This window comes from Pseudophryne corroboree, chromosome 1 (assembly GCF_028390025.1).
Source record: "Pseudophryne corroboree isolate aPseCor3 chromosome 1, aPseCor3.hap2, whole genome shotgun sequence".
Taxonomy (NCBI): Eukaryota; Metazoa; Chordata; class Amphibia; order Anura; family Myobatrachidae; genus Pseudophryne; species Pseudophryne corroboree.
Window position 1 is genome coordinate 610,287,664 of NC_086444.1, and position 144,179 is coordinate 610,431,842.

Consider the following 144,179-nt stretch of genomic DNA (forward strand, 5'->3'; position numbering starts at 1 on the left):
ACTTGTCTTCCCTTAACTCGTCCATCTCCAAATTTATTTGGGCAATAAACGTCCCAGAATAAGTTTTTTCAAATTGTCCCAGACGGTACAGAGAGGGGGTGTGAATCTGCCAGACATAGAGCAGTACAATAGAGCATGTCTTTTACGTTTCGCTATGGACTGGCTTAGAGGTACTTCAGTCTTTACTGACTGGATGATTGATTCCCAACTCTGTGCCCCTCTATCCTTACACTTCCTTCTCCATGCGACTAAATCTGAACTACTGTCCTTGCACATCGATAACCCACTTTTGACTTCCACAATAATAGCATGGCGGCTGTCTAGAAATTCTCTGCAGCTACAATACACCTACTCATTATTTTTACCTTTGGTCGGTAATCTGCAGTTTCAGAATGGTAAAGCCTCTTATCCCATCACCGCTTGGCGCGAGGCTGGATTTATGCAGATTGCCGACCTTCTGTACTCAGGGAGGAAGATACTCTCCTTCGCTGATGTACTGGCTAAATTCGACATCAACCCTCACCACATATTTTTCTTCTTCCAGGCCTCGCACTACACACAATCGGGCCTCGCACTACATACAATCGGTCCTCTCACACTTACACCCGTCAGACTTTACTAACTCCCTAGACACGCTCTTGCGCTCTGGGACGTATTCCATCTCATCTATTTACGCCCGCATACGTACAGAACATATACCCACCTCTGACTTACCCCAGATTCAGAGGTGGTCCTCCCAAATTCCTGATATGTCTCCTAACAATGTCATGGATAGCTTTACAGCCTCTTTAAAAATTATTCCAGCCAGCTTATACCAGGAAATGTCCTATAAGATCTTACATAGAGCCTATATCTCTTCAAAGAGGAGTCATCTGATGGGTTTATGACTCGGCAAAATGCATAAAATGCTCTGCACCGATAGCTGATTTGATGCACTGCTTTTGGCACTGCCCTCGTATTCAGGCTTTTTGGGCCGAGCTGAGGGCTTATGGTGCCTCCGAGTTGGGCTTACGTTTTCAATGCACTGCCTCTTGGGCTCTTTTTGAACATATCCGTGACCAAACTGATATCCCCTCCCAGGATGCGAAACTGGTAGTAATTCTCTCTGCGGTAGGCAGAAAAGCTATACTTCAGCAGTGGATCCATGACACCCCCCCCCCCACCCCACCCCCCACATTACCCCTAGTGACCTCTAGGCTTCTTTTCCTGTTCACAATGGACTGGTTAGAAACATCCCTCAATAAGGAAATACTGACTCCTGCACTATTTCAATGCTGGGGTCGATTCATACATAAGCTACCCACCATAACAAAATTGGCTATTCAGCAGAGTTTCTCCTGCACTACATGGTATGGCCTACAACTCCTAACTGACAACCCTCCGGTCTCTCTCCCATAGCCGCCCAACTCCCTCTACCCATCCACCGCAGCCGTATACACCCCTCTTCTCTTTTCTCCTACTATCTGGTTCTCCGTCAACTTCATACTTTCTCTAGCTCTGATGATGTCTCCATGGATGGGTCGGCGGTCCCTTAACCTGGGCAGGTACTATTTTATTTTATTTCATTTAATTTCTCCGTTTGTTTATGGTTTTTGGTTTCTGTGTTCCCCGACAGGGAGGACGCATTTAAATGTTATACAGTTGATGTTTTTGTTTTTGTTTTTATTTTTATACCAAATTTGTGACTGTTCATGCTGCAAAATAGCTCTTATATAACTTTCATAATCCTATTGTCTATAATCTTGGTATGTTATATGAGAAAATAAGATTTTACTCACCGGTAAATCTATTTCTCGTAGTCCGTAGTGGATGCTGGGACTCCGTAAGGACCATGGGGAATAGCGGCTCCGCAGGAGACTGGGCACAACTGAAGAAAGCTTTAGGACTACCTGGTGTGCACTGGCTCCTCCCACTATGACCCTCCTCCTCCAGACCTCAGTTAGGATACTGTGCCCGGAAGAGCTGACACAATAAGGAAGGATTTTGAATCCCGGGTAAGACTCATACCAGCCACACCAATCACACCGTATAACTCGTGATACTATACCCAGTTAACAGTATGAAATATAACTGAGCCTCTCAACAGATGGCTCAACAATAACCCTTTAGTTAGGCAATAACTATATACAAGTATTGCAGACAATCCGCACTTGGGATGGGCGCCCAGCATCCACTACGGACTACGAAAAATAAGAATTTACTTACCGATAATTCTATTTCTCGGAGTCCGTAGTGGATGCTGGGGTTCCTGAAAGGACCATGGGGAATAGCGGCTCCGCAGGAGACAGGGCACAAAAAGTAAAGCTTTAGGATCAGGTGGTGTGCACTGGCTCCTCCCCCTATGACCCTCCTCCAAGCCTCAGTTAGGATACTGTGCCCGGACGAGCGTACACAATAAGGAAGGATTTTGAATCCCGGGTAAGACTCATACCAGCCACACCAATCACACTGTACAACCTGTGATCTGAACCCAGTTAACAGTATAATAACAGCGGAGCCTCTGAAAAGATGGCTCACAACAATAATAACCCGATTTTTGTAACTATGTACAAGTATTGCAGATAATCCGCACTTGGGATGGGCGCCCAGCATCCACTACGGACTCCGAGAAATAGAATTATCGGTAAGTAAATTCTTATTTTCTCTATCGTCCTAGTGGATGCTGGGGTTCCTGAAAGGACCATGGGGATAATACCAAAGCTCCCAAACGGGCGGGAGAGTGCGGATGACTCTGCAGCACCGAATGAGAGAACTCCAGGTCCTCCTTAGCCAGGGTATCAAATTTGTAGGATTTTACCAACGTGTTTGCCCCTGACTAAATAGCCGCTCGGCAAAGTTGTAAAGCCGAGACCCCTCGGGCAGCCGCCCAAGATGAGCCCACCTTCCTTGAGGAATGGGCATTTACATATTTTGGCTGTGGCAGGCCTGCCACAGAATGTGCAAGCTGAATTGTATTACACATCCAACTAGCAATAGTTTGCTTAGAAGCAAGAGCACCCAGTTTGTTGGGTGCATACAGGATAACAGCAAGTCAGTTTTCCTGACTCCAGCCGTCCTGGAACCTATATTTACAGGGCCCTGACAACATCTAGCAACCTGGAGTCCTCCAAGTCCCTAGTAGGCGCAAGGCACCAAAATAAGCTGGTTCAGGTGAAACACTGACACCACCTTAGGGAGAGAACTGGAGACGAGTCCGCAGCTCTGCCCTGTCCAAATGGACAAACAGATATGGGCTTTTTTGAGAAAAAAACCACCAATTTGACACTCGCCTGGTCCAGGCCAGGGCCAAGAGCATGGTCACTTTTCATGTGAGATGCTTCAAATCCACAGATTTGACTGGTTTTAAACCAATGTGATTTGAGGAATCCCAGAACTACGTTGAGACCCCACAGTGCCACTGGAGGCACAAAAGGGGGTTGTATATGCAATACTCCCTTGACAAACTTCTGGACTTCAGGAACTGAAGCCACTTCTTTCTGGAAGAAAATCGACAGGGCCGAAATTTGAACCTTAATGGACCCCAATTTGAGGCCCATAGACACTCCTGTTTGCAGGAAATGCAGGAATCGACCGAGTTGAAATTTCTTCGTGGGGCCTTTCTGGCCTCACACCACGCAACATATTTTTGCCACATGTGGTGATAATGTTGTGCGGTCACCTCCTTTCTGGCTTTGACCAGGGTAGGAATGACCTCTTCCGGAATGCCTTTTTCCCTTAGGATCCGGCGTTCCACCGCCATGCCGTCAAAACGCAGCTGCGGTAAGTCTTGGAACAGACATGGTACTTGCTGAAACAAGTCCCTTCTTAGCGGCAGAGGCCATAAGTCCTCTGTGAGCATCTCTTGAATTTCCGGGTACCGAGTCCTTCTTGGCCAATCCGGAGCCCTGAGTATAGTTCTTACTCCTCTACGTCTTATAATTCTCAGTACCTTAGGTATGAGAAGCAGAGGATGGAACACATACACCGACTGGTACATCCACGGTGTTACCAGAACGTCCACAGCTATTGCCTGAGGGTCTCTTAACCTGGCGCAATACCTGTCCCGTTTTTTGTTCAGACGGGACGCCATCATGTCCACCTTTGGTATTTCCCAACGGTTTACAATCATGTGGAAAACTTCCCGATGAAGTTTCCACTCTGCCGGGTGGAGGTCGTGCCTGCTGAGGAAGTCTGCTTCCCAGTTTCCATTCCCGGAATGAAAGACTGCTGACAGTGCTATCACATGATTTTCCGCCCAGCGAAAAGTCCTTGCAGTTTTTGCCATTGCCCTCCTGCTTCTTGTGCCGCCCTGTCTATTTACGTGGGCGACTGCCGTGATGTTTTTCCCACTGGATCAATACCGGCTGACCTTGAAGCAGAGGTCTTGCTAAGCTTAGAGTATTATAAATTTACCCTTAGCTCCAGTATATTTATGTGGAGAAAAGTCTCCAAACTTGATCACACTCCCTGGAAATTTTTTCCTTGTGTGACTGCTCCCCAGCCTCTCGGGCTGGCCTCCGTGGTCACCAGCATCCAATCCTGAATGCCGAATCTGCGGCCCTCTAGAAGATGAGCACTCTGTAACCACCACAGGAGAGACACCCTTGTCCTTGGATATAGGGTTATCCGCTGATGCATCTGAAGATGCGATCCGGACCATTTGTCCAGCAGATCCCACTGAAAAATTCTTGCGTGAAATCTGCCGAATGGAATTGCTTCGTAGGAAGTCACCATTTTTACCAGGACCCTTGTGCAATGATGCACTGATTTTAGGAGGTTCCTGACTAGCTCGGATAACTCCCTGGCTTTCTCTTCCGGGAGAAACACCTTTTTCTGGACTGTGTCCAGAATCATCCCTAGGCACAGCAGACTTGTCGTCGGTATCAGCTGCGATTTTGGAATATTTAGAAACCACCCGTGCTGTTGTAGCAGTATCCGAGATAGTGCTACTCCGACCTCCAACTGTTCCCTGGACTTTGCCCTTATCAGGGGATCGTCCAAGTAAGGGATAATTAAGACGCCTTTTCTTCGAAGAAGAATCATCATTTCGGCCATTACCTTGGTAAAGACCCGGGGTGCCGTGGACAATCCAAACGGCAGCGTCTGAAACTGATAGTGACAGTTCTGTACCACGAACCTGAGGTACCCTTAGTGAGAAGGGCAAATTTGGGACATGGAGGTAAGCATCCCTGATGTCTCGGGACACTATATAGTCCCCTTCTTCCTGGTTCGTTATCACTGCTCTGAGTGACTCCATCTTGATTTGAACCTTTGTAAGTGTTCAAATTTTTTTAGATTTAGAATAGGTCTCACCTAGCCTTCTGGCTTCAGTACCACAATATAGTGTGGAATAATACCCCTTTTCTTGTTGTAGGAGGGGTAATTTGATTATCACCTGCTGGGAATACAGCTTGTGAATTGTTTCCCATACTGCCTCCTTGTCGGAGGGAGACCTTGGTAAACCAGACTTCAGGAGCCTGCGAAGGGGAAACGTCTCGACATTCCAATCTGTACCCCTGGGATACTACTTGTAGGATCCAGGGGTCCTGTACGGTCCCAGCGTCATGCTGAGAGCTTGGCAGAAGCGGTGAAACGCTTCTGTTCCTGGGAATGGGCTGCCTGCTGCAGTCTTCTTCCCTTTCCTCTATCCCTGGGCAGATATGACTCTTATAGGGACGAAAGGACTGAGGCTGAAAAGACGGTGTCTTTTTCTGCAGATGTGTGACTTAGGGTAAAAACGGTGGATTTTCCAGCAGTTGCCGTGGCCACCAGGTCCGATGGACCGACCCCAAATAACTCCTCTTCCTTTATACGGCAATACACCTTTGTGCCGTTTGGAATCTGCATCACCTGACCACTGTCGTGTCCATAAACATCTTCTGGCAGATATGGACATCGCACTTACTCTTGATGACAGAGTGCAAATATCCCTCTGTGCATCTCGCATATATAGAAAATGCATCCTTTAAATGCTCTATAGTCAATAAAATACTGTCCCTGTCAAGGGTATCAATATTTTTAGTCAGGGAATCCGACCAAGCCACCCCAGCTCTGCACATCCAGGCTGAGGCGATCGCTGGTCGCAGTATAACACCAGTATGTGTGTATATACTTTTTATGATATTTTCCAGCCTCCTGTCAGCTGGCTCCTTGAGGACGGCCCTATCTATAGACGGTACCGCCACTTGTTTTGATAAGCGTGTGAGCGCCTTATCCACCCTAAGGGGTGTTTCCCAACGCGCCCTAACTTCTGGCGGGAAAGGGTATACCGCCCATAATTTTCTATCGGGGGGAACCCACGCATCATCACACACTTCATTTAATTTATCTGATTCAGGAAAAACTACGGTAGTTTTTTCACATCCCACATAATACCCTCTTTTGTGGTACTTGTAGTATCAGAAATATGTAACACCTCCTTCATTGCCCTTAACGTGTGGCCCTAATAAGGAATACGTTTGTTTATTCACCGTCGACACTGGATTCAGTGTCCATGTCTGTGTCTGTGTCGACCGACTAAAGTAAACGGGCGTTTTAAAACCCCTGACGGTGTTTTTGAGACGTCTGGACCGGTACTAATTGTTTGTCGGCCGTCTCATGTCGTCAACCGACCTTGCAGCGTGTTGACATTATCACGTAATTCCCTAAATAAGCCATCCATTCCGGTGTCGACTCCCTAGAGAGTGACATCACCATTACAGGCAATTGCTCCGCCTCCTCACCAACATCGTCCTCATACATGTCGACACACACGTACCGACACACAGCACACACACAGGGAATGCTCTGATAGAGGACAGGCCCCACTAGCCCATTGGAGAGACAGAGGGAGAGTTTGCCAGCACACACCAAAAACGCTATAATTATATAGGGACAACCTTATATAAGTGTTTTCCCTTATAGCATCTTTTATATATTTCTAACGCCAAATTAGTGCCCCCCCCTCTCTGTTTTAACCCTGTTTCTGTAGTGCAGTGCAGGGGAGAGCCTGGGAGCCTTCCCTCCAGCCTTTCTGTGAGGGAAAATGGCGCTGTGTGCTGAGGAGATAGGCCCCGCCCCTTTTTCGGCGGGCTCGTCTCCCGCTCTTTAATGGATTCTGGCAGGGGTTAAATATCTCCATATAGCCCCCGGAGGCTATATGTGAGGTATTTTTAGCCAAAAAAGGTTTTCATTTGCCTCCCAGGGCGCCCCCCTCCCAGCGCCCTGCACCCTCAGTGACTGCCGTGTGAAGTGTGCTGAGAGGAAATGGCGCACAGCTGCAGTGCTGTGCGCTACCTTAAGAAGACTGAGGAGTCTTCTGCCGCCGATTCTGGACCTCTTCTCGTTTCAGCATCTGCAAGGGGGCCGGCGGCGAGGCTCCGGTGACCATCCAGGCTGTACCTGTGATCGTCCCTCTGGAGCTAATGTCCAGTAGCCAAAGAAGCCAATCCATCCTGCACGCAGGTGAGTTCACTTCTTCTCCCCTAAGTCCCTCGTTGCAGTGATCCTGTTGCCAGCAGGACTCACTGTAAAATAAAAAACCTAAACTAAACTTTTCTAAGCAGCTCTTTAGGAGAGCCACCTAGATTGCACCCTTCTCGGCCGGGCACAAAAATCTAACTGAGGCTTGGAGGAGGGTCATAGGGGGAGGAGCCAGTGCACACCACCTGATCCTAAAGCTTTACTTTTTGTGCCCTGTCTCCTGCGGAGCCGCTATTCCCCATGGTCCTTTCAGGAACCCCAGCATCCACTAGGACGATAGAGAAAATAGATTTACCGGTGAGTAAAATCTTATTTTCTCTGACGTCCTAAGTGGATGCTGGGACTCCGTAAGGACCATGGGGATTATACCAAAGCTCCCAAACGGGCGGGAGAGTGCGGATGACTCTGCAGCACCGAATGAGCAAACTCTAGGTCCTCCTCAGCCAGGGTATCAAACTTGTAGACTCTTGCAAAAGTGTTTGAACCCGACTAAGTAACAGCTCGGCAAAATTGTAAAGCCGAGACCCCTCGGGCAGCCGCCCAAGAAGAGCCCCTTTCCTTGTGGAATGGGCTTTTACAGATTTAGGGTGCGGCAGTCCAGCCGCAGAATGTGCAAGTTGAATCGTGCTACAGATCCAGCAAGCAATAGTCTGCTTAGAAGCAGGAGCACCCAGCTTGTTGGGTGCATATAGGATAAATAGCGAGTCAGTTTTCCTGACTCCAGCCGTCCTGGAAACATATTTTTCAGGGCCCTGACTACGTCCAGTAACTTGGAATCCTCCAAGTCCCAAGTAGCCGCAGGCACCACAATAGGTTGGTTCACATGAAACACTGATACCACCTTAGGAAGGAATTGGGAACGAGTCCTCAATTCCGCCCTATCCATATAAAAAAATCAGAGAAGGGCTTTTGCATGATAAAGCCGCCAATTCTGATACACGCCTGGCCGACGCCAAGGCCAACAGCATGACCACTTTCCACGTGAGGTATTTTAGCTCCACGGATTTAAGTGGCTCAGCCCAATGCGACTTCAGGAAATCCAACACCACGTTGAGATCCCACGGTGCCACTGGAGGCACAAACGGGGGCTGACTATGCAGCACTCCCTTAACAAAAGTCTGAACTTCAGGCAGTGAAGCCAGTTCTATTTTGGAAGAAAATCGATAAGAGCTGAAATCTGGACCTTAATGGAACCCAATTTTAGGCCCATAGTCACCCCTGACTGTAGGAAGTGCAGAAATCGACCTAGCTGAAATTCCTCCGTTGGGGCCTTTCTGGGTGCGGTGATAATGGTTTGCGCTCACTTCTTTCCTAGCTTTAATTAGCGTAGGGATAACTTCCTCCGGAATGCCCTTTTCCTTCAGGATCCGGCGTTCAACCGCCATGCCGTCAAACGCAGCCGCGGTACGTCTTGGAACAGACAGGCCCCCTGCTGCAGCAGGTCCTATCTGAGCGGCAGAGGCCATGGGTCCTCTGAGATCATTTCTTGGAGTTCTGGGTACCAAGCTCTTCTTGGCCAATCCGGAACAATGAGTATAGTTCTTAATCCTCTCCTTCTTATTATTCTCATTACCCTGGGTATGAGAGGCAGAGAAGGGAACACATACACCGACTGGTACACCCACGGTGTTACCAGAGCGTCCACAGCTATCGCCTGAGGGTCCCTTGACCTGGCGCAATATCTTTTTAGCTTTTTGTTGAGGCGGGACGCCATCATGTCCACCTGTGGCCTTTCCCAACGGTGTACAATCATTTGGAAGACTTCTGGATGAAGTCCCCACTCTCCCGGGTGGAGGTCGTGTCTGCTGAGAAAGTCTGCTTCCCAGTTGTCCACTCCGGGAATGAACACTGCTGACAGTGCTAACACATGATTTTCCGCCCATCGGAGAATCCTTGTGGCTTCTGCCATCGCCATTTGCTTCTTGTGCCGCCCTGTCGGTTTACATGAGCGACCACCGTGATGTTGTCTGACTGGATCAGCACCGGCCGGTGTTGAAGCAGGGGTCTAGCCTGACTTAGGGCATTGTAAATGGCCCTTAGTTCCAGAATATTTATGTGTAGGGAAGTCTCCTGACTTGTCCATAATCCTTGGAAGTTTCTTCCATGTGTGACTGCCCCCCAGCCTCGAAGGCTGGCATCCGTGGTCACCAGGACCCAGTCCTGTATGCCGAATTTGCGGCCCTCTGGAAGATGAGCACTCTGCAGCCACCACAACAGCGACACCCTGGCCCTTGGAGACAGGGTTATCCGCCGATGCATCTGAAGATGCGACCCGGACCACTTGTCCAACAGATCCCACTGGAAGATCCTTGCATGGAACCTGCCGAATGGAATTTCTTCGTAAGAAGCTACCATCTTTCCCAGGGCTCGCGTGCATTGATGCACCGACACCTGTATTTGTATTAGGAGGTCTCTGTCTAGAGACGACAACTCCTTGGACTTCTCCTCCGGGAGAAACCCTTTTTTCTTGTTCTGTGTCCAGAACCATACCCAGGAACAGTAGACGCGTCGTAGGAACCAGCTGCGACTTTGGAATATTCAGAATCCAGCCGTGCTGTTGTAGCACTTCCCGAGATAGTGTTACTCCGACGAACAACTGCTCCCTGGACCTCGCCTTTATAAGGAGATCGTCCAAGTACGGGATAATTATTTCGGCCATTACCTTGGTAAATATCCTCGGTGCCGGGGACAGACCAACGGCAACGTCTGGAATTGGTAATGACAAACCTGTACCACAATTTTGAGGTACTCCTGGTGAGGAGGGTAAATAGGGACATGCAGGTAAGCATCCTTGATGTCCAGTGATACCATGAAATTCTCCAGGCTTGCAATAATCGCCCTGAGCGATTCCATTTTGAACTTTCGTATATAAGTGTTCAAGGATTTCAATTTTAGAATGGGTCACACCGAACCATCTGGTTTCGGTACCACAAACATTTTGGAATAGTAACCCCGGCCTTGTTGAAGGAGGGGTACCTTGATTTCACCTGCTGGAAGTACAGCTTGTGAATTGCCGCCAGTACTACCTCCCTTTCTCCGAGGGCAGCAGGCAAGGCTGATGTGAGGTAACGGCGAGGGGGAGTCGCCTCGAACTCCAGCTTGTATCCCTGTGATACTACTTGCAGAACCTAGGGATCCACCTGTGGGCAAGCCCACTGGTCCCTGAAGTTCCCGAGACGCGCCCCCACCGCACCTGTCTCCACCTGTGGAGCCCCAGCGTCATGCGGTGGACTCAGAGGAAGCGGGGGAAGATTTTTGATCCTGGGAACTGGCTGTCTGGTGTAGCTTTTTCCTTCTTCCCTTGTCTCTGTGAAGAAAGGAAGCGCCTTTGACCCGCTTGCTTTTTTGAAAGGACTGTACCTGAAAATACGGTGCTTTCTTAGGCTGTGAGGAAACCTGAGGTAAAAAAATTTCTTCCCAGCTGTTGCTGTGGATACGAGGTCCCAGAGACCATCCCCAAACAATTCCTCACCTTTATAAGGCAGAATCTCCATGTGCCTTTTAAAGTCAGCATCACCTGTCCACTGCCGGGTCTCTAATACCCTCCTGGCAGAATGGACATTGCCTTAATTCTGGATGCCAGCCGGCAAATATCCCTCTGTGCATCCCTCATATATAAGACGACGTCTTTAATATGCTCTATGTTAGCAAAATATTATCTCTGTCTAGGGTATTAATATTGACAGGGTATCAGACCACGCTGCAGCAGCACTATTCATGCTGAGGCAATTGCAGGTCTCAGTATAGTACCTGAGTGTGTATATACAGACTTCAGGATAGCCTCCTGCTTTTTATCAGCAGGCTCCTTCAAAGTGGCCGTATCCTAAGACGGCAGTGCCATCTTTTTTGACAAACGTGTGAGCGCCTTATCCACCCTAGGGGATTATTTCCCAACGTGACCTATCTTCTGGCGGGAAAGGGTACGCCATCAGTAACTTTTTAGAAATTACCAGTTTCTTATCGGGGGTACCCACGCTTCTTTACACACTTCATTCACTCATCTGATGGGGGAACAAAACACTGGCTGCTTTTTCTCCCCAAACATAAAACCCCTTTTATGTGGTACTTGGGTTCATGTCAGAAATGTGTAACACATTTTTCATTGCCGAGATCATGCAACGGATGTTCCTAGTGGATTGTGTATATGTCTCAATCTCGTCGACACTGGAGTCAGACTCCGTGCCGACATCTGTGTCTGCCATCTGAGGTAACGGGCGTTTTTTGAGCCCCTGATGGCCTTTGAGACGCCTGGGCAGGCGCGGGCTGAGAAGCCGGCTGTCCCACAGCTGTTACGTCATCCAGCCTTTATGTAAGGAGTTGACATTGTCGGTTAATACCTTCCACCTATCCATCCACTCTGATGTCGGCCCCACAGGGGGCGACATCCCATTTATCGGCCTCTGCTCCGCCTCCACGTAACCTTCCTCATCCAACATGTCGACACAGCCGTACCGACACACCGCACACACACAGGGAATGCTCTGACTGAGGACAGGACCCCACAAAGTCCTTTGGGGAGACAGAGAGAGAGTATGCCAGCACACACCAGAGCGCTATATAATGCAGGGATTAACACTATAACTGAGTGATTTTCCCCCCAATAGCTGCTTGTATACACATATTGCGCCTACATTTTGTGCCCCCCCTCTCTTTTTAACCCTTTGAGCCTGAAAACTACAGGGGAGAGCCTGGGGAGCTGTCTTCCAGCTGCACTGTGAAGAAAAAATGGCGCCAGTGTGCTGAGGGAGTTAGCCCCGCCCCTTTTTCGGCGGACTTTTCTCCCGCTTTTTTCAGAAATTCTGGCAGGGGTAATTTATCACATATATAGCCCTGGGACTATATATTGTGATGATTTGCCAGCCAAGGTGTTTATATTGCTGCTCAGGGCGCCCCCCCCCCCAGCGCCCTGCACCCATCAGTGACCAGAGTGTGAGGTGTGCATGAGGAGCAATGGCGCACAGCTGCAGTGCTGTGCGCTACCTTGTTGAAGACCGAGGTCTTCTGCCGCCGATTTTCCGGACCACTTCTTGCTTCTGGCTCTGTAAGGGGGATGGCGGCGCGGCTCCGGGACCGAACGATCGAGGTCGGGTCCTGTGTTCGATCCCTCTGGAGCTAATGGTGTCCAGTAGCCTTAGAAGCCCAAACTATCTCCAGTCAGGTAGGTTCGCTTCTTCTCCCCTTAGTCCCTCGCTGCAGTGAGTCTGTTGCCAGCAGATCTCACTGTAAAATAAAAAACCTAAAATATACTTTCTTTCTAGGAGCTCAGGAGAGCCCCTAGTGTGCATCCAGCTCAGCCGGGCACAAGATTCTAACTGAGGTCTGGAGGAGGGTCATAGTGGGAGGAGCCAGTGCACACCAGGTAGTCCTAAAGCTTTCTTTAGTTGTGCCCAGTCTCCTGCGGAGCCGCTATTCCCCATGGTCCTTACGGAGTCCCAGCATCCACTTAGGACGTCAGAGAAAATGGAAAATGTGAGGTTTCACCTTGGGTTCCACCATATATGTGTATGGCGAATTTGTAACACAACTGGGATTGGTGCATCGTTTGGACCCACTGCTACGTCCTGCTACTCTTGCCTGTATTTTGCGAACCTCAATAAAAATAAGATTTTACTTACCGATAAATCTATTTCTCGTAGTCCGTAGTGGATGCTGGGGACTCCGTCAGGACCATGGGGAATAGCGGCTCCGCAGGAGACAGGGCACAAAAGTAAAAGCTTTAGGATCAGGTGGTGTGCACTGGCTCCTCCCCCTATGACCCTCCTCCAAGCCTCAGTTAGGATACTGTGCCCGGACGAGCGTACACAATAAGGAAGGATTTTGAATCCCGGGTAAGACTCATACCAGCCACACCAATCACACTGCACAACCTGTGATCTGAACCCAGTTAACAGCATGATAACAGCGGAGCCTCTGAAAAGATGGCTCACAACAATAATAACCCGATTTTTGTAACAATAACTATGTACAAGTATTGCAGACAATCCGCACTTGGGATGGGCGCCCAGCATCCACTACGGACTACGAGAAATAGATTTATCGGTAAGTAAAATCTTATTTTCTCTGACGTCCTAGTGGATGCTGGGGACTCCGTCAGGACCATGGGGATTATACCAAAGCTCCCAAACGGGCGGGAGAGTGCGGATGACTCTGCAGCAACGAATGAGAGAACTCCAGGTCCTCTTTAGCCAGGGTATCAAATTTGTAGAATTTTACAAACGTGTTCTCCCCCGACCACGTAGCTGCTCGGCAGAGTTGTAATGCCGAGACCCCTCGGGCAGCCGCCCAGGATGAGCCCACCTTCCTTGTGGAATGGGCCTTGACAGATTTAGGCTGTGGCAGGCCTGCCACAGAATGTGCAAGTTGAAATGTGCTACAAATCCAACTAGCAATCGTCTGCTTAGAAGCAAGAGCACCCAGTTTGTTGGGTGCATACAGGATAACAGCGAGTCAGTTTTCCTGACTCCAGCCGTCCTGGAAACCTATATTTTCAGGGCCCTGACAACATCTAGCAACTTGGAGTCCTCCAAGTCCCTAGTAGCCGCAGGTACCACAATAAGCTGGTTCAGGTGAAACGCTGACACCACCTTAGGAAGAAACTGGGGACGAGTCCGCAGCTCTGCCCTGTCCGAATGGACAATCAGATATGGCTTTTGTGAGACAAAGCCGCCAATTCTGACACTCGCCTGGCCGAGGCCAGGGCCAACAGCATGGTCACTTTTCATGTGAGATATTTCAAATCCACAGATTTGAGCGGTTTAAAATGTGATTTGAGGAATCCCAGAACTACGTTGAGATCCCACAGTGCCACTGGAGGCACAAAAAGGGGGTTGTATATGCAATACTCCCTTGACAAACTTCTGGACTTCAGGAACTGAAGCCAATTCTTTCTGGAAGAAAATTGACAGGGCCGAAATTTGAACCTTAATGGACCCCAATTTGAGGCCCATAGACACTCCTGTTTGCAGGAAATGCAGGAATCGACCGAGTTGAAATTTCTTCGTGGGGCCTTCCTGGCCTCACACCACGCAACATATTTTCGCCACATGTGGTGATAATGTTTTGCGGTCACCTCCTTCCTGGCTTTGACCAGGGTAGGAATGACCTCTTCCGGAATGCCTTTTTCCCTTAGGATCTGGCGTTCCACCGCCATGCCGTCAAACGCAGCCGCGGTAAGTCTTGGAACAGACCTGGTACTTGCTGAAGCAAGTCCCTTCTTAGCGGCAGAGGCCATGAGTCCTCTGTGAGCATTTCTTGAAGTTCCGGGTGCCACGTCCTTCTTGGCCAATCCGGAGCCACGAGTATAGTTCTTACTCCTCTACGTCTTATAATTCTCAGTACCTTGGTTATGAGAAGCAGAGGAGGGAACACATACACCAACTGGTACACCCACGGTGTTACCAGAACGTCCACAGATATTGCTTGAGGGTCTCTTGACCTGGCGCAATACCTGTCCAGTTTTTTGTTCAGGCGGGACGCCATCATGTCCACCTTTGGTCTTTCCCAACGGTTCACAATCATGTGGAATACTTCCCGATGAAGTCCCCACTCTCCCGGGTGGAGGTCGTGCCTGCTGAGGAAGTCTGCTTCCCAGTTGTCCACTCCCGGAATGAACACTGCTGACAGTGTTATCACATGATTTTTCGCCCAGCGAAGAATCCTTGCAGTTTCTGCCATTGCCCTCCTGCTTCTTGTGCCGCCCTGTCTGTTTACGTGGGCGACTGCCGTGATGTTGTCCCACTGGATCAATACCGGCTGACCTTGAAGCAGAGGTCTTGCTAAGCTTAGAACATTGTAAATTGCCCTTAGCTCCAGTATATTTATGTGGAGAGAAGTCTCCAGACTTGATCACACTCCCTGGAAATTTTTTCCCTGTGTGACTGCTCCCCAGCCTCTCAGGCTGGCATCCGTGGTCACCAGGACCCAGTCCTGAATGCCGAATCTGCGGCCCTTTAGTAGATGAGCACTCTGCAGCCACCGCAGAAGAAACACCCTTGTCCTTGGAGACAGGGTTATCCGCTGATGCATCTGAAGATGCGATCCGGACCATTTTTCCAGCAGATCCCACTGAAAAGTTCTTGCGTGAAATCTACCGAATGGAATCGCTTCGTAAGAAGCCACCATTTTTCCCAGGACCCTTGTGCAATGATGCACTGACACTTTTCCTGGTTTTAGGAGGTTCCTGACTAGCTCGGATAACTCCCTGGCTTTCTTCTCCGGGAGAAACACCTTTTTCTGGACTGTGTCCAGAATCATCCCTAGGAACAGCAGACGTGTCGTCGGAAACAGCTGCGGTTTTGGAATATTTAGAATCCACCCGTGCTGTCGTAGAACTACTTGAGATAGTGCTACTCCGACCTCCAACTGTTCTCTGGACCTTGCCCCTATCAGGAGATCGTCCATTTTCTTTGAAGAAGAATCATCATTTCGGCCATTACCTTGGTAAGGACCCGGGGTGCCGTGGACAATCCAACCGGCAGCGTCTGAAACTGATAGTGACAGTTCTGTACCACGAACCTGAGGTACCCTTGGTGAGAAGGGCAAATTGGGACATGGAGGTAAGCATCCCTGATGTCCCGGGACACCATATAGTCCCCTTCTTCCTGGTTCGCTATCACTGCTCTGAGTGACTCCATCTTGATTTGAACCTTTGTATGTAAGTGTTCAACTATTTCAGATTTAGAATAGGTCTCACCGAGCCGTCTGGCTTCAGTACCACAATATAGTGTGGAATAATACCCCTTTCCTTGTTGTAGGAGGGGTACTTTGATTATCACCTGCTGGGAATACAGCTTGTGAATTGTTTCCACTACTGCCTCCCTGTCGGAGGGAGACGTTGGTAAAGCAGACTTCAGGAACCTGCGAGGGGGAGACGTCTCGAATTTCCAATCTGTACCCCTGGGATACTACTTGTAGGATCCAGGGGTCCACTTGCGAGTGAGCCCACTGCGTGCTGAAACTCTTGAGACGACCCCCCCCCCACCGCACCCGAGTCCGCTTGTACGGCCCCAGCGTCATGCTGAGGACTTGGCAGAAGCGGTGGAGGGCTTCTGTTTCTGGGAATGGGCTGCCTGCTGCAGTCTTCTTCCCTTTCCTCTATCCCATGGCAGATATGACTGGCCTTTTGCCCGCTTGCCCTTATGGGGACGAAAGGACTGAGGCTGAAAAGACGTTGTCTTTTTCTCCTTTATACGGCAATACTTCCATGTGCCGTTTGGAATATGCATCACCTGACCACTGTCGTGTCCATAAACAACTTCTGGCAGATATGGACATCGCACTTACTCTTGATGCCAGAGTGCAAATATCCCTCTGTGCATCTCTCATATATAGAAATGCATCCTTTAAATGCTCTATAGTCAATAAAATACTGTCCCTGTCAAGGGTATCAATATTTTCAGTCAGGGAATCCGACCAAGCCACCCCAGCGCTGCACATCCAGGCTGAGGCGATCGCTGGTCGCTGTATAACACCAGTATGTGTGTATATACTTTTTAGGATATTTTCCAGCCTCCTATCAGCTGGCTCCTTGAGGGCGGCCCTATCTGGAGACGGTACCGCCACTTGTTTTGATAAGCGTGTGAGCGCCTTATCCACCCTAAGGGGTGTTTCCCAATGCGCCCTAACTTCTGGCGGGAAAGGGTATACCGCCAATAATTTTCTATCGGGGGAAACCCACGCATCATCACACACTTCATTTAATTTATCTGATTCAGGAAAAACTACAGGTAGTTTTTTCACACTCCACATAATACCCTTTTTTGTGGTACTTGTAGTATCAGAAATATGTAACACCTCCTTCATTGCCCTTAACAAGTAACGTGTGGCCCTAAAGGAAAATACGTTTGTTTCTTCACCGTCGACACTGGAGTCAGTGTCCGTGTCTGTGTCGACCGACTGAGGTAAAAGGACGTTTTAACGCCCCTGACGGTGTTTGAGACGCCAGGACAGGTACTAATTGGTTTGCCGGCCGTCTCATGTCGTCAACCGACCTTGCAGCGTGTTGACATTATCACGTAATTCCTTAAATAAGCCATCCATTCCGGTGTCGACTCCCTAGAGAGTGACATCACCATTACAGGCAATTGCTCCGCCTCCTCACCAACATCGTCCTCATACATGTCGACACACACGTACCGACACACAGCACACACACAGGGAATGCTCTGATAGAGGACAGGACCCCACTAGCCCTTTGGGGAGACAGAGGGAGAGTTTGCCAGCACACACCAAAAACGCTATAATTATACAGGGACAACCTTTATATAAGTGTTTTTCCCTTATAGCATTTTAATATATATAGTCATATCGCCAAATAAGTGCCCCCCCTCTCTGTTTTAACCCTGTTTCTGTAGTGCAGTGCAGGGGAGAGCCTGGGAGCCTTCCCACCAGCATTTCTGTGAGGGAAAATGGCGCTGTGTGCTGAGGAGAATAGGCCCCGCCCCCTTTTCGGCGGGCTTCTTCTCCCGTTTTTCTGAGACCTGGCAGGGGTTAAATACATCCATATAGCCCCCAGGGGCTATATGTGATGTATTTTTAGCCAGAATAAGGTACTATCATTGCTGCCCAGGGCGCCCCCCCCAGCGCCCTGCACCCTCAGTGACCGTTGCTATGAAGTGTGCTGACAACAATGGCGCACAGCTGCAGTGCTGTGCGCTACCTTATGAAGACTGAAAAGTCTTCTGCCGCCGGTTTCTGGACCTCTTCACTTTTCGGCATCTGCAAGGGGGTCGGCGGCGCGGCTCCGGGACGAACCCCAGGGTGAGACCTGTGTTCCGACTCCCTCTGGAGCTAATGGTGTCCAGTAGCCTAAGAAGCCAATCCATCCTGCACGCAGGTGAGTTCACTTCTCTCCCCTAAGTCCCTCGATGCAGTGAGCCTGTTGCCAGCAGGACTCACTGAAAATAAAAAACCTAACAAAACTTTTACTCTAAGCAGCTCTTTAGGAGAGCCACCTAGATTGCACCCTTCTCGGCCGGGCACAAAAATCTAACTGAGGCTTGGAGGAGGGTCATAGGGGGAGGAGCCAGTGCACACCACCTGATCCTAAAGCTTTTACTTTTGTGCCCTGTCTCCTGCGGAGCCGCTATTCCCCATGGTCCTGACGGAGTCCCCAGCATCCACTAGGACGTCAGAGAAATATATATTGGGAAAAAAAAGAATTATCCAATTCCAGGCGCCGAACCGTTTCCCTGCGGTTAGATTGTGTACTTTGAGCCACCAGAGTAGAGATACCCTGGCCCGTGGCGACAACCTCACCCTGTGGTGAATCTGCAGATGCGAGCCCGACCACTGTGCGAGCACATCCAGTTGAAAAGGGCGTGAGTGAAATCTTCCAAACTGAAGCGCTTCAAAAGCCGCCACCATTGTGCCTAAGAGGCGAATGCACAAATGTACCGAGACTGTGCGTAGCTTGAGCACTAATTGTACCAGACGACAAATAATCTGTACTTTCTGTTCTAGTAGGTAAATTCTTTGATTTACCGTATCGAGAATCATACCTAGGAATTGAAGTCGTTGAGACGGAATTAGATGTGATTTCTTGAAGTTGACAATCCAACCGTGCTGAACTAGTACATTGTACGTTAGCAACGCATGTTGGAGGAGCATCTGTTGAGACGGAGCTTTGATGAGCAGATCGTCCAAGTACGGAAATATTATCACTCCCAGGGATCTGAGATGAGCTATCATCACAGACATCACTTTGGTGAATACCCGAGGCGCTGACGAGAGGCCAAACGGTAGAGCCTGAAACTGGTAATGGTTCTGCCGTATCGCAAAACGCAAGAACCTCTGATGAGGTGGCCAAATCGGAATGTGTAAGTACGCATCCTTGAGATCTAGCGCAATCATGAATTCCTGTGGCTCTAAACCTGCAATTACTGACCGCAGAGATTCCATCTTGAATCTGTAGTAAGTGACGTACTAATTGAGACCCTTTAGGTTCAATATTGGCCTGACGGAGCCATCCGGCTCTGGTACCACAAACAGACTGGAATAATAACCCTGACCTTGTTGGTGTACAGGGACCGGAATCAAAACTGCTGAATCCAGCAGGGACTGAATGGCAGTTTGCAGAACCGCCCTCTTGTCGTCCGACAGAGGCAGTCCTGTCTTGAAAAACCGCAGTGGCGGGAGACAGTCGGACTCTATTTTGTAACCTTTTAACACTAAATTGCGGATCCACCCATCTGTGGATGTCTGGAACCACGCCAAATGGAACGTCTGAAGGCGTGCTCCCACAATTGGAGATCCGAGATGGGCTGGGAGCCCGTCATGCCACTGGCTTGTCGGTGACCTTAGCGTCCTGACGACTGCTGTTGGTTTGTTGGAAACCACGTCTTCGACCTTGTCTACCAGGCGTGGCTGTTCCTCTACCACGGCCTCGAAAGGGCTGAGGTCTAAAGGATTTGAACGCCGAGCCAGAGTATTTCCATCTAGGTACCGTTGGAGGCAATGGTAGGAAAACAGACTTAACTCCCGTGGCCTCAGAAATCCATTTGTCCAATTCAGGACCAAACAACTTCTCGCCACCGTAAGGTAACGCCTCTATACCTCTTTTGACCTCTGCCTCCGCTTGCCAAGAACGCAGCCAGAGTGCTCGTCGTGCTGTAACTAGCGACGATGAAATGCGAGAAGTGAGCTGACAGACGTCAGTAGAAGCTGTACATAGATACTCAGCAGCTTCACAGATTTGATCAGCGAGAAGTACAAGGTGATCGTCATGTAGGCCAGACTTGAGTTCTGTTATCCATACAATTAGCACCTTCGTTACCCAAATGCCAACCAACCCAGGTCTAAGCAACACTCCTGCTGCTATATACATGGACTTTAGCATAGCTTCTATTTTACGGTCTGAAGGGTCTTTAAGCGTAGTAGCAGTTGGTACTGGTATGGTTAATTTCTTTGTAAGTTTTGACACAGACGAATCCACCAATGGTGGATTCTCCCATGTAGATGTCACAGACTCTGGAAACGGGTAACTAGACTTAAATCTGCGAGGTATAGAAAACCGTTTATCCGGATTTTTTCGTGTTTCTGCTAACATCTTATTAAGAGATTCCAAAACAGGAAAACACATTGGAGATCTCTGTCGTTTAGTAAAGACGACTTCATCATTTGTCAGAGGCTCCTCAGTTTCTGTAAACTTCAGAGACTTACGCACCGCTCTGATGAGATTATCAATGCCTGGGCTGTCAAAATCTTCACTATCTGACTGCTGGTCCACTTCGCCCTCCTCACCCTCATCTTGTGCAGTGAGGTCTGGCATAGAATCATCAGAATTTAACATAGCAGAAACTGGTAAATCATAAGACAAATTAAATTTATCCCTTCTACCCCAAATGGACTTGGGTTTTTGGCAAGGCTGAGACCCCTCCGGTAGTTCTGGCGGTCTCGCCCTAGACTCAGATCTTGCCGTTTCCCGCTCTTGTCGAGCGGCGGCCAATTCTGATTGCAATCCAGCCATGACATCTGTTAACATAGCCCATGGAGGTTCCAGCAATGAAACCGGCTTTGAAACCGGAGCGGAAATTGTATTTGTAGCTGAATTCACAAAACAAACTGTACATGTGGTAGATCCATCAGGTAACACACTGTTACAGACATTGCAGTGAAACTGCTTTTTAGTTTTTGCTGGTGCCTTACTAATTATGCAGACAGACAATACACTACACAAAGACAGACAACTTGCACGACTCAGTAAAATAGTAGGAAAAACCAATGTGTTCCCTAATGCACACCGAGTGAAAAATATTATATCTGCAGATATACGCAACTAAGATCTCCATATTATCTGACTATTATGTAGTAATATTTTTCACTCGGTGTGCATTAGGGAACACATTGTTTTTTTCTTACACAGAATTACCCCTCCCCTTTAGCACCTGAGTGACATCATTATCTGATTGAGCAGCTTACCATTTTGTGCATTGTATTTAGAGAGGCATGGATGGGTCAGCATTAGGAGGGATTGCTGACTCCAGAGTGCCATAGGAGAAGCTAGGGGTATCTCCAGGTAAGCTGGCTCTCAGATGCTGTAGGAGCCATTACCATGTGGCCTTACACTGGGAATTTAACCCAGACATATTTGTAATTATTTATGGTGTGGGGTGCGGTGGCCCCTGTGTCAGTATGGCTGGGCTGCTTCAGGTCGGCACACCCTAACACTTTATTAACACTTATGATTTTCCCTATCACTTTGTATATATTTTTGTACTATTTTAATCACACCACTTACATAGCACTTCTGTGCTTCTTATTAACCCTTATTAACTCTCACCTGTGTGCTGACCTGGGGTAGCCGACCTGTGCCGACGTTATGGGGTCCTGCACCCCGGACCCATACCTAGTATTAGGGACCCCCAGTGACGGAGAAGCCTTGTCAATCGGCCTGGGGGCTTAACCCTATATCTGCAGATATACGCAACTAAGATCTCCGTATTATCTGAGTATTATGTAGTAATATTTTTCACTTGGTGTGCATTAGGGAACACATTGTTTTTTCCTACACAGAATTACCCCTCCATTTTAGCACCTGAGTGACATCACTATCTGATTGAGCAGCTTACCATTTTGTGCATCAGTAAAATAGTACTAAGGTGTGTGTAATATATATATCTGGCCAAGTGCAGTGCACGTGGCCAGTACTATATGAAATCTGATTCCAAATTCCCACTAACACCCCTGCGCCCCCGGTGGAGTAGTGTTGTAGGACAGGATCTTCCAAACTGAAAGAGAAACAGGATTGAACAGGAAGCATGGTTAAAAATAGGATTTTGGTACTTACCAGGTAAATCCTTTTCTTTGAATCCATAGGGGGCACTGGAGTACTCTTGGGATATGGACGGCTTCCGCAGGAAACAGGGCACTGAATATTTAAATTTAGAACACTCCACCCCTCCATATCCCAGAGTACCTCAGTGTTTTTTACTGAGCCGAACAGGAGCTATAGAGAGGTTGACAATGGAGTATTACATATAACATAACGGACAATAATGAAGTTGACACATAACGTTACTGACAACTAAACAGTTGACACCATAACCAGCACTTAATAATTTGAACCAGTCGGTGAGAGTGTGTTACCATAAGATCCCCTGAACTTACCACAAACCAGGTAAAACTGCTCTGGGTGGGCGTCCAGTGCCCCCTATGGATTCAAAGAAAAGGATTTATCTGGTAAGTACCAAAATCCTATTTTCTTTTTCATCCACTAGGGGTCACTGGAGTACTCTTGGGACGTACCAAAGCTTCCCCCGTGGGCGGGAGAGCTGTTTGGCACCTGTAACACTAGGCGGCCAAAGCTAGATGCTGATGCCACAAACGTATCAAACTTGTAAAAGCGCACAAACATGTGCACGGAAGACCATGTAGCCGCACGGCAAAGCTTCATCGTAGAAGCTCCACGACCAGCTGCCCGTGAAGTTCCCACAGAACGTGTGCAATGAGCTGTTACTGATGTAGGCGGCTGTAACCTAGCATGAAGGTAAGCCTGACGTATGGTCAGTTTTATCCATCTGGATAAGGTCTGCTTAGACGCTGGCCAACCGATCTTGGCAGCATCATAGAGAACAAGCAACGTATCCGTCTAACGAACTGTAGACGTTCGGGATACATACACACGTAAAGCGCGTACCACATTCAGAGTTCCAGAATGTGCTGTCAACACAGGAACTACTATTGGTTGATTGATGTGAAAAGATGACACTACCTTTGGTAAGAAAGCGGGATTCGTCCGAAGTTCCGCTCTGTCATCATGAAACACCAAATACGATGGCATGCATGACAAGGCACCCAAATCTGAAACACGCCTTGCCGAAGCTAAGGCTAGAAGAAAAATTGTTTTCCAAGTGAGAAACTTTATATCCACTTGCTGTAAGGGTTCAAAATATGAAGACTGTAAGAAATCTAAAACCAGATTCAAGTCCCATGGCGCTGTAGGTGGAATGAATGGAGGCTGTACTCTGAGGACACCTTGCAGAAAAGTGTGTATAGACGGCAATAGAGCCAATCTTCTTTGAAAGTAAATTGACAAAGCAGATACCTGCACCTTTAGTGTAGATAAACGCAGTCCTCCATCTAACCCTGTTTGTAGAAATAACAAAAGACGGGATAACTTGAAAGATGATGTCGGAAACTTCCGAGTTTCACACCAACCTATATAGGCACTCCAAATTCTGTAATAATGAGCTGCCGTAACTGGCTTCCTAGCTCGTAACATGGTTGGTATAACCGATTCCGGAATGCCCTCTCTTCTTAAGAGGGCGGTCTCAACAGCCACCCCGTCAAACGCAGCCGCGCTAAATCGGGGTAAAGGAACGGACCCTGTTGTAACAAGTCCGGACGTAGTGGGAGCGGCCAAGGATCGTCTGCGAGTAGACCGTGGAGATCCGAGAACCAAGCTCTCCGAGGCCAATGAGGTGCCACTAGTATGACTGTGACGGACTCTCTTTTGATCCGTTTTAGCACTAGAGGGAGCAGCGGAATCGGTGGAAACAGATACACTAGGCTGTACGGCCAAGCGATTGTGAGAGCCTCCACCGCCACTGCCTTTGGATCTCTCGTTCTGGACACATACTGAAGCGTTTGGTGATTGTGGCGAGACGCCATTAGGTCCACCTGAGGGTAACCCCACCGCTGAACCAACATGTGAAACACTTCTGGATTTAATGCCCATTCTCCTGGATGAAAATCCCGACGGCTGAGAATCTGCCTCCCAGTTGTTCACTCCCGGAATGAACACTGCCGACAATATCACCTGGTGGTATTCTGCCCAATTGAGGATTCGAGCTACTTCCCGCATTGCCATGCGGCTTCTCGTTCCTCCTTGTTTGTTGATGTATGCGACTGCCGTTGCGTTGTCTGACTGCACTTGGACAGTGAGAGCGAAGCATGTGTACGGCTTGTCGTAGCGCATTGTAAATTGCGCGGAGTTCCAGGACATTTATAGACAGCAATCTTTCGTGATCCGCCCAGAGACCCTGGAGCTGACAATTTTGAACTACAGCTCCCCAACCTCTGAGACTCGCGTCCGTCGTTAGAATTATCCAATTCCAGCCGCCGAACAGTTTCCCTGCGGTTAAATTGTGTACATTGAGCCACCAGAGTAGAGACACCCTCGCCCTTGGCGACAACCTCACCCTGTGGTGAATCTGCAGATGCGAGCCCGACCACTGTGCGAGCACATCCAGTTGAAAAGGACGTGAGTGAAAATAAGATTTTACTTACCGATAAATCTATTTCTCGGAGTCCGTAGTGGATGCTGGGGTTCCTGAAAGGACCATGGGGAATAGCGGCTCCGCAGGAGACAGGGCACAAAAAGTAAAGCTTTTTCCGATCAGGTGGTGTGCACTGGCTCCTCCCCCTATGACCCTCCTCCAGACTCCAGTTAGGTACTGTGCCCGGACGAGCGTACACAATAAGGGAGGATTTTGAATCCCGGGTAAGACTCATACCAGCCACACCAATCACACCGTACAACTTGTGATCTAAACCCAGTTAACAGTATGATAACAGCGGAGCCTCTGAAAGATGGCTTCCTACAACAATAACCCGAATAAGTTAACAATAACTATGTACAATTTATGCAGATAATCCGCACTTGGGATGGGCGCCCAGCATCCACTACGGACTCCGAGAAATAGATTTATCGGTAAGTAAAATCTTATTTTCTCTATCGTCCTAGTGGATGCTGGGGTTCCTGAAAGGACCATGGGGATTATACCAAAGCTCCCAAACGGGCGGGAGAGTGCGGATGACTCTGCAGCACCGAATGAGAGAACTCCAGGTCCTCCTTAGCCAGAGTATCAAATTTGTAAAATTTTACAAACGTGTTCTCCCCTGACCACGTAGCTGCTCGGCAAAGTTGTAATGCCGAGACCCCTCGGGCAGCCGCCCAAGATGAGCCCACCTTCCTTGTGGAGTGGGCCTTTACAGATTTAGGCTGTGGCAGGCCTGCCACAGAATGTGCCAGTTGGATTGTGCTACAGATCCAACGAGCAATCGTCTGCTTAGACGCAGGAGCACCCATCTTGTTGGGTGCATACAATATAAACAACGAGTCAGATTTTCTGACTCCAGCTGTTCTTGCAATATATATTTTTAATGCTCTGACAACGTCCAGTAACTTGGAGTCCTCCAAGTCACTTGTAGCCGCAGGCACTACAATAGGCTGGTTCAGATGAAATGCTGACACCACCTTAGGGAGAAAATGCGGACGAGTCCGCAGTTCTGCCCTGTCCGAATGGAAAATCAGATATGGGCTTTTGTAAGATAAAGCTGCCAATTCTGACACTCTCCTGGCAGAAGCCAGGGCTAGAAGCATGGTCACTTTCCAAGTGAGATATTTCAAATCCACCTTATTTAGTGGTTCAAACCAATGAGATTTTAGAAAATCCAAAACTACATTGAGATCCCACGGTGCCACTGGAGGCACCACAGGAGGCTGTATATGCAGCACTCCCTTCACAAAGGTCTGGACTTCAGGGACTGAAGCCAATTCTTTTTGAAAGAAAATCGACAGGGCCGAAATTTGAACCTTAATAGATCCCAATTTGAGACCCATAGACAATCCTGATTGCAGGAAATGTAGGAATCGACCCAGTTGAAATTCCTCCGTCGGAGCACTCCGATCTTCGCACCACGCAACATATTTTCGCCAAATTCGGTGATAATGTTGCACGGTTACTTCTTTCCTTGCTTTAATCAAAGTAGGAATGACTTCTTCCGGCATGCCTTTTTCCATTAGGATCCGGCGTTCAACCGCCATGCCGTCAAACGCAGCCGCGGTAAGTCTTGAAACAGACAGGGACCCTGCTGAAGCAAGTCCCTCCTTAGAGGTAGAGGCCACGGATCTTCCGTGATCATCTCTTGAAGTTCCGGGTACCAAGTCCTTCTTGGCCAATCCGGAACCACTAGTATCGTTCTTACGCCTCTTTGCCGTATAATTCTCAATACTTTTGGTATGAGAGGCAGAGGAGGAAACACATACACCGACTGGTACACCCAAGGCGTTACCAGCGCGTCCACAGCTATTGCCTGCGGATCTCTTGACCTGGCGCAATACCTGTCCAGTTTTTTGTTGAGGCGAGACGCCATCATGTCCACCATTGGTCTTTCCCAACGGGTTACCAGCATGTGGAAGACTTCTGGATGAAGTCCCCACTCTCCCGGGTGAAGATCGTGTCTGCTGAGGAAGTCTGCTTCCCAGTTGTCCACTCCCGGGATGAACACTGCTGATAGCGCTATCACATGATTCTCTGCCCAGCGAAGAATCCTTGCAGCTTCTGCCATTGCACTCCTGCTTCTTGTGCCGCCCTGTCTGTTCACATGGGCGACTGCCGTGATGTTGTCCGACTGGATCAACACCGGTTTTCCCTGAAGCAGAGGTTCTGCCTGGCTTAGAGCATTGTATATTGCTCTTAGTTCCAGAATGTTTATGTGAAGAGACGTTTCCAGGCTCGTCCATACTCCCTGGAAGTTTCTTCCTTGTGTGACTGCTCCCCAGCCTCTCAGGCTGGCGTCCGTGGTCACCAGGATCCAATCCTGTATGCCGAATCTGCGGCCCTCCAATAGATGAGGACTCTGCAACCACCACAGAAGAGACACCCTTGTCCTTGGAGACAGGGTTATCCGTAGGTGCATCTGAAGATGCGACCCTGACCATTTGTCCAACAGATCCCTTTGGAAAATTCTTGCGTGGAATCTGCCGAATGGAATTGCTTCGTAAGAAGCTACCATTTTTCCCAGGACTCTTGTGCATTGATGTACAGACACCTTTCCTGGTTTTAGGAGGTTCCTGACAAGCTCGGATAACTCCTTGGCTTTTTCCTCCGGAAGAAAAACCTTTTTCTGAACCGTGTCCAGAATCATCCCTAGGAACAGCAGACGAGTTGTCGGCATTAACTGGGATTTTGGAATATTCAGAATCCACCCGTGCTGTTTTAGCACTTCTTGAGACAGTGCTAATCCCATCTCTAGCTGTTCTCTGGACCTCGCCCTTATTAGGAGATCGTCCAAGTATGGGATAATTAATACGCCTTTTCTTCGAAGAAGAATCATCATCTCGGCCATTACCTTTGTAAAGATCCGAGGTGCCGTGGACAATCCGAACGGCAGCGTCTGAAACTGATAGTGACAGTTTTGTACAACGAACCTGAGGTACCCCTGGTGTGAGGGGTAAATTGGAACGTGGAGATACGCATCCTTGATGTCCAAGGATACCATAAAGTCCCCCTCTTCCAGGTTCGCTATCACTGCTCTGAGTGACTCCATTTTGAACTTGAACTTCTTTATGTACAGGTTCAAGGACTTCAGATTTAGAATAGGCCTTACCGAGCCATCCGGCTTCGGTACCACAAAAAGAGTGGAATAATACCCCTTCCCTTGTTGTAGAAGAGGTACCTTGACTATCACCTGCTGAGAGTACAGCTTGTGAATGGCTTCCAAAACCGTCTCCCTTTCGGAGGGGGACGTTGGTAAAGCAGACTTCAGGAAACGGCGAGGTGGATCCGTCTCTAATTCCAACCTGTACCCTTGAGATATTATCTGCAGGATCCAGGGATCTACCTGCGAGTGAGCCCACTGCGCGCTGTAATTTTTGAGACGACCGCCCACCATCCCCGAGTCCGCTTGAGGAGCCCCAGCGTCATGCTGAGGCTTTTGTAGAAGCCGGGGAGGGCTTCTGTTCCTGGGAAGGAGCTGCGTGTTGCTGTCTCTTCCCTCGACCTTTGCCTCGTGGCAGATATGAATAGCCCTTTGCTCTCTTATTTTTAAAGGAACGAAAGGGCTGCGGTTGAAAAGTCGGTGCCTTTTTCTGTGGGGGAGTGACTTGAGGTAGAAAGGTGGATTTCCCGGCTGTAGCCGTGGCCACCAAATCTGATAGACCGACTCCAAATAACTCCTCCCCTTTATACGGCAAAACTTCCATATGCCGTTTTGAATCCGCATCACCTGACCACTGTCGCGTCCATAAAGCTCTTCTGGCCGAAATGGACATAGCACTTACCCGTGATGCCAGTGTGCAGATATCCCTCTGTGCATCACGCATATAAAGAAATGCATCCTTTATTTGTTCTAACGACAGTAAAATATTGTCCCTGTCCAGGGTATCAATATTTTCAATCAGGGACTCTGACCAAACTACCCCAGCACTGCCCATCCAGGCAGTCGCTACAGCTGGTCGTAGTATAACACCTGCATGTGTGTATATACTTTTTTGGATATTTTCCATCCTCCTATCTGATGGATCTTTAAGTGCGGCCGTCTCAGGAGAGGGTAACGCCACTTGTTTAGATAAGCGTGTTAGCGCCTTGTCCACCCTAGGAGGTGTTTCCCAGCGCTCCCTAACCTCTGGCGGGAAAGGGTATAATGCCAATAATTTCTTTGAAATTATCAGTTTTTTATCAGGGGCAACCCACGCTTCATTACACACGTCATTTAATTCTTCTGATTCAGGAAAAACTATAGGTAGTTTTTTCATACCCCACATAATACCCTGTTTAGTGGTACCTGTAGTATCAGCTAAATGTAACGCCTCCTTCATTGCCAAAATCATATAACGTGTGGCCCTACTGGAAAATACGGTTGATTCGTCACCGTCACCACTGGAGTCATCGCCTGTGTCTGGGTCTGTGTCGACCGACTGAGGCAAAGGGCGTTTCACAGCCCCTGACGGTGTTTGAGTCGCCTGGACAGGCACTAATTGATTGTCCGGCCGCCTCATGTCGTCAAACGACTGCTTTAGCGTGTTGACACTATCCCGTAGTTCCATAAATAAAGGCATCCATTCCGGTGTCGACTCCCTAGGGGGTGACATCCTCATATTTGGCAATTGCTCCGCCTCCACACCAATATCGTCCTCATACATGTCGACACACACGTACCGACACACAGCAGACACACAGGGAATGCTCCTAACGAAGACAGGACCCACTAGCCCTTTGGGGAGACAGAGGGAGAGTTTGCCAGCACACACCAAAAGCGCTATATATATATCAGGGATAGCCTTATAATAAGTGCTCCCTTATAGCTGCTTTGTTATATCAAATTATCGCCATAAATGTGCCCCCCCCTCTCTGTTTTACCCTGTTTCTGTAGTGCAGTGCAGGGGAGAGACTTGGGAGCCGTCCTGACCAGCGGAACTGTGAGAGGAAATGGCGCCGTGTGCTGAGGAGATAGGCCCCGCCCCTTTTCTGGCGGGCTCGTCTCCCGCTATTTAGAGAAATCAGGCAGGGGTTAAATATCTCCATATAGCCTCTAGGGCTATATGTGAGGTATTTTTAGCCTTTATAGGTAATCATTTTGCCTCCCAGGGCGCCCCCCTCCCAGCGCCCTGCACCCTCAGTGACTGCCGTGTGAAGTGTGCTGAGAGGAAAATGGCGCACAGCTGCAGTGCTGTGCGCTACCTTTTGAAGACTGCAGGAGTCTTCAGCCGCCGATTCTGGACCTCTTCTGTCTTCAGCATCTGCAAGGGGGCCGGCGGCGTGGCTCCGGTGACCATCCAGGCTGTACCCGTGATCGTCCCTCTGGAGCTTGATGTCCAGTAGCCAAGAAGCCAATCCATCCTGCACGCAGGTGAGTTGACTCCTTCTCCCCTCAGTCCCTCGCTGCAGTGATCCTGTTGCCAGCAGGAATCACTGTAAAATAAAAAACCTAGCTAAACTTTTTCTAAGCAGCTCTTTAGGAGAGCCACCTAGATTGCACCCTTCTCGGCCGGGCACAAAAATCTAACTGGAGTCTGGAGGAGGGTCATAGGGGGAGGAGCCAGTGCACACCACCTGATCGGAAAAAGCTTTACTTTTTGTGCCCTGTCTCCTGCGGAGCCGCTATTCCCCATGGTCCTTTCAGGAACCCCAGCATCCACTAGGACGATAGAGAAATCTTCCAAACTGAAGCGCTTCGAAAGCCGCCACCATTGTTCCTAAGAGGCGAATGCACAAATGTACCGAGACTGTGCGTGGCTTGAGCACTAATTGTACTAGATGGCGAATAATCTGTACTTTCTGTTGTGGTAGGTAAATTCTTTGATTTACCGTATCGAAAATCATACCTAGGAATTGAAGGCGTTGAGACGGAATGAGATGTGATTTCTTGAAGTTGACAATCCAACCGTGGTGAACTAGTACATTGTACGTTAGTAGCGCATGTTGGAGAAGCATCTGTTGAGACGGGGCTTTGATGAGCAGATTGTCTAAATACGGAACTATTGTCATTCCCAGGGATCTGAGATGAGCTATCATCACAGACATCACTTTGGTGAATACCCGAGGCGCTGACGATAGGCCAAACGGTAGAGCCTGAAACTGGTAATGGTTTTGGCGTATTGCAAACCGCAAGAACCTCTGATGAGGCTACCAAATCGGAATGTGTAAGTACGCATCCTTGAGATCTAGCGCAATCATAAATTCCTTTGGCTCTAAACTTGCAATCACTGAGCGCAGAGATTCCATCTTGAAGCTGTAGTAAGTTACGTACTGATTGAGACCCTTTAAGTTCAATATTGGCCTGACTGAGCCATCCGGCTTCGGTACCACAAACAGACTGGAATAATAACCCTGACCCTGTTGGTGTACAGGGACCGGAATCAAAACTGCTGAATCCAGCAGGGACTGAATGGCAATTTGCAGAACCGCCCTCTTGTCGTCCGACAGAGACAGTCCTGTCTTGAAAAACCGCAGTGGCGGAAGACAGTCGAACTCTATTTTGTAATCTCTTAACACTAAATTGCGGATCCACCCATCCGCGGATGTCTGGAACCACGCCAAATGGAACGTCTGATGGCGTGCTCCCACAATTGGAGAACCGAGATGGGCTGGTAGCCCGTCATGCCACTGGCTTGTCGGTGACCTTAGCGTCCTGATGACTTGTGTTGGTTTGTTGGAAACCACGTCCACGTCTACCAGGCGTGGCTGTTCCTCTGCCACGTCCGCGAAAGGACTGAGGTCTAAAGGATTTGAACGCAGGTCCAGAGTATCTCCGTCTTGGTACCGGTGGAGGCAATGGTAAGAAAACCGACTTTCCTCCCGTAGCCTCAGAAATCCACGTGTCCAATTCAGGACCAAACAACTTCTTGCCACCGTAAGGTAACGCCTCTATACCTCGTTTGACCTCTGCCTCCGCTTGCCAAGAACGCAGCCAGAGTGCTCGTCGTGCCGTAACTAGCGACGATGAAATACGAGAAGTGAGCTGACAGACGTCAGTAGAAGCTGTACAGAGATACTCCGCAGCCTCACACATTTGATCAGCAAGAAGTATAAGGTGTTCGTCATGTAGGGATGACTTGAGTTCTGTTATCCATACTATGAGCGCCTTAATGACCCAGATACCAACCAAGCCAGGTCTCAGCAGCACTCCTGCTGCTACATACATGGACTTTAGCATAGTTTCTATTTTGCGATCTGAAGGGTCTTTAAGTGTAGTAGCAGCTGGCACTGGTATGGTTAATTTCTTTGTAAGTTTCGACACTGACGAATCAACTATTGGTGGATTCTCCCATGTACATGTCACAGAGTCTGGAAACGGGCAACTAGACTTAAATCTGCGAGGTATAGAAAACCGTTTATCTGGAGTCTGTCGTGTTTCTACTAACATCTTATTAAGAGACTCCGAAACAGGAAAACACATTGGAGTTCTCTGTCGTTTAGTAAATACGACCTGATCATTTGTCAGAGGCTCCTCAGTTTCTGTAAACTTCAGAGACTGACGCACCGCTCTGATGAGATTATCAATACCTGAGCTGTTAAAATCCTCACTATCTGACTCCACTTCGCCCTCCTCACCCTCATCTTGTGCTGTGAGGTCTGGCATGGAATCGGCAGAATGCAACATAGCAGAAACTGGTAAATCATACGACATATGAAATTTATCCCGTCTACCCAAAATGGATTTGGAACTTTCGCAAGGCTAAGACGCCTCCGGTAATTCTGGCGGTCTCACCCTAGACTCAGATCTTGCCGCTTCCCGCTCTTGTCGAGCGGCGGTCAATTCGGATTGCAACCCAGCCAGTACATTGGCTAGCATTTCCCATGGAGGGTCCGGGGATGAAACTGGCTTTAAAACCGGAGCAGAAATTGTATGCGTAACTGAATCCACAAAACATACTGGACATGTGGTAGATCCATCCGGTAACACACTGCTACAGACTTTGCAGTGATGCTTTTTAATTTTTGCTGGTGCCTTACTCATTATGGAGACAGACTATACAATACACAAAAAACAGACACTTGCACGACTCAGTAAAATAGTACGAAGGTGTCTCTATATATATATCTGGCCAAGTGCAGTACACGTGGCCAGTACTATGAAATGTGATCCCAAATTCCCACTAACACCCCTGCGCCTCCGGTGGAGTAGAGATGTAGTACTGGAACGTTCTGGAATCACAGCAGGAAGACACAGGAAGCATGGCTAAAATGGCTGCCATGCTTAAAATCATAGGGGGTAATTCCAAGTTGATCGCAGCAGGAACTTTTTTAGCAGTTGGGCAAAACCATGTGCACTGCAGGGGAGGCAGATATAACATGTGCAGAGAGAGATAGATTTGGGTGTGGTGAGATCAATCTGCAATCTAAATTGCAGTGTAAAAATAAAGCAGCCAGTATTTACCCTGCACAGAAACAAAAATAAGAATTTACTTACCGATAATTCTATTTCTCGGAGTCCGTAGTGGATGCTGGGGTTCCTGAAAGGACCATGGGGAATAGCGGCTCCGCAGGAGACAGGGCACAAAAAAGTAAAGCTTTACTAGGTCAGGTGGTGTGCACTGGCTCCTCCCCCTATGACCCTCCTCCAGACTCCAGTTAGGTACTGTGCCCGGACGAGCATACACAATAAGGGAGGCATTTTGAATCCCGGGTAAGACTCATACCAGCCACACCAATCACACCGTACAACTTGTGATCTAAACCCAGTTAACAGTATGACAACAGAAAGGGCCTCTTAAAGATGGCTCCTTAACAATAACCCGAATTAGTTAACAATAACTATGTACAAGTATTGCAGATAATCCGCACTTGGGATGGGCGCCCAGCATCCACTACGGACTCCGAGAAATAGAATTATCGGTAAGTAAATTCTTATTTTCTCTATCGTCCTAAGTGGATGCTGGGGTTCCTGAAAGGACCATGGGGATTATACCAAAGCTCCCAAACGGGCGGGAGAGTGCGGATGACTCTGCAGCACCGAATGAGAGAACTCCAGGTCCTCCTTTGCCAGGGTATCAAATTTGTAAAATTTTACAAACGTGTTCTCCCCCGACCACGTAGCTGCTCGGCAGAGTTGTAATGCCGAGACCCCTCGGGCAGCCGCCCAAGATGAGCCCACCTTCCTTGTGGAGTGGGCTTTTACAGTTTTAGGCTGTGGCAGGCCTGCCACAGAATGTGCAAGTTGAATTGTGTTACAAATCCAACGAGCAATCGACTGCTTAGAAGCAGGTGCGCCCAACTTGTTGGGTGCATACAATATAAACAGCGAGTCAGATTTTCTGACTCCAGCCGTCCTTGCAATGTATATTTTTAAGGCTCTGACAACGTCCAACAACTTGGAGTCCTCCAAGTCGCTAGTGGCCGCAGGCACCACAATAGGTTGGTTCAGATGAAATGCTGATACCACTTTAGGGAGAAAATGCGGACGAGTCCGCAGTTCTGCCCTATCCGAATGGAAGATTAGATAAGGACTTTTATAAGATAAAGCCGCCAATTCAGATACTCTCCTGGCAGAGGCCAGGGCTAGTAACATAGTCACTTTCAATGTGAGATATTTCAAATCCACCTTTTTCAATGGTTCAAACCAATGGGATTTGAGGAAATCTAAAACTACATTTAGATCCCACGGTGCCACCGGAGGCACCACAGGAGGCTGTATATGCAGTACTCCCTTGACAAAAGTCTGGACCTCAGGGACAGAGGCCAATTCTTTTTGGAAGAATATTGACAGGGCCGAAATTTGAACCTTAATGGATCCCAATTTGAGACCCATAGATAATCCTGATTGCAGGAAATGTAGGAAACGACCCAGTTGGAATTCCTCCGTCGGAACCCTCCGATCCTCGCACCACGCTACATATTTTCGCCAAATGCGGTGATAATGTTTCACGGTGACTTCCTTCCGTGCCTTAATCAAGGTAGGAATGACTTCTTCTGGAATGCCTTTCCCTTTTAGGATCTGGCGTTCAACCGCCATGCCGTCAAACGCAGCCGCGGTAAGTCTTGAAAAAGACAGGGACCCTGCTGTAGCAGGTCCCTTCTCAGAGGTAGAGGCCACGGTTCGTCCGTGAGCATCTCTTGAAGTTCCGGATACCAAGTCCTTCTCGGCCAATCCGGAACCACTAGTATTGTTCTTACTCTTCTTTGCCGTATGATCTTCAATACCTTTGGTATGAGCGGCAGAGGAGGAAACACATACACTGACTGGTACACCCAAGGAGTTACCAGTGCGTCCACAGCTATTGCCTGTGGATCTCTTGACCTGGCGCAATATTTGTCCAGTTTCTTGTTGAGGCGAGACGCCATCATGTCTACAATTGGTCTTTCCCAACGGTCTATTAACATGTTGAAGACTTCTGGATGTAGACCCCACTCTCCCGGATGAAGATCGTGTCTGCTGAGGAAGTCTGCTTCCCAGTTGTCCACGCCCGGGATGAACACTGCTGACAGTGCTATCACGTGATTCTCCGCCCAGCGAAGAATCTTGGCAGCTTCTGCCATTGCACTCCTGCTTCTTGTGCCGCCCTGCCTGTTTACATGGGCGACCGCCGTGATGTTGTCCGACTGAATCAACACCGGCTTTCCTTGCAGGAGAAGTTCCGCCTGGCTTAGAGCATTGTAGATTGCTCTTAGTTCCAGAATGTTTATGTGAAGAGACTTTTCCAGACTCGTCCATACTCCCTGGAAGTTTCTTCCTTGTGTGACTGCTCCCCAGCCTCTCAGGCTGGCGTCCGTGGTCACCAGGATCCAATCCTGAATGCCGAATCTGCGGCCTTCTAATAGGTGAGCCTTCTGCAACCACCACAGAAGTGACACCCTTGTCTTTGGTGACAGGGTTATTCGCAGGTGCATCTGCAGATGCGACCCTGACCATTTGTCCAACAGATCCCTTTGGAATATTCTTGCATGGAATCTGCCGAATGGAATTGCTTCGTAAGAAGCCACCATTTTTCCCAGGACTCTTGTGCATTGATGTACTGACACTTTTCCTGGTTTTAGGAGGTTCCTGACCAGATCGGATAACTCCTTGGCTTTTTCCTCTGGAAGGAAAACCTTTTTCTGAACCGTGTCCAGAATCATTCCTAGGAACAGCAGACGAGTTGTCGGGATTAAATGGGATTTTGGAATATTCAGAATCCACCCGTGTTGTCTTAGCACCTCTTGAGATAGTGCTAAAGCTGTCTCCAGCTGTTCTCTGGACCTTGCCCTTATTAGGAGATCGTCCAAGTATGGGATAACTAATACGCCTTTTCTTCGAAGAAGAATCATCATCTCGGCCATTACCTTGGTAAAGACCCGAGGCGCCGTGGACAATCCGAACGGCAGCGTCTGAAACTGATAGTGACAGTTTTGAACAATGAACCTGAGGTACCCCTGGTGTGCGGGGTAAATCGGAACGTGTAGATACGCATCCTTGATGTCCAAGGATACCATAAAGTCCCCTTCTTCCAGGTTCGCTATCACTGCTCTGAGTGACTCCATCTTGAACTTGAACTTTTTTATGTAGAGATTCAAGGACTTCAGATTTAGAATAGGCCTTACCGAGCCATCCGGCTTCGGTACCACAAATAGAGTGGAATAATACCCCTTTCCTTGTTGTAATAGGGGTACTTTGACTATCACCTGCTGAGCGTACAGCTTGTGAATGGCTTCCAACACCCTCTCCCTTTCGGAAGAGACGGTTGGTAAGGCAGACTTCAGGAAACGATGAGGAGGATCCGTCTCTAATTCCAACCTGTACCCCTGAGATATTATCTGCAGGATCCAGGGGTCTACCTGCGAGTGAGCCCACTGCGCGCTGTAATTTTTGAGACGGCCCCCCACTGTCCCCGAGTCCGCTTGAGAGGCCCCAGCGTCATGCTGAGGTTTTTGCAGGAGCCGGGGAGGGCTTCTGTTCCTGGGAAGGAGCTGCCTGTTGGTGTCTCTTCCCTCTTCCTCTGCCTCGTGGCAGGTACGACAAGCCCTTTGCTCTCTTATTTTTGTAGGAGCGAAAAGGCTGCGGTTGAAAGGTCGGTGCCTTTCTCTGTTGGGGAGTGACTTGAGGTAAAAAAGTGGATTTCCCGGCAGTAGCCGTGGCCACCAAGTCTGATAGACCAACTCCAAATAACTCCTCCCATTTATACGGCAAAACCTCCATGTGACGTTTTGAATCCGCATCGCCTGTCCACTGTCGTGTCCATAAGGCTCTTCTGGCTGAAATGGACATAGCACTCATCCGAGATGCCAGTGTGCAAATATCCCTCTGTGCATCACGCATATAGATAAATGCATCCTTTATTTGTTCTAACGACAGTAAAACATTGTCCCTATCTAGGGTATCAATATTTTCAATCAGGGATTCTGACCAAACTACTCCAGCACTGCACATCCAGGCAGTTGCTATAGCTGGTCGTAGTATAACACCTGCATGTGTGTATATATTCTTTTGAATAACTTCCATCTTTCTATCTGATGGATCCTTAAGTGCGGCCGTCTCAGGAGAGGGTAACGCCACTTGTTTGGATAAGCGTGTGAGCGCCTTGTCCACCTTAGGGGGTGTTTCCCAGCGCGCCCTAACCTCTGGCGGGAAAGGGTATAATGCCAATAACTTTTTTGAAATTATCAACTTTTTATCAGGAGCAACCCACGCTTCATCACACACGTCATTTAATTCTTCTGATTCAGGAAAAACTGTTTGTAGTTTTTTCACACCATACATAATACCCTGTTTTACGGTATCTGTAGTATCAGCTAAATGTAACGTCTCCTTCATTGCCAAAATCATATAACGTGTGGCCCTACTGGAAAATACGTTTGAATTTCTACCGTCGTCACTGGAATCAGTGCCCGTGTCTGGGTCTGTGTCGACCGACTGAGGCAAAGGGCGTTTTACAGCCCCTGACGGTGTTTGAGGCGCCTGGACAGGCATTAATTGATTGTCCGGCCGCCTCATGTCCTCAACTGACTGTTTAAGGGAAGATAAACCATCACGTAATTCCACAAATAAAGGCATCCATTCTGGTGTCGACCCCCTGGGGGGTGACATCTGCATATTTGGCAATTGCTCCGCCTCCACACCAATATCGTCCTCATACATGTCGACACCACGTACCGACACACACCGCAAACTCACAGGGAATGCTCTAATGAAGACAGGACCCACTAGCCCTTTTGGGGAGACAGAGGGAGAGTCTGCCAGCACACACCACAAAGCGCTATATATACAAGGGATATCCTTATATTAAGTGCTCCCTTATAGCTGCTTTAATATATATATATATAGCCATTAATGTGCCCCCCCTCTCTGTTTTACCCTGTTTCTGTAGTGCAGTGCAGGGGAGAGACCTGGGAGCCGTTCTGACCAGCGGAGCTGTGACAGAAAATGGCGCCGTGTGCTGAGGAGATAGGCCCCGCCCCTTTTTCGGCGGGTTCTTCTCCCGCTATTTTTCCAGTCAGGCAGGGGTTAAATATCTCCATATAGCCCCTATGGGCTATATGTGAGGTATTTTTAGCCTTGTATAAGGTTTATATTTGCCTCTCAGAGCGCCCCCCCCCAGCGCTCTGCACCCTCAGTGACTGCCCAGTGAAGTGTGCTGAGAGGAAAATGGCGCACAGCTGCAGTGCTGTGCGCTACCTTATGAAGACTGAGGAGTCTTCAGCCGCCGGTTTCCGGACCTCTTCACGCTTCAGCATCTGCAAGGGGGTCGGCGGCGCGGCTCCGGGACCGGACTCCACGGCTGGGCCTGTGTTCGATCCCTCTGGAGCTAATGGTGTCCAGTAGCCAAGCAGCAAATCCACTCTGCATGCAGGTGAGTTTACTACTTTCCCCCTAAGTCCCACGTTGCAGTGATCCTGTTGCCAGCAGGACTCACTGTAAAGAAAAAAACCTAAACTAAACTTTCTCTAAGCAGCTCTTTAGGAGAGCCACCTAGATTGCACCCTTCTCGTTCGGGCACAAAATCTAACTGGAGTCTGGAGGAGGGTCATAGGGGGAGGAGCCAGTGCACACCACCTGACCTAGTAAAGCTTTACTTTTTTGTGCCCTGTCTCCTGCGGAGCCGCTATTCCCCATGGTCCTTTCAGGAACCCCAGCATCCACTTAGGACGATAGAGAAATAACCCACCCAAATCTAACTCTCTCTGCACATGTTACATCTGCCCCCCCTGCAGTGCACATGGTTTTGCCCAATTGCTAACAAACTTGCTGCTGTGATCAACTCAGAATTACCCCCGATATGCGAACCTATTATGTGAGTTGTTTACTAAGAGACCTCTACACAAAACGTACAGATACCCGCTAAGGCTTAAGGAGAGGAAATTGCGTACACAGCGCAGAAAGGGATTCTACACTATAAGGGCAATATGAATATGGAATACACTGCCAGAGAAGTTTGTAATGCCTCCCCTGCAGTGCACATGGTTTTGCCCAACTGCTAAAAATTTTCCTGCTGCGATCAACTTGGAATTACCCCCATAGTCACAGTACAGGTTACAAGCATATAAACTGATATATAACTCTGTATGAAAATCCTGTGTAATCATGGCTGCAGCCTAGCACACTGCTGTTGCTGCAGTTTATCCCCCCTCGTGCCGCTGAATGTACCCCTTGCAGTCTGTAATGCCCCCCCCTCCCTCTGTATGCTCCGTTGCGGATGCAGTATGCGGGGCGGGCAGCGCGTGGGGCCGCCAGCGGGAGCCGGGTAGCGGGACGCGCTGGAACAGACAGCGGGGAGCACGTCCTGAAGCGCTGAGCAGCGGTGGCGGCCGGAGCAGCGGCGGCGGGCGGGCAGACTGTAGAGGGATCCCAGCGCCATCAGCTTTAAAGAAAACTTTGTCCTCACACAGCGGGACGGCAGCGGGAGCTGACCGCCCCGACCAACATACCTTGACTCCTGCTGCTGTGGTGAGGCTCCGAAGGGGCTTCTGTGTAAGCGCCGGCCAGCCTGTCTGCATGAGGTCTGTCTGGCTGTGAGGGTGCTCATTTATTGAGGACCGACACGCCACAGCTGCTAGTAGCAGCTTGCACTATCCCTGACCCTGCCTTTTGGAAGGGGGAAAGGGATGTGTATGAAAAAGAAAAATATTAACTAAAAAAAAATACAAATATTCAAAAGAATTGTGGACCAAGCCACAGAACCTGTTGCTACGTCGAGCACAGAAAAAACACTGAGGTACTCTGGGATATGGAGGGGTGGAGTGTTCTAAATTTAAATATTCAGTGCCCTGTTTCCTGCGGAAGCCGTCCATATCCCAAGAGTACTCCAGTGACCCCTAGTGGATGAAAAAGAAATGGCCCCCATGCCATGCTCACACTAATAATCACAGGTCAGGTTATAACACACATTTAAAGTCTACAACCTGTAATAAACTGCATTAAAAAGCAACCCTGTTAATATAGGCTTAAAAGCCTATGTAATTATACCACAACACATGCAGCCTTCTCCCCCCCCCCCCCCCCCTTTGCAGCCGCGCTGCTGTGAGAAGAATCGCCCACCCCCCCTCCATGTACTCCGAGTACCGTCGTGAACCGGAGTTCTTGCAGGGAGCCTGTATAGCGGCGGGACGCGGCTGTGGACTTCCAGCGGGGAGCGGGTGCCGGGCGGATCTGCGGCCGGCGCTGTGTACAGCGTGTGGAACTGTGAGCGGCTCTGGCGGGAGCACTGGCGCGCACTAAACAACGTTCCCCATACAGTGGGGCAGCAGCGTGAGCTGACCGCCCCGTCCCCAGCATACCTGAACTCCTGTGTTGAGGGCTATGACGGGGCTTCTTCTGTAAGCTCCGTCCAGCTTCCTGCAGGATGATCTGCACTTGGCTGTGAGGGTGCTCTTTTAGTGAGGACCGACACGCCAGTAACTGCTTCCACTATCCCGGACCCACGCCTTTTGGAAGGGAGGGAAGGGATGTGAATAAAGTGTTGTAAAAATAAAAATAAGATTTTACTTACCGGTAAATCTATTTCTCGTAGTCCGTAGAGGATGCTGGGGACTCCGTAAGGACCATGGGCAATAGACGGGCTCCGCAGGAGATAGGGCACTTTAAGAAAGCTTTGGATTCTGGGTGTGCACTGCCTCCTCCCTCTATGTCCCTCCACCAGACCTCAGTTAGAGAAACTGTGCCCAGAGGAGATGAACAGTACGAGGAAAGGATTTTTGAAAATCTAAGGGCAAGATTCATACCAGCCACACCAATTACACCGTATAACTTGTGATAAACTACCCAGTTAACAGTATGAACAATAACATAGCCTCGGTTCAAACCCGATCAACTATAACATAACCCTTATGTAAGCAATAACTATATACAAGTCTCGCAGAAGAAGTCCGCACTTGGGACGGGCGCCCAGCATCCTCTACGGACTACGAGAAATAGATTTACCGGTAAGTAAAATCCTATTTTCTCTAACATCCTAGAGGATGCTGGGGACTCCGTAAGGACCATGGTGATTATACCAAAGCTCCCAAACGGGCGGGAGAGTGCAGATGACTCTGCAGCACCGATTGAGCAAACAGGAGGTCCTCCTCAGCCAGGGTATCAAACTTATAGAACTTTGAAAAGGTGTTTGACCCCTACAAAGTAGCAGCTCGGCACAGTTGTAGTGCCGAGACCCCTCGGGCAGCCGCCCAAGAAGAGTCCACCTTCCTAGTGGAATGGGCCTTAACCGATTTAGGCAATGGCAATCCTGCCGAAGAATGCGCCTGCTGAATCGTGTTACAGATCCAGCAAGCAATAGTCTGCTTTGAAGCAGGAGCGCCAATCTTGTTGGCCGCATACAGAACAAACAGAGCTTCGGTCTTCCTGATCCTAGCCGTTCTGATCACATAAATCTTCAAAGCCCTGACCACATCCAGGGACTCGGAATCCTCCAAGTCCCGTGTAGCCACAGGCACGACAATAGGTTGGTTCATATGAAAAGATGAGACCACCTTGGGCAGAAATTGAGGACGAGTCCTCAACTCTGCCCTATCCACGTGAAAAATCAGGTATGGGCTTTTATATGATAAAGCCGCCAATTCCGAAACCCGCCTTGCAGAAGCTAAGGCCAACAACATGACCACTTTCCAAGTGAGGTATTTCAACTCTACTGTTTTGAGTGGTTCAAACCAAGGTGACTTGAGGAAACTTAATACCACGTTAAGGTCCCAAGGCGCCACCGGAGGTACAAAGGGAGGCTGAATATGCAGCACGCCCTTCACAAAAGTCTGTGCTTCGGGAAGAGTAGCCAATTCTCTTTGAAAGAAAATGGATAAGGCCGAAATTTGAACCTTTATGGACCCTAATTTTAGGCCCAAATTCACTCCCGTTTGAAGGAAGTGAAGCAGATGGCCCAACTGGAACTCCTCCGTAGGAGCAGTTCTGGCCTCACACCAAGAAACATATTTTCGCCATATACAGTGATAATGTTTCGACGTCACGTCCTTCCTAGCCTTGATCAGGGTAGGAATGACCTCCTCCGGAATCCCTTTTTCCGCTAGGATCCGGCGTTCAACCGCCATGCCGTCAAACGCAGCCGCGGTAAGTCTTGGAACAGACAGGGCCCCTGCTGCAGCAGGTCCTGCCTTACAGGAAGAGGCCATGGATCTTCTGTGAGCAACTCTTGCAGGTCCGGATACCAAGTCCTCCTTGGCCAATCTGGAACAATGAGGATTGTTCTGACCCTTCTTATTCTTATTATCCTCAACACCTTGGGTATGAGAGGTAGAGGAGGAAACACATAGACCGATCTGAATACCCAAGGTGTCACCAGAGCGTCTACCGCAACCGCCTGAGGGTCTCTTGACCTGGTGCAATACCTCTTTAGCTTTTTGTTGAGGCGGGACGCCATCATGTCTATCTGAGGCAGTCCCCACCGATCCGTGATCTGTGTGAAGACTTCTTGATGCCTGCTGAGAAAGTCCGCCTCCCAGTTGTCCACCCCCGGGATGAACACTGCTGATAGTGCGCTTACATGGCCTTCCGCCCAGCGTAGAATCCTGGTCGCCTCTGCCATGGCCACTCTGCTCCTTGTGCCGCCTTGGCGGTTTACATGAGCCACTGACGTGACATTGTCTGACTGAATCAGAACCGGTTTGTTCCGAAGCCATTCCTCCGCTTGACGTAGGGCGTTGTATATGGCCCTCAACTCCAGGACATTGATGTGGAGCCCAGTCTCTAGGCTTGACCAGAGACCCTGGAAATTTCTTCCTAGTGCGACAGCTCCCCAACCTCGAAGGCTCGCGTCCGTGGTCACCAGGACCCAGTCCTGAATGCCGAACCTGCGACCCTCCAGGAGGTGAGCACTGCGCAGCCACCACAGGAGAGACACCCTGGCCCTGGGAGATAGGGTGATCCGTTTTTGCATGTGTAAATGGGACCCGGACCATTTGTCCAATAGCTCCCATTGAAAGGTCCTTGCATGGAACCTGCCGAAGGGGATGGCCTCGTATGAAGCCACCATCTTCCCCAGAACCCTCGTGCAATGATGCACTGAAACCTTTTTTGGCTTAAATAGGTTCCTGACCAGAGCTACGAGCACCTGAGCCTTCTCCACTGGAAGAAACACTCTTTTTTGGTCTATGTCTAGAATCAGGCCCAAAAAGGTCAGACGCGTTGCAGGGACTAGCTGGGATTTCGGTAAATTGAGAATCCAGCCGTGCCTCTGCAACGTCTTCACGGACAGAGACACGCTGTCCAGCAACTTCTCCCGAGATCTCGCCTTTATGAGGAGATCGTCTAAGTACGGGATAATTGTGACGCCCTGCCTGCGAAGGAGCACCATCATTTCCGCCATTAGGGGAGGACTTCTGCTCTTGGGAACTAACCTTCTTGCTTTTATTGGAACGAAAGAACTGCATTTGATAATGCGGTACCTTCTTAGCATGCTGCAGGGGAACATAAGGTAAAAAATTCAATTTACCGGCCGTAGCAGTAGAGACAAGGTCCGAGAGGCCTTCTCCAAACAACTCCTCCCCCTTGTAAGGCAATGACTCCATATGCCGTGAGTCGGCGTCTCTCGTCCACTGTCGGGTCCACAAGAGTCGCCTAGCACAAATAGACATAGCGTTTATTCTGGAGCTTAGTAAACAAATGTCTCTCTGAGCATCCCTCATATACAAGGCAGCATCTCTGATATGCTCAATGGTCATTAGAATGGTATCCCTATCTAAGGTGTCAATCTCCGTAGATAAGGAGTCTGCCCATGCCACGACAGCACTACAAACCCAGGCCGACGCCATGGCCGGTCTAACGATAGTTCCTGAATGTGTGTAAATGTGCTTCATGGTAATTTCCTGCTTGCGATCAGCAGGATCCTTGAGGGAAGCAGTATCCAGAGAAGGCAGTGCCACCTTCTTGGATAAGCGTGTCAGTGCCTTGTCTACTTTAGGCGAAGATTCCCATCGTATCCTATCCTTCTGTGGAAAAGGATACGCCAGAAGAATCCTTTTTGGAACATGTAGTCTCCTATCCGGAGACTCCCAAGCCTTTTCGCACAATTCGCTTAGCTCAAATGAGGACGGAAACGTGACCTCAGGCTTTTTCCCTTTATACATGTGAACCATTGTGTCAGGGACAGGGGGTTCCTCAGTGATATGCAAAACCTCTTTTATGGCAATAATCATGTATCGAATACCCTTTGCCACCTTCGGCTGTAATTTTGCATCCTCATAGTCGACACTAGTCGGTATCTGTGTCAGCGACCTGGGATATGGGGCGCTTTTGAGACCCTGAAGGTCCTGGCGCCACAGGGACAGGCACTGTCTGGCTACCTGACTGATCCCTAGCCTCAGCCTTGTCTAACCTTTTATGCAGGAGAATCACATTTGCATTTAAGACATTCAGCATATTCACCCAGTCCGGTGTCGGTGTTGCCGACGGCAACCTGACATTGAAACACTCCCTTCACATTAAGCGAGCCTTCCTCGTCAAACATGTCGACACACGTACCGACACTTCATACACACAGGGAAACTCTTTTCTGAAGACAGTATCCCCTTAAAGGCCCTTTGGAGAGACAGAGAGAGAGTATGCCAGCATACACCCCAGCGCAATGACCCTGGAGACCAACACAAAAATAAGATTTTACTCACCGGTAAATCTATTTCTCGTAGTCCGTAGTGGATGCTGGGGACTCCGTAAGGACCATGGGGAATAGACGGCTCCGCAGGAGACTGGGCACATCTAAAGAAAGCTTTAGGACTATCTGGTGTGCACTGGCTCCTCCCCCTATGACCCTCCTCCAAGCCTCAGTTAGGACACTATGCCCGGAAGAGCTGACACAATAAGGAAGGATTTTGAATCCCGGGTAAGACTCATACCAGCCACACCAATCACACCATATAACTCGTGATAGGAACCCCGGTTAACAGTATGATAACAATGGAACCTCTGAATAGATGGTTCGCAATAACAACCCGATTTGTGTAACAATAACTATTTACAAGTATTGCAGACAATCCGCACTAGGGATGGGCGCCCAGCATCCACTACGGACTACGAGAAATAGATTTACCGGTGAGTAAAATCTTATTTTCTCTGACGTCCTAGTGGATGCTGGGGACTCCGTAAGGACCATGGGGATTATACCAAAGCTCCCAAACGGGCGGGAGAGTGCGGATGACTCTGCAGCACCGAATGAGAGAACTCAAGGTCCTTCTCAGCCAGGGTATCAAATTTGTAGAATTTTGCAACGTGTTTGCCCCTGACCAAGTAGCAGCTCGGCCAAGTTGTAAAGCCGAGACCCCTCGGGCAGCCGCCCAAGATGAGCCCCCTTCCATGTGGAATGGGCTTTTACAGATTTAGGCTGCGGTAGTCCCACCGCAGAATGCGCAAGCTGAATAGTGCTACAAATCCAGCGCGCTATAGTCTGCTTAGAAGCAGGAGCACCCAGCATGTTGGGTGCATCTAGGATAACAGCGAGTCAGTTTTCCTGACTCCAGCCGTCCTGGAAATATAATTTTTCAGGGCCCTGACTACGTCCAGTAACTTGGAATCCTCCAAGTCCCTAGTAGCCGCAGGCACCACAATAGGTTGGTACAAGTGAAAACCTGATACCACCTTCGGGAGAAAGTGAGGACGAGTCCTCAACTCTGCCCTATCCATATGGAAAGTCAAGTAAGGGCTTTTTTATGACAAAGCCGCCAATTCTGACACATGCCTGGCCGAAGCCAGAGCCAACACATGACCACTTTTCATGTGAGATATTTCAAATCCACGGTTTTAAGTGGCTCAAACCAATGTGATTCCAGGAACTTCAAAACCACATTGAGATCCCAAGGTGCCACTGGGGCACAAAAAAGGGGCTGAATATGCAGCACTCCCTTACAACGTCTGCACTTCAGGCTGACATCCTTCCTGGCTTTGATCAGGATAAGAATGACTTCCTCCGGAATGCCTTTTTCACTCAGGATCCGGTGTTCAACCGCCATGCCGTCAATGCAGCCGCGGTAAGTCTTTGAACAGACAGGGCCCCTGCTGCAGCAGATCCTGTCTGAGTGGCAGAGGCCATGGGTCCTCTGAGATCAACTCCTGAAAGTTCCAGGTACCAAGCCCTTCTTGGCCAATCCGGAACAATGAGTATAGTTCTTACTCCTCTTTTCCTTATTATCCTCAGTACCTTGGGTATGAAAGGGAGAGGAGGGAACACATAAACCGACTGGTACGCCCGCGGTGTCACTAGAGCGTCCACAGCGATCGCCTGAGGTTCCTTGACCTGGCGCAATATCTTTTTTATTGAGGCGGGACGCCATCATGTCCACCTGTGGTCTTTCCCAACGGTTTACCAGCATTTGGAAGACTTCTGGATGAAGTCCCTATTCTCCCGGGTGGAGTCTGCTGCGGAAGTCTGCTTCCCAGTTGTCCACTCCCGGAATGAACACTGCTGCCAGTGCTACCACATGATTTTCCGCCCAACGGGGAATCCTTGTGGCTTCTGCCATTGCCCTCCTGCTTCTTGTGCCGCCCTGCCTGTTTACATGGGCGAGCGCCGTGATGTTGTCTGATTGGATCAGTACGGCTGGTTTTGAAGCAGGGGCCTTGTTTGGCTTACGGCCTTGTAAAGGGCTCTCAGCTCCAGAAAATTTATGTGAAGTGAAATCTCCTGTTTGGACCACAGTCCTTGGAATTTTACTCCCTGTGTGACTGCACCTCAGCCCGAAGGCTGGCATCCGTGTTTACCAGGACCCAGTCCTGTATTCCGAATCTGCGGCCCTCTAGTAGATGAGCCCTCTGCAGCCACCACCGCAGCGACACCCTGGTTCTTGCCGACCGGGTTATCCGCTGCTGTATCTGGAGATGGGACCCGGACCATTTGTCCAACAGGTCTCACTGGAAAATCCTTGCGTGGAACTTTCCGAATGGAATTTCTTCGTATGAAGCTACCATTTTTCCCAGGACTCGTGTGCATTGATGTACCGACACCTGTCCCGGTCTTAGAGGTTTCTGACTAGAGATGACAACTCCTCTGCGTTTTCCATTGGAAGAAACACTTTTTTCTGGTCTGTTTCCAGAATCATTCCCAGGAACAGAAGACGTGTCGTCGGGACCAGCTGTGACTTTGGAATTGAGAATCCAGTCCTGCTGTTGCAGCACTTCCCGAGAAAGTGCTACCCCCTTACCAACTGTTCCTTGGACCTCGCCTTTATCCGGAGATCGTCCAAGTACGGGATAATTAAAACTCCCTTCTTGCGAAGGAGTATCATCATTTCGGTCATTACCCATGGTAAAGACCCTCGGTGCCGTGGATAATCCAAACGGCAGCGTCTGGAACTGATAGGGACAGTCCGGTACCACAATCTTGAGGTACTCCTGGTGAGGAGGGTAAATGGGGACATGCAGGTAAGTATCCTTGATGTCCAGAGAGACCCTGTAATCCCCCTCGTCCAGGATCGCAATAATCGCCCTGAGCGATTCCATCTTGAACTTGAATCTTTTGTTATATGTGTTCAAGGATTTTAAATTTAAGATGGTTCTCACCGAACCGTCCGGTTTCGGTACCACAAACATTGTGGAAAGGTAACCCTTTTCCTGTTGAAGGAGGGGTACCTTGATAATCACTTGCTGTGAATACAGTTTTTTGGATAGCCACCAACACTGCCTCCCTGGCAGAGGGAGTTGCCGGTAAGGCAGATTTTAGGAAACGGCGGGGGGGAGACGTCTCGAATTCCAGCCTGTACCTCTGAGATACTGTTTGAAGAACCCAGGGATCCACCTGTGAGAGAGCCCACTGTGCGCTGAAAATTTCTGAGACGGGCCCCCACTGTACCCGGGTCCGCCTGAGCAGCCCCAGCGTCATGCTGTGGACTTACCGGACGCAGGGGAGGACTTCTGCTCCCGGGAACTAGCTGTGTGCTGCAGCTTTTTCCCTCTACCTTTTCCTCTTGGCAGAAAAGATGAGCCTCTAGCCCTCTACTTTTCTGGGGCCGAAGGGACTGTACCTGATAATACAGTGCTTACTTTTGCTGTGGGGTAGCTTGTGGCAAAAGTTTTGATTTCCCAGCCGTAGCTGTGGAAACGAGGTCTGAAAGACCATCCCCAAACTGTTCCACCCCATTCTAGGGCAAACTTCCATGTGCCATTTTGAATCGGCATCGCCCGACCATTGCCGAGTCCATAACCCCCGTCTGGCGGCAATGGTTTTACATAGCGCTTATTAGTGATGCCAGTCGGCAAATATCCCTCTGTGCATCACGCATGTATAAGACAGCGTCTTTTATATGCTCTATTTTCAGCAAAATATTGTCCCTATCTATAGTATAAATATTATCCGACAGGGAATCTGACCACGCAGCTGCCGCACTGCACATCCATGCCGAGGCAATAGCAGGTCTCAATATAATGCCCGTGTGTGTGTGTATAGCTTTAAGGGTAGTTTTCTGCTTTCTATCAGAAGGTCCTTCAGGGCGGCCGTATCCGTGACGGTAGTGCCACCTTTTTTAATAAGCGTGTAACCGCTTTATCTACCCTAGAGATTATTTCCCAACGTGACCTATCCTCTGGCGGAAAAGGGTACGCTGCTTAAAAATTATCAATTTCTTATCGGGGGAAGTCCACGCTTCCTCACACACCTCATATCAATTCCTCAGATGCAGGAAAACTACTGGTAGTTTTCTGTCACCAAACATAATACCCTTTTTTGTGGTATCTGGGGTATTATCAGAAATGTGTAATACATTTTTAATTGCCTCAATCATGTAACGGGTGGCCCTATTGGAAGGTACACTAGTCTCATCGTCGTCGACACTGGAGTCGGTATCCGTGTCAACATCTGTGTCTGCCATCTGAGGTAGCGGGCGTTTTAGAGCCCCTGATGACATGTGAGACGCTTGGACAGGCACAAGCTGAGCAGCCGGCTGTCCTATGTCGTCAAACCTTTTATGTAAGGAGTTGACACTGTCACGTAATTCCTTCCATAAGTCCATCCACACCGGTGTCGACCCCGCAGGGAGCATTTGCTCCGCCTCCACATCATTATCCTCATCATACATGTCGACACAGCAGTACCAACACACAGCACACACACAGGGAATGCTCTGCCAGAGGACAGGACCCCACAAAGCCCTTTGGGGAGACAGAGGGAGAGTATGCCAGCACACACCAGAGCGCTATATATCACAGGGATATCACCTATAGAGTGTTTTCCCTTATAGCTGCATAATATATATATACTGCGCCTAATTTGTGCCCCCCCTCTCTTTTTAACCCTTTTCTGTAGTGCAGGACTGCAGGGGAGAGTCAGGGAGCGATCCCTCCAGCAGAGATGTGAGGGAAAATGGCGCCAGTGTGCTGAGGGAGATGGCTCCGCCCCTTTTTCGGCGGGCTTTCTCCCGCTATTGTAAAAGTTCTGGCAGGGGTTAATAAACACCTATATAGGCCCTGGGGCTATATATGGTGTCAGTTCGCCAGCCAAGGTGTTAATATTGCTGCTCAGGGCGCGCCCCCCCCCCCCCCCCCCCTGCACCCATCAGTGACCGCAGTGTGTGGTGTGCATGAGGAGCAATGGCGCACAGCTGCTGTGCACTACCTTGGAGAAGACCGAAGTCTTCAGCCGCCGATTTTCCGGACCACCTTCTTGCTTCTGGCTCTGTAAGGGGGACGGCGGCGCGGCTCCGGGAACGGACGACGAGGTCGGGTCCTGTGTTCGATCCCTCTGGAGCTAATGGTGTCCAGTAGCCTAAGAAGCCCAAGCTACCACCACTTAGGTAGGTTCGCTTCTTCTCCCCTTACTCCCTCGGTGCAGTGAGCCTGTTGCCAGCAGGTCTCACTGAAAATAAAAAACCTAACATATACTTTCTTCCTTGGAGCTCAGGAGAGCCCCTAGTGTGCATCCAGCTCAGCCGGGCACAGAAATCTAACTGGGGCTTGGAGGAGGGTCATAGGGGGAGGAGCCAGTGCACACCAGATAGTCCTAAAGCTTTCTTTAGATGTGCCCAGTCTCCTGCGGAGCCGTCTATTCCCCATGGTCCTTACGGAGTCCCCAGCATCCACTAGGACGTCAGAGAAATGTTTTTCCCCAGCAGCGCTGTATAATCTTATCCGCCAATTATGTGCCCCCCCCCCCCTTTAAACACCCCTTCACCGTGTGTAAGCAGGGGAGAGTCTGGGGAGCTTCCTCTCAGCGTTCTGTGGAGAGAAAAATTGCGCTGGTGAGTGCTGAGGGAGAAGCCCCGCACCCTCGGCAGCGGGCTTCGGTCCAGCTCAAATTTGTGTAAAAATTGCAGGGGCTCTTTTATATATACATGTACAGTGCCCAGCTGTACATGTATATATCATTTTGCCATGTTATGAGGTGTTATTATTGCTGCCCAGGGCGCCCCCCCTTGCGCCCTGCACCCATACAGTGACCAGAGTGTGTGAGGTGTGTGGAGCAATGACGCACAGCTGCGGTGCTGTGCGTTACCTCAGTGAAGCTGCTGAAGGCTTCTTCTGCCGCCTGAGACGTCTTCTTGCTTCTGTTCTTTTGGCTCCGAGAACGGCGGCATGGCTCCGTGGGTGGACGCCCAGGACGAACCTGTGTTCACCCCCTCTTGAGCTAATGGTGTCCAGTAGCCGAGAAAGCAGATCCTATCATTTAAGTAGGTCTACTCCCCTCTCCCCAGTCCCTCGATACAGGGAGCCTGTTGCCAGCAGTGCTCCCTGTAAAAATAGAAAAATCCAAACAAAAATGCTTTCTAATGCAAAGACCTCAGGAGAGCTCCCTGCAGTGCACCCATCTTCCTCTGGGCACAGTGTAAAACTGAGGTCTGGAGGAGGGACATAGAGGGAGGAGCCAGTGCACACCCAGAATCCAAAGCTTTCTTAAAGTGCCCCATCTCCTGCGGAACCCGTCTATTCCCCATTGTCCTTACAGAGTCCCCAGCATCCTCTAGGACGTTAGAGAAAATAGGATTTTGGTACTTACCAGGTAAATCCTTTTCTTTGAATCCATAGGGGGCACTGGAGTACTCTTGGGATATGGACAACTTCCGCAGGAACAAGGCACTGAATAAATAAGATTTTACTCACCGGTAAATCTATTTCTCGTAGTCCGTAGTGGATGCTGGGAACTCCGAAAGGACCATGGGGAATAGCGGCTCCGCAGGAGACTGGGCACAACTAAAGAAAGCTTTTAGGTCACCTGGTGTGCACTGGCTCCTCCCACTATGACCCTCCTCCAAGCCTCAGTTAGGACACTGTGCCCGGACGAGCTGACATAATAAGGAAGGATTTTGAATACCGGGTAAGACTCCTACCAGCCACACCAATCACACCGTATAACTCGTGATACTATACCCAGTTTAACAGTATGAAAACAACTGAGCCTCTCAACAGATGGCTCAACAATAACCCTTTAGTTAACAATAACTATGTACAAGTATTGCAGACAATCCGCACTTGGGACGGGCGCCCAGCATCCACTACGGACTACGAGAAATAGATTTACCGGTGAGTAAAATCTTAATTTTCTCTGACGTCCTAGTGGATGCTGGGAACTCCGAAAGGACCATGGGGATTATACCAAAGCTCCCAAACGGGCGGGAGAGTGCGGATGACTCTGCAGCACCGAATGAGAGAACTCAAGGTCCTCCTCAGCCAGGGTATCAAATTTGTAGAATTTTGCAAACGTGTTTGCCCCTGACCAAGTAGCAGCTCGGCAAAGTTGTAAAGCCGAGACCCTTCGGGCAGCCGCCCAAGATGAGCCCACCTTCCTTGTGGAATGGGCCCTTACTGATTTAGGATGCGGCAGTCCAGCCGCAGAATGCACCAGCTGAATTGTGCTACAAATCCAGCGAGCAATAGTCTGCTTAGAAGCAGGAGCACCCAGTTTGTTGGGTGTATACAGGATAAATAGCGAGTCAGTTTTCCTGACTCTAGCCGTCCTGGAAACATACATTTTCAAGGCCCTGACTACGTCCAGTAACTTGGAATCCTCCAAGTCCCTAGTAGCCGCAGGCACCACAATAGGTTGGTTCAAGTGAAAAGCTGATACCACCTTAGGGAGAAACTGGGGACGAGTCCTCAATTCCGCCCTATCCATATGGAAAATCAGATAAGGGCTTTTACATGACAAAGCTGCCAATTCTGACACACGCCTGGCTGAAGCCAAGGCCAATAACATGACCACTTTCCACGTGAGATATTTTAGATCCACGGTTTTAAGTGGCCCAAACCAATGTGATTTTAAGAAACTCAACACCACGTTGAGATCCCAAGGTGCCACTGGAGGCACAAACGGGGGCTGAATATGCAGCACTCCTTTCACAAACGTCTGAACTTCAGGTAGTGAAGCTAGTTCTTTCTGGAAGAAAATCGACAGAGCCGAGATCTGTACCTTAATGGAGCCTAATTTCAGGCCCATAGTCACTCCTGCTTGTAGGAAATGCAGAAAACGACCTAGTTGAAATTCCTCTGTTGGGGCCTTTTTGGCCTCCCACAAAGCAACATATTTCCGCCATATGCAGTGATAATGCTTTGCAGTTACATCTTTCCTGGCTTTAATCAGCGTAGGAATGACTTCCTCCGGAATGCCCTTTTCCTTCAGGATCCGGCGTTCAACCGCCATGCCGTCAAACGCAGCCACGGTAAGTCTTGGAACAGACAGGGCCCCTGCTGCAGCAGGTCCTGTCTGAGCGGCAGAGGCCATGGGTCCTCTGAGATCATCTCTTGAAGTTCCGGGTACCACGCTCGTCTTGGCCAATCCGGAACCACGAGTATTGTTCTTACTCCTCGTTTTCTTATTATTCTCAGTACCCTTGGTATGAGAGGCAGAAGAGGGAACACATAAACTGACTGGCACACCCACGGTTCTTGGAGAAAGGGTTATTAGGCGATGCATCTGAAGATGCGATCCGGACCATTGGTCCAACAGGTCCCACTGAAAGATTCTGGCATGGAACCTGCCAAAAGGAATTGCTTCGTAAAAAGCCACCATCTTTCCCAGGACCCGCGTGCAGTGATGCACCGATACCTGTTTTGGTTTCAGGAGGTCTCTGACTAGAGATGACAGCTCCTTGGCTTTCTCCTCCGGGAGAAACACTTTTTTCTGGACTGTATCCAGAATCAGACCCAGGAACAGTAGACGTGTCGTCGGAACCAGCTGTGATTTTGGAATATTCAGAATCCAACCGTGCTGGTGTAGCACCTCCCGAGATAGTGCTACTCCCACCAACAACTGCTCCTTGGACCTCGCCTTTATTAGGAGATCGTCCAAGTACGGGATAATTAAAACTCCCTTTCTTCGAAGGAGTATCATCATTTCCGCCATTACCTTGGTAAACACCCTCGGTGCCGTGGAGAGTCCAAACGGCAGCGTCTGGAATTGGTAATGGCAATCCTGTACCACAAATCTGAGGTACTCCTGGTGAGGATAGTAAATGGGGACATGCAGGTAAGCATCCTTGATGTCCAGGGATACCATGTAATCCCCCTCGTCCAGGCTTGCAATAACCGCCCTGAGCGATTCCATCTTGAACTTGAATTTTTTTATGTATGTGTTCAAGGATTTCAAATTTAAAATGGGTCTCACCGAACCGTCCGGTTTCGGTACCACAAACAGTGTGGAATAGTAACCCCGTCCTTGTTGAAGTAGGGGCACCTTGATTATCACCTGCTGGGAATACAGCTTGTGAATTGCCGCTAGCACAGCCTCCCTGTCTGAAGGAGTAATCGGCAAGGCAGATTTTAGGAACCGGTGGGGTGGAGACGCCTCGAATTCCAGTTTGTACCCTTGAGATACTATTTGCAGGATCCAGGGATCCACCTGTGAGCGAGCCCACTGATCGCTGAAATTTTTGAGGCGGCCCCCCACCGTACCTGGCTCCGCCTGTGGAGCCCCACCGTCATGCGGCGGACTTGGAAGAAGCGGGGGGAGGACTTGAATCTGCATCCCCTGTCCACTGGCGAGTCCATAAGCCTCTCCTAGCAGAAATGGACAATGCACTTATTTTAGATGCCAGCCGGCATATCTCCCTCTGTGCATCTCTCATGTATAAGACTGAGTCTTTTATATGCTCTATGGTTAGCAGAATAGTGTCCCTGTCTAGGGTGTCAATATTTTCTGACAGGGAATCTGACCACGCAGCGGCAGCGCTGCACATCCATGCTGACGCAATAGCTGGTCTAAGTATAATGCCTGAGTGTGTATATACAGACTTCAGGATCGCCTCCTGCTTTCTATCAGCAGGTTCCTTGAGGGCAGCCGTATCCGGAGACGGTAGTGCCACCTTTTTAGACAAATGTGTGAGCGCTTTATCCACCCTAGGGGGTGTCTCCCAATGTGACCTATCCTCTGGCGGGAAAGGAAACGCCATTAGTAACTTCATAGAGATTACCAATCTTTTATCAGGGAAAGCCCACGCTTCTTCACACACTTCATTTAATTCTTCTGATGGGGGAAAAACTACGGGTAGTTTTTTCTCCCCAAACATAATACCCTTTTTAGTGGTACCTGGGTTTATATCAGAAATTTGTAACACCTCTTTCATTGCTTCAATCATGCAACGAATGGCCTTAGTGGACATTAGACTAGACTCATAGTCGTCGACACTGGTGTCAGTATCCGTGTCGACATCCGCGTCTGCCATCTGAGGTAGCGGGCGTTTTAGAGCCCCCGATGGCCTTTGAGACGCCTGGACAGGCACGAGCTGAGAAGCCGGCTGTCCCGCATTTGGCATGTCGTCAAATTTTTTGTGTAAGGAGTCGACACGTGCACGCAATTCCTTCCATAAGTCCATCCACGCAGGTGTCTGCCCCGCAGGGGGTGACATCCCTTCTATAGGCATCTGCTCCGCCTCCACATCATTATCCTCATCAAACATGTCGACACAGCCGTACTGACACACCACACACACACACACACACACACACACACACACACACACACACACACACACAGGGAATGCTCTAACAGAGGACAGGACCCACAAAAGCCCTTTGGGGAGACAGAGTGAGAGTATGCCAGCACACACCAGAGCGCTATATAATGCAGGGACTAACTGAATTATGTCCCCTATAGCTGCTGTTGTATATACTGCGCCTAAATTTAGTGCCCCCTCTCTTTTTTACCCTTTTCTGTAGTGTAGACTGCAGGGGAGAGCCAGGGAGCTTCCTTCCAGCGTAGCTGTGAGGGAGAAATGGCGCCAGTGTGCTGAAGGAGATAGCTCCGCCCCTTTTTCACGGACTTTTCTCCCGCTTTTTTATGGATTCTGGCAGGGGTAATTATCACATATATAGCCTCTGGGGCTATATATTGTGGTATTTTTGCCAGCCAAGGTGTTTTTATTGCTGCTCAGGGCGCCCCCCCCCTAGCGCCCTGCACCCTCAGTGACCGGAGTGTGAAGTGTGTATGAGGAGCAATGGCGCACAGCTGCAGTGCTGTGCGCTACCTTGGTGAAGACTGATGTCTTCTGCCACCGATTTTCCGGACCTCTTCTTGCTTCTGGCTCTGTAAGGGGGACGGCGGCGCGGCTCCAGGACCGAACACCAAGGCCAGTTCCATGCGGTCGATCACTCTGGAGCTAATGGTGTCCAGTAGTCTAAGAAGCCCAAGCTAGCTGCAAGCAGGTAGGTTCGCTTCTTCTCCCCTTAGTCCCTCGCTGCAGTGAGCCTGTTGCCAGCAGGTCTCACTGTAAAATAAAAAACCTAATTATATACTTTCTTTTTAGAAGCTCAGGAGAGCCCCTAGTGTGCATCCAACCTCGGCCGGGCACAAAATCTAACTGAGGCTTGGAGGAGGGTCATAGTGGGAGGAGCCAGTGCACACCAGGTGACCTAAAAGCTTTCTTTAGTTGTGCCCAGTCTCCTGGTCCTTTCGGAGTTCCCAGCATCCACTAGGACGTCAGAGAAATTAAATTTAGAACTCTCCTCCCCTCCATATCCCAGAGTACCTCAGTGTTTTTTACTGAGCCGAACAGGAGCTATAGAGAAGTTGACAATGGAGAATTACATATAACATAACGGACAACAATAAAGTTTACACATAACGTGACTGACCACTAAACAGTTGGCACTATAACCGCTAGAACTTGAAACACTGAACCAGTCGGTGAGAATGTATTACCATAAGATCCCCTGAACTTACCACAAACCAGATAAAACTGCTCTGGGTGGGCGTCCAGTGCCCCCTATGGATTCAAAGAAAAGGATTGACCTGGTAAGTACCAAAATTTATTTTTCATCCACTAGGGGTCACTGGAGTACTCTTGGGACGTACCAAAGCTTCCCCAGTGGGCGGGAGAGCAGTCTGGGACCTGTAACACTAGGCGGCCAAAGCTAGATGCTGATGCCGCAAACGTATCAAATTTGTAAAAGCGCACAAACGTGTGCACTGATTACCACGTAGCCGCCCGGCAAAGCTGCGTCGTAGAAGCCCCACGACCAGCTGCCCACAAAGTTCCTACAGAACGTGTGGAATGAGCAGTTACTGATGTGGGCGGCTGTAACCTCGCATGAAGGTAAGCCTGACGTATGGTCAGTTTAATCCATCTGGATAAGGTCTGCTTAGAAGCTGGCCAACCCCTCTTGGCAGCATCATAGAGAACAAACAACGTATCTGTCTTACGAACTGTAGACGTTCGGTATACATAAACGCGTAATGCGCGTACCACATCCAAGGTTCCAGAACTTCCTGTCAACACAGGAACTACTATTTGTTGATTGATGTGAAAAGATGACACCACCTTTGGTAAGAAAGCGGGATTCATCCGAAGTTTCGCTGTCATCACGAAACACCAAATACGGTGGCTTGCATGACAAGGCACCCAAATTTGAAACACGCCTCGCCGAAGATAAGGCTAGTAGAAAAATTGTTTTCCAAGTGAGAAACTTAATATCCACTTGTTGTAAGGGTTCAAAATATGAAGACTGTAAGAAATCTAAAACCAGATTCAAGTCCCATGGCGCTATAGGTGGAATGAATGGAGGCTGTACTCTGAGGACACCTTGCAGAAAAGTGTGTACCGACGGCAATAAAGCCAATCGCCTTTTAAAGTAAATTGACAACGCAGATACCTGCACCTTTAGTGTAGATAAACGCAGTCCTCCATCTAACCTTGTCTGTAGAAATAACAAAAGACGGGATAGCTTGAAAGATGATGTCGGAAACTTCCGCTCTTCACACCAAACTATATATGCACGCCAAATTCTGTAATAATGAGCTGCCGTAACCGGCTTCCTAGCTCGTAACATGGTTGGTATAACCGATTCTGGAATGCCCTCTCTTCTTAAGAGGGCGGTCTCCACAGCCACCCCGTCAAACGCAGCCGCGCTAAATCGGGGTAAAGGAACGGACCCTGTTGTAACAGGTCCGTAAGTAGTGGGAGCAGCCAAAGATCATCTGCAAGTAGTCCTCGGAGATCCGAGAACCAAGCTCTCTGCGGCCAATGAGGCGCCAGTAGTATGACTGACGGACTCTCTTTTGATCCGTTTTAGCAACAGAGGGAGCAGCGGAAACGGTGGAAACAGATACACGAGGCTGTACGGCCACGCAATGATAGAGCATCCACCGCCACTGCCTTTGGATCTCGCGTTCTGGACACATACTGGGGCGTTTGGTGATTGTGGCGAGATGCCATCAGGTCTACCCGAGGGTAACCCCACCTTTGGACCAACATGTGAAACGCTTCTGGATTTAACGCCCATTCTCCTGGATGAAAATCCCGACGGCTGAGATAATCCGCCTCCCAGTTGTCCACTCCCGGAATGAACACTACCGATATCATCACTTGGCGACGCTCGGCCTAATTGAGGATTCGAGCTACTTCCCGCATCGCCATACGGCTTCTCGTTCGTCCTTGTTTGTTGATGTATGCGACCGCCATTGCATTGTCTGACTGCACCTGAACAGTCTGAGACCGAAGCATGTGCACTGCTTGACGTAGCGCATTGTAAATTGCCCGGAGTTCCAGTACATTTATAGACCGCAATCTTTCGTGATCCGTCCAGAGACCCTGGAGCTGACAATTTTGAACTACAGCTCCCCAACCTCTGAGGCTCGCGTCCTCCGTTAGAATTATCCAATTCCAGGCGCCGAACCGTTTCCCTGCGATTAGATTGTGTACTTTGAGCCACCAGAGTAGAGACACTCTGGCCCGTGGTGACAACCTCACCCTGTGGTGAATCTGCAGATGCGAGCCCGACCACTGTGCGAGCACTTCCAGTTGAAAAGGACGTGAGTGAAATCTCCCGAACTGAAGATGCTTTGAAAGCCGCCACCATTGTGCCTAAGAGGCGAATGCACAAATGTACCGAGACTGTGCGTGGCTTGAGCACTAATTGTACCAGATGACGAATGACCTGTACTTTCTGTTCTGGTAGGTAAATTCTTTGATTTACCGTATCGAGAATCATACCTAGGAATTGAAGTCGTTGAGACGGAATCAGATGTGATTTCTAGAAGTTGACAACCCAACCGCGCTGAACCAGTACATTGTACGTTAGCAACGCATGTTGGAGGAGCATTTGGTGAGACGGAGCTTTGATGAGCAAATCGTCCAAGTACGGAACTATTATCACTCCCAGGGATCTGAGATGAGCCATCATCACAGACATCACCTTGGTGAATACCCTAGGCGCTGACGAGAGGCCAAACGGTAGAGCCTGAAACTGATAATGGTTCTGCCGTATTGCAAACCGCAAGAACCTCTGATGAGGTGGCCAAATCGGAATGTGTAAGTACGCATCCTTGAGATCCAGCGCAATCATGAATTCCTGTGGCTCTAAACCTTACATAGATAATCAGCAGCTTCCCAGATTTGATCAGCGAGAAGTATAAGGTAATCGTCCCGTAGGGCAGACTTGAGTTCTGTTATCCATACCATTAACGCCTTAGTTACCCAAATGCAAACCAACCCAGGTCTAAGCAACACTCCTGCTGCTGTATACATGGACTTTAGCATAGCTTCTATTTTACGGTCCGACGGGTCTTTAAGCGTAGTAGCAGTTGGTACTGGTATGGTTAATTTCTTTGCAAGTTTAGACACAGACAAATCCACCAATGGCAGATTCTCCCATGTAGCTGTCACAGACTCTGGAAACGAGTAACTAGACTTAAATCTGCGAGGTATAGAAAGCCGTTTATCCGGATTCTTTCGTGTTTCTAGTAACATCTGGCATAGAATCGTCAGAATGCAACATAGCAGAAACTGGTAAATCATAAGACAAATTAAATTTACCCCTTCTACCCAAAGTGGACTTGGACTTTTGGCAAGGCTGAGACCCCTCCGGTAGTTCTAGCGGCCTCACCCTAGACTCGGATCTTGCCGCTTCCCGCTCTTGTCGAGCGGCAGCCAATTCTGATTGCAATCCAGCCATAACCTGTGTTAACATAGCCCATGGAGGGTCCGGGGAGGAAACCGGCTTTTTAACCGGAGCCGAACTTGTATTCGTAGCCGAATCCAAAAAACATACTGTACATGTGGTAGATCCATCCGGTAACACATTCTTACAGACACGGCAGTGAAACGGCTTTTTTTGTTTTTGCTGGTGCCTTACTCATGCAGACAGACAACACAAAAAAGACAGACAACTTGCACGACTCAGTAAAATTGTACTAAGGTGGTATGTATGTATGTATGTATATATATATTTATATTTATATTATATACACACACATACATACTGCTCAAAAAAATAAAGGGAACACTGAAATAACACATCCTAGATCTGAATGAAATATTCTTATTAAATACTTTGTTCTTTACATAGTTGAATGTGCGGACAACAAAATCACACAAAAATTATCAATGGAAATCAAATTTATTAACCCATGGAGGTCTAGATTTGGAGTCACCCTCAATATTAAAGTGGAAAAACACTACAGGCTGATCCAACTTTGATGTAATGTCCTTAAAACAAGTCAAAATGAGGCTCAGTAGTGTGTGTGGCTTCCACGTGCCTGTATGACCTCCCTACAACCCACACAAGTGGCTCAGGTAGTGCAGCTCATCCAGGACGGCACATCAATGCGAGCTGTGGCAAGAAGGTTTGCCGTGTCTGTCAGCGTAGTGTCCAGAGCATGGAGGCGCTACCAGGAGACAGGCCAGTACATCAGGAGATGTGGAGGAGGCTGTAGGAGGGCAACAACCCAGCAGCAGGACCGCTACCTCCGCCTTTGTGCAAGGAGGAACACTGCCAGAGCCCTGCCAAATGACCTCCAGCAAGCCACAAATGTGCATGTGTCTACTCAAACGATCAGAAATAGACTCCATGAGGGTGGAATGAGGGCCCGACGTCCACAGGTGGGGGTTGTGCTTACAGCCCAACACCGTGCAGGACATTTGGCATTTGCCAGAGAACACAGAGACTGGCAAATTCGCCACTGGCGTCCTCTGCTCTTCACAGATGAAAGCAGGTTCTGGAGACGCCAAGGAGAACATTCTGCTGCCAGCAACATCCTCCAGCATGACCGGTTTGGCAGTGGGTCAGTAATGGTGTGGGGTGGCATTTCTTTGGGGGGCCGCACAGCCCTCCATGTGCTCGCCAGAGGTAGCCTGACTGCCATTAGGTACCGAGATGAGATCCTCAGACCCCTTGTGAGACCATATGCTGGTGCGGTTGGCCCCGAGTTCCTCCTAATGCAAGACAATGCTAGACCTCATGTGGCTGGAGTGTGTCAGCAGTTCCTGCAAGACGAAGGCATTGATGCTATGGACTGGCCCGCCCATTCCCCAGACCTGAATCCAATTGAGCACATCTGGGACATCATGTCTCGCTCCATCTACCAAAGCCACGTTGCACCACAGACTGTCCAGGAGTTGGTGGATGCTTTAGTGTAGGTCTGGGAGGAGATCCCTCAGGAGACCATCCGCCACCTCATCAGGAGCATGCCCAGGCGTTGTAGGGAGGTCATACAGGCACGTGGAGGCCACACACTACTGAGACTCATTTTGACTTGTTTTAAGGACATTACATCAAAGCTGGATCAGCCTGTAGTGTGTTTTTCCACTTTAATATTGAGGGTGACTCCAAATACAGACCTCCATGGGTTAATAAATTTGATTTCCATTGATAGTTGAATGTGCTGACAACAAAATCACAAATTATGTAAAGAACAAAGTATTTAATAAGAATATTTCATTCAATCAGATCTAGGATGTGTTATTTTAGTGTTAGATAGCAATATATATCCATCTATCTATCCGGCCAAGTGCAGTGCACGCCAGTCTATATGAAATCTGATCCCAAATTCCCACTAACACCCCAGCGCCTTCTGTGGAGTAGAGATGTAGTACAGGAACGTCTGGAATCACAACAGGAAGAAACAGCATGGTTAAAATGGCCCCCCCATGCTACAGTATAAAACAAAGTGCAGATTATAATTTCCAATCAGATATAATCAGTGCTTATCCTGTTAAAAAAGGCTTAATAGCCTCTCTAATAACCCATGCAAAGTAGTGTGGATAACTTCACAAGCCTTGTTGCTACTATGAGCACAGAAAAAAACTGAGGTACTCTGGGATATGGAGGAGAGTTCTAAATATTCAGTGCCCTGTTCTTGCTGTAGCCGTCCATATCCCAAGAGTACTCCAGTGACCCCTAGTGGATGAAAAAGAAAAGCTTTTATCAGGGCTGTCTAGCACAGCCCTCCTTGTTGTCTGCACTGCAGGCATCAACTTACAAACTGAGCTCCAGTGCCTGGAGGCGGGGATATAGAGGAGGCAGCACTATGCATCCTGGAAACCGTCAAAGCTTTTAGCCTGTTGGTGCCTCGGATCAAGATCCAACTCTACACCCTGATGTTATTCCCTGTGGAATACCAGTGTACCCTGCTGCAGAAACTTTATTTTTGAACACATGGTTGTTTAATAGCTATATTATGATAAAGTTATCTTTAACACCCAAATGCCAAGCTCAAAGTAGCTTGAAAAACAGGGACCATGTATAAGTAAGCATTTCATATAGGTTTACATAAACACTAAATACTTCTATAATACACAATAAATTATGCCATTAAACATTTAAAAAAGTAATCCGGAAATTGAAGTGGAAAACAAAGTAGGAATTGAAGAGTTGTGTAATAGCAAGCTTGAGAATAAAATCAGAGAGGAAAAAAACAGAAGCTAAGAATAAAGAAGTTTATTATAAGCCCATACACATACTGGCAGGAAACTGATTACTACAATTTTGAACAAACACCTACTGAAAAGTATAAATGTTTTGTATAAAATAGTTTTAATTTGTCTTTCATACAAACGTTTGATTAGAGGTAATGGATTTCTTAAGCTGTCATCTTTGCATCCCACAATACTGAAATCTTTCAGAAAAGGTTATCGAAATATACAATTTACCACTACAAAAAAAAAAATTATATTGTTTTACAGCTTTTGCACTTGAATAGGTATACAAAAAGCTAGATATTTACAGTTAATGTATACAGGGTGAAATGCACAGTATACTGGGAGGTTTATCAGAATCATTGCCAGTTACATCATGAAGCTTTAGACTGAATTACACTGTGCAACTGGTGGCAGACCCAGTTATTTCTTTGAGACATTCCATTGCTATACCAGCGTAAGGTTATGATATACTAATGCCGTTTTCACACATGACCCAGGAATTTGTCAGGTCTAGTACTCCAACAAATACCCAGGTCTGTTTCAGGACCTTGGTCAGGAGAAGGGTTGCAGACCCATGACTAAGCCCCAGGTCATTTGCATTCAGACCTACCTAAATCCTGGGTTAATGCATTCACACGCAAAAACCCAAGATTTTAGATGCTCGCGTTAATGAGGTACAAAATACCCAAATTCAATACATCTTCAGGGTCAAGTCCAAACAGATCATTCAACATGAGCCTTTAGTATATCAAGCTCTGACTTATCAGAATTTAAGGTTTTTATACGGTTATATTATTTGGAAATTGGCATGTCTATACCACACTGCTCTACCACAGAACAGCACAATGTCTTATTAAGACTATCCACAGCAATGTCATGCTGCCTACAGGGAGCCCTCAGCAAAGGCCAAGTGATAAGGCACTGAACAGGAGTACTCAAACTAGAATATCACTGGTTGGCTATTTGTAACAAGTTGCTGAACGTAGTAATCCCTTATAATAGTAAAGCAGTGGGCAAGGCCATGCTTTGGAATGACAAAAAGGCACTTGCTAGACACTGTAACCTGGGACTTAACAGATGCAGTGTATGACAATCTCATGAGTTCCAGCCATATCAGGCACATGAATGTAAATTTTGAGTCCATCACATAAATTAGAGGACAGCAGGAGAGACTACCATGCAGTGGCCAGATACAAGTTAATACTTTTGAACAGATGATTGTCTGCATTTCAAACAAAACGCACCAGCTCAAGGAAGCAGGGTTTGAATGCCCTATTCAAGAATTTGCTCACGCAAGTGAGAGGTGACAAAGCAAAGGCACTTTAGAAGTTTCTGCTGACAAATTTACATGTCTGATAAGGTGCAAATCATGAGCACCACATCTGGGTCTAAACAAAAGGTCATGGCTGCCCTTAATCGTTAGATTCATGTAAATACGCCTGTGATTAACAGCTGGGTACAGGTATCCCAGAGGGTACACGATTTCCAGCTGGAAATCCTGTTTTAATGCAGGCACTGCATTAATGCCATGTCACTCCAATACGTGCCTCATTTTATGATGGATGTAAAGACAAACAATTGTTTTGGTCCTTCTATTTGATATATTAACCTGAAGCATGATCAGGGTTTAAACCATTGCAAAGGATATTTATGCATTATGGTAATGAATGCAGTGAGTTTAATGTATTTACATGTTATGTTATGTCTGGACAAAGAGCAAGCAGAAAATTTTGCTTTTAACACATCCCCTGGAACAGGATCCAATGCCTGCACGTTTGAAGCAAGGTCAAACTAAATACATAAAGCAAAAGCAAGCATATAAAACTGAGGTGCTAATATTTGCAAAGTTATATATATATGGTCTGACATTGTACAGGAATGATCAAAGGAATGCTGTATTTTATAGCAATATTCTAAAGCCAGGTCTAACCTCATCACAGTGGGTATTTAAAATCCAAGTCCCCTTTATCATGGCAAATTATCAGGAGTTTGCATCAGGTTAAGGCACATAGCAAAAACCAGCATGTGGTGTGACAGGAGGAAAACACCTAATTGCTCTGGATATTCCCTCAAGTCACCTGTGCAATACCTTTTGTACATTAATCTAGTGATCCTGCTAGATTTATAGCTGTCCTTTTAAAATCCAAGATTTGGTCCTAAAGCATGACATTGCTACAGAGATTGAGCATTAAGTATGGAGTTCATTTAAGGGCATTGTGAAAACATCAATGCAACTATCCCATAGAAACATTGCTACCAATGGAAGTTTGGTAAAAAAAAAAATTAAAAAATAAAATCTGGAATGCAAGGACACTTGAGTGCTGCATCTTCTCTGTAAAGTGGCTTTTATCTGGAATGATGTAAGTGAGCCCATAAGACTTAGGTACCCTATAAGGGATTAAAGTCCTTTACTTTTCTTCAAATCCTGAATTAGATAGTAGACTTTGAAAACGAGACCCGCAGATGATGATTCTCTCCCATGTCATGGTTGTGAAGTTCTATAAGGGATTCTATTGCCTCATCAACAGAGCCCATCTGAATAAGAGCCATTTTTCGGTCTTTCCTGAAAAAAAATAAAAAAAATTATATATCTTAAAATGTGTTCGTTTTAGTACTTCAACTTTAGAAGCATCATGTTAACACTTACTGGAAGAATTTAAAGCCTTTCACGGTACAGCCTTCATGCGCAAACAGCAGCTTTAGATCCTCTTCACTCACAGATGGTCTAAGGAAGAGAGCATATTAAAAAGGTTAAGTTATGGGGGTATTCCATTAGTGCAGAATTTTGACACGTCGGGGAAAAAAAAAAAATCAATGTCGGTAAACGCGTGGATCTGCGAACAACTCTCTGATCCATGTGTCTGTCGAAAACGCAGCTGTTTGACCATTTTCTGCGGATGCAGATTCGCCAGGTTAACAAATTGAATCCACATTGTCTGAAAAGTGGCCAAAAATGAATAACCATTTACGGATTATTCGGCAAACCGAAAAACAGGGATAATGGAATATACCCTTATAACTCAAATGAATACTCTGAAAACATTACTGGCAGACTATACACTGAAGGACTGATTCAACTTCCCACAGGCACCTGCAAAAAGCTTTGTAGCCTATAGAGGTGAATGCAAGAATAACTACTGTAATTGCACAGATGGGCTACACAAGCTACCTCTGCCCCACATTGTTTGAGCACACATTAATTGGAGTGTTCCACTGGGATTTAACGCCAGTCTATTTTATTGGTATAGCTATCCGAGCAGTGATACAGAATCTAAGTTCTAAGATAACTAGGAGCACCCTTAGTACAAGAGCTTATTTTTGGTTAACCAACTTTGGCAAAGGACTAGAAATTGGGAAAGCTAATTTTTCCCCGAGCAAGTATCTTACGGAATGTTGGAGAGGTGAAGTGTTGCTGAGGGAGGGAAAATGTTCTGGAAGTTCTTGGAGCCTGGTTTCTTGAAGCGGTGTAGAGGAGAATTGGTGAAGTCCTTTGTCAAGCCTTGATCCTCCTGTCCCTCTCTGGGTAGCTGTACAGATTGGTGCTTTGATACGGTGATACGAAGAGGTTTTCCATGGAGTCTCTGTCCATTTAAGTGGCTCATAGCTGTATAAGAACATTGTATTGCATTTCATATTTTCATTTGTATTTGTATTTTAAAATCTTGCTTCCTCTTAGAGAACAAAAAAAACGACACTGACAAGTCTATTTTGTAATACACAACCATATACTTCCACCCCTGCTTAATAGGGACCAACTTTTTCAGGGTCCTCTCTGGACGAATGTTCATTGTGTGCAATGTAACCAGTGCGGAACAAAATGTAAGCTTGGTGCAGCGCTCTAATGGTTGGACATGTGAAAAATGGGACCCACAGTTAATGTTTCACAATTACAGAAACTTTAAACTACAACATGAATACTTAAACTTGAAGATGGCGATTAAATTGTTTTTGCTCTGCTGATTTTTAAATGTTTAGACATTGGATAAGAAGCAAAGTTTCATGCTGGTCACATCTAAAGAGACCGGATTTAGCCGCATACAGCAGTGCAGAAGTCATGTCATTACACCGGCAGCAACGATTAGCTTCCATTCGTGCGCAACACTACTGAGGGCGTCAGAAAAATTTAATCACTTTGAATGCACCGACCGTTAGTTTCGCACAACAGCATGCAGCTGCTAGATTAATGTTTACCTAGCTGAGCTTGGTTTCCATCAGCCATTTGAATAAGAGCATTCTCCTTCTTGTTAAAGAGAATCTTCACTCTGTGTGCATCACCATATACACCTTGGAAAAAAGAAAATGCTATCTGATAAGCTAGTCATAACAAAAATAACAAAGAACAAATCCCCAGAAGTGTTTGCAACACAGACATGCCAAGTTACAAATGTTAACACAGGCCTATTGCTCAAATCACTACATAGATACACTTACATGAGGGAAAAATAGTTTCATTTAAACAAATTCCGTTTACACCAGCTTAGTATCAGTGACATTCACAATATTCCCTTCCACTCTGAATGTTTATCATCCCACCACCCTCCATTGATTAATTGCCCAACTCTGTATGCCACTGTACTTAAAAGGTGCAGTTTTACATCAGTCATTTGCCAAAATCTTCTATAGGTCTTCAAAGTTAAACTTTTAAAACTGCACCTAAAAAAAAAAACACACACACACACACACACACCACCCACCCAACAAGTAAACGCATGCAGGTTCCACCCAAATGAAAACAAAATAAACCAAAAATGAAAAATAGTAATAAAGTGCGAAACATACCGAAAAGAATAAAGAGGCATTGGGGTGTAACTCTCTTTAGAGAACAGCAGAGCAAGGCAGCGGAGGGACAGGGGTAGAGAAAAGGAGCCGAGGGAAGAGCACAGCTTGCAGAAATGGTCCACGAGGAAGGTGTCACCGGAGGAGTGGTAGGAGCAGTTGACGGATGATATTCAAGATGGTTAATATTTGAAGGATAGGTTGGATCCGGAAGGCAGGGAATTTGGGATTTTTTTTTTATTTATTTTTTTTGGAAGGGATAGTTTATGTTTTGTTTTTTGTTTCAAGCACAACAGGAAGCAGAAGATGCCGTGCAGTCAGTTGGCAAAGAAATTCCGGATCAAGGTATAAAAACAAAAAGGGGATGGGAGGAAAAGAAAAAAAGTAGCAAAAACACAGGTCAGTAAATATATAAAGAAACAGGTTCATAAGATTAAAAGTATACTAGATTAAATGTTTAATGGCAGTTACTAAGGTTTAATCTGGTGGGAAAGATACTGAAAAGAAACAAAAATATGAAGATTTCTAAATGAGACAATATCCACAGGTTCAAGGGAATTGAGAATAGAATAGCTCTTTATAGCCATTAAATGGCTCCATTTATATTAGCATGCTAATTCTTAGAGCAGGCTAATGTTAATATGCACGTAATTGCAACTAAATTTAAATCACTTTGCCAACTTAAATTTAGTAGGTTAAGGATTAAATTATATTACAGATCTGTAGTGATTTCAATAAAATTGTGATGTTGCAATAATCAGTAATGAGCAATTTCCTAAAACCTTAATAAGGTAAGTTTAACAGAACGAGGCAATACACCAAGCATAAGGTAACAGCCTGGCAATTTGCGTTCCAGTATTAGACAAAATCTGTTCTAGGATATTGTCTCCACCAATTTCAAGATAATAGGCAACTATAAAAAGTGAATAAATTAGGAAAAGTTGTTAGTTTAGTCCCAAAGAGGGGAGTGATCGAGAGTCCGCCTCTGGTTTTAAAGCCGATCATTTGTAATTACAAAACCAGAGCACAATATCTGCTCTCATGCACATCAAAGGCCAACAGGATGACTGCATCTGTCAGCTTTCAAGTACATTTGAATGGTTAATACAAAACACAATCTCAAAACTATCCCCGTTTAATCTATTGCTTCAGTTGTATAAATATATGATCTTATTTATCAATGAGTGATAACTTTCACTATAAGTGATAAATAGCACCAGCCAATCAGCTCGTACCTGCCATGTTACAGATGGTTTGAAAAAAATTACAGTTAGGAGCGGATTGGCTGGTTCAGTTTATCACTCTGTGAAATGTATCACTCATTGATAAATAAGGGCATATTTTTTATAATCTTAATTTAATAGCATCCAACCCATCATAATTTATATCAAAAGGTAGAGCTATTCTAACACCAGTATGATAATATGATGGGGGACGCAGAGTGACCAAATACAGCGAGGCATTTTTAAACTTTACATCAGTAAACTGGTTGAGGAATGGCAGCTAATTCCTTCACTTTGACAACTAAGACTTTTGCATGGTTTAAGTCAAAAAACTAACCTCTGGGTTAAGGTTGCTGACAAGCAGAACAGCATTCCCAGGGATTCCAAGACCATGAATACCAAACCTGCTAGCAGCAGCTGCTGCAGCAGCACTTGGAAGTGTAAGAGGCGTAAGTGTTCCATGGACGCCTAAGGTGAGGGGGGAGAAAAAAATTATATGAATGCACTGCATTGAGATCAAATGGCCCCATACACACTACAGCAACATGTCGGACCCTCATGTCGTATACGATTTCCCTTGAACCAGGCGGCAGGATCGCATAGGATACATCGTATGCTGTCATTTTCATACAATGTATCTTATGCGATCCCAGCCATGCCGGTGGGAACCGATAAATCACGAATGCAGCACTCACTAACGACTTCGATCTGATGCTCACGGGACCTCGCATCAGATGTAATATCCGATTTGCCACTTTCCATCCGATTTATAGACCCGAAAGGTCGAAATCGGGATGGAAAAATCGGGCATTGGTCTAGTGCAGGCCTGGCCAACCTGTGGCTCTCCAGATGTTGTGAAACTACACATCCCAGCATGCCCTGCCACAGTTTTAGCCTTCCCTAATAGCAAAACTGTAGCAAAGCATGATGGGACTTGTAGTTTTACAACAGCTGGAGAGCCACAGGTTGGCCAGGCCTGGTCTAGTGCATGGGGCCCTTAACAGAATATGCTAGGACCTTTATTCATTACAAGCACTGATAGCTTAACAGTCTGAGGGGGGTCAATCCAGTTATGGGCAGAGGGTGCGAATTGTCGTTGCAGCGGTGTAGAAATACAAACAGCGCCACATGTCGCAGTCCGATCTCACCCTGAACTTGCACAATTTTGTATGCAGCTGCTATAAAGCGTGGCCGTTGCTGCACTAACTCACAGGGGTGCGAATACTGCCTGCAACTGGATTGACTCGAGTATTACAGTAAAACAAGAAACCATTAAACATATACCATACCTTGTTGAATAGCAAAGGCTTGTGGAAAGCCAGCACTAGCATAAGGATTGGCAGATATCAGTCCTGGTGCTCCTGAAAGCAAGATTAAAAAAAGAAATACATTTGGGAGGTAATGAAATACATACAATGCTCAGAACTTTCATTACTAATTATGTCAGATGGAAGGTTTCTTCTACACCATATGATTCTGGCCATACAGTTTAAGTTATTGGGTGCAAGACAGTGTTTATTAAAGTGCCCATGATAAATAACTCCCAAAACTCCCAACTTCAGGAGGTAGTGATTTGGGACAAGGCTGATGTACACTGGGTGCATGATTGTCTCAATGGTCAGACTCCTTCAGTAGTGAAGTTTTATACCTACGATCCCCAATTTATCATACTTTATTTATATGGCGCCACAAGGGATCCGCAGCATCCATTACACAGTACATCAAGTTAGCAAACAAGAAAACAGCACTTACAGTTCAAGACAATATAAGACAGGTATGGAAACCAGGGTTTAGGTGCTAGCAAAGTCGTTCCTGCTCTTGCAAGCTTACAATCAAAAGGTGAAGGGCTGCCAAACCGGGGTGACACAAGGGGTAGAAAGTGAGCACAGACCAGAGGGTTAGGATGAAAGTTGGCTGGGTTTGATGAAGTGGGAAGGAACGGTCAGAAAAGGTAGGGCAACAACCAGGAGAGCGCAGTTCCATGCAGACCAAGGGAGTAAATGACTTGCGGGAGGAGAGGGTGGTCCACAGTGTCAAAAGCAGCACAGAGATCAAGGGAAGAAAAAATAAGAATTTACTCACCGGTAATTCTATTTCTCGTAGTCCGTAGTGGATGCTGGGGACTCCGTAAGGACCATGGGGAATAGCGGCTCCGCAGGAGACTGGGCACAACTAAGAAAGATTTAGGACTACCTGGTGTGCACTGGCTCCTCCCTCTATGCCCCTCCTCCAGACCTCAGTTAGGAAACTGTGCGCGCAAGAGCTGACACTACAAGGAAAGGATTTTGGAATCCCGGGTAAGACTCATACCAGCCACACCGTATAACTCGTGATACTATACCCAGTGAACAGTATGAACAACTGAGCCCCTCAAACAGATGGCTCCAAACAATAACCCTTTAGTTAGGCAATAACTATATACAAGTATTGCAGACAATCCGCACTTGGGATGGGCGCCCAGCATCCACTACGGACTACGAGAAATAGAATTACCGGTGAGTAAATTCTTGTTTTCTCTGACGTCCTAGTGGATGCTGGGGACTCCGTAAGGACCATGGGGATTATACCAAAGCTGTTTGAACCCGACCAAGTAGCAGCTCGGCAAAGTTGTAAAGCCGAGACCCCTCGGGCAGCCGCCCAAGAAGAGCCCACTTTCCTCGTGGAATGGGCTTTTACAGATTTAGGATGCGGCAGTCCAGCCGCAGAATGTGCAAGCTGAATCGTACTACAGATCCAGCGAGCAATAGACTGCTTTGAAGCAGGAGCAACCAGCTTGTTGGCCGCATACAGGATAAATAGAGAGTCAGTTTTCCTGACTTCAGCCGTCCTGGAAACAGATTTTCAGGGCTCTGACTACGTCCAGCAACTTGGAATCCTCCAAGCCCTTAGTAGCCGCAGGCACCACAATAGGTTGGTTCAAATGAAAAGCTGATACCACCTTAGGAAGAAATTGGGGACGAGTCCTCAATTCCGCCCTATCCATATGGAAAATCAGATAAGGGCTTTTACATGACAAAGCCGCCAATTCTGACACACGCCTGGCCGAAGCCAACAGCATGACCACTTTCCATGTGAGATATTTTAGTTCCACGGTTTTAAGTGGCTCAAACCAATGTGACTTAAAGAAATTCAACACCACGTTGAGAACCCAAGGTGCCACTGGAGGCACAAAAGGGGGATGAATATGCAGCACTCCTTTAACAAACGTCTGAACTTCAGGCAGTGAAGCCAGTTCTTTTTGGAAGAAAATCGACAGAGCCAAAATCTGGACCTTAATGGAACCCAATTTTAGGCCCATAGTCACCCCTGACTGTATGAAGTGCAGAAATCGACCCAGTTGAAATTCCTCCGTTGGGGCCCTTCTGGCCTCACACCACGCAACATATTTTCGCCATATGCGGTGATAATGGTTTGCGGTCACCTCCTTCCTAGCTTTAATCAGCGTAGGGATGACTTCCTCCGGAATGCCCTTTTCCTTCAGGATCCGGCGTTCAACCGCCATGCCGTCAAACGCAGCCGCGGTAAGTCTTGGAACAGACAGGGTCCCTGTAGCAGCAGGTCCTGTCTGAGCGGCAGAGGCCATGGGTCCTCTGAGATCATTTCTTGAAGTTCTGGGTACCAAGCTCTTCTTGGCCAATCTGGAACCACAAGTATAGTTCTTACTCCTCTCATTATTCTCAGTACCTTGGGTATGAGAGGCAGAGGGAACACATAAACCGACTGGTACACCCACGGTGTCACTAGAGCGTCCACAGCTATCGCCTGAGGGTCCCTTGACCTGGCGCAATATTTTTTTTAGCTTTTTGTTGAGGCGGGACGCCATCATGTCCACCTGTGGCCGTTCCCAGCGATTTACAATCAGCCTGAAGACTTCTGGATGAAGTCCCCACTCTCCCGGGTGGAGGTCGTGCCTGCTGAGGAAGTCTGCTTCCCAGTCGTCCACTCCCGGAATGAACACTGCTGACAGTGCTATCACGTGATTTTCCGCCCATCGGAGAATCCTTGTGGCTTCTGCCATCGCCATCCTGCTTCTTGTGCCGCCCTGTCGGTTTACATGGGCGACCGCCGTGATGTTGTCTGACTGGATCAGCACCGGCTGGTATTGAAGCAGGGGTCTTGCCTGACTTAGGGCATTGTAAATGGCCCTTAGTTCCAGAATATTTATGTGTAGGGAAGTCTCCTGACTTGTACATAGTCCTTGGAAGTTTCTTCCCTGTGTGACTGCCCCCCAACCTCGAAGGCTGGCATCCGTGGTCACCAGGACCCAGTCCTGTATGCCGAATCTGCGGCCCTCTAGAAGATGAGCACTCTGCAGCCACCACAACAGCGACACCCTGGTCCTGGGAGACAGGGTTATCAGCCGATGCATCTGAAGATGCGATCCGGACCACTTGTCCAACAGATCCCACTGAAAGATCCTTGCATGGAACCTTCCGAAAGGAATTGCTTCGTAAGAAGCCACCATCTTTCCCAGGACTCACGTGCAATGGTGCACAGACACCTGTTTTGGTTTTAGGAGGTCTCTTACTAGAGATGACAACTCCTTGGCCTTCTCCTCTGGGAGAAACAATTTTTTCTGTTCCGTGTCCAGAACCATCCCCAGGAACAGTAGACGCGTTGTAGGAACCAGCTGCGACTTTGGAAAATTCAGGATCCAGCCGTGCTGTTGTAGCACTTCCCGAGCAAGTGCTACTCCGATCAACAACTGTTCCCTGGACCTCGCCTTTATAAGGAGATCGTCCATGTACGGGATAATTAAAACTCCCTTTTTTCGAAGGTGTATCATCATTTCGGCCATTACCTTGGTAAATACCCTCGGTGCCATTGACAGACCAAACGGCAACGTCTGGAATTGGTAATGACAGTCCTGTACCACAAATCTGAGGTACTCCTGGTGAGGAGGGTAAATGGGGACATGCAGGTAAGCATCCTTGATGTCCAGGGATACCATGTAATCCCCCTCGTCCAGGCTTGCAATCACCGCCCTGAGTGATTCCATCTTGAACCTTCTTATATAAGCGTTCAAGGATTTTAAATTTAAAATGGGTCTCACCGAACCGTCCGGTTTCGGTACCACAAACATTGTGGAATAGTAACCCCGTCCTTGTTGGAGGGGTACCTTGATTATCACCTGCTGAGAAAACAGCTTGTGAATCTCCTCCAGCACTGCCTCCCTGTCCGGGGGAGCTGTCGGCAAGGCAGACTTGAGGAAACGGCGAGGGGGAGACGTCTCGAATTCCAGCTTGTACCCCTGAGATACTACTTGTAGAATCCAGGGATCCACCCGTGAACGATCCCACTGGTCGCTGAAGTTCTTGACGGGCCCCCACCGTACCTGGCTCCGCCTGTGGAGCCCCAGCGTCATGCGGTGGACTTGGAGGAAGCGGGGGAGGACTTTTGTTCCTGGGAACTGGCTGTATGTTGCAGCTTTTTCCCTCTACCTCTGGGCAGAAAGGACACGCCTCTAACCCGCTTGCCTTTCTGGGGCCGAAAGGACTGTACCTGATAATACGGTGCTTTCTTTGGCTGTGAGGGAACATGGGGTAAAAATGCTGACTTCCCAGCTGTCGCTGTGGAAACGAGGTCCGAGAGACCATCCCCAAACAACTCCTCACCCTTGTAAGGCAAAACTTCCATGTGCCTTTTAGAATCTGCATCTCCTGTCCACTGCAGAGTCCACAATCCTCTCCTGGCAGAAATGGACATTGCGTTTATTTTAGATGCCAGCCGGCAAATATCCCTCTGTGCATCACTCATGTATAAGACAGAGTCTTTAATATGCTCTACGGTTAGCAAGATAGTGTCCCTATCTAGGGTATCAATGTTTTCCGACAGGGAATCTGACCACGCAGCTGCAGCACTGCACATCCATGCTGAAGCAATAGCCGGTATCCGTATAATTCCTGAGTGTGTATATACAGACTTCAGGATAGCCTCCTGCTTTCTATCCGCAGGTTCCTTTAGGGCGGCGGTGTCCGGACACGGTAGTGCCACCTTTTTAGACAGACGTGTGAGCGCTTTATCCACCCTAGGGGATGTCTCCCAACGTGACCTGTCCTCTGGCGGGAAAGGGTACGCCATTAGTAACTTTTTAGAAATTACCAGTTTCTTATCGGGGGAAGCCCACGCTTCTTCACACACTTAATTTAATTCATCAGATGGGGGAAACACCACTGGTAGCTTTTTCTCCCCAAACAGAATACCCTTTTTTGTGGTACCTGGGGTAATATCAGAAATGTGCAACACATTTTTCATTGCCGTAATCATATAACGAATGGCTCTATTGGAATGTACACTAGTCTCATCGTCGTCGACACTGGAGTCGGTATCCGTGTCGACATATGTGTCTGCCATCTGAGGTAGTGGGCGTTTTAGAGCCCCTGATGGCTTTTGAGACGCCTGGGCAGGCACGGGCTGAGCAGCCGGCTGTCCCACATCTGCTATGTCGTCAAACCTTTTATGTAAGGAGTTGACACTGTCGCGTAATTCCTTCCACATGTCCATCCATTCAGGTGTCGACCCCGCAGGGGGTGACATCACATTTATCGGCACCTGCTCCGCCTCCACATAAGCCTCCTCATCAAACATGTCGACACAGCCGTACCGACACACCACACACACAGGGAATGCTCTGACTGAGGACAGGACCCCACAAAGTCCTTTGGGGAGACAGAGTATGCCAGCACACACCAGAGCGCTATATAATACAGGGATACACACTACACAGTGATTTTTCCCCTATAGCTGCTATAATACACAATTTTGCGCCTAAATTTAGTGCCCCCCCCTCTCTTTTTTTACCCTATTGAGCCTGGAAACTGCAGGGGAGAGCCTGGGGAGCGTCCTTCCAGCGGAGCTGTGAGAGGAAATGGCGCCAGTGTGCTGAGGGAGATAGCCCCGCCCCCTTCACGGTGGACTTCTCCCGCTTTTTTCATGATATATTTGGCAGGGGATTTTACACATATAGTCTTCCTGACTATATTATGTGTTTATTTGCCAAACTAAGGTATTTATATTGCAGCCCAGGGCGCCCCCCCCAGCGCCCTGCACCCATCAGTGACCAGAGTGTGAGGTGTACATGGGGAGCAATGGCGCACAGCTGCAGTGCTGTGCGCTACCTTAATGAAGACCGGAGTCTTCAGCCGCCGATTTTCTGGACGTTCTCCTTGCTTCTGGCTCTGCAAGGGGGTCGGCGGCGGGGCTCCGGGACCGGACGACAGAGGCTGGGCCTGTGTTCGATCCCTCTGGAGCTAATGGTGTCCAGTAGCCTAAGAAGCCCAAGCTAGCTGCAAGCAGGTAGGTTCGCTTCTTCTCCCCTCAGTCCCTCGAAGCAGCGAGTCTGTTGCCAGCAGATCTCACTGAAAACAAAAAACCTAAATATACTTTCTTTCTAAGAGCTCAGGAGAGCCCCTAGTGTGCAACCAGCTCGGCCGGCCACAAAATTCTAACTGAGGTCTGGAGGAGGGGCATAGAGGGAGGAGCCAGTGCACACCAGGTAGTCCTAAATCTTTCTTAGTTGTGCCCAGTCTCCTGCGGAGCCGCTATTCCCCATGGTCCTTACGGAGTCCCCAGCATCCACTAGGACGTCAGAGAAAAAAGCAGACAATAGTGGCCCTTGAATTTAGCTCAAGGTCATTTGCAGACTGAGTACACTTTCAGTGGAGTACAGATGACTGAAACCAGACTGGAAAGTGGCAAGCAATGAGTGGAGAGACAGAACGCTCAAGGAGTTTGGAGGCAAAAAGGAGGCAAGTGATGGGTCGGTAGTTGATGATGGTGGTTGGATCAAGGGTAGTTTTTTTTTTTTTTTTAAGAATAAGGGGGGGGGGGGGGGGGGGGGGGGGGAGACAAAACACATGCTTGAAGGCAGAGGGGACAGTGCCTGGTGAGCGTGAGAGATTGACTAGATGGGCAAGTTGGGAACAAGCAGAAGAGAGAAAGTGGACAAGGTGGGAGGAAATAGGGTCAAGTGGGGAGGTGGAGGGAAGAGAGGACAGGATGAGGACCATGACTTTCTCTCCAGATACAGGGAAGATGTCAGTGTTGGTAGGAGGGAAGGAGAGGGGTCGAGGAATGGAGGAAGGGTGTTGCTCAGGTTCTGGTGGGATGTTATGTCATGTCCGGATGAATTTTGAGCTTGTATCCACTGCATGTGCAGCAGGGTGAAATACATCCCACAAATCAGGACAAAATGTGCAGACAGCCAACTGAAATCAGGACAGTTGGGAGGCACAACCCACCACAATACTGGTACCCATGTATGACGTATCATAATTAAGGTGCATTCGTTAATCCTGTGTTGAGGCTCAGTTTTTGAACTACAAAACAGCAAGTTGCCGATCCTAAAGCATCAACATACCATTAAATACATAAAAGCAAGCATCCTCACCAAAAGCAGCAATTGTTTGATCCAGTGAGGGCTGCCCATCTCCAGATGGTAGGTCAGGGCGTGTATAATCCCGACTCTTGTCATTGTTGTATTTTACATTAAGGCTGGTGAGCTTTGAGAAGTCAATACGGAGTGTACAGCAAGCATTATAAATATTCTGGCCATCAAGAGACTAAAAGTTCAAGCAGAAACAAGTCAATACTGCATCAATGCACCCTCACAGAGAATCAATTTGATAACAAAGACTAAGGGGTAAATATTTACTACATTTTTACTTAAAGATGGATTTTAAATCAATTAAAATGGACCATTAGTAAATACACTTTAGTGGGTTTTAAAAGAGTTGTAAAACAAGTTCTTGTAATGAGAAAGTAACTATACTTACCAGTTTGGCATGCTGGGCACTCATGGGATCAGAATATTGCAAGAGTGCCTGAAATTGATTGTTTTTAGTGAAGGTAATTATTTTAAGCACAGTCCCAAACTTTGAAAAAATCTATAAAAAAAAAAAAAAAAAAAAAAGTTAACAGCTGCAATACTGAAACAGAACTATTCTAAAAAGTTAAGTGCCCAAACCAATAACATTCACCAACCCAGATTGTATGCCTGCCTTCAATATTTGTGAGTCTGCAAGGTAAAGGTGGTTCTGTACAAATAAGTTTACAATATAAGGAGCGAGCAGGTACATAAGGCAGCGAACAATTGTAGCCGTTCATGTCGACTGTTGCTGCTGTAACTAATTTTCAGCTGCCAATATTGAAGTGGCCACTGTAGAAAGCTTAGTACAGTCCACCACCCACTACTCATCTTTGCCGAATCTCTTCCCTCTTCTGGAGAATGCTTTTATGTGTGCTATGCCATATTTAAAGCGGATTTTGTTTGTTAGGCATCAAGCGCCCTAGGAGACCAAGCCTGACCACTTGCTTGACAAGATCGGGAGACAAACTACCTAAACATTTGTTCTCTTACCTGCTGTAAGACATCAAGAGTAACTGGGTAGAAGAGGTTTTCCACAATTATCCTGAGGACTGGGCTCTGTCCTGAAGCGGACATGGCAGCATCTACTGCAGCAGCCGCAGATAGTGTAAAATTTCCAGATTGAACCGAATTAACAGCCTGCAAAGCTGCTTGTGCCCTCTGTAAACAAAGTGAAAGGAATGAAAAATGTTGTCTCCGACAAATACCCCAAATTAAAGTAAAGCAGAATTCACAGTACAAATACGTAATGGATTACAAGCTCCATTCTAATTTGCTCTGCCTTTTGAAGAAAAAAAAATAAAATAAAAAACACACACCACACACAACCTCCCACTGAACATCCTACATTTACTTTGGCAGCAAGAAAACTAGACTCTGCCGAACAACCTACAATGCAGACAACATCCACCACAGATTGTTTCAAGGGAAAATTAAGCTTCAATATAATAAACTCCTGTTTTAACCAAATTATTCACAACTGAATGCTTGTCCTCTACCAGCAACCCCATTACAATCTGCTCCTGTCCTCTTGAAAGAATACACTTCTCACCGCTTGGTTAGGAGAGTTATCAGTCTTCAACTCTTTGTGATTTGAGAACTGAATGTAGATGGGCTGACTCCTTAGTACTGGTGTGACGGTGGCAAAGTAATTAACCATGGTATTAGCAGCCTCTTCTGTACTCATCTCTAGAAATGCCTATATAAAAAAATAAAAATAAAAAATATTTAGAACTACATACAAAGCATGTCACAAATGGCTATTCTCCTCAAAATACATGAAAAAAGCTGCTATACAACTGCATGCTTCTTTAATTCAGCACGTATATACAGCAACCCTTATTTAGCAGAGTTTGTAGTGTATCAGTAGCATAAATCAGACATGTAGTTATTGTAAAAGAAGCCATTGTACCTGGTTTTTGCCCTTCAACATCAAAAGGTTAGTGACCTTCCCAAATGGAAGTCCAAGAGAAATCACTTCAGCCTCTGTAACATCACCTGGTAGTTTTCGAACATGAATAACTCTAGAGCCAACACCTACAGATCTGCCGTCTCCCTTAAATTTCTTACTGTCATTTCCATTTGCTGCAAATAAACAGAACTATTAAAACTCCATAAATTTGGCAGAAGGCAGAAACCTGTATAAGGATTTTGCACCTAACTTAACAGGTGTTGAATAGGACTCTACATTTAGACTTTGCTTGTAGCTATGCCTATGCAATTCACCAAATACTCCCTGGAATAAAGCATTCTGATACTTGAATGTGTAAACAATTTTATATTGAGTATGAGGTTGCCATGATATGCTAAAATCCAGTCCTAAGGATACGCTTGGACAGAGTACACAATATGCAGACTACCTCTGGATCTTTTAAGATGTGTCATTCAATGAATACATGTGGTCCAGCAAGGAAATATGCAGAACATGAAGTGATAGAGTGCCCCAAGGACTGGATTTGAGAAGCACTGCTAAGCAGGAGTTGACATAAAAAAAAAAAAAAAAAAGTCCCAAATGTGTGAACAATTATACACTATTAAATATTGGCCTAGAAAAGTAGCCTGCTATAGTGGTATGTAGAGCTCAGTACCTGCATCCTCTTTAGCACGGGCTATAGATTAGTTTTATTTGACTAGTCTTATGCTGTCCAAACAAATCAAACGTGCCACCAGACTGACCAATCACCTGACATGAGTAATCATCCACTGTCTGCTCTGAGCAGTAATTATCGTATCTGTTGGGAAGATTCTCATCGACAGCCATTATTGCTGCTCAGATGTGGCCATACACTGCAATTAATGCCCACTCACTAATTGCAGTGTTTGGTTACCGTTAAGAAAAATTTTATTATGAATTTGTAGTCAATATCAGGCTATTAAGGGGTCACTCAAGGGTTTTTTGTGCACCTGTATTTGCATCTCTCCTGTCATTTTACAGAGGGAGCTAGGCACATGTTTATCCCGACACTGGTGCCCATTGCTTTTCCACAAAAAAAAAAAAAAAAAAAAAAAAAAAAAACACCTTTTTACACATTTCAATTGAATTACTCCATTGGACACAGGGATAAATGTATGATCCTTTGTTATGGGGAGAAATGGTATCAATGCACTGATAACGCTTCTCCCCCATGTATGACGGCAGCGGTGCTGCCTCAGTGACCGATACAAGTTGAAGACAGATTACTTTGCAGTAATCTAAAGGTGCATACACACTGGGCGTTTTTGCCCAGCGATGATAGCCGACATCGCTGGGCTGAAAAGCGCTCAGTGCATACACACTGAGCGCTTTCCACCCCTGCCCAGCGATGTCAGCAGGGCTGAGCGGCTTGCCATAGAACACTATGGAAAGCCGCTCATCCCGCCGTAAATCTACTGATAATACAAGTAGATGAATGGTAGCCACTGGCGAAGTGGGAGCGCGCATCAGCGCTCACCGCTTGTACATACACACTGAGCGGCTTTGAGCTGAAAGCAGCTCAACACACCAAAAGTGTGTATGGGCCTTAAGATACACATCACATGCTTTCAATATAGACAGAATGACATAGCAATTAGCTTTCTTAGCATTTGATCTTTACACTGCACCGTTTTTCTCCAATAGCATTCTTAAAAACCAAGCACCCTTCAAAGCACTGAAATCCTTTGTTTTACTTATGGCAGGTGTAAATCAAATTTTACAATACAGCAACATGAGGTTTTAGATGATAACCCTGCCATTGCTAGTCTGTCAATGTTACACAATTACTCTACCAAAAGACTGAGATTACATGGAATTGCAGATGGTTAAATAAAATTTTTTTAAAAATAAGAATTTACTCACCGGTAATTCTATTTCTCGTAGTCCGTAGTGGATGCTGGGGACTCCGTAAGGACCATGGGGAATAGACGGGCTCCGCAGGAGACTGGGCACACTATAAGAAAGATTTGGTACTACCTGGTGTGCACTGGCTCCTACCTCTATGCCCCTCCTCCAGACCTCAGTTAGGATACTGTGCCCGGAAGAGCTGACACAATAAGGAAGGATTTTGAATCCCGGGTAAGACTCATACCAGCCACACCGTATAACTCGTGATATTAAACCCAGTTAACAGTATGAAATATAACAGCCTCTCAACAGATGGCACAATAACCCTTTAGTTAGGCAATAACTATATACAAGTATTGCAGACAATCCGCACTTGGGATGGGCGCCCAGCATCCACTACGGACTACGAGAAATAGAATTACCGGTGAGTAAATTCTTATTTTCTCTGACGTCCTAGTGGATGCTGGGGACTCCACCAAAGCTCCCAAACGGGCGGGAGAGTGCGGATGACTCTGCAGCACCGAATGAGAGAAATCAAGGTCCTCCTCAGCCAGGGTATCAAATTTGTAGAATTTAGCAAACGTGTTTGCCCCTGACCAAGTTGCAGCTCGGCAAAGTTGTAAAGCTGAGTCCCCTCGGGCAGCCGCCCAAGATGAGCCTACCTTCCTCGTGGAATGGGCTTTCACTGATTTAGGATGCGGCAATCCAGCCGCAGAATGCGCCAGCTGAATTGTGCTACAAATCCAGCGAGCAATAGTCTGCTTAGACGCAGGAGCACCTATTTTGTTGGGTGCATACAGGATAAAAAGCGAGTCAGTTTTCCTGACTCCAGCCGTCCTGGAAACATAAATTTTCAAGGCCCTGACTACGTCCAGTAACTTGGAATCCTCCAAGTCCCTAGTAGCCGCAGGCACCACAATAGGTTGGTTCAAGTGAAAAGCTGATACCACCTTAGGGAGAAACTGGGGACGAGTCCTTAATTCTGCCCTATCCATATGGAAAATCAGATAAGGGCTTTTACATGACAAAGCCGCCAATTCTGACACACGCCTGGCCGAAGCCAAGGCCAATAACATGACCACTTTCCACGTGAGATATTTCAGATCCACGGTTTTAAGTGGTTCAAACCAATGTGATTTTAGGAAATTCAACACCACATTGAGATCCCAAGGTGCCACAGGAGGCACAAAAGGGGGCTGAATATGAAGCACTCCCTTTACAAAAGTCTGAACTTCAGGCAGTGAAGCCAGTTCTTTCTGGAAGAAAATCGACAGACCCGAAATCTGGACCTTAATGGAACCCAATTTTAGGCCCATAGTCACTCCTGACTGTAGGAAGTGCAGAAAACGACCCAGCTGAAATTCCTCTGTAGGGGCCTTCCTGGCCTCACACCACGCAACATATTTTCGCCAAATGCGGTGATAATGGTTTGCGGTCACTTCTTTCCTGGCTTTTATCGGCGTAGGAATGACTTCCTCCGGAATGCCCTTTTCCTTAAGGATCCGGAATTCAACCGCCATGCCGTCAAACGCAGCTGCGGTAAGTCTTGGAACAGACAGGGCCCCTGCTGTAGCAGATCCTGTCTGAGCGGTAGAGGCCATGGGTCCTCTGATAACATTTCTTGAAGTTCCGGGTACCAAGCTCTTCTTGGCCAATCCGGAACCACGAGTATCGTTCTTACTCCTCGCCTTCTTATTATTCTCAGTACCTTTGGTATGAGAGGCAGAGGAGGGAACACATAAACCGACTGGAACACCCACGGTGTCACTAGAGCGTCCACAGTTATCGCCTGAGGGTCCCTTGACCTGGCGCAATATCTCTTTAGCTTTTTGTTGAGGCGGGACGCCATCATGTCCACCTGTGGCCTTTCCCAACGGTTTACCAACAGTAGGAAGACTTCTGGATGAAGTCCCCACTCTCCCAGGTGTAGGTCGTGTCTGCTGAGGAAGTCTGCTTCCCAGTTGTCCACTCCCGGAATGAACACTGCTGACAGTGCTATTACGTGATTTTCCGCCCATCGGAGAATCCTTGTGGCTTCTGCCATCGCCACCCTGCTTCTTGTGCCGCCCTGTCGGTTTACATGGGCGACTGCCGTGAGGTTGTCTGATTGGATCAGAACCGGCTGGTTTTGAAGCAGGGGCCTTGCCTGACTTAGGGCATTGTAAATGGCCCTCCGTTCCAGAATGTTTATGTGTAGGGACGACTCCTGACTTGACCAAAGTCCCTGGAAATTTCTTCCCTGTGTGACTGCACCCCAGCCCCGAAGGCTGGCATCCGTGGTCACCAGGACCCAGTCCTGTATGCCGAATCTGCGGCTCTCTAGAAGATGAGCACTCTGCAGCCACCACAGTAGAGACACCCTGGTCCTTGGAGACAGGGTTATCAGTTGATGCATCTGAAGATGCGATCCCGACCACTTGTCCAACAGGTCCCACTGGAAGGTCCTTGCATGGAACCTGCCGAATGGAATTGCTTCGTACGAAGCCACCATTTTTCCCAGGACTCGTGTGCAGTGATGCACCGATACCCGTTTTGGTTTTAGGAGGTCTCTGACTAGAGATGACAGCTCCTTGGCTTTCTCCTGCGGGAGAAACACTTTTTTCTGTTCTGTGTCCAGAATCATCCCCAGGAACAGTAAGCGTGTGGAAGGAACCAGTTGTGACTTTGGAATGTTTAGAATCCAGCCATGCTGTTGTAGCACTTCCCGAGATAGTGCTACTCCGACCAGTAACTGCTCCCTGGACCTCGCCTTTATTAGGAGATCGTCCAAGTACGGGATAATTAAAACTCCCTTTTTTCGAAGGAGTATCATTTCTGCCATTACCTTGGTAAACACCCTCGGTGCCGTGGACAGTCCAAACGGTAGTGTCTGGAATTGGTAATGGCAATCCTGTACCACAAATCTGAGGTACTCCTGGTGAGGAAAGTAAATTGGGACATGCAGGTAAGCATCCTTGATGTCCAGGGATACCATGTAATCCCCCTCGTCCAGGCTTGCAATAACCGCCCTGAGCGATTCCATCTTGAACTTGAATCTTTTTATGTATGTGTTCAAGGATTTCAAATTTAAAATGGGTCTCACCGAACCGTCCGGTTTCGGTACCACAAACAGTGTGGAATAGTAACCCCGTCCTTGTTGAAGTAGGGGTACTTTGACTATCACCTGCTGGGAATACAGCTTGTGAATTGCCTCTAGTACAGCCTCCCTGCCCGAGGGAGTTGTCGGTAAGGCCGATTTGAGGAAACGGCGGGGGAGAGGCGCCTCGAATTCCAGCTTGTACCCCTGAGATACTACTTGAAGGATCCAGGGATCCACCCGTGAGCGAACCCACTGATCGCTGAAATTTTTGAGGCGGCCCCCACCGTACCTGGCTCCGCCTGTGGAGCCCCACCGTCATGCGGCGGATTTGGAAGAAGCGGGGGAGGACTTTTGTTCCTGGGAACCTGCTGCGTGGTGCAGCTTTTTTCCCCTTCCTCTGCCTCTAGACAGAAAGGACCCGCCTTTTCCCCGCCTGTTTTTCTGGGGTCGAAAGGACTGTACCTGATATAATACGGCGCTTTCTTAGGCTGTGAGGGGACATGGGGCAAAAATGCTGACTTCCCAGCTGTTGCTGTGGAAACAAGGTCTGAGACCATCCCCGAATAACTCCTCACCCTTATAAGGCAAAACTTCCATGTGCCTTTTAGAATCTGCATCCCCTGTCCACTGCCGAGTCCATAAGCCTCTCCTAGCAGAAAATAAGAATTTACTTACCGATAATTCTATTTCTCGGAGTCCGTAGTGGATGCTGGGGTTCCTGAAAGGACCATGGGGAATAGCGGCTCCGCAGGAGACAGGGCACAAAAAAGTAAAGCTTTACTAGGTCAGGTGGTGTGCACTGGCTCCTCCCCCTATGACCCTCCTCCAGACTCCAGTTAGGTACTGTGCCCGGACGAGCATACACAATAAGGGAGGCATTTTGAATCCCGGGTAAGACTCATACCAGCCACACCAATCACACCGTACAACTTGTGATCTAAACCCAGTTAACAGTATGACAACAGAAAGGGCCTCTTAAAGATGGCTCCTTAACAATAACCCGAATTAGTTAACAATAACTATGTACAAGTATTGCAGATAATCCGCACTTGGGATGGGCGCCCAGCATCCACTACGGACTCCGAGAAATAGAATTATCGGTAAGTAAATTCTTATTTTCTCTATCGTCCTAAGTGGATGCTGGGGTTCCTGAAAGGACCATGGGGATTATACCAAAGCTCCCAAACGGGCGGGAGAGTGCGGATGACTCTGCAGCACCGAATGAGAGAACTCCAGGTCCTCCTTTGCCAGGGTATCAAATTTGTAAAATTTTACAAACGTGTTCTCCCCCGACCACGTAGCTGCTCGGCAGAGTTGTAATGCCGAGACCCCTCGGGCAGCCGCCCAAGATGAGCCCACCTTCCTTGTGTAGTGGGCTTTTACAGTTTTAGGCTGTGGCAGGCCTGCCACAGAATGTGCAAGTTGAATTGTGTTACAAATCCAACGAGCAATCGACTGCTTAGAAGCAGGTGCGCCCAACTTGTTGGGTGCATACAATATAAACAGCGAGTCAGATTTTCTGACTCCAGCCGTCCTTGCAATGTATATTTTTAAGGCTCTGACAACGTCCAACAACTTGGAGTCCTCCAAGTCGCTAGTGGCCGCAGGCACCACAATAGGTTGGTTCAGATGAAATGCTGATACCACTTTAGGGAGAAAATGCGGACGAGTCCGCAGTTCTGCCCTATCCGAATGGAAGATTAGATAAGGACTTTTATAAGATAAAGCCGCCAATTCAGATACTCTCCTGGCAGAGGCCAGGGCTAGTAACATAGTCACTTTCAATGTGAGATATTTCAAATCCACCTTTTTCAATGGTTCAAACCAATGGGATTTGAGGAAATCTAAAACTACATTTAGATCCCACGGTGCCACCGGAGGCACCACAGGAGGCTGTATATGCAGTACTCCCTTGACAAAAGTCTGGACCTCAGGGACAGAGGCCAATTCTTTTTGGAAGAATATTGACAGGGCCGAAATTTGAACCTTAATGGATCCCAATTTGAGACCCATAGATAATCCTGATTGCAGGAAATGTAGGAAACGACCCAGTTGGAATTCCTCCGTCGGAACCCTCCGATCCTCGCACCACGCTACATATTTTCGCCAAATGCGGTGATAATGTTTCACGGTGACTTCCTTCCGTGCCTTAATCAAGGTAGGAATGACTTCTTCTGGAATGCCTTTCCCTTTTAGGATCTGGCGTTCAACCGCCATGCCGTCAAACGCAGCCGCGGTAAGTCTTGAAAAAGACAGGGACCCTGCTGTAGCAGGTCCCTTCTCAGAGGTAGAGGCCACGGTTCGTCCGTGAGCATCTCTTGAAGTTCCGGATACCAAGTCCTTCTCGGCCAATCCGGAACCACTAGTATTGTTCTTACTCTTCTTTGCCGTATGATCTTCAATACCTTTGGTATGAGCGGCAGAGGAGGAAACACATACACTGACTGGTACACCCAAGGAGTTACCAGTGCGTCCACAGCTATTGCCTGTGGATCTCTTGACCTGGCGCAATATTTGTCCAGTTTCTTGTTGAGGCGAGACGCCATCATGTCTACAATTGGTCTTTCCCAACGGTCTATTAACATGTTGAAGACTTCTGGATGTAGACCCCACTCTCCCGGATGAAGATCGTGTCTGCTGAGGAAGTCTGCTTCCCAGTTGTCCACGCCCGGGATGAACACTGCTGACAGTGCTATCACGTGATTCTCCGCCCAGCGAAGAATCTTGGCAGCTTCTGCCATTGCACTCCTGCTTCTTGTGCCGCCCTGCCTGTTTACATGGGCGACCGCCGTGATGTTGTCCGACTGAATCAACACCGGCTTTCCTTGCAGGAGAAGTTCCGCCTGGCTTAGAGCATTGTAGATTGCTCTTAGTTCCAGAATGTTTATGTGAAGAGACTTTTCCAGACTCGTCCATACTCCCTGGAAGTTTCTTCCTTGTGTGACTGCTCCCCAGCCTCTCAGGCTGGCGTCCGTGGTCACCAGGATCCAATCCTGAATGCCGAATCTGCGGCCTTCTAATAGGTGAGCCTTCTGCAACCACCACAGAAGTGACACCCTTGTCTTTGGTGACAGGGTTATTCGCAGGTGCATCTGCAGATGCGACCCTGACCATTTGTCCAACAGATCCCTTTGGAATATTCTTGCATGGAATCTGCCGAATGGAATTGCTTCGTAAGAAGCCACCATTTTTCCCAGGACTCTTGTGCATTGATGTACTGACACTTTTCCTGGTTTTAGGAGGTTCCTGACCAGATCGGATAACTCCTTGGCTTTTTCCTCTGGAAGGAAAACCTTTTTCTGAACCGTGTCCAGAATCATTCCTAGGAACAGCAGACGAGTTGTCGGGATTAAATGGGATTTTGGAATATTCAGAATCCACCCGTGTTGTCTTAGCACCTCTTGAGATAGTGCTAAAGCTGTCTCCAGCTGTTCTCTGGACCTTGCCCTTATTAGGAGATCGTCCAAGTATGGGATAACTAATACGCCTTTTCTTCGAAGAAGAATCATCATCTCGGCCATTACCTTGGTAAAGACCCGAGGCGCCGTGGACAATCCGAACGGCAGCGTCTGAAACTGATAGTGACAGTTTTGAACAATGAACCTGAGGTACCCCTGGTGTGCGGGGTAAATCGGAACGTGTAGATACGCATCCTTGATGTCCAAGGATACCATAAAGTCCCCTTCTTCCAGGTTCGCTATCACTGCTCTGAGTGACTCCATCTTGAACTTGAACTTTTTTATGTAGAGATTCAAGGACTTCAGATTTAGAATAGGCCTTACCGAGCCATCCGGCTTCGGTACCACAAATAGAGTGGAATAATACCCCTTTCCTTGTTGTAATAGGGGTACTTTGACTATCACCTGCTGAGCGTACAGCTTGTGAATGGCTTCCAACACCCTCTCCCTTTCGGAAGAGACGGTTGGTAAGGCAGACTTCAGGAAACGATGAGGAGGATCCGTCTCTAATTCCAACCTGTACCCCTGAGATATTATCTGCAGGATCCAGGGGTCTACCTGCGAGTGAGCCCACTGCGCGCTGTAATTTTTGAGACGGCCCCCCACTGTCCCCGAGTCCGCTTGAGAGGCCCCAGCGTCATGCTGAGGTTTTTGCAGGAGCCGGGGAGGGCTTCTGTTCCTGGGAAGGAGCTGCCTGTTGGTGTCTCTTCCCTCTTCCTCTGCCTCGTGGCAGGTACGACAAGCCCTTTGCTCTCTTATTTTTGTAGGAGCGAAAAGGCTGTGGTTGAAAGGTCGGTGCCTTTCTCTGTTGGGGAGTGACTTGAGGTAAAAAAGTGGATTTCCCGGCAGTAGCCGTGGCCACCAAGTCTGATAGACCAACTCCAAATAACTCCTCCCCTTTATACGGCAAAACCTCCATGTGACGTTTTGAATCCGCATCGCCTGTCCACTGTCGTGTCCATAAGGCTCTTCTGGCTGAAATGGACATAGCACTCACCCGAGATGCCAGTGTGCAAATATCCCTCTGTGCATCACGCATATAGATAAATGCATCCTTTATTTGTTCTAACGACAGTAAAACATTGTCCCTATCTAGGGTATCAATATTTTCAATCAGGGATTCTGACCAAACTACTCCAGCACTGCACATCCAGGCAGTTGCTATAGCTGGTCGTAGTATAACACCTGCATGTGTGTATATATTCTTTTGAATAACTTCCATCTTTCTATCTGATGGATCCTTAAGTGCGGCCGTCTCAGGAGAGGGTAACGCCACTTGTTTGGATAAGCGTGTGAGCGCCTTGTCCACCTTAGGGGGTGTTTCCCAGCGCGCCCTAACCTCTGGCGGGAAAGGGTATAATGCCAATAACTTTTTTGAAATTATCAACTTTTTATCAGGAGCAACCCACGCTTCATCACACACGTCATTTAATTCTTCTGATTCAGGAAAAACTGTTTGTAGTTTTTTCACACCATACATAATACCCTGTTTTACGGTATCTGTAGTATCAGCTAAATGTAACGTCTCCTTCATTGCCAAAATCATATAACGTGTGGCCCTACTGGAAAATACGTTTGAATTTCTACCGTCGTCACTGGAATCAGTGCCCGTGTCTGGGTCTGTGTCGACCGACTGAGGCAAAGGGCGTTTTACAGCCCCTGACGGTGTTTGAGGCGCCTGGACAGGCATTAATTGATTGTCCGGCCGCCTCATGTCCTCAACTGACTGTTTAAGGGAAGATAAACCATCACGTAATTCCACAAATAAAGGCATCCATTCTGGTGTCGACCCCCTGGGGGGTGACATCTGCATATTTGGCAATTGCTCCGCCTCCACACCAATATCGTCCTCATACATGTCGACACCACGTACCGACACACACCGCAAACTCACAGGGAATGCTCTAATGAAGACAGGACCCACTAGCCCTTTTGGGGAGACAGAGGGAGAGTCTGCCAGCACACACCACAAAGCGCTATATATACAAGGGATATCCTTATATTAAGTGCTCCCTTATAGCTGCTTTAATATATATATATATAGCCATTAATGTGCCCCCCCTCTCTGTTTTACCCTGTTTCTGTAGTGCAGTGCAGGGGAGAGACCTGGGAGCCGTTCTGACCAGCGGAGCTGTGACAGAAAATGGCGCCGTGTGCTGAGGAGATAGGCCCCGCCCCTTTTTCGGCGGGTTCTTCTCCCGCTATTTTTCCAGTCAGGCAGGGGTTAAATATCTCCATATAGCCCCTATGGGCTATATGTGAGGTATTTTTAGCCTTGTATAAGGTTTATATTTGCCTCTCAGAGCGCCCCCCCCCAGCGCTCTGCACCCTCAGTGACTGCCCAGTGAAGTGTGCTGAGAGGAAAATGGCGCACAGCTGCAGTGCTGTGCGCTACCTTATGAAGACTGAGGAGTCTTCAGCCGCCGGTTTCCGGACCTCTTCACGCTTCAGCATCTGCAAGGGGGTCGGCGGCGCGGCTCCGGGACCGGACTCCACGGCTGGGCCTGTGTTCGATCCCTCTGGAGCTAATGGTGTCCAGTAGCCAAGCAGCAAATCCACTCTGCATGCAGGTGAGTTTACTACTTTCCCCCTAAGTCCCACGTTGCAGTGATCCTGTTGCCAGCAGGACTCACTGTAAAGAAAAAAACCTAAACTAAACTTTCTCTAAGCAGCTCTTTAGGAGAGCCACCTAGATTGCACCCTTCTCGTTCGGGCACAAAATCTAACTGGAGTCTGGAGGAGGGTCATAGGGGGAGGAGCCAGTGCACACCACCTGACCTAGTAAAGCTTTACTTTTTTGTGCCCTGTCTCCTGCGGAGCCGCTATTCCCCATGGTCCTTTCAGGAACCCCAGCATCCACTTAGGACGATAGAGAAATGGACAATGCACTTATTCTAGATGCCAGCCGGCAGATCTCCCTCTGTGCATCTCTCATGTACAAGACTGAGTCTTTTATATGCTTTACTGTTAGCAATATAGTGTCCCTGTCCAGGGTGTCAATATTTTCTGACAGGGAATCTGACCAAGCAGCAGCAGCACTGCACATCCACGCTGACGCAATAGCTGGTCTCAGTATAACACCAGTGTGTGTATATATAGACTTCAGGATAGCCTCCTGCTTTCTATCAGCAGGTTCCTTTAGGGTGGCCGTATCCGGAGACAGTAGTGCCACCTTTTTAGACAAACGTGTGAGCGCTTTATCCACCCTAGGGGGAGTTTCCCAACGTGACCTATCCTCTGGCGAGAAAGGGAACGCCATTAGTAATTTTTTTGAAATCACCAATTTTTTATCAGGGAAAGCCCACGCTTCTTCACAAACTTCATTTAATTCTTCAGATGGGGGAAAAACTATTGGTAGCTTTTTCTCCCCAAACATAATACCCTTTTTTGAGGTACCTGGGTTTATATCAGAAATGTGTAAAACCTCTTTCATTGCCTCAATCATGCAACGAATGGCCCTAGTGGACATTAAATTTGACTCATCGTCGTCGACACTGGTATCAGTATCCGTGTCGACATCTGTGTCTGCCATCTGAGGTAGTGGGCGTTTTAGAGCCCCTGATGGCCTTTGAATTGCCTGGGCAGGCACGAGCTGAGAAGCCGGCTGTCCCGCATTTGGCATGTCGTCAAATTTTTTATGTAAGGAGTCGACACTAGCACGTAATTCCTTCCATAAGTCCATCCACTCAGGTGTCTGCCCCGCAGGGGGACACATCACATTTATAGGCATCTGCTCCGCCTCCACATAAGTCTCCTCATCAAACATGTCGACACAGCTGTACCGACACACCGCACACACAGGGAATGCTCTTAAAGGAGACAGGACCCCACAAAAGACCTTTGGGGAGACAGAGAGAGTATGCCAGCACACACCAGAGCGCTATATAATGCAGGGACTAACTGAATTATGTCCCCTATAGCTGCTATAATATTTACTGCGCCTCAAATTTGTGCCCCCCCTCTCTTTTTTACCCTTTTCTGTAGTGTAGACTGCAGGGGAGAGTCAGGGAGCTTCCTTCCAGCGGAACTGTGAGGGAGAAATGGCGCCAGTGTGCTGAGGGAGATGGCTCCGCCCCTTTTTCGGCTGACTTTTCTCCCGCTTTTTTCTGTATTCTGGCAGGGGTAATTACCACATATATAGCCTCTGGGGCTATATATTGTGGTTATTTTGCCAGCCAAGGTGATTTTATTGCTGCTCAGGGCGCCCCCCCCCAGCGCCCTGCACCCTCAGTGACCGGAGTGTGAAGCGTGTACGAGGAGCAATGGCGCACAGCTGCAGTGCTGTGCGCTACCTTGGTGAAGACTGATGTCTTCTGCCGCCGATTTTCCGGACCATCTTCTTGCTTCTGGCTCTGTAAGGGGGACAGCGGCGCGGCTCCGGGAACGAACACCAAGGACGGGTCCTGCGGTCGATCCCTCTGGAGCTAATGGTGTCCAGTAGCCTAAGAAGCCCAAGCTAGCTGCAAGCAGGTAGGTTCGCTTCTTCTCCCCTTAGTCCCTCGTTGCAGTGAGCCTGTTGCCAGCAGGTCTCACTGTAAAATAAAAAACCTAACATATACTTTCTTTCTAGGAGCTCAGGAGAGCCCCTAGTGTGCATCCAGCTCGGCCGGGCACAGAACTCTAACTGAGGTCTGGAGGAGGGGCATAGAGGGAGGAGCCAGTGCACACCAGGTAGTACCAAATCTTTCTTATAGTGTGCCCAGTCTCCTGCGGAGCCCGTCTATTCCCCATGGTCCTTACGGAGTCCCCAGCATCCACTAGGACGTCAGAGAAATAAGCAGTAGATACATTGACCGTATATTACTGTTAACGAGTCTTACCCAGTCAGAACTGATCTGTAAAGGGTAAATTTATAAATATAAAAACCACAAGAGGAAACATTACCTGCAGAAGCAGAGTTGCTCATGATAAAAGGTCCGTTAGTAACACAAGAGAAAAGTTCGTCAGATCCCCGCTGTAAGATAAAATAAAAGTTGATGACAATAGCACATTGGTAAAGTACATTAAGATGTAATCTTAATACAATATGCGGAGACTACAATATTGAAGGTTTGAACAAGACCTGCCTAGATTACAGGACTTTATTACAGAAAATTTTATCAGATGCATAATATTCATTATATGGGTAGTTCCAAACTACGGGGGACATTTACTAATCAGTGATCAGAGCAGAGAAGTGAGCCAGAGGAGAAATTTCCCCATCAACCAATCAGCAGCTCTGTATCATTTTATAGTATGCAAATTATAGATGTTACTTCAGTGCTGATTGGTTGCCATGGGCAACTTCTCCACTGGCTCACTTTTCCGCTCTTATCACTGCTTAGTAAATGTACCCCTATATCTCATATCAGATCTGCAGTTCCAATATGCAAAGTTAAACTATAGATCATAGAGTTTGAGCTTTGAGTGTCCTTGTACTCTCCCAATATCTACTGTCCTATATCGAGCTTGCCAGACAGATCTTTAAGGTGGCCATACATTGTAATTCTTATCTGCAGATAACTGCAGTGTACAGCCACAACCAAATGACTGTTATCCTGGCATACAGGCGAAACGCTTCAAGCTACTGGATGCAGAAACATTGCTAAAATACAAGCGGGAGCGCCCTGTTCAAGGTTGTCTGCAGACACCCCCTTTTGCCCACATGACTGAAGTTTCACACCATAAGGTTGGTGAAAACTACATTTCTCTATCGTGAACTGACACCTCACCAAGAGAGACTATACAAGAAGGCTGGTACACCAAAAGTAGGGTAGAGTAATTTCCCTGTAGGCACATCTGACCTCCCCCCTTTATCATCATTCTAACAAAGATACCATCACAAGGTGTAAGCAGAAAACAGTTTAAAGTAAGGCTTTGGGGCTGGTCGCGAGGGGTGGTCGCGAGGGGTGGTCTTCAGTATGCCGAATGCCGGGATCCCGGCGCACAGTATACCGGCGCCGGAATCCCGGCATACCGACTGGTATTCTCCCTCGTGGGGGGTCCACGACCCCCCTGGAGGGAGAATAAATAGCGTGGCCGCAGCATGGCGAGCGCAGCAAGCCAGCAAGGGGCTAATTTGCGCTCGCCACGCTGTTGGTATGCCGGTGGTCGGGCTCCCGGCGCCGGTATGCTGGTCGCCGGCATACCATACTACACCCGTCGTGAGTGCTGGAAGCACCCTTTGCATTTAGCACAGGAGAACCCGCTTAACACAACGAACGCCATGCATTACATCGCAAGAACATGGCTGACACGGCCAGCCCTAGGCTCGTCACACAAACAATTGAATTAGCTCCTGGCCCTTTAGTCGGGAGACAACTCTCAAATTATTGGATTGCCCCCTAAAAGGGTCAAATTAATTTAGCCTCAAGTTGTTACAGCATGCAAATGTAGTCAACAGCACCATAACTCATCTCAGACATGTGAAGTTGTGTACGCAGCCTTAAGGGGCAGCAAACAAAATTCTGCAAATACAGAGATACCATAAGTGTGACATATAGCCACATTTACAAGAGCAGCGAGGTAAGTCATGTGTAATAATACATACATACTGGCTTAGACAGTTCTCAAAGGCACTTAGATTTCAGGAACAGGTCTGTTTCCATCTCAATGGTTTATTTTACCCATGCCATATGATAGCAGCTGTTGCACTGGCTCAGGTAAAAAAGGCTAGGCTACAGTAACAGGTATATCAAGTCACTTAAACTTCTTCTCAACTTGCAAAGTTACTGTAGGACCTAGATGTATGGAGAGGTCACTTAACTCATCACTAGGTGTAAACAGTATAAAACATAACTGGGCAGTATCAAAACCACTGCTTTGGTATAGACTAAAGATATAAGAATTTACTCACCGGTAATTCTATTTCTCGTAGTCCGTAGTGGATGCTGGGCACTCTGTAAGGACCATGGGGAATAGACGGGCTCCGCAGGAAACTGGGCACTCTAAAATAAAGATTAGGTACTATCTGGTGTGCACTGGCTCCTCCCTCTATGCCCCTCCTCCAGACCTCAGTTAGGGAAACTGTGCCCGGAAGAGCTGACAACAAGGAAAGGATTTGGAATCCAGGGTAAGACTCATACCAGCCACACCAATCACACTGTACAACTTGTGATAACCATACACAGTTAACAGTATGAACAACATCTGAGCCTCATTTAACGGATGGCTCATAACAATAACCCTTTAGTTAAGCAATAACTATATACATGTATTGCAGAGAGTCCGCACTTGGGATGGGCGCCCAGCATCCACTACGGACTACGAGAAATAGAATTACCGGTGAGTAAATTCTTATTTTCTCTGACGTCCTAGTGGATGCTGGGAACTCCGTAAGGACCATGGGGATTATACCAAAGCTCCCAAACGGGCGGGAGAGTGCGGATGACTCTGCAGCACCGCATGAGCAAACTCAAGGTCCTCCTCAGCCAGGGTATCAAACTTGTAGAACTTCGCAAACTTGTTTGACCCCGACCAAGTAGCAGCTCGGCAAAGCTGTAAAGCCGAGACCCCTCGGGCAGCCGCCCAAGAAGAGCCCACCTTCCTTGTGGAATGGGCTTTCACCGATTTTGGATGCGGCAATCCAGCCGCAGAGTGAACCAGCTGAATCGTGCTATAGATCCAGCGAGCAATAGTCTGCTTCGAAGCAGGAGCGCCAACCTTGTTGGCTGCATACAGAATAAACAGCGAGTCAGACTTTGACTCCCGCCGTTCTGGAAACATAATTTTTCAAAGCCCGGACTACGTCCAGCAACTTAGAATCCTCCAAGTCCCTAGTAGCCGCAGGTACCACAATAGGCTGGTTCAAATGAAACGATGATACCACCCTAGGGAGAAATTGGGGACGAGTCCTCAATTCTGCCCTGTCCATATGGAAGATCAGATAAGGGCTTTTACATGACAAAACCGCCAATTCTGACACACGCCTAGCCGAAGCTAAGGCCAATAGCATGACCACTTTCCACGTGAGATATTTTAGCTCCACGGTCTTAAGTGGCTCAAACCAGTGGGATTCCAGGAAATCCAACACAACGTTAAGATCCCAAGGTGCCACAAAAGGAGGCTGAATATGCAGCACCCCCGGAACAACGTCTGAACTTCAGGCAGTGAAGCCAGTTCTTTTTGAGAGAAAATGGATAGGGCCGAAATCTTGACCTTTATGGATCCTAATTTTAGGCCCATAGTCACTCCTGACTGTAGGAAGTGCAGGAATCGACCCCACTGGAATTCCTATGTAGGGCCTTCCCGGCCTCACACCAAGCAACCTATTTTCGCTATATACAGTGAAAAAGTCTTGCTGTCACGTCTTTCCTAGCCTTTATCAGCGTAGGAATAACTGCATCCGGAATGCCCTTTTCCGCTATGATCCGGCGTTCAACCGCCATGCCGTCAAATGCAGCCGCGGTAAGTCTTGGAACAGACTGGGCCCCTGTTGCAACATGTCCTGTCTGAGAGGCAGAAGCCCTGAGTCCTCTGAGAGCATTTCTTGCAGCTCCGGGTACAGAGTCCTTCTTGGCCAATTCGGAGCAAAGAATATTGTTCTCACTCCTCCTTTTATTACAATTCTCAGCCCTTGGGTATGAGGGGGAAGAGGAGGGAATACATAGACCGACTGGAACACCCACGGTGTTACTAGTGCGACCACAGCTATCACCTGAGGGTCCCTTGACCCAGCGTAAAACCTTTTTTAGCTTTTTATTGAGGTGGGACGCCATCTAGTCCACCTGAGGCAGTTCATCAATTTGCAAACTGCGTGAAGACTTCCTGATGAAGTCCCCACTTTCCCGGGTGGAGGTCGTGCCTGCTGAGGAAGTCTGCTTCCCAGTTGTCCACTCCCGGAATGAACACTGCCGACAGTGCGCTTACTTGATTCTCTGCCCAGCGAAGAATTCTGGTGGCTTCTACCCTCGCCACCCTGCTCCTTGTGCCGCCTTGGCGGTTTACATGAACCCATGCGGTCTGACTGGATCAGAACCGGTTGGTCGCGAAGCAGGATCTCCGCTTGACTTAGGGCGTTGTATATGGCCCTTAGTTCCAGGATATTGATGTGAAGGCAAGTCTGTTGACTTGACCACAGACCTTGGAAATTTCTTCCCTGTGTAACTGCCCCCCACCCTCGGAGGCTTGCATCCGTGGTCACCAGGATCCAGTCCTGAATGCCGAATCTGCGGCCCTCGAGAAGGTGAGCACTCTGCAGCCACCACAGGAGAGACACCCTGGCCCTGGGGGATAGGGTGATTAACCGATGCATCTGAAGAGGTGATCCGGACCACTTGTCCAGTAAGTCCCATTGGAAGGTCCTCGCATGGAACCTGCCTAAGGGGATGGCCTCGTATGATGCCACCATCCTTCCCAGGACTCGAGTGCAGTGATGCACTGACACCTGTTTTGGTTTTAATAGATTCCTGACCAGCGTCCTGAGCTCTCTCTATCGGGAGATAAACCCTTTTCTGGTCTGTGTCTAGGATCGTGCCTAGGAGAGGCAGATGAGCTGTAGGAACCAACTGCGACTTTGGAATATATAGAATCCAGCCGTGCTGCCGTTACACTTCCAGAGAAAGTGATACGCTGTTCAGCAACTGCTCTCTTGATCTCACTTGTATGAGGAGATCGTCCAAGTACGTGATAATAGTGACACCTTGCTTCGCAGGAGCACAATCATATCCGCCATTACCTTGGTTATGACAATCCCGTACCGCAATTCTGAGGTACGCCTAATGAGGTGGATAAATGGGGACATGAAGGTATGCATCCCTTATGACCCGATTCACAATAAAGTCTCCCTCTTTTTAGGCTTGCCCTGACCGCTCTTAGCGATTCCATCTTGAACTTATACCCGAGAAGGTTCATGTTCAGGGATTTTTAATTCAATATGGGTCTGACCGAACAGTCTGGTTTCGGGATTACAACATGGTCGAATAATAACACCCTCTTGTTGAAGGAGGGGACCCTTGACCACCACCTGTTAAAGATACAATTTGTGAATTGCAGTTAACACTGGCTCCCTCTCTTGGGGGGAAGCCCGCAGGCCCGTCGGTGAGGGGGCATCTTCTCACAGTCCAGCTTGTATCCCTGAGACACAATATCTATTGCCCAGGGACCTAACAGGGAGTGAACCCACTTGTGGCTGAACTTACGAAGGCGTGTCCCCACTGGGCCTAGCTCCGCCTGTGGAGCCCCAGCGGCATAGGTGGATTTTTGTAGGGGCCGGGGAGGACTTCTGTTCCTGGGAACTAGCGGTGTTTATCCCGGCTCTGACAAGAAAGGACGCACCTCAGACTGTTTCTTTATTCGAAAGGCTGCATTTAATAATGTCGTGCTTTCTTAGGCTGTGCAGGAATATAAGGCAAAATATAGTTATAAAGCATGCCCAAAGAGACATGAGTATACTTGGTCCTAGAGTCAAAGCTATGTCTATCTCTGCTTGACGTGTCCTGTAGAATATGCATTGGACAGATGATGCCGACTTAAGAGGCATATGGAAGGCTGAGGATTGTGTGGAGAAGGGTTCTCGGGCCTGGTCTCCACAGCTATAGCTGGTAATTCTGCTAGTTTGCCTTATATTCCTGCACAGCCTAAGAAAGCATTAAATGGGGACATGCAGGTAAGCATCCTTGATGTCCAGGGATACCATGTAATCCCCCTCGTCCAGGCTTGCAATAACCGCCCTGAGCGATTCCATCTTGAACTTGAATTTTTTAATGTATGTGTTCAAGGATTTCAAATTTAAAATGGGTCTCACCGAACCGTCCGGTTTCGGTACCACAAACAGTGTGGAATAGTAACCCCGTCCTTGTTGAAGTAGGGGCACCTTGACTATCACCTGCTGGGAATACAGCTTGTGAATTGCCTCTAGCACAGCCTCCCTGCCTGAGGGAGTTGTTGGCAAGGCAGATTTGAGGAAACGGCGGGGAGGAGACGCCTCGAATTCCAGCTTGTACCCCTGAGATACTACTTGAAAGATCCAGGGATTCACCTGTGAGCGAGCCCACTGATCGCTGAAATTTTTGAGGCGGCCCCCCACCGTACCTGGCTCCGCCTGTGGAGCCCCACCGTCATGCGGCGGACTTGGAAGAAGCGGGGGAGGACTTTTGCTCCTGGGAACCTGCTGTTTGTTGCAGCCTTTTTCCCCTACCTCTGCCTCTGGACAGAAAAGACCCGCCTTTTCCTCGCCTGTTTTTCTGGGTCCGAAAGGACTGTACCTGATAAAACGGCGCTTTCTTAGGCTGTGAGGGAACATGGGGTAAAAATGCTGACTTCCCAGCTGCTGCTGTGGAAACTAGGTCCGAGAGACCATCCCCGAATAACGATGCTGTCTTAAGTGATAGATATATAGTTAAAGCATGCCCAAAGAGACATGAGTATACTGGGTCCTAGAGTCAAAGCTATGTCTATCTCTGCTTGACGTGTCCTGTAGAATATGCATTGGACAGATGATGCCGACTTAAGAGGCATATGGAAGGCTGAGGATTGTGTGGAGAAGGGTTATCGGGCCTGGTCTCCACAGCTATAGCTGGTAATTCTGCTAGATCTATCATTTAAGACAGCATCTTTAATATATTTACTAGGGTCTCAATCTCTGCTGATAAGGTACCTGTCCATGCTGCCACAGCGCTATAAACCCATGCCGACACAATCGCCGGTCTGGGTAGTATACTAGAATGTGCATGCTATCTGCAGGATCCCTGAGAATAGCAAGTGCTACCGTCTGTGCAAACAGGACACCCTAGGGGAAGATTCTCAACACACCCTGGCCCTAGTGGGGAAAGGATACAGCCTGAGAATTCTCTTGTGGGAAGCTGCAGTCTCTTGTCTGGAGATTCCCGCTCTTTTTCCTCATGAGAGGAGGGAAATTTACCTCAGCATTCTTCCCCTTAAACATGTGTACTCTCGTGTCAGAGACAGATGAGTCATCAGTGATATGCAAATCATCTTTTATTTCAATAATCATATTGAATACCTTCTAGCCATCTTGGCTGTAACTTTGCATTATCGTAGTCGACAGTGGAGTTAACTCCGTGTCGATACCAGTGTTTGTTATTTTGGATAGTGAGCATTGTGAGACTCTGAAGGTCTCTGACATAGGGACAGACATGGGTAGATTTCCTGTCTGTTCCCTAACAATATGTGCAATAAATTCACCTTAGCACTTACACATATCCAAACAGGTGTCGGCGTTGTCGACGGAGACACCCTCTCACACACATATCCGCTCTATCACCTCCTTCGAGGGGCCTTTTACCTCAGACATGTCGACACACACGTACCGACACCACACACACAGGTGATGCTCTATTTGAGGACAGTTACCCCACAAGGCCCTTTGGAGAGACCGAGAGAGTATGCCAGCACACACCCCAGCGCTATATAACCCAGGGATTACACTACAACTCAGTGTTTACCCAGTAGCTGCTGTATATACAATTTTTGCGCCTAAATTTATGTGCCCCCCCCCCCCTCTCTTTTCACCCTTTGTGTACCAGGATACTGCAGGGGAGAGCCTGGGGAGCTTCCAGCGGAGCTGTGAAGAGAAAATGGCGCTGGTGTGCTGAGGATGAAGGCCCCACCCCCTCAGCGGCAGGCTTCTGTCCTGTTTCTGACTAAAAATGGCGGGGGTTTTACACATATACAGTCACAGACTGTATTATGTGTATTTTTATGCCAAAAGGTATTTTTATTGCTGCCCAGGGCGCCCCCCCCCCCCCCAGCGCCCTGCACCCTACAGTGACCGGAGTGTGTGCTGTGGGAACAATGGCGCACAGCTGCGGTGCTGTGCGCTACCTTAATGAAGACAGGAGTCTTCTGCCGCCGATTTCATCGCTTCTCTTCTGTCTTCTGGCTCTGCAAGGGGGACGGCGGCGCGGCTCCGGACGATCGAGGTCAGGCCGTGTTCGAACCCTCTGGAGCTAATGGTGTCCAGTAGCCTAAGAAGCACAAGCTAGCTGCAAGCAGGTAGGTTTGCTTCTCTCCCCTCAGTCCCACGTAGCAGTGAGTCTGTTGCCAGCAGATCTCACTGAAAATAAAAAACCTAACAAATACTTACTTTCTAGCAAGCTCAGGAGAGCCCACTAGGTGCATCCAGCTCTGGTCGGGCACAGATTCTAACTGAGGTCTGGAGGAGGGGCATAGAGGGAGGAGCCAGTGCACACCAGATAGTACCTAATTTTTCTTTTAGAGTGCCCAGTCTCCTGCGGAGCCTGTCTATTCCCCATGGTCCTTACGGAGTGCCCAGCATCCACTAGGACGTCAGAGAAAAGGGTACACAGATGGCATTACTTAATGGAACTGCTACAAACACTATCAGTGTACTGAACACTACCAGCAGCAAGGGGAGTGATCAAAAGCTAATCTCCAGCAAAATACAATGAAGGTGTAACTAGCCAAAGGGGCAGATTGTGATCTAGTATAGGCAGAAAACATTGATCAGTTGCTAGGCTTACATAAAATCCAGCGATGCCATCACATTGCAACCATTCAATTGTATAACTATTGGTTTTAATATGCACATGAGCATTGAGATCTGTGCGCATGCACACATTAGCTGTGCTGTGAACACCACTTCCAGGCATCTACAGATGTAGAGAAGCAGCTAGCCATGGAATAGGCATCAGAAAGCTGATGGCTGGTACCTAATAAATACAATCGGGCACTCATCAAATCAGGACCATAGATAGATGCCATCAACATCCATTCCTATAAAGTTACCAATATAATTGAGCTCTAGATTCAAATTTTGCGTGCACCCCCTCCTGGTCGTCTATAGGAGCTATTCAATTGTTGCTCCGATCAGATGCTCATTGGCATTTTACACAGCAGAAAGTGGCTAAACCAGTCTGATGGTGCTAGAAGTCTGGATTTGGACGCCCAAACTACAGAACTTTTAATCTTCTTTCCTTGAGTATATGACCGAAGCATCAATTGAATAGTGCCAATAGACGTACAGCGCAGTGCATGCACAACACTTGGCCCCTATTTGTTTTCTAGCAGACCTGCAACAATTCTAATCAAGAAAGTCTGTATCAAGTGTTGCAACACAATCTGTACAGTGAGTGGTCAGTTACCCTTTGGGCAGGAAATGTTTATTTGCTTCATGACTAGACCAAGACAACTATGGGTCTGAACCTGGCAGCACATATGGTGGAGGCAGTTGGCATTAGGACAAACTTGCTTAAATCGAGACAGGATGATGTACAGTGCTAAAATGAATATAGTGTATGCTATCACCACTGGCCCAGATTTGATTGTAAATGGTAGAAAACTAAAATTAACCATACTGAGGAGTATGGGTTCATTTAACAAGAACGCAGAGGTCAATTCGTACAATGCATTCTTATTCAGCCCTTAAACACAGCAATATTCCATCAAACATATAATGGGGTCGATTCAATTCAGAGACAGTTGAATAGCGCCGGGAGTTAGCTCCTGGCGCTATTCAATACAGCGACACCAATTGTTGGGAATTCTTCTCTCACCCCCGGGGGATAAGGGGAAATCTGACAAAAGTGCTGCGGTGGCCGGCGCAAGGCTGATTCTGTCGAGAATCAGCATCGCGGCAGGGAGTTAAGTCTGAGAACGCCCGCTCTCCCGACAATTCAACCTGTTAAGTCCGCGAGAACGTGCCTTCGCCGACTTAGCTCCCGTCGCTATTCAATTCAGCTCAAGTTAACTCCCGGCGCTATTCAACTGTCGCTGAATTGAATCGACCCCACTGTATTAAAAGATGAAATAGTATGACTTGTGCATAAGAAGTTACATTTACTTTCAAGAAGAACCAGTGTGCTAATTTAGAACACTTCTCTCGTTTATAGCCCAGACTAAACATTGTTTTATAACACCCAGGTTCTCTTTACAACTACTGGCAACATATGCATACAATGGATGTGCTTGAGCTTTGGTAACTACATAGAGACATGCACTATGAGAGTGAAATATTTTACTTTAAATACCAGGTATTGAGTGCACTGCCCCAGGGCAGCCCTCCCACTAAAACCAACACAAAGACTGCCATGGTTACACCTAGAAAAATAAACCTGTAATAAATGCAGGGTGGGGCAGGCTGTTCACTATGCATTCTAGAACTTAAAAAGGACTGCAGTAATGCAGACACTCCCAAACACTACCTCAAGCAAAACACTGTTCAGACACATGCGTAATAGGTTTTTGAGGGAGTCCTGGACCACTGTTCAACAAGTTGAGACTACATATCACAAAACTATGGTAATTTACAAGACAAAAAAAAAACCCTTAAGCTATTTTGAAAATAAGCACACACACCACCATGCAAATTCTGCTAAACTGGCAAAAATCATACAAGTCACTTCAAAGTCTATGCTTCAAAGTCACATTTAAGTCTATTCAAAGCAATGTTAACACACTGGGACCGAGCTATTCAATTGTACATGCAGCTAAGCACCACTAGAGGATTTTTGCTCAAACCACTCCTGAGGTGGAGGCAGAAATAAACTAGTGTCACAATGCTGTTTTCTGCCTTTAGCACAGTGCAAACATTGCAGAAGGCACGATTCAATTCGATGACCACTGAATAGTGCCACCGCTAGTCAACTCATCGAATCAAGCCCAGAGAATGCCGATTCCAAACACTAAACACCTCGCTTAAGGCACAAGAACCGGCATCTCTTGACTAGCAGTGAGGACCATTAAAGAGCTCCATGACCTCCTTCCCAGCGCTATTTACATTACTTTCAAATGAATCAACCCCTATGACCAGTGTTTAAATTTTCACATTACCTTACACTCCAGTCACAAGTTGCACTTAAAATACGGTGGTACATACACAGTGATCGCAAAAACGCGCTATGGCGCGTATTTTACCCAGAAACAGCCGCCCGGGACTCACATTTAGAAGATGAGCGGGTCCCACAGGACGCGCTCATCTGAATATGTGTTTGCATTTCTGAAGCCTGTCAGCGGAATGCAGGAGGTGACTGGCTGTTTCCTCAGCCAATCACCTCCTGTAGTCTCCATCCAATCACAGCCTGCAGCATCTCCCGCTTTGAATCCTGCTCCCCGCCAGCACATGAATCTGTGCTGCAGGGCTGACAGACTGGCCCCGCTCATCCGGCTCCACCTCCGCTCTGCCGCCAGCACCCTCCTCTGCGACTGGGAGTACAGCTCCAAGTCTGCCCGCCGCCACCCCCCCCCCCCTACCCGGGACCCGCTCAACCACCGAGACCCGACAACCACCTAACAGCAGGAGCCGCCCGGGCTGCGCAGCTCCCGCTGTAGGTAAGCAGTAGACAGTGCTGCGTCGCCCCGCTTCACCTGGAGTAGCTGGTGCAGATACGGGATGTCCGGGGGCTGCAAGCTCCGTGTGTGCAATGTGAGGCCGCTCAGAGTGTCAGGGTCTGACCTCGGGAGCCGGGAACGCAGGGAGATAGAATGTAAGGTTCGGGGGCCTGACCTCGGGCGGCAGATGTAAATGACCAGTATGCAGGGCCAGGAGGCAGACTGCACGAAGGGGCTGTTTGACACTTGTGGCTCCGCCCCCGGCAGCGACTCACTGACACCATTTTTCTGACAGCACAGTGCAGTGAGCGCACTGGCACAAGTAGCCAGCCGGCGCCTGTAGTCGCCGCAGCCTGAAGGAGCAATCTGTGAAATCGCAAGCAGAGGCTGGCAAGAAGGAGCTCCTCCAATCACTTCCCCTGACGGGCTGGCCACTGCTAAATATACCAGTAATCAGTACAACTGTGCAGTGACACTGACTTTCCCATTGCACCTGGGGCTCCACTACTTTGACACAGTTGTAACGGATTATCGGTATATTTAGCAGTGGCCAGCCCGTCAGGGGACGCGATTGGAGGAGCTCCTTCTTGCCAGAGAACAGCCTCTGCTTGCGATTTCACATAGAGCTCCTCCAGGCTGCGGCTACTACAGGCGCAGGCTGGCTACTTGTGCCAGTGCACTCACTGCACTGTGCTGTCAGAAAAAATGGTGAGTGTCAGTGAGTTGCTGCTGGGGGCGGAGCCACTTGTGTCAGACGGCCCCTTCGTGCAACTGGAGGTCATAAGTGGTTACTGCAATGTGCCTCAGTGCTCTACCAGGCGCATTGTGTATAATAACGTGCTCTACCAGGCGCAATGTGTATAATAACGTGTTCTACCTGGCGCAATGTGTATGATAACTTGCTCTACCTAGCGGCAATGTGTATGATAACGTGCTCTACCTGGTGCAATGTGTATAATAACGTGCTCTACCAGGCGCATTGTGTATAATAACGTGTTCTACCTGGCGCAATGTGTATAATAACTTGCTCTACCTAGCGGCAATGTGTATGATAACATGCTCTACCCGGCGCAATGTGTATGATAACGGGCTCTACCTGGCGCAGTGTGTATAACGTGTTCTACCTGGCGCACTGTGTATGATAACGTGCTCTACCTAGCGGCAATGTGTATGGTAACGTGCTCTACCTGGCGCAGTGTGTACGATAACGTGCTCTATCTGGCGCAATGTGTACGATAACGTGCTCTATCTGGCGCAATGTGTACGATAACGTGCTCTATCTGGCGCAATGTGTACGATAACGTGTTCTACCTGGCGCAATGTGTATAATATGCTCTACCAGGCGCAATGTGTATGATAACGTGCTCTACCTGGCATAATGTGTATGACGTGCTGTACCTGGTGCAAAGTGTATGACGTGCTGTACCTGGTGCAAAGTGTATGACGTGCTGTACCTGGTGCAAAGTGTATGACGTGCTGTACCTGGTGCAAAGTGTATGACGTGCTGTACCTGGTGCAAAGTGTATGACGTGCTGTACCTGGTGCAAAGTGTATGACGTGCTGTACCTGGTGCAAAGTGTATGACGTGCTGTACCTGGTGCAAAGTGTATGACGTGCTGTACCTGGTGCAAAGTGTATGACGTGCTGTACCTGGTGCAAAGTGTATGACGTGCTGTACCTGGTGCAAAGTGTATGACGTGCTGTACCTGGTGCAAAGTGTATGACGTGCTGTACCTGGTGCAAAGTGTATGACGTGCTGTACCTGGTGCAAAGTGTATGACGTGCTGTACCTGGTGCAAAGTGTATGACGTGCTGTACCTGGTGCAAAGTGTATGACGTGCTGTACCTGGTGCAAAGTGTATGACGTGCTGTACCTGGTGCAAAGTGTATGACGTGCTGTACCTGGTGCAAAGTGTATGACGTGCTGTACCTGGTGCAAAGTGTATGACGTGCTGTACCTGGTGCAAAGTGTATGACGTGCTGTACCTGGTGCAAAGTGTATGACGTGCTGTACCTGGTGCAAAGTGTATGACGTGCTGTACCTGGTGCAAAGTGTATGACGTGCTGTACCTGGTGCAAAGTGTATGACGTGCTGTACCTGGTGCAAAGTGTATGACGTGCTGTACCTGGTGCAAAGTGTATGACGTGCTGTACCTGGTGCAAAGTGTATGACGTGCTGTACCTGGTGCAAAGTGTATGACGTGCTGTACCTGGTGCAAAGTGTATGACGTGCTGTACCTGGTGCAAAGTGTATGACGTGCTGTACCTGGTGCAAAGTGTATGACGTGCTGTACCTGGTGCAAAGTGTATGACGTGCTGTACCTGGTGCAAAGTGCATGACGTGCTGTACCTGGTGCAAAGTGTATGACGTGCTGTACCTGGTGCAAAGTGTATGACGTGCTGTACCTGGTGCAAAGTGTATGACGTGATCTACCTGGTGCAAAGTGTATGACGTGATCTACCTGGTGCAAAGTGTATGACGTGATCTACCTGGAGCAGTGTGCATAGGAGGTTCTACCTGGTGCAATGTGTATAAGCGCCACTACTGTGTGGTGTAATGTGAATTGACACTATTATGTGGTCACGCCCCTTCCCTATGAAGCCACGCCCCTAAAATTTTGCAGCGCGCACTACCTATTCTTTGCGGTCTGAGTGGTGTAACACCAATTCACTTTCTGCCTAAGGGCACCAAAATGTCTAGTTACAGCTCTGGTGCAGGGTGTCCTGCATGCTACACAGCCCAGCAGCACTGTAACCCCATCCCCCCCATCTTGCAACACTTTTGTAGTGTCCAAACAAGATTAAAATTAATAAGAACCTTCATTCCGATGGGACCCAGAAAAAGACCGGTAGGACCCTAATTTTTAAAAGTGAAGGGTCCCTGGGACCCACTTTTTTTTTGGCTCAGCGCGATCACTGAATACATATAAAAGTTAACAAAACCAAGAACAAAGACCTCATTGGAAAATTCATCTTGCACAAATCAAGGTTCCCTGGAATCAATGCAAAAAAACCTAGTAAGATAGACCACTACACTTCATGGCTAATGTCCCTATAAACAAGAAAAAAAAAAATCTTCACGTAGACCTACAGAAATGACCGACTAGATATTTCTTTCCACTGACAGTCATGTTCTCTCTGTCCGTGGAAAGAAATATATAGTCAGACATGTCTGTAATACAAAAAAATAGTCCAAATCTCTTCACTGAGCTATTTGTCAACACAATTTACACGTCATCACGTATAGCAATAGTGAAGGGTCACACGCTGCACGCTAACGGAGGTGGCTGTTTGGAGAGGAATTTCAGACTGCATTCTTAGCAAGCAACCAAGAGTGATAATTACCAATGTCATGGTAACAGGGCAGCGATGCTAGCTCATGCAGATATTACTATACCAACTAGAAGGCAGCTTTGTGCGGTTGAGGGGACCCATGTTTCAGTGTTCAACATGTTATGAAAAACTTTTTAACACTCAAACATAACTCATTCTTACTAGCAACTACCGCATTCATGCAGCTATTTTAAATCTTAAGCAAACTCATAGCGCTTACCTTTGTACCAACTGTAATATCTTGAACAATGCTGTGAAGAGATAAAAAAAAAAATTAGACTCAAGGTGGTTTGTCACATTCAGTAGCAGTATAGTAAAAATATTCTATAAGTAAACAGAGTTTGACATTCTGTTCAAGTTATTTAAGCTATGCCTAGAAAAGCACATACTGGGGTCGATTCAACTCAACGCGAGTTAACTAGCACCGAGAAGGAGACAGATTAATATCAGTACTCTGTTAAGTCAGACGAATGGATTTCTGCTCACACCCAGTCCTGCTGTGCGAGTAGAAATCTAACAAAACTAGGTCCGCAATTCTGTTTTGCGCCCTAGTACGGCGTCGCGGCACTTGAGACTATGGCTGTACTCACAACTTAACACCCTGTTTAAGGCACAAGTACCGACATCCTCCAACATACCAGCGCGCTGAACTGAACAGCTCTGGGTGCTCCCTCCTGGTGCTATTCAATTTGCGTTGAATTGAATCAACTCCATTATCACTCAACTAAGACTAAACAGAGAAATTAACACAAAACTAGCTAGAGTCAATGGATATTTAATAGTCAATTTGGCATTTGCAATATTAGCCAAAAAGTAGTGATACAATAAACTAAACACAATATGTTACATTACAGCTTTTATCCTACCCATAACTTCAAAACAGTACCGTACGATTAAACCTATAAATATTTAGATCATCAGTCTCATACAAGACTAGACAAACTGGTTCTATTTTCACTTAACACATTACAGTCACAGGACAAAGACCATTTTGCTTTCTTCAGGCAGCATTGAAGGAGTTGCCAACCTAAGACTTACTCAGTAACAGGATATGAGTAAGCACATTTGTGCAGGCCAAGTATCCAGACTACAAAACTCACTAACCATGATCATTCCTGCAAGCTTATAACTACAGCAAGTTCTAGTCAAATAAGACCCATAAACTCGCTTCACACTACAGTCTATACTGCAGTGCTGAGTGAACTCGCATACCTCAATTCTACAGTTTGTAAGTAGCCTCCCGAACCTGCAATTCCTTTGCTCTGGAATTTATTACACGCATTGGATCATTTACAGACCAGTAACAAAATAACGTAAAATTACGCTAGTCTATTGTTTAAAGATTGGAGGAGACCAGCACTTTGTGAAAACTTTAGTAAATAATCTCCAAACTTGTGAATACTAAGCAGTATTCACCACTAGACTACAGCAGCCAAGCAATTGTTAAACATGGGGAAAGTTGAACGGGCAAATCACACTAAGGAAACTACATCCATAAACAGGGTTAAAGAAAAAAAAATAGTTACTTATCAGAGATGAAGAGGTCTACCAATTCTTTAGTATGCTATTAGGGAACACAGCTTTGTCTTTAAGACCAGCACTGGGAACACGCAGGATAATGGTACTAGACTACTGTGCACTGTAAACACAATGTTATAGTCAATGAAGGGGAACAGCTACGTTTATAAATCCACTCGGGTCATCAACGTATTTAACAAAAATCTTTAGAAGTATTTTTCCTTTAAAGGAACTGGGAAGCTCAGGCAAGTGATGCCACCCACTGCAGAATTGTACTTTTAGGGTGGTGCAGCTTCTCCACCTAATGAAACTACACCTTTGCAAAATTCCATTATGAACCAGAGAAACCAGCTACAAAAAGCATGGCTGCTGAAACATCGAGATTGTTTAGTAAGCGCATATACCTGCCTAGCTAAAGTTAGTTTCTAAAAACGTCAAATGCCATGAGATATACATTATCTTTCACTGAAATACACACGTGAAAAAAAAAAAAACACACACACACACACACACACACACACGGCAGGCCTAAAAACCAAGTGAATGGAAACCGAAAAAAAAAAACCATATGTGACTGACATTTACATAAAGTACAATTACAAAAACTTCAGTAGCATGGTAAGCAGCGGCTATGGTGTGCCAACCACCTGAAAAAGCATTTTCACGCTTCAAATACTTTACCAGGTCGAAAATGTACAAAGTGGAAAATCTGAAACATCACTGCCATGTTCTTTATAACAATATACAGTTTAGGTCAGAACAAGTTCCGTACAACCTACAAGCAGGCAGAGGCGACTGCCGCTGTAAGCTACGGGAAGACTAGCCAGGCACTAGTTGTGACCATGCAGGCGAGACCCCCACCGCCCACCGAGAAGCGAGGATAGCCCGGTATCCCCTTACCATGTCTGGGGAAGAACGTACAGTGCGGGCAGCGCCATCGTGAGCGGCCACAGGCAGGCAAGCGTGTGCGCAGACAATGGGGCAGAAGACGGTGGAGAAAACCCTGAGGAGGAACTTTGCCCAGGGCCAGGTACGTCACGGCGCTGTGCCTAATGAGCAGCGAGTCAGGGGTGCAGCAATGGCAGGAGAGTCCCCCTCCCCCTCCCGGCCCCCAGGTAAGCAGCGGCGGCGGCACACAGGACACCACGTATGCAAATCAAGATGGAAACCAGGCGCTGGGTACTTCCTGGAGTCCTGCTTGCAGCCAGCGCTGAGTACACAGGAAGCCTGGGTGGGGGCTGGAAGGAGCACACTAGCCTGGGCTGAGCGGGGGAGCAGCGCGCTCTCTGCCACATCATATGCCCCAGAAAGTTTACAGAAGTTCCAGCGCCCCATACACGTTTATCCCCCCCTCTTCCACAGGAGTAAAACCCCTCCCTAGAGCTCCGGGACTCTACGTTGCAAAGACCAAATAACCCACCTGGCTTTCCCTATAACTTGCCTAATACCAGTAGTACAATATCACTGCACTGCTGCATTACTGCCCCAGCCGCTAGAAGCCCCCAGCCCCGCCAACTTACCCTTCCATGGCACACACGAAAAATACCGAGCTCTGAAAGGAGGTGCCGCAATAACTGAGAAAGAGTGTACGACCGCCTCATATAGAGTCTCAAAATGGCGGCCGGACTGGTGACGCAGCGGGACCTGAAACCCATTGGCTGTTATGGCTGTCCATCTCAACCGGGGGAGTGGCTACAGCAACAAGGCGCCGCCTCTAGTGTTCCCGCCAAGACAAGGTGCGTTCCCAGTTCCAGCGGTGTATCACGCCTACTACATGAGCGAGCTGCCTGCAGTGCACAGAGCAGCGTAGTGTGGGCGGGACCAATACTAGCCACATCTACTGTACCTGGTGGACCGGTTTCCAGATACGTTGGCCCAATAATTCGACTTGACGATGACTAGAAAAGCACAAAAATGCAGATTCCACACTTGCTCTGTAACATTTGTGTGTCAGGGCTGTATATAAAATAGTTAGGTCTTCTCTCTGAATTGCTTGCAAGCAGTGTTTGGCTATATCCAAAAATGACACCTGTTTGGCATAATAAAGCCAGATATCAAATAAAGGTGTAAATTCTGTCAGCAGTGGCAGTGATGGGCGGGAGGTGCTGGAGTTCCGACTGATTCCTCCGGCATAGCTTCCAACATGACCCTCTCCAGGAGGGACAGAATGCTCTTTATTTATGATTGCTATCACCTGTGGCGAAAACACCTTTCTCATCTGTTAACCTGTTTAAAAAAAACAGCAATCATAAATTAAGAGAAAAGTCCGAAAGCATGGGCATGGTATGGGTCATGGTGGGAGGTATGCTCAATCCACAAAAATGTTTCCCTGCACCCAGTAGAGATACGCAGGAAAATCTGTCATGTTGCTGTACCACAGCTGCATATAGTTGATAACTGCTTGGTCAGCTAACCACAACATTTCATCAGACTGAAGTGATCTGCACCAGAACAAATTTTTGGCCATTTGGAAACGGAACAACTGCTTGTTTGTTTGTTTTTTGCGCCATTATGGACTGCAAACTGAAAGAAGCAAGATTTCCCTGCACAGAAATCTGCAGTGTATTAGTCTGTGAGTTTCTGATGGAACCTCAGGTTTCGCTGAATAATAATTATAAAAGGGTAATATGCTATGGGCACTCACATTTTCTGTTTTATAGATATACAGAGAAAAAGATTATATAAGGAGACTTATGGTAGACTTACCATGGTTAAATCTCTTTCTGCGAGGTACACTGGGTTCCACGGGGAATACATCAGGGTGTAGAGCTGGATCTTGATCCAGAGGCACCAACAGGCTAAAGCTTTAGACTGTCCCAGAATGGATTGTGGGGCCTCCTCTATAACCCCGCCTCCAGGCACTCTAAGTTCAGTTATGTTAACCAGTCCAATGCAGAAGCAGGTAAAAGAGAAGGCAGATGTTAGTCACATAGAACCACATTCTCACGACAGGATTAAGGACTAGCGGCTAAAGTCATACAAACCCAAAGAAGCTTAAGTGCGTCAGGATGGGCGTCCTATGGAACCCAGTGTACCTCGCAGAAAGATTTAAGCATGGTAAGTCTACCATAAATCTCCTTTTCTGCAGCGGGGTAAACAGTGTTCTACAAGGAATATATCAGGGATGTCCTAAAGCAGTTCCTCAAGGTAGGGGACGCACCTTAGTGGGTATGAGAACCTGGCGTCCAAAGGAAGCATCCTGGGAGGCGGAAGTATCAAAGGCATAGACCCAATGAACGTGTTCACTGAGGACCACGTAGCCGCCTTGCACAAATGTTCTGCAGACGTGCCACGGCGGGCCGCCCAAGAGGGTCCAACAGACAGAGTAGAATGGGCTTTAATAGCAACAGGAGCTGGAGGTCCAGCCTGTGCATAAGCTTGTGCAATCACCATTCTAAAACATCCGGCCAAGGTTTGCTTAGTCGCAGGCCAGGTACGTTTGCGAAAACCAAAAAGTACAAAAAGGAAATCTTACCTCCTGATAGAGGCAGTCCTTTCCACGTATATACGGAGAGCCCGTACCACATCCAAAGACGCAATTTTTCTCTGAAACCAAACAGACAAGGCAGAGATATGTTCCTTGAGTGAGGACAGACAAAGGCCTAAGTCCAGGCCTTGTTGCAAAAAAGCCAGAAATCTGGAAGTACTGAATTTGTAAGCATCATTATTCTTAGCAGCACACCAGGTGAAGTAAGAATTCTAGACCCTATAATAAATCTGCGCAGATGCCGGTTTGCGGGCCTTCAGTTTAGTTTGGATGACCTCCTCAGAGAATCCTTTGGCCCTCAGGAGTAAATCTTCAAGAGCCACGCCGTCAAAGTCAGTCTGGCCAGGTCTTGATAGACACAAGGGCCCTGAACGAGGAGGTCTGGGCGTTGAGGAAGTAGAAGAGGACGCTCTATCGATAGACCCTGCAGGTCTGAGAACCAATGCCGTCTGGTCCATGCTGTTGCGAATAGAAATAGTATTCCTCCTTCTTGTTTGAACTTCTGTAGTACCCTGGACAGGAGTGACACTGGAGGGAACATGTAGGGCAGCCGAAAGTTCCATGAAATTGCCCTAGCGTCCACGAACGCTGCTTTAGGATCCCTGGTTCTTGATCCGAAGATCAGAACTTTGTGATAGTGTCGAAACGCCATTAGGTCTACATCTGGTAGGCCCCACTTGTTCACTAGGAGTTGAAAGACTTCCTGATGAAGACTCCACTCTCCGGTGTGTACGTCCTGACGACTGAGGACATCACCTTCCCAGTTGAGGACTCCCGGAATGAACACTACCGATATTGCCGGCAGAAGGCGTTCCGCCCAACGAAGGATTTTTGACACTTCAATCATTGCCTTGCGGCTTCGAGTGCCACCTTGATGGTTTATGTACGCCGCCGTAGTGGCATTGTCTGACCATATTTGAACAGGCCTGTTCTGTATCAGAGGCAGGGCGAGAGACAAAGCACGGAATTCCAGAATGTTTAACGGGAGGAGCGATTCCTCCATGGTCCATCGACCCTGGAAAGAGTGTTGCTTCAAAACCGTGCCCCAACCCCTCAGACTGGCGTTCGTAGTCAGTAGAACCCAGTTGGGGATCCAGAAGGGATGGCCCCTGCTCTACTGCTGGTCTAAGCCACCAAGTCAGCGACAGGCGAACCTCCGGAGTCAAGGAGATCATGCGAGACCTGATCCGATGAGGCAGGCCGTCCCACTTGGACAGGATTAACCTCTGTAGAGGGCGGGAATGGAATTGAGCGTACTCTACCATGTCGAAAGCCGACACCATGAGGCCTAGTACTTGCATCGCCGAGTGTACCGACACTCTTGGTCGAGAGAGGAAGTATCTGATCCTGTCCTGAAGTTTCAGGACCTTCTCTGGAGACAGAAACAGCCGTTGACTGTGTATGTCCGGTAGTGACCCCAGGTGCACCATACTCCGAGCAGGGACCAGCGAGGACTTCTTCCAGTTGATGAGTCACCCGTGGCCTTGTAGGAAGTTAACCGTCAGTTGTAGATGACCGAGGAGGACATCGAGGGAGTTTGCCTGAATCAGCAAGTCGTCCAGATATGGCGGGATCCAGACTCCCTGGCTACGGAGATGAGCCATCATCATGGCCATAACCTTGGTGAAGATCCGATGGGCCATGGCCAGTCCAAATGGCAGAGCCTGGAATTGAAATTGAAGGTTGCCAATAGCAAACCGCAGATATTGCGGATGCGATATGGTAATAGGCATATGCAGGTAAGCATCTGTATATCCAGGAATACCATATAGTCTCCGGGTCCATGGCCAGTACAATTGAGCGCAATGTTTCCATACGGAACTTGGGACACTCAAACTTATTCAGTGATTTGAGGTTGAGAATAAGCCGGAAAAACCCATCAGGTTTCGGGACTAGAAACAGGGTCGAGTAGTATCCTTTGCCCCAGAGAGACTTAGATTTGGGTGGGGTGTGTTCAAACTGAAATCTAAATTGCAGTGTAAAAATAAAGCAGCCATTATTTACCCTGCACAGAAACAAAATAACCCTCCCAAATCTCTCTCTGCAAATGTTGTTATATCTGCCACACCTGCATTGCACATGGTTTTCCCCAACTGCTAACAAATTTTCTGCTGCGATCAACTCTGAATTACCCCCTTAGTACATAGACCATCACATAAAACTTCCCCCTCAGGTAAATCCGTTGTGTATGCTCTGCAGGATGCAGGAACGTCCCCAGATTTACTGCCCTACATGCTAAACATTATACACAAATGCAACAGAGAGCGGTTTTTAGTACGATGAAGCCAGACAGAGTACAATACCTGCGAATAAATCTGTTAGCATGTGACCGAGTACCCCGTACACAACACCTGCAAATAAATCTGGTATTCTGTGACTGAGTACACAGTAGAATATACGTAATAGGTAAATACTGTGACCCACTATATATTGACCCAGACGCACCTAGTGCCCTAGGCAGTGTCGGACTGGGGCATGTAGGGCGCACCATGGCAATACAGTGGTAGAGGCCCATGTTTAGGGGCGTGCCAAGCCACCACATTGGTTTGCCTAACCATTTTTCATGGGTTGGTCCCCTAGATAAATATATACAGTAAATACTGTAGTGCATGCATGATAGTGTACTAGATTAGTAACAGCACAGTCTGCAACCTGATCCCTAGATGAGGGGGTGGGGCCCCAGACAGTAGGGCCCACCAGTGGTTTCCCCTGTACCCTTGTGGGCCAGTCCTACCCTTCCCCTAGGGTACAGTATACAGTGATAGATATATCTGGAATACACCGCAGTGAAATCACATAGCAGATACAGGCACACAAAGTCACGATTGCAATGCAGATAATTATTTTCATAGCAATAAAATTGCATTGGAATATATATATATATATATATATATATATTTATTTATTTATTTTTTAATTACACACACACATATACATACACACACACACACACACACAATGCGCGGTGCCTTCGGAGCCTCTTTGGAGCCAGATAGAGAATGCTGCGGAACCGCTCGGATTGTAAATTACAGTCAGAGCCGCCAGGCAGCATTTTATACCTGGCTCCCAGCCTGCAGCCAGACAGTGAATGTCTGTCAGCATGCAGATTGATGGATGGATGGATCTCTCCATCTATCAGAGTTAATATCCATTCACTGTATGGAAGCAAGTGAAGAGGCAGCGCAGGACTACAGGAGGGGTGGTTTATATTTTTTTCACCCCATTTATTCCTGTGAATGGGTGGATTGGGGCACCAGTACATTGATTTGCCCATAGTCTGCAATGCTGTTAATAAAGCCCTGCTGGTGCCCCCTTTCATCAAAACCTCTGAAACAAGCATACAAGTAATAATGTTAGCGAGCTTACTTGATATGCACCATGTGAAATGCACCTGGTTAGAGTACATCCGGAAATGAAATCTTGTAACCTGGAAGTGACATCACAGTGTCAGCTGTGGCATTGCTAGGCAATGGAGGCTGGCTTTCTTGAGGAGGATTTTTATGGCGTTTTGATAGTCCTTTTGGATGAAACATGTTAAGGAATCTTGTAACTTGTTTCCAGCTGTTGTGTCAGAGATGCTTCAAAGCAAGTTTTATTGCGAGTGGGACACAATTCTATCTTGAACGAATTTGTTGAAACAGTATTATGTTATATTTCTCTAACGTCCTAGTGGATGCTGGGGACTCCGTAAGGACCATGGGGATAGACGGGCTCCGCAGGAGACATGGGCACTTTAAGAAATAATTTAGGTTCTGGTGTGCTCTGGCTCCTCCCTCTATGTCCCTCCTCCAGACCTCAGTTTGATACTGTGCCCGGACGAGCTGGGTGCTTTTCAGTGAGCTCTCCTGAGCTTGCTGTGAGAAAGGTTTTTTTATTTTCAGGGAGCTCTGCTGGCAACAGACTCCCTGCATCGTGGGACAGAGGGGAGAGAAGCAGCCCTACTCTCTGAAGCTAGGTCCTGCTTCTTAGGCTACTGGACACCATTAGCTCCAGAGGGATCGTACCCAGGATCTCACCCTCGTCGTCCGATCCCAGAGCCGCGCCGCCGTCCCCCTCGCAGAGACGGAAGACAGAAGCCGGGTGAGTATGAGAAGCAAGAAGACTTCGAAATCGGCTGCAGAAGACTCCGTTCTTCACTGAGGTAACGCACAGCACTGCAGCTGTGCGCCATTGCTCCCACACACCTCACATACTCCGGTCACTGTAAGGGTGCAGGGCGCAGGGGGGCGCCCTGGGCAGTATATGGACCTCTTTTGGCAAAAGTACACATATATACAGTTGGGCACTGTATATATGTATGAACTCCCGCCAAGAAAATGTATATTTAAGCGGGACAGAAGCCCGCCGTCAAGGGGGCGGGGCTTCTTCCTCAGCACTCACCTGCGCCATTTTTTCTCCACAGCTCCGCTGAGAGGAAGCTCCCCTGGCTCTCCCCTGCAGATACACGGTAGAAGAGGGTAAAAAGAGAGGGGGGGCACATAATTAGTTACTTTGTTATTCCTGGGTTTATAGCGCTGGGGTGTGTGCTGGCATACTCTCTCTCTGTCTCTCCAAAGGGCCTTGTGGGGGAATTGTCTTCAGATGAGCATTCCCTGAGTGTGTGGTGTGTCGGTACGTGTGTGTCGACATGTCTGAGGTAAAAGGCTCCCCTAAGGAGGAGATGGAGCAAATGTGTGTATGAGTGGTGTCTCCGTCGACAACGCCGACACCTGTTTGGATATGTGATATTAAGTGCCAAGGTAAATTTATTGCACAAAAGATTAGAGAACAGACAGGGAATCTACCCATGTCTGTCCCTATGTCGCAGAGACCTTCAGAGTCTCTCAATGCTCACTATCCAAAATAATAGACACTGATATCGACACGGAGTCTGACTCCAGTGTCGACTACGATAATGCAAAGTTACAGCCAAAATGGCAGGAAAGTATTCAATATATGATTATTGTAATAAAAAAATGTTTTGCATATCACTGATGACTCATCTGTCCCTGACACAAGGGTACACATGTTTCTCTAACGTCCTAGTGGATGCTGGGGACTCCGTAAGGACCATGGGGAATAGACAGGAGACATGGGCACTTTAAGAAAGAATTTAGATTCTGGTGTGCTCTGGCTCCTCCCTCTATGTCCCTCCTCCAGACCTCAGTTTGAGACTGTGCCCGGACGAGCTGGGTGCTGTTCAGTGAGCTCTCCTGAGCTTGCTGTGAGAAAGTATTTTGTTAGGTTTTTTATTTTCAGGGAGCTCTGCTGGCAACAGACTCCCTGCATCGTGGGACAGAGGGGAGAGAAGCAGCCCTACTCTCTGAAGCTAGGTCCTGCTTCTTAGGCTACTGGACACCATTAGCTCCAGAGGGTTCGTACCCAGGATCTCACCCTCGTCGTCCGATCCCAGAGCCGCGCCGCCGTCCCCCTCGCAGAGACGGAAGACAGAAGCCGGGTGAGTATGAGAAGCAAGAAGACTTCGAAATCGTCTGCAGAAGACTCCGTTCTTCACTGAGGTAACGCACAGCACTGCAGCTGTGCGCCATTGCTCCCACACACCTCACATACTCCGGTCACTGTAAGGGTGCAGGGAGCAGGGGGGGGGGGGGGGGCGCCCTGGGCAGCATATGGACCTCTTTTGGCAAAAGTACACATATATACAGTTGGGCACTGTATATATGTATGAGCCCCCGCCAAGAAAATGTATATTTAAGCGGGACAGAAGCCCGCCATCGAGGGGGCGGGGCTTCTTCCTCAGCACTCACCTGCGCCATTTTTTCTCCAGGCTCTCCCCTGCAGATACACGGTAGAAGAGAGTAAAAAGAGAGGGGGGGGGGCACATAATTAGGCGCAAAAATCAATATAAACAGCAGCTACTGGGTTAACATTAAGTTACTGTGTTATTCCTGGGTTTATAGCGCTGGGGTGTGTGCTGGCATACTCTCTCTGTCTCTCCAAAGGGCCTTGTGGGGGAATTGTCTTCAGATGAGCATTTCCTGAGTGTGTGGTGTGTCGGTACGTGTGTGTCGACATGTCTGAGGTAAAAGGCTCCCCTAAGGAGGAGATGGAGCAAATGTGTGTGTGAGTGGTGTCTCCGTCGACAACGCCGACACCTGTTTGGATATGTGAAATTAAGTGCTAAGGTAAATTTATTGCACAAAAAGATTAGAGAACAGACACGGAATCTACCCATGTCTGTCCCTATGTCGCAGAGACCTTCAGAGTCTCTCAATGCATACCCTCCAACATTTTACACCGAAAAATCGGTACAAATCCGAAAAAGGGGCGTGACCGCGGGTAAAGGGGACGTGGCCACGCCCCTTTTCCTATACTTTCAATGGAAGTTTGGAGAGCCAAAAATCGGTACAGACCATGAAAAAAAAGGTACTGTACCTATTAAAAAGGTACAGTTGGAGGGTATGTATATGATTATTGTAATAAAAATTGTTTTGCATATCACTGATGACTCATCTGTCCCTGACACAAGGGTACACATGTTTAAGGGGAAGAAAGCTGAGGTAAATTTACCTCCTCTCACTAAGAAAAAGAGCGGGAATCTCCAGACAAGAAGCTGCAGCTTCCCACAAAGAATTGTCAGAGAGTATCCTTTCCCTACTAGGGCCAGGATACGATGGGATTCTTCCCCTAGGGTGTCACATTTGCCCAAAAGGTAGCGCTGACTTATACCCCTTTTCCACTAGCTGTTTTTCCCTGTGTTTTTGCACGGGGGCGCGCATCGACACGGATTTTTAGTAGGTGGAAACGGGTCAACACGGGTTGAGTGACCCGGGAATCCAACCCGGCTATTTACCTGGGTAGAACACGGTAATGACACGGATAGCGGTGCAGTGGAAACGGTCATTACACGTGTTTTCAGACCCGAGTAACGCTCTGAGACGCTGATTGGTGCTTCTGGGGCACTGGAAGATGATGTCATCCCTGGGAGACACGCTTCTTAAACCCTTTTATAGTCTCATCTAGCCGCTGTCCTTGTGGCAAGGAAATAAAGCGATGGTACATGGTATCCAGCAATGCCCGCGTGACCTGGTATACAATCTTGCAGACCGTGCCAATCCCTACTCCAAATAAACTGGAAACTGTGCGATACTCTCCAGGGGTAGCATACCACCAGAGAGCAATTGCTAATCTCCTGGCTGGCTCAATGGGCTTACGGAACCTTGTGGTCTGCATGGTTATTGCGGGGGACAGTAGTTCCAAAACATACTCGAATGTAGCGCGAGACATCCTGAAGTTTGCCATCCACTGCTCCTCCTGATATGCTAGAATAGTCTGCATGAATGCTTCCCCATGTCTGCGATCTCTCATCCACATTCTTCGGCTTGGTGTACAGTTCATTGTTATGAAAGAAATAACAACAGTGGATGATATACGCGCTCTCCTCCTTTTCAAATATTTGCGTCGATAGGTAGCCCTCTCTGCAAAGAATTGAGCTCTCCTTCTCCAGCTCTGCAGTAGGTAGCACAAGGTGAAAAGCTGCATCAAGCTGTCTGTAGCAGAAAGCAGCAGTAAACTGCAAACAGTCTGCGACTCCATGCTAGACACAGCTACTGCACCGGTGTCCATTGCTGCAATGCTGTGAGCAGGCCCCACCCCTCCGTTTTGGTCCTTTTGATGACATCATCTTGATGAGACAGTAAAAAGTCCATTTGTAATGACAGCAATAGGATTTTACAGAGCTTACCCGGGTTAGGTGGAAACAGATCAGACACGGGAATAACCCGTGTCGAAGTGTAGTGGAAATGGGGGAGCCGACACGGGTTGTAGCCGTGTTAAACATCCCGGATCGGACACGGTACGTAGGTGGAAAAGGGGTATTAACAGCTATCCTCAGGGATCCTGCAGATAGCATGCAATAAAAGTACTTTGAAATCCATTTACACACATTCTGGTACACTACTCAGACCGGCGATTGTGTCGGCATGGGTTTATAGCGCTGTAGCAGCGTGGACAGATACCTTATCAGCAGAGATTGAGGCCCTAGTATGTATGTATGTATGTATGTATGTATGTATGTATGTATGTATGTATATATATATATATATATATATATATATAGATAGAGAGAGAGAGAGAGAGAGAGAGAGAGATAGATATATAGATATATATAGAGATATAGATATATATAGAGATATAGATATATAGATATATAAAAGATGCTGTCTTAGATATATATATATAAAACATGCCAAAGAGACATTTGTCTACTGGGTTCTAGAGTCAACGCTATGTCGATTTCTGCTTGACGTGTCCTGTGGAACATGCAATGGACAGGTGATGCCGACTTAAGAGGCATATGGAAGGTTTACCTTACAAGGCTGAGGATTGTGTGGAGAAGGGATCTCGGACCTGGTCTCCACAGCTATAGCTGGTAATTCTGATCTTTTGCCTTATATTCCCGCACAGCCTAGGAAAGCACGACATTATCAAATGCAGTCCTTTCGATCACAAAGAAGCAAGAAAGTCCGAGGTGCGTCCTTTCTTGCCAGAGGCAGGGGCAGAGGAAAGAAGCTGCACAACACAGCTAGTTCCCAGGAACAGAAGTCCTCCCCGGCCTCTACAAAATCCACCGCATGTCGCTGGGGCTCCACAGGCGGAGCTAGGCCCGGTGGGGGCACGTCTTCGAAATTTCAGCCATAAGTGGGTTCACTCCCTGTTGGATCCCTGGGCAATAGATATTGTGTCTCAGGGATACAAGTTGGACTTCGAGGAGATGCCCCCTCACCGACGGCCCTGCCGGCTTCCCCCCACGAGAGGGAAATAGTGTTAACTGCAATTCACAAATTGTATCTTCAACAGGTGGTGGTCAAGGTTCCCCTCCTTCAACAAGGAGGGGGTTATTATTCGACCATGTTGTAGTCCCGAAACCGGACGGTTCGGTCAGACCCATATTGAATTTAAAATCCCTGAACATATACCTGAAAAGGTTCAAGTTCAAGATGGAATCGCTGAGAGCGGTCGCCGCAAGCCTGGAAGGGGGGGATTTTATGGTGTCTCTGGACATAAAAGGATGCATACCTTCATGTCCCCATTTATCCACCTCATCAGGCGTACCTCAGATTTGTGGTACAGGATTGTCATTACCAATTTCAGACGTTGCCGTTTGGTCTCTCCACGGCACCGAGAATATTTACCAAGGTAATGGCGGAAATGATGGTACTCCTGCGGAAGCAAGGGGTCGCAATTATCCCATACTTGGACGATCTCCTCATAAAAGCGGGATCAAGAGAGCAGTTGCTGATCAGCGCAGCACTTTCTCTGGAAGTGTAACGGCAACACGGCTGGATTCTAAATATTCCGAAGTCGCAGTTGGTTCCTACGGCTCGTCTGCCTTTCCTAGGCATGATACTAGACACAGACCAGAAAAGGGTTTATCTCCCGATAGAGAGAGCTCAGGAGCTCATGACACTGGTCAGGAACCTATTAAAACCAAAACAGGTGTCAGTGCATCACTGCACTCGAGTCCTGGGAAGGATGGTGGCATCATACGAGGCAGCTAGGGGAGCTCTACAGAGCTTCTTTAGTTAAAGTTTAGTTTTAGAGTTTATTATTTTACAGGCAGGCTGCTGGCAACAGCCTCCCTGCAGCGAGGGACTAAGGGGGGGAGCAGTGTCCGCCCTGCGGGGTCTGAGCCACTGTCTCCGCTGACTGCACACTGAGCTTCAGAGCGGATAGACCGTTCCCCGCCGCAGGGGATCGCTCACCCCAGTAGCATGCCGTCACCCCCTTACAGAGCTGAAGATTGTGGCGAGTGAGTCACCGATCCCCCTCACAAGCGGGGGGCCTGTGTGAAGAAGGCGGCATTAGGGTAGGAGAGCAGTATTAACTGCGCTCCAGGACAGTGCCGTAACTAGGCATTTTAGCGCTGTGTGCAAGAAACGACAGTGGCGCTCCCCCCCATGTAAGATAGGGGCAGTGCGCGCTGTAGGCGCGTGAAAAATTTATAGGGGCGTGGCCACAAAATAATAGCAATTCATACTACGGTGCACAGTAGTCTACATTATTCAAATTACGCTGCACAGTAGCGCCACTACACCAGGTAGAGCCCCTTTTATACATTACAGCAGACAGCGTCCCCCTTTTTACACATTACGGCAGCCAGTCCCCCTTTTTACACATTGCGGCAGCCAGGACCCCTTTTTACACATTGCGGCAGCCAGGCCCCCTCTTTACACATTGCGGCATCCAGGCCCCCTCTTTACACATTGCGGCAGCCAGGACCCCATTTTACACATTGCAGCAGCCAGGACCCCTTTTTACACATTGCGGCAGCCAGGCCCCCTCTTTACACATTGCGGCAGCCAGGCCCCCTTTTTACACATTGCGGCAGCCAGGACCCCATTTTACACATTGCGGCAGCCAGGACCCCTTTTTATACATTGCGGCAGCCAGGACCCCTTTTTACACGTTACGGCAGCCAGTCCCCCTTTTTACACATTACGGCAGCCAGTCCCCCTTTTTACACATTGCGGCAGCCAGTCCCCCTTTTTACACATTGCGGCAGCCAGTCCCCCTTTTTACACATTGCAGCAGCCAGTCCCCCTTTTTACACATTGCGGCAGCCAGTCCCCCTTTTTACACATTGCGGCAGCCAGGCCCCCTCTTTACACATTGCGGCAGCCAGGACCCCATTTTACACATTGCGGCAGCCAGGACTCCATTTTACACATTGCGGCAGCCAGCACCCCCCCCCCCCCCCCCCATTTTACACATTGCGGCAGCCAGGCCCCCTTTGTACACATTGCGGCAGCCAGGACCCCATTTTACACATTGCGGCAGCCAGGACCCCATTTTACACATTGCGGCAGCCAGGTTCCCCCCCCCCCCCTTTTTACACATTGCGGCAGCCAGACCCCCTTTTTATACATTGCGGCAGCCAGGACCCCTTTTTACACATTGCGGCAGACGGTGTCCCCCTGAGAGAGAGAGAAAGAGAGAGAAAGAAAGAGAGAGAGCGATATACTTACCTTCTCCCCGCTGACAGGCTCCTCGTGCTGGCATCTCCCTCTCGGTGCAGGCAGTGAGATGAGATGAAGGAGGAGGGAGGGGGAGCAGGGAGCCGCAGCAGCGCTATTTGATTGGTAGTAAGCGCCGCTGCAGCATCCCCCTCTCCTTCTGTATTGGCTGCCCGGCGCTGCTATGGATGCTGGGATGAAGGAACCGCATCCCAGCATCCATAGCAGCGCCGGGCAGCCAATACAGAAGGAGAGGGGGATGCTGCAGCGGCGCTTACTACCAATCAAATAGCGCTGCTGCGGCTCCCTGCTCCCCATCCCTCCTCCTCCTTGAACCCGACGCTGGTCTCCTCTCCCTCCAGCCGCGCACGGCGCACACAGAGGCGGCATGTAATGAGTCAATTTGACTCATTACATGCCGCTGGCCGTTGCGCCCTCAGGGCAACTGCGCTGTGTGCCAAGCCCCCTTGGCACACACATAGTTACGGCGCTGCTCCAGGAGGCTCAGCAGTACATAGTGCGGCGCTGTGAGGGGCGCCCTGAGCCAGCGCCTACACTGGTCACACAGCCTGTCGGGGTCCCCGTATCTCAGCCAGCATCAATCCTCAGGCCAGTATAATCCTGTGAAGAGCGTGAAGACAGCGCCATTTTGGGGGCGGAGCTTCTCAGAGTGGACCCAGCAGCGTTCAGCGCCATTTTCCTGCCTGCACAGCGCTGTCAGTGAAGAGCAAGTCCCTCCACAGCAACTCCAGCTATCTATCATGGTACCAGGGGGTTGTAGAAGGGGAAGGGGGGGGGGGGGGGGGGGGGAGGCTGCAAAGCGACTGTGTAACCTATTAAGGTACACAGTCAGCGCTGATAAGGGGTCTCCCTTTGTATTAAAAGCGCTGTGTGTGGGTTGGCTCCAATCTGTGTCTCTCTTGCCATTCTTAGAGGAGGGCAGACAGAGTTTTACCCTCGTGTGTGTGTGTGTGTGTGTGTGTGTGTGTGTGTGTGTGTGTGTGTGGAGTGTTTGTGGTCTCCATTAAGCAATGTCCAGGGACTCTGTGTCATATGCTGCAGAGGATATGTCCTCTCAGGATGATCCCATTCCATGTAATCAGGATTGCACTGGTTTAGAACAGATTCCAGCAAGGGAGCCTGAGTGGTTATCCTCTATCAAATCTATGATTTCTCAGGATTTCAAATAGGGTTGCACAAAATGAATCTGAAACTCAGGCTTTACAGAACTCTATGGCAGTATGGCCCAGTTCTGGTACATCAGGGCTCCCCGCTGTATATTCACATAAACGTGCTCTTGCTCAGATCATGCAGGATGATACCGATACCGACTCTGATACTACAGACGGTGACGGGGATGTGTTGCGGGGGGCTGCATCACTTGCTAAAGGGGTGCAGTTGATGATAGAGGCCATTAGGGATGTGTTGAATATTGCTGATACAACACCCGAGCAGGTTGAGGAGGCTTATTTCACTGAAAATAAGAAAGCCTCACTAACCTTCCCTGCGTCAAAGGAATTAAATGCTATATATGAAAAGGCTTGGGAAAACCCGGATAAAAAATTCCAGATATCTAAAAGGGTTCTGGTAGCGTTTCCTTTCCCGGCAGAGGATAGGAAAAAAATGGGAAAACCCGCCTGTTAACACGTCAATATCCAGACTCTTAAAAAAGGTGGTTTTACCTGTCCCAGGATCTACTGCCTTAAAAGAGCCAGCTGATCGTAAAATTGATAATACGTTCAAATCCATGTACACGGCTTCTGGGGCAATACTACATATCACTATTGCCAGTGCTTGGATTGCCAAAGCTATAGTAAAGTGGTCAGGCACGTTACTTGAGGATTTGGATACTATGGAAAAATGTAATGTTGAATTGTTTTAACATAACATTCAGGATTCAGCAGGATTTCTGGTAGAATCCATGAAGGACCTGGGTTCCATGGCTGCGGGGATTTCCTCCATGTCAGTATCAGCTCGTCGAGGGCTGTGGTTGCGCCAGTGGTCTGCCAACGCGGAATCCAGGAGAAGTGTGGAGACCCTACCCTACACAGGTCAGGCTCTCTTTGAAGAAGCGTTCGATGCGTGGATCTCCACGGCTACGGCTGGTAAGTCACCCTTCCTTCCCTTAGCTACACCTGCTCGGAAGAAACCCTTTTCTTCAGTTACGTCACAGCTCTTTTGGTTTAACAAGCCCAGAAAGGCAAAGCTGTCCAACACCTTCTTTCGGGGAGGTCGGCCTAAGTTCAAGAAACCTGCGGCTGCAGGTTCCCAGGAACAGAAACCTGCTTTAGGTACACCAAAGTCCTCCACATGACGGTGGACTGCACGCCCCGGAGGTGGGGCCGGTGGGAGCGAGACTCAGACATTTCAGTCATGTCTGGGTGTCCTCCGACCTGGACCCTGGGTGCGAGATATTGTGTCCCAGGGGTACAGGCTGTAATTTCAAAATCTCCCTCCTCACTGATTTTTCAGATCAGGCTTGCCAGCTCTGCTGGCAGACAGGACTGTCCTGCAAGAAGCAGTCCAGAAGTTGGTGGAGGCACAGGTCATTGTGCCAGTACCACCTCACATGCAGAACAAAGGTTACTATTCGAACCTTTTTGTGGTACCGAAACCGGATGGTTCGGTCAGGCCCATTCTGAACTTAAAATCACTAAACCCCTTTCTAAAGGAGTTCAAGTTCAAAATGGAGTCCCTAAGGGCAGTGATATCAGGTCTGGAAGAGGGGGAATTCCTAGTATCCCTGGATATCAAGGATGCGTACCTCCACATTCCGATCTGGCTACCACATCAAACTTATCTGCGATTTGCTCTGTTGGACTGTCATTTTCAATTCCAGGCCCTCCCATTCGGTCTCTCCACAGCACCGAGGGTCTTCACCAAGGTGATGGTGGAATTGATGATTCTACTCCGCAGACAGGGGGTGAACATAATTCCGTATCTGGGTGAAGCTGTTATGGTCCATAACACTCACGACTCAGCTTTTCAGGAAGCATGGTTGGATCCTGAATCTTCCAAAGTCACATTTGGAACCAACCAGAAGGTTGTCCTTTCTGGGAATGATCCTCGACACGGAGGTGCAGAGGGTGTTTCTCCCAGAGGAAAAGGCGTTGGTGATTCAAATAATGGTCCGGGTAGTCCTGAAGCCAGCCCGGGTGTCAATTCATCAGTGCAGTCACCTTCTGAGGAAGGTGGTAGCCTTGTACGAGCCTCTGCAGTACGGGAGGTTTCACGCTCGGTCCTTCCAACTGGATCTCCTGGACATGTGGTCGAGATCCCATCTACACATGGACCAGAGAATACGTCTGTCGCCAAAGACCAGGATTTCACTCCTCTGGTGGCTGCAATTATCTCACTTCCTGGAGGGCCGCAGGTTCGGGATTCAGGACTGGATCCTACTAACCACGGATGCAAGTCTCCGGGGCTGGGGCGCAGTCACTCATGGGGAAACCTTCCAAGGAAGGTGGTCATGTCTGGAAGCCATCCTGCCGATAAACATTCTGGAACTAAGAGCCGTCTACAACGGTCTTCTCAAAGTGGACCATCTTCTGAGAAATTGGGCCATTCAAGTGCAGTCGGACAACGTGACAACAGTGGCTTACATAAACCGTCAGGGCGGAACGAAGAGCAGAACTGCAATGGCAAAGGTAACAAGAATCATCCTCTGGGCAGAAAAACATGCATTGGTGCTGTCAGCAATCTTCATTCCGGGAGTAGACAACTGGGAAGCGGACCTCCTCAGCAGACATGATCTCCATCCAGGGGAGTGGGGTCTCCATCAGGAGGTGTTCAAGGAGGTAACAGATCTTTGGGGCGTACCCCAGAACGACATGATGGCCTCTCATCTCAACAAGAAGCTTCGGCGGTATTGTTCCAGGTCGTGGGACCCACAGGCAGTGGCAGTGGACGCCCTGGTGTCTCCGTGGGTGTTCCAGTCAGTGTACGCGTTTCCTCCACTCCCACTCATCCCAAGAATCCTAAAGCTCATAAAGGAGAACAAGGGATCAAGCGATCCTCATTGCCCCAGATTGGCCAAGAAGGGCTTGGTATGCTGACCTTCTGAATCTACTGCAAGAAGAGCCGAGGCCTCTTCCTCTTCGGGAGGACCTGCTGCAGCATGGGCCGTTCACCTATCAAGACTTACTGCAGCTACGTTTGACAGCATGGAAGTTGAGCGCCTGATTCTTGCTCGGAAAGGCATTCTGAAGAAGGTTATTCCTACCCCTTTCCTAGCCCGTATGAGGGTAACATCAAAACATTACCATCATATTTGGAAGAAATATGTTTCTTGGTGCGAGTCCAAGAAGTTTCCTGCGGTGGACTTTCAACTGGGACGTTTCCTCCTCTTCCTGCAAGCAGGAGTGGATATGGGTCTGAGGTTGGGATCTGTGAAGGTCCAGATTTCAGCTCTATCCATTTTCTTTCAGAAGCAATTGGCTGCCATCCCTGAGGTTCAGACCTTTTTGAAGGGAGTTCTGCATATCCAACCTCCCTTTGTACCGCCTACGGCGCCATGGGATCTTAACGTGGTGTTGCAGTTCCTCCGGTCGGATTGCTTTGAGCCTCTACAGGAGGCGGAGCTCAAATTTCTTACATAAAAGGCGGTCACATTGTTGGCCTTAGCTTCTGCTAGACGCGTGCCCGAGCTGGGGGCTTTATCCTGTAAAAGCCCTTACTTGATCTTCAACGAAGATAGAGCTTAGCTCCGGACTCATCAGCAGTTTCTTCCGAACGTTGCGTCGGCATTTCATATCAACCAATCTATTGTGGTGCCAGTAGCTACTGACTCCTCAATTACTTCTAAGTCCTTGGATGTCGCGAGGGCTCTGAAAATACACTGCTCAAAAAAATAAAGGGAACACTAAAATAACACATCCTAGATCTGAATGAATGAAATATTCTTATTAAATACTTTGTTCTTTACATAGTTGAATGTGCTGACAACAAAATCACACAAAAATTATCAATGGAAATCAAATTTATTAACCCATGGAGGTCTGGATTTGGAGTCACACTCAAAATTAAAGTGGAAAAATACACTGCAGGCTGATCCAACTTTGATGTAATGTCCTTAAAACAAGTCAAAATGAGGCTCAGTAGTGTGTGTGGCCTCCACGTGCCTGTATGACCTCCCTACAATGCCTGGGCATGCTCCTGATGAGGTGGCGGTATCACTGACCTGGTCGGAGAGTGTTGTGGACTCGGGGCTTCTTCCAGGGACCGGGAAGAGGAACCGCTACTGGGTCGCAGTAGAGATGGCCGGATGTAGGTCTTCCTCATACAGGATGAAGACGGTAAGCAGGAAGCACGGAGGAATGCTTGAAGGTCTCCTGGAAAACAAGACTTGTAAAAGTGCTGAGTGCTGAGGTACAGAGGTGCTGGTGATATTGAGGTGCTGAAGGCACAGAGGCGCTGAGGTACTGAGGTGCTGAGGCACTGAGGTGCTGGAGGCACAGAGGTGCGTAGAGGCGCTCGGGCGCTGAGGCACGGAGGTGCGTGATGGCGCTCGGGCGCTTGGAGGCACGGAGGTGCGTGTTGGCGCTTGGGCGCTTGGAGGCACGGAGGTGCTGGGAGGCACAGAGGTGCGTAGAGGCGCTCGGGCGCTTGCGTGATGGCGCTCGGGCTCTTGGAGGCACGGAGGTGCGTGATGGCGCTCGGGCGCTTGGAGGCACGGAGGTGCTGGGAGGCACGGAGGTGCTTGGGAACGCTGAGATGCTGGAAACACAGATATGCTTGGAAGCACAGCGGTAACAGGAACAAGGGAGCTCTGGAGATCACGGTTTCTGACAGGCAGAATTGATGATACACAGGCGCCGGATCTCTGCTCGGCGTCTGGCTTTAAACCTCCCGCCTTTGCCTGATTGGCGGAGCGGGCAGATGACGTCAGCCCCGCTCCGCCTACCTAATCCCAGTCAACATGGCGGCGCCCTCGCTCCGGGAAGCCGCCGGAGAGACCCTCCGACCCGACGCCGGACCCCCGAGACCGCCGGAGGAGAGAGGCGCCAGGCCATCCAGGACACCCGCAGAGGCAAGCGCGGCCGCCGCTGCCCGCGAGGTGTGACAGTACCCCCTCCTCCAGGAGTGGCCCCTGGACACTTTCCGGGCTTAGTTGGATGTCTGGAATGGAAGATCCGAACCAGTCGGGGAGCCATTACCTCAGTAGCATTGATCCAACTTCTCTCTTCAGGACCATAACCTTTCCACTCTACCAAGTACTGTAGTTTTTTATGAAGATAACGAGAGTCAAGAATAGCTTTGATTTCAAATTCTGTCCCAGCTTCAGACACTATAGTAGTTGGCCTAGGAGACACGGAGTGGAACAGATTCAGAATGAGGGGGCGGAGGAGAGAGACGTGGAAGGAGTTTGGAATTCGAAGGTGGGAAGGCAACTCCAATTTGCAAACGACCGGGTTCAAGACTTGCAGCACTGAGAAAGGACCAATGAACCTTGGGGCAAATTTCATAGTAGGTACTTTCAAACGAAGATTGCGGGTAGAGAGCCATACCTTGTCACCAACCTTATATTGAGGAGCTGCTCGTCGCTTCCTATCCGCAAAGAATTTATAGCGACCGGAAACTCTCTTAAGATTGGCATGAACTCGACTCCAGATTTGGGTGAAATGTCGGAGAGTTGAAGCTGCAGCAGGAACTTCTTCTGGAGGACAAATGGGCAACTCCGGAACTTGGGGATGAAATCCATAATTAATAAAGAATGGAGACTCGGGGGCGTGGCCTGACTGGGAAAGGGAATAGCTGTGCTTCCAGTGAGCTCCTGAACAGCTACCCTCCTTATAGCCACTTTTACCCTTTTTTTCCCTCTGAAAGCACCCTCTACCAGCCGTCCTCATCACCTGCTACCGCAGTGATTCAGTGCGGGGCGAGCGGCGACGCTATTAAGGGTCTCTCCGGATTGCGGCCTTCCCCGCCGGAAAAGCCGGGGACTCGAGTACCCGCTCCGGCCCGCCGGCTGAGCTCCACGATGAGAATCGCGGGAGAATGGAGCCGCGGACGCCAGCTCCGGTTAGACCTTCACTTATACTCTGCCTCCCCTCTCTCCTGGCCTGACGACCTCCATAGCCAGCAGCTTTACATCACCCTGCTGGCACAACACAGGAGGTGAGAAACAAAAACAAGCTCTGCTGCACTTAGGCTGTGCACAGCTGCGGCGGCCATTTTCTCCCCAGCACTTTGCAATACAGCCTAATCTGGGAACACTTTTGCTGGACTGTTACCTATATTTTATTATTTATTCCTGCTGGAGCCTCTCCCTAACCTCTTGTTTTGCTACCTACATTATTGGGGCATATTTCAACATATTGCTGGAGGTCATAAGTTATCCCTCAGTGTAATACCTGGGTGCACCCTTTGCTATTCCCTAAAACTCCCGGTCTGCAGCTACATGTGAAGCTTGTCACCTTTCACATTAACCCCCCCCTGGTTCCTGTGATTTGCATTACCATATTTTTTGCATTACCCACACTTGGCCTCAGAAGCTTTCTGCTCTGGATGAAGACCTTAGCAGCGCTGCTGGTCAGGCTGTTACTGTGTCCTTTTGCATTGATCGTATACCTACATGTACTTCTGAAGGCCCTCTCACAGGAATATCTACTCAAGTACTCTGCAATGTGATTTTATCTACGCAATGACCTGATAGCCTCTCTCACCGGCCTCATCTTACTTACTTCAGTAGAGACATTTCCATTTGTCACTGTTACTGCCTGTCAGGGTCTTATCTGAATATAATATTACCCTAGCTGCCGCTTATATGGAAAAATACCTTACGCCTCCTGCCTCAGCACAACCTCTTCAACCACGCCAGGAAAAGAGGAGGGCAGACCCCAACATGTCTTCAGATTCTGCTATTGCTGCCTTATCTCCTGCCGCAAAAAAATCGGTAGCCCCTCAGGACTCTTATGTTACATATAATGACGTGGTGGATGCTATTAAGGCGACCATGGGACCACTACTCTCACAAGCAGTTTCGGATATAACTTCCCAACTCCAACACCTCACCCACCGGGTTGCTGAAACGGAACATAGGGTCGGTACCCTTTTTCAAGATGTCTCCCATCTCACGCAAGTGGTTCCCAAATTGGAAAAGGACACCTATTATCTTTGGAACAAGGTAGATGACCTTGAAAATCGGTCTAGGAGAAATAATATTCGACTAGTGGGGCTCCCGGAAGCAGTCAAGGGCCCGGCTCTAGCTCATTTTGTTCGTAACACTCTCCCGACCCTTTTAGGAATTGAATCTGAATGTCGCGATCTCATCATTGAACGAGTTCACAGAGTGGGTCAACATTCTGCTGCTACGTCTACCCGTCCTCGAGTTGTCCTGTTTCGATGTCTTAATTACTTACATAAGCAGTTGATCTGGTCAGCATCCCGCAACAAGAAATTTATTCCATGGGAGTCGTCGAAGTAATACCTTTTTCAAGATTTCTCAGTGGAATTGTCTCGAGCCCGTAAGGCCTTTTCTCCAGTATGCTCCCGCTTAGTGGCAGACCAACGTAAATTTGCCCTGATCTAGCCAGCCAAGCTCAGACTGTTTGATGGTTCTTCTTACAAAGACTTCAACACTCCCGCTGATGCTGAGGCTTTCTTGGCAGAAGAGAACCGTTCTGCACCTCAAGGCGATATTGCAGATGCCCCTCCGGTTACTCGCTGACCTTCTCTCTGTTCGTATGGACTCTGTTTTGTTCTATTAAATTGTTTGTTCCACTGAAAAATGCATCCCTTTGTTAAAAGGTCACTACGAATTGTTATGTTAGTATGCCTTATTCTCTGGTATTACAAGTATACTACTGATAATATATTTTCTGTCTGAGTTTGAGGCCTAGTTAATAATTTTTCACATTGATTCTGTTCTTAGAGGCTTATCTCGCCCGTTGTGTTTTACTGTTAGACTCATCAAACATTTGCCATGATTTCAATGGCACTGGTTTTGACGTTGCAGATTTATGTTTGTGCTCATTGCATGTTTTCCCATGTCTGTGTCTGTCTCTTCCCTTTTGTCTCCTCTCCCATCCCCTCTCCCATTTTTTGTTCATTTGACAGGTTCAGCGGGGATGTTCGTAACCGGTTCCTGCATTACTCACCTATCACTTAAATGTCTGTACGCTTAGGCACATGGAATGTCGGGGGAATTAACTCCCCGGCTAAAAGACGCAAGATTCTTACCTACATTTCCAAACTGAAGGTAGATATCATATGTATCCAAGAAACACATTTGACTCACACTGAATCCCTGAAATTGCAAACACTAGGTTGGAAATTGTTAGCTACTGCACCTTATAACTCTAAATCCCGAGGCATAGCTATATTGGCCAAAAAATCCTTGTCCGTCTCTATTTCTAATTCAATTATTGATCCAGAAGGGCGGTACCTGATAGCTGATATTGAAATCAACGATGCCCCATATACCCTCTGCACGATCTATGCCCCAAATGTTTAGAAACGATCCTTTTTAAATACCTTACTGGCCAAGTTATTACCACATAGTTCAAAATCTCTGATTTTATTAGGGGATTTTAATCTTATCTCCTCCCCGATTCTTGACAGATCCTCCACCTCAAAGACTCCCATCTCGCTCCCTAAATTGGGTATACCAGCGATTTCCAAGCAACTCAGTTTGATTGATGCTTGGCGTGCTATGAACGCAATAGAAAAAGAATTCACCTGCCTCTCTGCTGCTCACCAGACACTCTCCCGCATAGATTTTATTTTATTTTCTTCCTCCTTATTCCCCAAAGTGCAGGACGTTGTCATTGAACCTATAGGGTTATATGACCATGCGTTAGTATGGTTGTCGCTTCAAACTACAGTAGATAAGGGCCCTAATAGATTATGGAGATTCCCTAACTATTTGTCCCAGTCCATTTCTTTTCGGCAAAAATTAGAGTCCGCTTGGATGGACTTTAAACAGGCTAATACTGATTGCGAAGCTTCAGACCCACTTTTGTTTTGGCAGACGGGCAAAGCGGTCCTCCGCGGTGTCATAATCTCCTACTTGGCGGCTGAGAATAAACGCTTAACCGCCATGTATCTTGATTTACAGTGTAAATTGACGGAATCCTACCAGTCCTTTAAGGCGGCCCCTACCCCTTCCAATAAGTCGGTGTACTGCACTGCAAAAATTCATTTTGACGAATATTTTAAAATCAAAAGTGATCGCTCCCTTTTTTCCACTAATTATAAATTTCATAGATTTGGAAACAAGACAGGCCGTCTCCTTTCCAATCTCCTAAAAGGCTCACAACCACCTATGGTGGTCCACCCGTTACGTCGAGAAGACGGTTCTGTGGCAAGCTCGAGCGACCAGATCACTGATGCTATGAAAGATTTTTATGAATCCATATACTCTGATCCTCAAGATATTGATCCCCCTTCCACTGGCGAGGTTCCCCTCACTTCTTGGACGTTTCCACCCCTTCCCCAATTTCCGGATGAATGCTCTCATCTACTGGGAGCTCCGGTCTCCATAGAGGAAGTCACTAAGGTTATTCAGCAATCAAAACCCTTGAAAGCCCCAGGCCCAGATGGTCTATCAGCGGAATTTTACAAAATCCTGTTGCCTAGATGTGGGGAAAGCTTGGTTGCCTTTTATAATGGTATCATTGCTTCCAAATCGGTTCCACTCTACTTTAATTCAGCGATCATTAAGTTACTTCCCAAGCAGGGCAAGGATTTCTCTCTACCTGGATCCTATAGACCTATTTCTTTATTAAACTTTGATTATAAGATATTTACAAAAATTCTGGCTGACAGATTGAAATTATATTTACCCCAAATTATTCACCCGGATCAGACTGGTTTCATTTTAGGTAGACATTCTGTAGTTAATGTTCGAAAAATTTTGGCAGCTATTCAACACGTTAACCCAGTGTTTCCCAACCGCGGTCCTCAAGGCACACTAACAGTCCTGGTTTTAGTGATATCCAGGCTTGAACACAGGTGATTTAATTAGTACCTAAGTTATTTTGATTTAACCATCTGTGCTGAAGCCTGGATATCACTAAAACCTGCACTGTTGGTGTGCCTTGAGGACCGCGGTTGGGAATGCCTGCGTTAACCCTTCCACCCCTCCTAGTCTGATCATTTCTTTTGACGCGGAAAAAGCGTTTGACTTAGTTAGTTGGAAATACCTTTTCAATGCTTTATGCCGGTTTGGTTTCCCCTCAGCTTTTATTTCTATATTACAAACACTATACCATTCCTCCTCCTCACAAATTTCCTGTAACGGTTCCATATCGTCTGCTTTCGACATTTCACGTGGGACACGCCAAGGCTGCCCACTATCCCCCCTTCTTTTTGCCATCGCCATAGAACCCCTGGCGATAGCTATACGGCTTTCTGCTACAATTGAAGGTATTGCCATTTGTTCCAAATTACTCAAAGTTTCCCTATATGCAGACGATATGGTACTTTTTCTTTCCAACCCGGCATCCTCGCTTCCAGCTGTCCTAAGCCTCATCTCCTCTTTTGGTGCTGTCTCTGGTTACAAAGTCAATTTGGACAAATCAGCGATCCTCCCCATTAGTGGCTCACCCCCTTATTTTCAAACACTACCCGTTCTTCAAGCTTTCCACATTGCCCAGTTTTCTATTAAATACTTAGGTATTCATATATCGTCTTCATTATCGGACATTTATGCCCTTAACTTTACCCCCATCATCGCCAGACTAAAATCATACCTAGACAATTGGCTATCTCTGCCTATTTCCCTCTTAGGCAGAATAGCAGCTATAAAGAGTATACTGTTTCCTAAAATCTTCTATGTAATGCAAATGCTCCCGTTTAGACTCCTCGCTAAGGATATCAAAAACTTGAATACCCTTTTTTCACGATTTCTATGGCAAGGGAAACGTCCAAGAATTGCGTTCGCTAAATTAAGATTACCCCGCAAGGAGGGAGGTCTCGGCTTTCCTGATCTGGCCCTATATTCAGATGCAATATTTTTTCGATATATATCAGTGACTGGTTGCTCGAGACCGACTCTAAAGGGCCCTACTCACTGGCCGACCCGCCGCCGAGCTGCCCGACGGCGGATACGGCCGACGAGCGACCCGGCGGCGGGGGGGCAGTGACGGGGGGAGTGAAGTTTCTTCACTCCCCCCGTCACGCAGCTCCATAGAACTGCAGGCAAATATGGACGAGATCGTCCATATTGGCCTGCATGCACAGCCGACGGGGGACCAGCGATGAACGAGCGCGGGACCGCGCATGGTTCATCGCTGGAGCCTCCACACTGAAAGATATGAACGAGTTCTCGTTCATTTATGAACGAGATCGTTCATATCTTTCAAAAAAACGGCCAGTGTGTAGGGCCTATTACACAGATAATCAACTGGACTCTGCTCTATTTGCCCCCTACTCCCCTAATGCACTGTTACACTCCAGATTGGCGGATATTCCTCCATTTATTAAAGACAATCCTTTATTCATAGATACTTATCGGACTTGGATTAATATAAATAGAAAATTTCATGGTAATTCCAGCTATTCCCCGTATGTGGCATTATGGGGAAATCCGGCTTTTCCCCCCTCACTATCTAATGTAGGTTTTCTTCAATGGAAGGATAAAGGTTTAGCCTCGATAGCGAAGGTATTTGACCCTGGTGGCCGCCTATATTCATTTGCTGATCTCCAGTCTCGATATTCCATTCCTGCACAACACTTCTATATGTTTCTTCAAGCACGTCACTATATTCAATCCCTATCTGTCCCACCGTCTACTGACAATAGATCGAACACGCTCCTTTCCTTGCTTAAGCTCATTGCCTCTGTGCCTTATAAAATCAGTTTACTATATACTTCACTGGCCTCCTTGTCAGCCTCGGCTCACTGGGAACCCACCCTGAAGAAATGGTCTCTAGATGTGCCCAGTATCACACTTTTACCAGACCTGTTATCTTCATATGATAACACGCTTAGATTCCTACAATCTTCCTATTTGCAGGAAGTTCACATTAGAATGTTACACAGAGCATACATAGCTCCTGCACAACGACGGTATATGACGCCCCTCGAATCTGGTGCATGCATTAAATGCAAAATGTCACATGCAACATTTATTCACTGTATTTGGGATTGTGGCAAAATTAAACGGTTTTGGAATAAAGTGATTCAGTTTATAAATGCTATGTTTTCTACTCATGTACGCCCTGACCCTTTGGCATGTCTCTGTGGGAATTTCAAAGTTTGGGACTTAGGTCCCGATAAGAAATTTAAACTCCAATTATTGTCTTTAATCACCACGATTGCCAAAAAGATTATTCTCATTCATTGGATTCATTCCTCCTCTCCCTCGTTATCAGAGGTCAAACAAAAATTGTTGCAAATACTGTACTATGAGCAAAGGGCTACTATCCCTGACATTGATGTAGGCGTGGAGAAATTTTACCGTAAATGGGAATTTTTTATTAATACTTTGGAAATACAGACACAAACTCATATTCTCAAATTATTCGAAAATACTACCTGGAACTTGCTCAGGAATCTCTCTGCCGATTCTTAATTGTGTCACAGCTATATAACTATTTTCTAATATTATATATGACTGGGTTATGAACCCCTGTTTGCCGATAATGTTTTTTCACACACACACCCCCTTTCCGCTCCCTTCCCTTCTTTCCTTGATTGTTATTTGTAGTGCTCTGTGTTGTTTTGTCTGTCTTTCCCCCCTCTTATTTGGATTTTCTAGTCTTACTGTACCGTGACATGAAGATTAGCGTTAGACACCCATATTAATCGATATTATGTCTGCCAATAGGTCTCTGGAATTTATTGTCTACATATCTCCCCCTAATCTTCCAGCTAATGTGGTATGATTGTTTTTGTTGAGAATTTCATTGTCTATGCAAGCCACTGGCTTATTTGTACTTGTTTATTCCTTCTCGGTACTGTAAATGATTATCTCTATTTCCATTGGAAAACCAATAAAATATATTTACAAAAAAAAAAAAAAGAATGGAGACTCACCAGTTGAAGAATGATATAGATGGTTGTGGGCAAACTCAGCCCAAGGCAACAACTCCACCCAGTTATCTTGAGAAGGGGAAAGGTAAACACGGAGAAAAGTCTCTAGATCCTGATTGACGCGTTCAGTTTGCCCATTAGTCTGTGGATGGTAAGCAGAAGAGAACTTGAGTTTAATTTGTAGAGTTGAACAGAGGGCTCTCCAGAATCTTGCTGTAAACTGTACTCCCCGATCTGAGACTATTTCCAGAGGTAACCCCTGCAGGCGGAAATGCTCCTGGATAAATAACAGGGCCAACTTGGAAGCGGATGGTAATCCGGTCAACGGAACAAAATGTGCCATCTTAGAGAATCGGTCAATGATCACCCAAATGGTGTTATGACCCTTAGAGAGAGGTAATTCAGTAACAAAGTCCATCGAGATATGAGTCCAAGGCCTTTTAGGAATGGATAAAGGATGCAACAAACCCGCAGGCGGCAGACGTGGAGTTTTGTGCTGAGCACATTGAGGACATGAATTGACATACTCTTGAACATCTTTTTTCATAGTGTCCCACCAGTATGATCTTCGCAGAAATTCCCACATTTTCTGAACTCCCGGATGACCAGAAAACTTAGAAGTGTGAGCCCACTGCAACAGTTTCGGTCGAAATTTAACTGGTACCGACATTCTTCCAGGAGGAGGGCCCAACCTAGTGGGAGCTGCAGAAATAGAGATGGGACTAAGGATTAATGCCTTCTCCATTGTATTCTCCTCATCCGAAGCCATCACTGAACGGGATAGGGCATCCGCCTTGGTATTAAGAGTTCCAGCCAGATACTTGATGATAAAGGAAAATCTGGCAAAGAAGAGCGCCCATCTTGCCTGACGGGGATTCAAACATTGGGCCGTCTTTAGATACAGTAAATTCTTGTGATCCGTAAAAATTGTAATTAAGTGTTTAGCACCCTCCAGAAGATATCTCCATTCTTCTAATGCAGATTTAATTGCCAGTAGCTCTTTGTCTCCAATGGTGTAATTTAATTCAGCAGGGGAGAACTTGCGAGAATGAAAGCCACACGGATGCAACTTCCCATCTGAGGCGTACTGCGAAAGTACAGCACCTATGCCTACCGTGGAAGCATCAACCTCCAGAAAGAATGGTTTTAGGAAATCTGGCTGCTGAAGTACGGGAGCGGATATAAAGGCTGTCTTCAGCTGTTTGAACGCTGCTACTGCTTTAGAAGGCCAATTGCTTGGGTCAGCCCCTTTCTTAGTCAGAGCCGTAATAGGTGCCACGATAGTAGAGAAACCTCTTATAAATTTCCGATAATAATTTGCGAATCCTAGAAATCGTTGCACTGCTTTCAAGGAAAGAGGTTGAGTCCAATCTCGGATGGCCGAGAGTTTCTCCGGATCCATACGCAATTCAGTTCCAGAAATAATGTAGCCCAAAAATGAAATAGAAGGAACCTCAAAGGTGCACTTGGAGATTTTGCCATAAAGATGATTCTCGCGCAACCGAAGGAGTACTTCCTTAACTTGTAGTCGGTGCTCAGAAAGATTCTTTGAAAAAATCAGAATGTCATCCAAATAGACTGCTACATTCAGATACAACATGTCCCGAAAGACTTCATTAATGAATCCCTGAAAGACGGCGGGGGCGTTGCTGAGGCCAAATGGCATTACCAGATACTCATAATGCCCATCTCTAGTATTGAAAGCCGTCTTCCACTCATCTCCTTGTCGAATACGTATCAGATTGTATGCTCCCCTTAAGTCAAGCTTAGTAAATACTCGAGCTCCACGCACTCTATCGAAAAGCTCTGTGATGAGCGGCAGAGGATACTTGTTCTTAATGGTGACTTCATTTAAACCACGATAGTCAATACATGGTCTCAGCCCTCCATCTTTTTTCTTTACAAAGAAGAAGCCAGCTCCCGCTGGGGAAGTGGAGGGACGGATGAACCCCTTCTGCAAATTCGACTTAATGTACTCGGACATATCCTTTGTCGGTTCCAGAGACACAAGCTAAGTGCGACCTCGGGGCGGCATTTTTCCAGGAATGAGCTCAATAGGACAGTCCCAGGCCCTATGCGGAGGTAATTTATCAGCCGCCTGTTCCGAGAAGACATCTAAAAATTCTCTATAAGCCTCAGGAACTGACTCCACGTCCAACTTGGCCGATGCACGGAGTGGAACGACAGGAGTAAGACAATTCAATCGACAGAAAGGACTCCAAGAAATTATTTGTGTCGACCCCCAGTCGACATGAGGGTTGTGAAGCCTGAGCCAGGGAAGACCCAAAACGAGATCATGAGACATCTCCTGAATAACCAGAAACTTCAGTTGTTCTCGATGCAAAGCTCCCACTCGTAGCTGAATTGACTCAGACTGACTCGTAATCAAGGCGTTAGGAATTTGAACACCGTTGATAGCTGTTATCGTAATAGGTCGTTCGACCAACTGTAACTTCAAGCCCAAACTCTGGGCGCAGGGGAGAGAAATAAAATTCCCCGCAGCTCCTGAATCCAAAAGAGCCATAACAGTTTTGACTTCTGTTTCAGTAGACAAAGATACTGAGAGTAAACAGTCCACTTCTGGAGAAGATTGAGAAACCACACCCAGCTTGACTTCCCCGGAACAGGCTAGGATTGCCCGTTTCCCGGGCGAACCTTGCAAGACTTGAGAAAGGGATCCGCGGCTCCACAGTAGAGGCAAAGTCTATTCTCACGCCGACGCTGTCGCTCCTCTGGAGACAGTCGAGACCGATTAATCTGCATGGGTTCGTCTGGAGCTGTCGTAACCGATTGTTTAGACGGAGGAGCCCGGAATCTGCATCGATCAGACCGAGAACGTTCACCAACTCGTTCCTGCATGCGGAGATCCACTTTCACACAGAGCGAGATCAACTGTTCCAAAGAATCTGGCAAATCTCTTGTAATCAATTCGTCTTTAAGACGGTCGGACAGCCCGTTCCAGAAAGCGGCCCGTAAGGCATCATTATCCCAGCGCAATTCGGAGGCTATGGTCTGAAAATGAATCACATACTGACCCACTGAACGGGAGCCTTGTCGAACTCGGAGAAGATCTGAAGAGGCAGCGGTCGTTCTGCCAGGCTCATCAAAGATCCTGCGGAAAGATGAGATGAAATTGGTGTAGCTGGAAACCAAAGGATCAGATCGCTCCCATAACGGAGACACCCATTCCAGCGCTGAGCCCTCAAGCAAGGAAATAATGTATGCTACTTTGGATCGATCCGTGGGAAAGTTGTGTGCGAGGAGTTCAAACTGTACCTCGCACTGGTTAAGAAAACCACGGCAATTCTTCGGGTTGCCGTTGTAGCGAGAGGGAGTGGAAAGCTGAAGGCGTGACCTGGTTCCGGACACTGCGTGAGCATTATCGGGGGCGACTACCGGAGTGGGTACCGGAGCTGGAACCGGAACTACTGAAGCCAGGGAAACCTGAATTTGATCCAGCCTGCCTGATAGTTCTTGGAGATACCGCATCACCTGGTTTTGCGCCGCTTCCTGACTCTGAACACGGGAAACCAGATCTTGGATGGCACTCGCTTCTGGGTTCCGATTCCCCGGGTCCATGTGGCCTGTGTATACTATCACTGACCTGGTCGGAGAGTGTTGTGGACTCGGGGCTTCTTCCGGTGACCGGGAAGAGGAACCGCTACTGGGTCGCAGTAGAGATGGCCGGATGTAGGTCTTCCTCATACAGGATGAAGACGGTAAGCAGGAAGCACGGAGGAATGCTTGAAGGTCTCCTGGAAAACAAGACTTGTAAAAGTGCTGAGTGCTGAGGTACAGAGGTGCTGGTGATATTGAGGTGCTGAAGGCACAGAGGTGCTGAGGCACTGAGGCACTGAGGTGCTGGAGGCACAGAGGTGCTGGAGGCACAGAGGTGCTGAGGCACAGAGGTGCGTAGAGGCGCTCGGGCGCTGAGGCACGGAGGTGCGTGATGGCGCTCGGGCGCTTGGAGGCACGGAGGTGCGTGTTGGCGCTCGGGCGCTTGGAGGCACGGAGGTGCATGTTGGCGCTCGGGCGCTTGGAGGCACGGAGGTGCTGGCAGGCACAGAGGTGCGTAGAGGCGCTCGGGCGCTTGGAGGCACGGAGGTGCGTGATGGCGCTCGGAGGCACGGAGGTGCTTGGGAACGCTGAGATGCTGGAAACACAGATATGCTTGGAAGCACAGTGGTAACAGGAACAAGGGAGCTCTGGAGATCACGGTTTCTGACAGGCAGAATTGATGATACACAGGCGCCGGATCTCTGCTCGGCATCTGGCTTTAAACCTCCCGCCTTTGCCCGATTGGCGGAGCGGGCAGATGACGTCAGCCCCGCTCCGCCTACCTAATCCCAGTCAACATGGCGGTGCCCTCGCTCTGGGAAGCCCGCCGGAGAGACCCGCCGACCCGACGCCGGACCCCCGAGACCGCCGGAGGAGAGAGGCGCCAGGCCATCCAGGACACCCGCAGAGGCAAGCGCGGCCGCCGCTGCCCGCGAGGTGTGACAGGCGGATGGTCTCCTGAGGGATCTCCTCCCAGACCTGGACTAAAGCATCCGCCAACTCCTGGACAGTCTGTGGTGCAACGTGGCGTTGGTGGATGGAGCGAGACATGATGTCCCAGATGTGCTCAATTGGATTCAGGTCTGGGGAACGGGCGGGCAAGTCCATAGCATCAATGCCTTAGTCTTGCAGGAACTGCTGACACACTCCAGCCACATGAGGTCTAGCATTGTCTTGCATTAGGAGGAACCCAGGGCCAACCGCACCAGCATATGGTCTCACAAGGGGTCTGAGGATCTCATCTCGGTACCTAATGGCAGTCAGGCTAACTCTGGTGAGCACATGGAGGGCTGTGCGGCCCCCCAAAGAAATGCCACCCCACATCATTACTGACCCACTGCCAAACCGGTCATGCTGGAGGATGTTGCAGGCAGCAGAACATTCTCCTTGGCGTCTCCAGACTCTGTCACATGTGCTCAGTGAGAACCTGCTTTCATCTGTGAAGACCACAGGGCGCCAGTGGCGAATTTGCCAATCTTGGTGTTCTCTGGCAAATGCCAAACGTCCTGCACGGTGTTGGGCTGTAAGCACAACCCCCACCTGTGGACGTTGGGCCCTCATACCATCCTCATGGAGTCTGTTTCTGATCGTTTGAGTAGACACATGCACATTTGTGGCTTGCTGGAGGTCATTTTGCAGGGCTCTGGCAGTGCCTCCTGTTCCTCCTTGCACAAAGGCGGAGGTAGCGGTCCTGCTGCTGGGTTGTTGCCCTCCTACGGCCTCCTCCACGTCTCCTGATGTACTGGCCTGTCTCCTGGTAGCGCCTCCATGCTCTGGACACTACGCTGACAGACACAGCAAACCTTCTTACCACAGCTTGCATTGATGTGCCATCCTGGATGAGCTGCACTACCTGAGCCACTTGTGTGGGTTGTAGACTCCGTCTCATGCTACCACTAGAGTGAAAGCACCGCCATATTTCAAAAGTGACCAAAACATCAGCCAGAAAGCATAGGAGCTGAGAAGTGGTCTGTGGTCACCACCTGCAGAACAACTCCTTTATTGGGGGTGTCTTGCTAATTGCCTATAATTTCCACCTGTTGTCTATTCCATTTGCACAACAGCATGTGAAATTGATTGTCAATCAGTGTTGCTTCATAAGTGGACAGTTTGATTTCACAGAAGTGTGATTGACTTGGAGTTACATTGTGTTGTTTAAGTGTTCCCTTTATTTTTTTGAGCAGTGTATATGTAAAGAGAACTTCTCGTCACAGGAAGTCGGACTCTGTTTGTCCTCTATGATCCCAAGAAAATTGGGTGTCCTGCTTTTAAGCAGACTATTTCTCGCTGGGTTAGGTTCACTATCCAGCACGCTTATTCTACGGCAGGACTGCCGTGTCCAAGATCTGTTAAGGCCCACTCTACTCGTAAGGTGTGGTCTTCCTGGGCGGCTGCCCGGGGTGTCTCTGCAGTGCAACTTTGCCGAGCTGCAACTTGGTCTGGATCGACACTTTGGCCTCTGATAATCTGAAGTTCAGTCAATCAGTTATGCAGGAGCCTCCGCGCTCTCCCTCCCGTTCTGGGAGCTTTGGTACATCCCCATGGTACTAATGTGGACCCCAGCATCCTCTAGGACGTAAGAGAAAATAGGATTTTGGTACCTACCGGTAAACCCTTTTCTCGTAGTCCGTAGAGGATGCTGGGTGCCCGCCCAACGCTTCGTTTTCCTGCAAATGTTTTTTGGTTCAGTACCACTTCGTTTTAGTTGTGTACTGCATTGTTACTTGGTAAGTAATGTTTCAGCTGTTGCTGAGTAGTTCAAGCTTGTTGGCTTGGTTTGCCTTGTATGTGTGAGCTGGTATGAATCTCACCACTATCTGTGTATAATCCTTCTCTCGAAGTATGTCGTCTCCTCGGGCACAGTTTCTAGACTGAGTCTGGTAGGAGGGGCAGCAGACCTATGTTCATGATACTAGTCACCTTACATTGGCTTAGATAGATTGCTAAGGAACAGCTGAGACAGGTTCAGGATAATAGAGTCCACACAGGGGTGCATGAGAAAGCTAGTGGCCACGGTTAATAAGAGTAACTCATGCACCCCTGTGTGGACTCTATTATCCTGAACCTGTCTCAGCTGTTCCTTAGCAATCTATCTAAGCCAATGTAAGGTGACTAGTGTACCTTTAGAAGCCATAAAGTCTGTGGCAGGTGCACCTTAAATCTAGCAGGCAGATGATGTGTGTAACAGCAGTGAAGTAGTCAGGTTTTAAGACTCTGTGATAGTGTAGGACCTGTTCGAAGGTGGGGTACCTTGGCGAGCAGTTTGCAGGCTTCCGTGCATTGGCCAATCCACTAACTAAACCGCCATCATTTATTTATTGAATTGTTGAGGATAAGTGAGCTTACTTTGGTGAGTGCTGGGTTTTCTCTTTGTATGTATTAGAGCGATGAGGTCATGGGCTACATGCACCCCACCCTGTGAGTGGTAAGTGCAGCTGTGCACCCCTCTTCTGGGATGGCAAGTGCTGTGTTACGTGCACCCCACCCTTTGAGTGGTTAGTGCATTGCTGTACCCCGCTTCTGGGGTGGCAAGTGCTGTGGTTTTCTATTTGCGTATACAGGTTGAGTATCCCATATCCAAATACGTAATATTCCGAAATACGGACTTTTTTGAGTGAGATAGTGAAACCTTTGTTTTTTGATGGCTCAATGTACACAAACTTTGTTTAATACACAAAGTTATTTCAAATATTGTATTAAATGACCTTCAGGCTGTGTGTATAAGGTGTATATGAAACATAAATGAATTGTGTGAATGTAGACACACTTTGTTCAATGCACAAAGTTACAAAAAATATTGGCTAAAATTACCTTCAGGCTGTGTGTATAAGGTGTATATGTAACATAAATGCATTCTGTGCTTAGACTTGGGGCCCATCAGCATGATATCTCATTATGGTATGCAATTACTCCAAAATACGGAAAAATCCGATATCCAAAATTCCTCTGGTCCCAAGCATTTTGGATAAGGGATACTCAACCTGTATTATATATATACAGGTTGAGTATCCCTTATCCAAAATGCTTGGGACCAGAGGTATTTTGGATATGGGATTTTTCCGTATTTTGGAATAATTGCATACCATAATGAGATATCATGGTGATGGGACCTAAATCTAAGCACAGAATGCATTTATGTTTCATATACACCGTATACACACAGCCTGAAGGTCATTTTAGCCAATATTTTTTATAACTTTGTGCATTAAACAAAGTGTGTGTACATTCACACAATTCATTTATGTTTCCTATACACTTTATACACACAGCCTGAAGGACATTTAATACAATATTTTTAA

General features: G+C 48.0%; 1 protein-coding gene across 3 annotated transcripts; it reads right to left on the reverse strand.

Moving 5' to 3' along the window:
* Nucleotides 1-62,127: 62,127 nt before the first annotated feature.
* Nucleotides 62,128-109,530, reverse strand: PTBP1 (polypyrimidine tract binding protein 1). 3 transcript variants are annotated; one of them, XM_063914388.1, is made up of 15 exons: nucleotides 109,425-109,530; nucleotides 106,607-106,637; nucleotides 91,711-91,780; nucleotides 78,400-78,572; nucleotides 78,040-78,186; nucleotides 77,481-77,648; nucleotides 76,897-77,007; nucleotides 76,512-76,683; nucleotides 69,412-69,483; nucleotides 68,460-68,590; nucleotides 66,903-66,936; nucleotides 66,315-66,407; nucleotides 65,511-65,727; nucleotides 64,771-64,848; nucleotides 62,128-64,686 (listed from the first exon to the last, which is right to left on the reverse strand). In XM_063914388.1, exons 1-15 carry the CDS (start codon nucleotides 109,430-109,432, stop codon nucleotides 64,554-64,556), a joined length of 1,638 nt encoding a protein of 545 aa, XP_063770458.1. In that variant the 5' UTR covers nucleotides 109,433-109,530; the 3' UTR covers nucleotides 62,128-64,553. The 3 variants fall into 3 exon arrangements, with proteins under 3 accessions (XP_063770458.1, XP_063770457.1, XP_063770456.1); XM_063914387.1 differs by lacking the exon at nucleotides 109,425-109,530 and adding an exon at nucleotides 108,826-108,998; XM_063914386.1 differs by lacking the exon at nucleotides 109,425-109,530 and adding an exon at nucleotides 108,805-108,998.
* Nucleotides 109,531-144,179: the final 34,649 nt, after the last annotated feature.

Excerpts from the sequence above, each read along its gene's own strand:
- PTBP1 (XM_063914386.1), bottom strand. The coding sequence starts at position 108,842 with ATGGCGCTGCCCGCACTGTACGTTCTTCCCCAGACATG. Across the intron at positions 91,781-106,606 it reads ATATTACAGTTGGTACAAAG|CGGGGATCTGACGAACTTTT; the intron begins GTAAGCGCTATG and ends TTTATCTTACAG. Across the intron at positions 77,008-77,480 it reads CTCTTGATGTCTTACAGCAG|ATTTTTTCAAAGTTTGGGAC; the intron begins GTAAGAGAACAA and ends TTTTTTTTATAG.